Below are 144,179 nucleotides of genomic sequence, written 5' to 3' on the forward strand. Positions count from 1 at the left end.
ATAGCGCCTACCAAATAGCACAATTAATGTTTTAATTCATATTGATATAGAACAGCGCTTGGCACATAGTAAGCGCTTAATACCCCAGTTATTGTAATCTACCCCAGCGCTCAATATAGAGCCTACCAAATAACACAATTAATGTTTTAATTAATATTGATATAGAACAGCGCTTGGCACATAGTAAGCGCTTAACAAATAACCCCAATTACAACCTATCCCAGCGCTTAGTATAGCGTCTACCAAATAGCACAATGAATGTTTTAATTCATATTGATATAGAACAGCGCTTGGCACATAGTAAGCGCTTAATACCCCAGTTATTGTAATCTACCCCAGCGCTCAATATAGAGCCTACCAAATAACACAATTAATGTTTTAATTAATATTGATATAGAACAGCGCTTGGCACATAGTAAGCGCTTAACAAATAACCCCAATTACAACCTATCCCAGCGCTTAGTATAGCGTCTACCAAATAGCACAATGAATGTTTTAATTCATATTGATATAGAACAGCGCTTGGCACATAGTAAGCGCTTAATACCCCAGTTATTGTAATCTACCCCAGCGCTCAATATAGAGCCTACCAAATAACACAATTAATGTTTTAATTAATATTGATATAGAACAGCGCTTGGCACATAGTAAGCGCTTAACAAATAACCCCAATTACAACCTATCCCAGCGCTTAGTATAGCGCCTACCAAATAGCACAATTAATGTTTTAATTCATATTGATATAGAACAGCGCTTGGCACATAGTAAGCGCTTAATACCCCAGTTATTGTAATCTACCCCAGCGCTCAATATAGAGCCTACCAAATAACACAATTAATGTTTTAATTAATATTGATATAGAACAGCGCTTGGCACATAGTAAGCGCTTAACAAATAACCCCAATTACAACCTATCCCAGCGCTTAGTATAGCGTCTACCAAATAGCACAATGAATGTTTTAATTCATATTGATATAGAACAGCGCTTGGCACATAGTAAGCGCTTAATACCCCAGTTATTGTAATCTACCCCAGCGCTCAATATAGCGCCTACCAAATAACACAATTAATGTTTTAATTAATATTGATATAGAACAGCGCTTGGCACATAGTAAGCGCTTAACAAATAACCCCAATTACAACCTATCCCAGCGCTTAGTATAGCGTCTACCAAATAGCACAATGAATGTTTTAATTCATATTGATATAGAACAGCGCTTGGCACATAGTAAGCGCTTAATACCCCAGTTATTGTAATCTACCCCAGCGCTCAATATAGCGCCTACCAAATAACACAATTAATGTTTTAATTAATATTGATATAGAACAGCGCTTGGCACATAGTAAGCGCTTAACAAATAACCCCAATTACAACCTATCCCAGCGCTTAGTATAGCGTCTACCAAATAGCACAATGAATGTTTTAATTCATATTGATATAGAACAGCGCTTGGCACATAGTAAGCGCTTAATGCCCCCGTTATTATAATCTATCCCAGCACTCAATATAGCGCCTACCAAATAGCACAATTAAAATCTTAATATTAATATAGAACAGCGCTGGGCACATAGTAAGCGCTTAATACCCCAGTTATCATAATCTACCCCAGCGGTTAATATAGCGCCTACCAAATAGCACAATTAGTGTTTTAATTCATATGGATATAGAACAGCGCTTGGCACGTAGTAAGCGCTTAATGCCCCCGTTATTATAATCTATCCCAGCGCTTAATATAGTGCCTACCAAATAGCACAATTAAAATTTTAATATTAATATAGAACAGCGCTTGGCACATCGTAAGCGCTTAACAAATAACCCCAGTTATTACAACCTATCCCAGCGCTTAGTATAGTGCCTACCAAATAGCACAATTAAAATTTGAATATAGAACAGTGCTGGGCACATAGTGAGCGCTTAACAAATACCCCAGTTATCATAATCTACCCCAGCGGTTAATATAGCGCCTACCAAATAGCACAATTAATGTTTTAATTATATGAATACAGAACAGCGCCGGGCACGTAGTGAGCTCTTAATACCCCAGTTATTATAATCTATCCCAACGGTTAATATAGCGCCTACCAAATAGCACAATTAATGTTTTAATTCATATTGATATTAGAACAGCGCTTGGCACATAGTAAGCGCTTAATGCCCCCGTTATTAGAATCTATCCCAGTGCTTAATATAGATCCTACCAAATAGCACAATTAATGTTTTAATTCATATTGATATAGAACAGTGCTTGGCACATGGTAAGCGCTTAACAAACACTATTATTATTATTATTATTATTATTATTATTATTATTATTATTATTATTATTATTATTATTAATCATGAGATGGTCTGGAAGGGCCCCCGGCGTCGATTGGGCCGGGCCGCGCCGCGCGCCCTCCCCTCCTCTGCGGCCGTGGCGCTCTCGGCCAATCAGCTTGTCCGCGACTCGAGACGCCACTCTTTCCCCCGCCCGCCTTCCTCCTCGTCTCTATGACCCCCCCCCTCCCATTCAACGCCGCCTTCCTCCTGCCCCCTCGGACCGACTTCCGTCGGCGCTCCCTCCGCTCCTCGTCTCTATGGTCGACTTCCGCCGGCCCGCTCCCACTTCCGGGCCGGTCGAGGGCCGCGGCGGGGCCAAGATGGCAGACGAGGCGGCTGTGGTGACGACGGCGACGACTACGGTGAGAGACCGGACCGGCCCGGACCCGCCCCGCCCCGCCCCGCGGCGGGTTTCCAGTTGTTTCTCCGTTTGTCTTCCCGCTCCCCTCGGCGCCCGCGGGGGCCGGCGGCTTCTCCTCAGGGAAGCCTTCCGTTGGAGCCCGGCGGGGGGGCAGCCTGCTCAGGCCTCCCCGCCCCTTCCCGCGTTCATTCATTCATTCGTTATTCATTCATTCATTCATTATTCATTCATTCACTCATTCGTTATTCATTCACTCATTCGTTATTCATTCACTCATTCGTTATTCACTCATTCGTTATTCATTCATTCAGTCATTCGTTATTCATTCATTCACTCATTCGTTATTCATCCATTCACTCATTCGTTATTCATTCACTCATTCGTTATTCATTCATTCACTCATTCGTTATTCATTCATTCACTCATTCGTTATTCATTCATTCACTCATTCGTTATTCACTCATTCACTCATTCGTTATTCATTCATTCTCTCATTCGTTATTCACTCATTCACTCATTCGTTATTCACTCATTCACTCATTCGTTATTCACTCATTCGTTATTCATTCATTCACTCCTTCGTTATTCATTCATCCACTCCTTCGTTATTCATTCATTCACTCCTTCGTTATTCATTCACTCATTCGTTATTCATTCATTCACTCATTCGTTATTCACTCATTCACTCATTCGTTATTCACTCATTCACTCATTCGTTATTCACTCATTCACTCATTCGTTATTCACTCATTCGTTATTCATTCATTCACTCCTTCGTTATTCATTCATCCACTCCGTTATTCATTCATTCACTCCTTCGTTATTCATTCATTCACTCATTCGTTATTCATTCACTCATTCGTTATTCATTCATTCACTCATTCGTTATTCCCTCATTCACTCATTCGTTATTCCCTCATTCACTCATTCGTTATTCCCTCATTCACTCACTCGTTATTCCCTCATTCACTCACTCGTTATTCCCTCATTCACTCACTCGTCCACTCACTCAGCGTGGCTCAGCGGAAAGAGCCCGGGCTTTGGAGTCAGGGGTCATGGGTTCGAATCCCGGCTCCGCCACAAGTCTGCTGTGTGACCTGGGGCAAGTCGCTTCACTTCTCTGAGCCTCAGTTCCCTCATCTGGAAAAATGGGGATTAAGACTATGAGCCCCACGTGGGACAACTTGATCACACTGTAACCCCCCCAGCGCTTAGAACAGTGCGTTGCACATAGCGCTTAACAAATGCCATCATTATTATTATTATTATTCAAATCCTGGCTCTGCCAATTGTCAGCTGTGTGACTTTGGGCAAGTCACTTCACTTCTCTGGGCCTCAGTTACCTCATCTGTAAAATGGGGATTAAGACTGTGAGCCCCCATGGGACAACCTGATCACCTTGTAACCTCCCCAGCACTTAGAACAGTGCTTTGCCTATGGTAAGTGCTTAAGAAATGCCACTATTATTATTATATTTACTCATTCATTCACTTACTCATTCATTTATTCATTCACTCATTCACTCACTCATTCACTCATTCATTCACTCATTCATTCACTCCTTCACTCACTCATTAATAATAAATAATGATGGCATTTGTTAAGCGCTTACTATGTGCAAAGCACTGTTCGAAGCGCCGAGGGGATACAAGGTGATCAGGTTGGGACTCACAGGCTTCATCCCCATTTTACAGATGAGGGAACTGAGGCCCAGAGAAGTGAATAATAATAATGATAATGATGGTATTTGTTAAGCGCTTCCTATGTGCAAAGCACTGTTCTAAGCGGTGGGGGGGATACAAGGTGATCCAGTTGGGACTCACAGTCTTCATCCCCATTGTACAGATGAGGGAACTGAGGCCCAGGGAAGTGAATAATGATAATGATGGCATTTGTTAAGCGCTTCTTATGTGCAAAGCACTGCTCTAAGCGGTGGGAGGGTACAAGGTGATCGAGTTGGGACTCAGTCTTCATCCCCATTTTACAGATGAGGGACCTGAGGCCCAGAGAAGTGAATAATAATAATGATAATGATGGTATTTGTTAAGCGCTTCTTATGTGCAAAGCACTGCTCTAAGCGGTGGGGGGATACAAGGTGATCGGGTTGGGACTCAGTCTTCATCCCCATTTTACAGATGAGGGACCTGAGGCCCAGAGAAGTGAATAATAATAATGATAATGATGGTATTTGTTAAGCGCTTCTTATGTGCAAAGCACTGTTCTAAGCGGTAGGGGGATACAAGGTGATCGAGTTGGGACTCAGTCTTCATCCCCATTTTACAGATGAGGGAACTGAGGCCCAGAGAAGTGAATAATAATAATGATGGTATTTGTTAGGGATGCAAGGTGATCAGGTTGGGACTTACAGTCTTCATCCCCATTGTACAGATGAGGGAACTGAGGCCCAGAGAAGTGAATAATGATAATGATGGTATTTGTTAGGGATGCAAGGTGAGCAGGTTGGGACTCACAGTCTTCATCCCCATTTTACAGATGAGGGAACTGAGGCCCAGAGAGGTGAATAATGATAATGATGGCTCCCAGTCTAGAGTAATGATGGCATGTGTTAAGCTCTTACTGTGTGCGAAGCACTGTTCTAAGCGCGGGGGGATACAAGGTGATCAGGTTGTCCCACGTGGGGCTCACGGTCTTTATCTCCATTTTACAGATGAGGGAACTGAGGCCCAGAGAAGTGAAGTGACTGGCCCAAAGTCACACAGCTGCCAAATGGCGGAGCTGGGATTAGAACCCATGACATTCATTCATACAGTTGTATTTATTGAGCTCTTACTGTGTGCAGAAGACTGAACTAAGCGCTTGGGAAGCGCAATTCAGCAACAGAGACAGTCCCTACCCAACACCAGGCTCCCAGTCTAGAATAATAATGGTGGTATTTAAGCGCTTACTATGTGCGAATCACTGTTCTAAGCGCTGGGGGATACAAGGTGATCAAATTGTCCCACGTGGGGCTCACAGTCTTCATCCCCATTTTCCAGATGAGGGAACCGAGAGGCCCAGAGAAGTGAAGTGACTTGCCCAAAGTCACACAGCCGACAAGTGGCGGAGGCAGGATTAGAACCCACGACCTCTGACTCCCAAGCCCGGGCTCTTCCCACTAGGCCACGTTTACGTGCGGAGCACTGGACTGAGCACTTGGAAAGTACAATTCAGTAACGGATAGAGACGGTCCCCACCCAACACTGAAGGGACTGTCTCTATATGTTGCCAACTTGTACTTCCCAAGCGCTTAGTACAGTGCTCTGCACACAGTAGGCGCTCAATAAATACGATTGATGATGAACAACGGGCTCCCAGTCTTGAAGACAGGTTCACTCCCTCACAGGGATTTTGGAAAGGTTTTTATTCGAAGAAGAGCGAGCTTATTTTTCCCTCACGTCTCGGTAATAGTAATAATGGTATTTGTTAAGCACTTGCTATGTACGAGAAGCAGCGTGGCTTTGTGGGAAGAGCCCAGGCTTCTGAGTCAGAGGTCGTGGGTTCTAATCCCGGCTCTGCCACGGGTCTGCTGGGTGACCTTGGGCAAGTCACTTTGCTTCTCTGGGCTTCAGTGACCTCACCTGTAAAATGGGGATTAAGACCGTGAGTCCCATGTGGGGACAACCTGACGGCCTTGTATCTACCCCAGTGCTTAAAGCAGTGCTTGGCACATAGCAAGCACTTAACAAACGCCATCAGCGTGGCTCAGTGGAAAGAGCCCGGGCTTTGGACTCAGAGGTCATGGGTTCAAATCCCAGCTCTGTGTGCCTTTGGGCAAGGCACTTCACTTCTCTGGGCCTCAGTTGCCTCATCTGTAAAATGGGGATGAAGACTGTGAGCCCCACGTGGGACCACCTCATCACCTTGTAACCTCCCCAGCGCTTAGAACAAATAATCTGATTATGTTAACAAAACAAAAAGGGATTTTCATCTCCTGAGTCGAGCAACAAGAAGATATTCTTGTTCCTTGAAGAAAGCTAGCATATGTATGAGGCTGGCTACTTTTCATTCATTGTCATATTGAGAGCTTAAGTGTGAAAAGCACTGTACTAAGTGCTTTGCACATAGTAAGCGCTTAATAAATGCCATTATTATTATTATTACCAGGCCCTGTATTCATTCACTCAGTTGTACTTATTGAGCGCCTGCCTATGTGTAGAGCACTGTACTAAGCACCTGGAAAGGACAATTCAGCAACAGAGACAATCCCTGCCCAACGCTGGGCTCGCAGCGCTGGGGTGGATACAGTCTCAATCCCCATTTTATAGGTGAGGGAACTGAGGCCCAAGAGAAGTGAAGTAATAATGATGGTATTTATTAAGTGTTTACTATGTGCCAAGCAATATTCTAAGCGCCGGGGTAGATTCAGCGCTTAGAACAGTGCTTGGCACCTAGAAAGCACTTAACAAATACCATCATTATTGTACAAGGTAATCAGGTTGTCCCATGTGGGGCTCACAGTGTAAATCCCCATTTTTGCAGGTGAGGCTCAAGAGAAGTGAAGTAATAATGAAGGTATTTGTTAAGCGCTTACTGTGTGCCAAGCACTGTTCTAAGCACTGGGGTCATCAGGTTGTCCCACGTGGGGCTCACAGTCTCAAGCCCCATTTTGCAGGTGAGGGAACTGAGGAACAGAGAAGTTAAACGGCTTGCCTAAAGTCACACAGCGGACAAGTGGCAGAGCCGGTATTCAAACTCAAGACCTTCGGACACCCGTGTCCGTGCTGCGTCAACTACGCCGCGATGATTAGGTCTTATAATTTTAAATTTGGCTAGATTGAGCCTCAAGGCTTTCCACACTGAACAGCCACTTTCTGGGGCGAATCTTCCCTCTCTCTGAAACCTAAATTTTAGGAAATAATTTCTAAAGCACTGTGCACAGTTCGTATATCATCATCATCATCAATCGTATTTATTGAGCACTTACTATGTTCAGAGCACTGTACTAAGCGCTTGGGAAGTACAAATTGGCAACATATAGAGACAGTCCCTACCCAACTGGGCTCACAGTCTAAAAGGGGGAGACAGAGAACAAAACCAAACATACTAACAAAATAAAATAAATAGAATAGATATGTGTAAGTAAAATAAATAAATAAATATGCAAAGAGTTATGATTCACTGATATCAAACACAGCAGATTCGCTGCATCCAAGACTCTGAACTGAAAAGTTTAGCTGCAAATGGAATTCAAAATGGTATCTCTTAAATCTGGTTTTCGGCTAGCATTTCAAATGAGGGATCTTTGCTGTTAAAAATAATAATAATTACGGTATTCGTTAAGCACTTACAATGTGTCGGGCACTGTTCTAACTGTGAGCCCACTTTGGGTAGGGACTGTCTCTATATGTTGCCAACTTGTACTTCCCAAGCGCTTAGTACAGTGCTCTGCACACAGTAAGCGCTCAATAAATACGATTGATTGATTGAGGTAGATACAAGTTAATCAGGTTGGACACAGTCCCTGTCCCACATAGGGCTCACAATATTAGTCCCAATTTTACAGATGAGTTAAGTGACTTGCCCACGGTCACACAGCAAAAGAAATCTTAGTGTGACATTTTTTAAAAGGATTATGTATGGTGAACCGGTTTAAATTTAGTGACGATATTTACCGTCAAATCATTTTCCCCAGACAGGATTTTTCCGTTTCCTAGAACGGTTTGAATTTACTTGTGCTGTTCTTTCCTTGAAACACTGGTGAAATAGCAAGCGATAGATTTGTTATTGCATGCCGTGGTTTCTATGGAGAAACAAACTTATTCTATTCCAGTTCTTAGTCTAAGAACTGGGAGAGAGTTCTCCAGCTAATGTTGTGTGCTACTGTTTTTACAAATTTAATAATTATTTTATTATTTTGATAGTTATTAATATTTAAGAGTAGACGCTGAACTCATTTTATACTATGAGCTCCTTGTGTATAGGGAATGTGTTTGTTGTATCGTATTCTCCCAAGCACTTAGTACAGTGCTTTTCACACTTAAGCTCTCAATATGACAATGAATGGAAAGTAGCCAGCCTCATACATATGCTAGCTTTCAGCAAGGAACAAGAATATCTTCTTGTTGCTTGACTCAGGAGATGAAAATCCCTTTCTGTTTTGTTAACATAATCAGATTATTTGTATTTTATTAGAGTGGGTTGAAAACCAATGTTTTTTCAACCATCCAGAGTAAACCAGGATAGGTAGCACTGTTATTAGCTTTTGGAATCATTAAAGCTTAATAATTAGACTGCTGAATAAGAAACTCCTGGGGGGAATGTGTCTCTTCTGTTGTACCCTCCGTAAACACCGAGTACAGTGTTATACTGTACATGAGGCACTCAGAAACAATTCAACTTCCTCTCCTGAAATGGAAGCTCGTATTTAATGCTTCCTAATGCTCTATCATGTAATCCTTCTAATGCTTTTAGGGTTTTGCAGCTATAGATCTTCATGTGCACAGACTTAAGTATTTTATGACAGCAAAATTGTGTGCTTTACAAGTTCTTCATACATTAAGAGAAAGAGTGGTTATTCTCTAATCAAAATAGTTTCAGTATTTCACCCAGGAGAAACACTGTTTTCCATCGGCATCCAGATAGATTGGCATCTATGGTAGAAATGGTACTTTCTTAGTAATTTCATTCTGTCAAATGACTGACTCTCCACCCTGTGCGATGACAGGAAAGGATGAGGGCATTACCAAAGATTGAACACGAATGAAAAAAATACATCTCAAGGAGCAATTCTATACAGACCTCAGATGAATAGGTTGGATGATTGAGCAAGGTACAGTAATAGGATCTTTAGAGTCTCAGAATTTTCATGAAAAGGCAAGATGTGAATGATGATAGTTTACTTGCTCCTGCAACTGAGTGCTCTTTTCCATGAGTTAAAGTAACTTCCAGGTGGCATGAGGAAATACTTTTGCGTCCAAGTTTATCTTATTTTAAGGTTCTCCATCCGTCTAGAGTTAAGGGCCATAGCTCAAAAACTCGTAGGTAGCATAAAGTACCCTACCCTATAAAGTACCCTAGACTTGACTCAGGTGGCTGCTTTAAAAAATACTATTTTCAGCATCCTCCCAGGAACAATTTAGAAATACAGAGTGGCAGGCATTTTAACCCAAGCCAGTCAGGTCCTCTACACAAGTGAATTAAAAACATGCTGGTACAAATTCTATCTCTACATCGTGACTAGAGTGGCAGATGTAATAATGGACATTCATAAGAAAAACCATTCAAATCTAATTGTACCCTCAGCTTAAAATTTTTAATGGATGGTTATAACTTCTAGTGTTGGCCTTCAATAGTGTATGTAATATAGAATTCATATAGTCATTCAGTTATATTTATTGAGCGCTGACTGTGTGCAGGGCACTGTATTAAATGCTTGGGAAGTACAACTCAGCGACAAATAGAGACAATCCTTGCCCACAATGGGCTCACAGTCTTGGCTTAGTGTATAGCGCACAGGCCTGGAAGCCAGAAGGTCATGGGTTCTACTTCCAACTCCACCATATGCCTGCTGGGTGACCTTGGGCAAGGCACTTCACTTCTCTGGTCCTCAGTTGCCTCATCTGTAAAATGGGGAATAAGACTATGAGCCCCATGAGAGACAGGAACTGTGTCCAACCTAACTTGTAGAACAGTTCTTGGCACATAGTAAACACTTCACAAATTCCATAATTATCTAATAGGATGACATCTGTTTTTTTAAAACAGGGCAGTTAAGTAATCTTTAAATGTATTTATGTGAATAAACAGAACAAGAACTAAAGAGAGAATTAAATAGGCCAGTTTTGGATAGATATGAAGGGGGTGTGCTTCTTTATTGGCTTTTATTGTTGAAGTGGAAAACCAGTTGAACAGCACCCAAAAGAAGTGGCCTTGTCCATTTGGTGACCTGAAGGCGAGGCTTAGTGGAAAGTGCATACTTCTGGGAGTTAGGAAATCAATCAATCAATCAATCGTATTTATTGAGCGCTTACTATGTGCAGAGCACTGTACTAAGTGCTTGGGAAGTACAAATTGGCAACATATAGAGACAGTCCCTACCCAGCAGTGGGCTCACAGTCTAAAAGGGGGAGACAGAGAACAAAACCAAACATACTAACAAAATAAAATAAATAGAATAGATATGTACAAATAAAATAAATAAATAAATAAATAGAGTAAAAAATATGTACAAACATATATACAGGTGCTGTGGGGAAGGGAAGGAGGTAAGATGGGGGGGATGGAGAGGGGAGAACCAGGAAACCTGGTTCTAATCCTGGCTGTGCCACTTGCTTGGTATGTGATGTTGGGCAAGTCTTTTAACTTTTGTGCCTCAGTTTCCTCATTTGTAAAGATGGGGACAGGATGCCCGTTCTCTCCCTGAGACTGTGATCCCCCCACTTAGGATAGGGACTGTGTCCGATCTTGTGAATCTATCCCAGTGCTTAGCTGGCAGTAAATGTGTAACAAACACCGTGGTTATTATTATATAATGATTATGTTAAGCATTTACAATATATAAAATATAGATTCATGGTGCACTTTGAATTATAATAATAACTTTGGTATTAAGAGCTTACTATATGCCAGTCCCTGTACTAAGCACTGGGGAGATAACAAGATCATCAGGTCAGACACAGTCCTGTCCCACAGGGGGCTTACATTCTAGGTATATGCATATAAAATATATGTAATGTTAAAATGTATATCCTCTAGACGGTAAGTTCATTGTGGGCAGGGAATGTGCTCTACCAGCTCTGTTATATTGCTTGCTCCCAAGCATTTAGTACAGTGCTCTGCACACAGAATGCGCTCAATAAGTACAACTGATCGATTGGTATGCATGTAACATATACTAGGTGCATTGTATGTAATTGTGATCATCATCATCAATCGTATTGAGCGCTTACTGTGTGCAGAGCACTGTACTAAGCGCTTGGGAAGTACAAGTTGGCAACATATAGAGACAGGCCCTACCCAGCAGTGGGCTCACAGTCTTAAAGGCTCACAGTCTAAAATTGTGATATTTGTTAAGCATAGGGGTAGACAGACTATAAACAGATTGAACTCGAGCCGTGTCTCACATGTGATTCATGATCTAAGGGGAGGGAGAACAGGTATTTAATCCTCATTTTATGGTTGAGAAAACTGAGGTATAGTCACACAGCTAAGAAATGGTGGAGCTGGGATTAGAACCCAGAACTACTGACTCCTATTATCATCATCATCATCATAATTATCATTATTATTATTATTAATAATAATAAGGATTTAGCAGTTTGTCATTATAACATTGTCAATGCTTTCTGAAAAGTAATAGAGCTATTTCCTCCACGTATCAAAAAGGGAATCTTAAAGATGAAGGGGTGTACTTCTTTATTGGCTTTTACTGTTGAAGTGGAAAACCAGTTGAAGAGCACCCAAAAGAAGTGGCCTTGTCCATTTGGTGACTTCAGAGGCTTCAGTAGCTGCAAAAGTTGGGTGTTCACTTTTATCTTTCATCTCCCAAAAATGAATCTGGGGGGAAAAAACAACAATCCAGAATTCTGCTGAGCAGTATTTTCAAAGCATTAAGAAGATTGGCTTTTAAGAAAAATCCCCTTCATTCAAATTCCATGGCCAGAAGACATTAGGATATTGAAGCATTCCTCATTGATGGTGCCTATAGGGTACTTTCTACTCTTCCCTTGAACAGCTTGACACCTAGAATGCTGAAATTAGATTTACCGAGAGTCCTCATGCTAGCATTATCAGTACCAACCCCAGTTGGCATAACAGATGCATTCTGTATCCCCCCTTTGAGTTTTTAAAAAGCATTTTATAGGCTTGCCTTTTTGATATATTCAATCTAATTTTCTATTTGAAAAACCTAAATGGGCTGTGATCCTCTTGCTGGATGATAGGTTTCTTTTGAAAAGCGCACAGCTCAAAGAAATCTTTATGAACCTGAAATCAATAAGATACTCTCCGGGATCTAAAATTACTTCTGAGTCCTCCACTGAGAACCTCTAAACTTGAATTTTTAACTTTTCTTTTTTGAATGCATAAGTACAGGTTGCCTTTCCGCTTGTACTGACACACAGCCCTTTTCTGTCCTTTCAGGCTTCTGCATTCCCCGTGGAACCTCAAAAACCCCGCCTAAAAAAAGGTCTGTAGAAAATATACATATTTATATGTGTATACTTGTGCACGCACACACACACACATATATGAATATGGCAGAAATGTATTTGTGCCTCATTAATGCGAGGTACCATACATTTCCGTTTTCCAAAATATAAGTATAGCCTGATTTTTCAGAAGTGAAGAGCTCTTACGGTAAATTCTTGTAGGGTATATCTCGTCAAGAAGAACAGACTTGTTTTTCCAGGAAATACAGCATTTACTTTGAGTACAAAAGTCTTCTAAATGATATATACAATGTGCTTCATTTTGGGTCAGAACTTCCTGAAGTTTCTCCGTCATCTCACCGCTCTACTACCGTCTCTTCATCTTTCGTCTGCTTCCCTGCTGTTTCTCAATAGGCGATCTCCCCGCCACTCTCTACATCTACCTCCTATATTTGCACCACTGACCCTATTCCCACTCACCTTGTAGAAATAAATGCCCCAGCTCCTCTTCCCTCCTTCACTGGTATATTCAGCCTCTCGCTCTCTGTTGCCTCCTTCCCTCCTGCTTTCAGATATGCCCACATCTACTCCATTAATCCTTCTCTTGGTCCGAACTTCCCTTTAGCTATTTCCCCATCTCCCTTCTATCATATCTATCCAGACACCTGAAGTGGGTCATTTACACCAGCTTGTGTCACTTCCTCTCCACCATTGTTTCTTCTTAATCAGTTGATGGTGTCTAATCAATATTGAGGGCCTACTGTGTGCACAGTACTGTACTAAGGGCTTGGGAAAGTACAATACAATGGAGTTGGTAGACATAGTCCCTGCCCAAAAAGCACTTATGGTCTAGTGATGGAGACAGACATTAAAATAAATTACAGATACTGGAGGCAGCGAGGCCTAGGGGAAATAGCCCAGGCCTGGGAATCAGCGGACCTGGGTTCTAGTCCCAGCTCTAGCATGTACTTGTACTTCCCAAGCGCTTAGTACAGTGCTCTGCACACAGTAAGCGCTCAATAAATACGATTGATTGATTGATAGCCTGTGCCTCATCTGTGACCTTGTACAGGTCACTTCACTTCTCTATGCCTTTGTTTTCCTCTGTTTTAAAATGGGGATCAAATACCTGTTCTCATTCTTACTTGGACCCCGAGCCCTACGTGGGACAGGGACCGTATCCATCCTGACTGTGTTGTATCTACCCCAGCACTTAGCTCAGTGCTTGGCACATAGTAAGTGGCTAGCAAGGACCATTATTAGATTGGGGAAATGGCAGAATGTAAGGATACGTACTTAAGTCGTTTGGAGCCAAGAGAGGGGTGATTTTCAAATGCTTAACCAGTTGTATTTAATGAGTGCTTACTGTGTGTAGGGCGCTTACTAAGCACTTGGGAGAGTACAATATAACAGACACATTTGACTCTTGGGCCCTTGCGCTTTCCGCTATGCCATGCTGCTTCTGATCTTGTACTCCATGCTGCTGCAAAGATCATCTTCCTGAAGGTCGCTTGACACACACATCTCTGCTACTTAATTGGCTACCTGAAACCTACTACATGTGTACCCCAATTTATTTCCAGCATCCCAACTCAGAGAACCCATCAGACAGACATCTCTAGCATTTATGTACTTGTTTGCTTCCTCAGCAATCATGTCCATGTGTGTGTTCAATTCTACATTCAGGTATATATTTTGATTACTCTGTAAGTACTTCTGTGTCTCCCAGGTTAGAATATAAGTTTATTGTGGGCGGGGAAATGTTACTTGCTTGTTTTGTACTTACCTAGTGCTTAAAACTGTACATCGCATCCAAGGGGTAAATGCTAATGCTATCAACTGATGGTTTTTAGTGCGCACTTACCGTGGGCATAGCACTGTACTAAACACTTGGGAGAATACAGTACAACGGACTTGGTAGACACATTCCCTGACCACAGGACAAGTGTGTATACCTTGTTGAACATTTAAAAGTAAGTTTTAGCCCATTCACGTCTTTGTCAACGGTGATATTTATTGAGCATTTACTGTGTGTAGAGCACTGTACTAAGCTCTTGGGAGAGTATTCATTCATTCAGTCATATTTATTGAGCGCTTACTGTGTGCAGAGCACTGTACTAAGCGCTTGGGAAGTACAAGTTGGCAACATATAGAGACGGTCCCTACCCAACAGCGGGCTCACGGTCTAGAAGGGGGAGACGGACAACAAAACATATTAACAAAATAAAATAAATAAAATTGTAAATATGTACAAATAAAATAAATAGAGTAATAAATCTGTACAAACATATATACAGGTGTTGTGGGGAGGGCTAGGAGGTAGGGCCAGGATGGGGAGAGGGAGGAGAGTACTATACAACAGAGTTTATAGACATGATCCCTGCCCACAATGAGTTTATAGTCTAGAAAGGGCAACTTAGTACAGTGCTCTGCACACAGTAACTGCTCAATAAATACGATTGGGTGAATGAATGAACAGGCATTAATATAAATAAAGTATGGATATGTAAATAAGTGCCTTGGGGCTGCGGGCGGGGTCAGTTTCATTATTTGCAACTGAAGCGTGGGCTGAGTTTTGGATTCGTGGAGTCCTATTAAAATGCATACTATATATTTACAAAGTTCTAAAGCCTTTAATTTCATATCAGTAATAGAAAACTTTGAGCCAGAACTTTAAATGTATAAGCTTAATCAGGAACTGCCATCAGGACATGGGCTATAAATTAGTTTTCCATGTCTTATTGCAAAAAAAAATATGTAATCAGAAAGCCAGTCCACAATTTCCATGTATGTTTAAGATAGGAGTAAGTTTTCAGACTGAAGAAATTATGGACCTTAGGGTTATGCTCACTGCACTCTTTGTTTTTCCTTGAAAGTATAGCTTGTTTCCAACTTCAAAATTATGAACTCTTTCAATATGAACATAGTGAAGGCTTAGTTCAAAGTCCTCATGGACTATGCAAGGGTCTGTATCCAGGGATGAGCTCCCTGATTTTTCTCCTTAAATAACAAAATTGGTATAAAAGTTCAAGTTGATGGAAGAATGTTATGTCTCACTGGTAATGCTCGGAACAGTCAAAGCCTCTACTGGCATGATTGATCCTGGGAAAACTAACTGGGATCTTCCATCTTTTTTGTTTAAATTTGTAGCCTTTATGTTTGCATGCATATTGATTTTTGAAGTTGAACTCTTTTTCCTGTGTAGCTCATAAGCTTATGAAAATCATCTGCAAAGGATTTGGAGGGCTACTATCTGCCAGAAGGGTTGGTGAAATAATGGTTATCAGATTAGATATGTCAGCCTGCTAATAATATAAGGGGAAGATTTGCCAGCTGCATTATTGGAGGTCTAATAATATAGGAAGTGACCGCAGGTATTGTCCTACAGACAGTTAAAAGTCTTTATTAGTGCCATGAGTAGATCAAGCCTAAAAAATTGCTGGGACTGAGCCTCAGTAGTTCAAAAACGAGTCTCAGAAACCTTCATAATGTGTTTAGATTGGATGAAAGTGTCCCCTCTGGAGCTAACGTAGCCTTTCATCATTTCTTTAATATTAAAGACCTACAAAGACTGCTCTAAAAGTAGGGCACTACCCTCCCGAGGATTTTATAAGCCACAAACCTCACCAGTCACACTGAAATCTACCCCTCCTTTCCAGCTGTCTCCCAGATCAGTCTATCAATCAGTGATATTTACTGTGTGCAGAGCTCTGTATTAAGTGCTTGGAAAAATAGCTTACATAAGAGGCAATAGTCATGATTCATTATTCATTCAGTCGTATTTATTGAGCGCGTACTGTGTGCAGAGCACTGTACTAAGCACTTGGGAAGTACAAATGGGCAACATGTAGAGACGGTCCCTACCCAACAGCAGGCTCACAGTCTAGAGCGGGGAGGCAAACAACAAAACAAAAGTAGTAGAGAGGTGTCAATACCATCAGAATAAATAGAATTATAGCTGTGTACACATCATTAGTAGAGTAATAAATATGTACAAATATACACAAGTGCTTTGGGGAGGGGAATAGGGTAGGGCAGAGGGTGGGAGTGGGGGTGATGGGGAGGGGAGGAGGAGCAGAGGAAATGGGGGGCTCAGTCTGGGAAGGCCTCCTAGAGGAGGTGAGCTCTCAGTAGGGCTTTGAAGGGAGGAAGAGAGCTAGCTTGGCGGATGGGCAGAGGGAGGGCATTCCAGGCCAGAGGTAGGACTTGGGTCAGGGGTTGATGGTGGAACAGGGGAGAATGAGGCACAGTGCTAGGAGGTTAGCAGCAGAGGAGCAGAGTGTGCGGGCTGGGCTGGAGAAGGACAGAAGGGAGGTGAGGTAGGAGGGGGTGAGGTGATGGAGAGCTTTGAAGCCGAGAGTGAGGAGTTTTTGCTTGATGCGTAGGTTGACTGGTAGCCACTGGAGATTTTTGAGGGCATTTTGAGGGATTCCTGCCCTCAACTCACAGTTGAGTGGGGGCGGCAGACGTTAAAATAAATTACAGATAGGGGAAATGGCAAAGAATAAGGATATGTAAGTGAATGCCATGCTGTATGGCTGGGGTGGGGTGACTATCAAAGTGCTTAAGGGTGATGCGAAGTAGGGAAAGAGTCGAAGTGTTTAAGGGGGTATACACCTGAGTGCACAGGTGATGCAGAAGGGAGGGTGGATAGATGGGGAAGTGAGGTGCTAGTGAGGGAAGGCCTCTTGAAGATATGGCTTTTGTAGGGTCTTGAATCATTCAATCAAAGGTATTTGAGTGCTTACTTGCTTTGGGCATAGCACTGTACTAGGCGCTTGGGAGAGCACAGTACAACAGAATTGGTAGGTACATTCCTTGCACACAAGGAACTTAAAGTCAGAGGGGGAGACAGACATTAACATAAATAAATAAATTACGGATATGTATGTAAGTCCTTTTCGGCTGAAGGTGGGTTGATTATCAAGTACACAGGTAATGTAGAAGGGAGAGGTTCAGGGAAAAGTGGGCTTAACTGGGAAAGGCTTCTTGGAGGAGATATGACTTTAAGGCTTTGAAGGTGTGGAGAGTGGTGGTCTGGCATGTATAGAAGAGGAGGGAATGTCTATTGCCAACTGTCATAAGTGCTTAGTGCAGTGCTCTGCACACGGTTAGCATTCAATAAGTGCAGTTGATTGATTGACTGATTGATTAATCAGCCTTACTTCCACTACCGTAATTCAAGTCCTTAAATACCTCCTAGCTGGCGAACAGTGACTCCACCTCAAGCCTCTCCTTTCTTCAGTTTATCCTACACACACCTGCATGTATTAGCTTTTCAGATGCCCCTTGAAAACACCACTCCTCTTGTTAAAAAAAAAAAACTCCAAGGGTTGCCCATGCCTTCTTGCGTGCAACAGAAACTCTTACTAGTTTTAAGGTTTCCTCCCCCACCCACCGACTGACCCTCTTCATTCTCCTTCTGCACTGCAATTTACACTCTTCTGTTTTTCCATTGTGGTTTTCTAACTACCTCATTCATACCGTCCCATCTGTAACCCATTGCTCAGTCTTTTTCCACACTGCATGGGACAGAGCCCTCTAAAGAAGTCACCTCTTCCAAGAGGTCTCCTCTAATCTCCCACCTTTCTGGACATGCTGCCTAATCCACCACTATAACAGTCATGTATATATCTTTTGTCTTGTTGTCCCTCTCATCTTGTCTTGTGACAACATTTTGCCATTTTATCCTTGTCCTGTCATTTTTTTCCTCCTTCTCCTCACTTCCCTTTCTTTATCCACTGTCTCTCTCTTCCTCTGCCAACTTTACTCTCTTCTAGTCTCTCTTCTGTCTTATTTTTTTCTCCACCTGTCTCGTTCCTCCTACCTTATTTTGCTTTTGACCTCCTTTTCTTCCATTTCCTTCTTTTGTCTCTCCTTCTCAGCTTTTTCCACATTCCTTCACCCTCATCCCCTCCGTTTTTCTCTTCTTGTCTCCTCCACTTTGACCCTTCCCCCCTCCCCCCCCCCCCCCCCGCTCTATTACTTCTCGACCTGTTCTCTCTTGTTTCCCTCACTCTTCCTGGGTCTTCCTCAGCCTCCCCTTATTCTGCTCATCTCCTCTCTGGTCTCTTCACTACCTTCTTAATTCCCTCATCCCTTTTCTTACTCACTCCTATTCTTTTCAATCCCTTTTTCAATCCCGTCTCCCCCCTTCAACTCCTAACTGACCTCTCTGTCTCTGTTGTTCTTCTCTGAATGCTTTTGTCTCTGGCAGGCACAGGTAGTCCTGGTCCTGGTCATTAATCCATATACCAATCATCAGGACCTTTGACTGGTTAGCCTCTTGCAGTGCCATTACTTCTAGACCTCGGAGAATCTTGGTGACAATTTGGGCCAGGTTTCTACCACCTCTGGCCAAGCCAAAGCCATTCCATCCCAGTTTTACAACACAACACAGCTCCTCCTTGCCCTGGCAACTCAGGGCCACGTTGTGAAGCTACCTATGGCCAAACTAGAACTACATTGCTTGGTGCTGTCCCAGTCTCTCCTCATCTGGCTCTGGGTTCTAAACTCTCCCACTCAGATACCAAGCCTTGCTCCGTCATTTCTCTTTCCCTCCTCCCTCTATATCACCTAGGCACTTGGCTCTATTAAGGAACGTTGATACTCAGCCCCACAACACTTAGGTACATATTCTTATACTCTACTATTTCACATATCTCTAATTTATTTTATTGTCTGCCTTCTCCTGTAGCCTGTTAGCACCTTGTGGGTAGGGATGGTACCTACCAATTCTGTTGTTTTGTACTTTCCCAAGTGCTTAGTACAGCAGCCTTGCACACAGTAAGCACTCAATAAATACCATTGATTGATCTCCTTTCAATCAATCATATTTATGTCTTTCTACTAAGCTCTGCTCTTTTTCCCCCCTGCCACTCATTCTTTCTCTCTCTGACGATCCCGCATTCACCTCCACCAACAGCTCTCCCTTCTCAGATTGTCTTCAGTATTACCACTTTTTGAGTTATTTGTGTCCTAAATATACACAAGCCATTCCAGGACAAACGATCAACCTTATCACTTGTACCCAGCGATTCTCACATAATATTTTGTTGTGACCGCTGCAGCCACCACTACATTTTTGTGACTGTACTTTCATAAAATGGGAGTAATAGAGAAAAAGCATATGCAGTTGAAAGTAGCTAGACAAATCTTAATACATGAAGAGTGGTGACATTCTCATTCCAATCATTGTCAATCAACCCCAGGATCGACTGCACAGATGACAATTTTAGAAAGCCGGAATTGTGAGAGTCGCTCCTTTGTGCAGCACTGTTGCCTGCTTTTACTGCAGCAAGGTTTCTGGATTGTCGTAGCTGTGTACCTTGCTAAAGGAAGTGAGGCATTGGACATGGCATATTGGGCTGCCTTCAGGTGGCTTTCTAAAGATTTGCATCGAACTGAATGAAAGTTGAGATTGTGTTTTGATTTATCTGCCTTTTGGGAATTTCACAACAGAGCTGTCACTTGGCTTTTTCACTGTTGATAGCTTGAAGGTGAAGGTTAAAGGGTTTCAGCAGTACAGACAGTTCAGTTCAGAGTAGAAGTTATGAACATTCCTTGGCTGTATAAAAGTGTCCAGGGGAGAGAGCTGAAATAGAGTTAGAAACATTTAATCGAATGGCACACACTAAAGAAAATAGTGGAAAGTGACAGCCCCTAGGATCACCTCGCAGCAGTGTTCACTGCTAAATGTTATTCAGAATCCGACATGCCAGAAGCGGAAACCATTCATTGTCCCTTACCCCCTATAGGGATAACTACTGTGAAAATCAATTCCCTTTGTTGCCATATCAAGATCTATGATGGCCCCAGAATCAGTTTTTCCAAGGCAAAAGGTGGTAGAATAAAGAGTGTGCCATTTCATGAGGCGACATGGAGTTTTAATATTAGGGAGTGGAGCTACCGTGGCAGGATTTTCATATCCCTGCATCATTTGAAATTAATCAGATCAATTCTGAAATTATTTGCTGGTTTTCAATTGAAATTGACTTTTTTTTACAGTTTGTTTTGGGGGACACTCTTCAATTGGTTCAGTCAGTGTAATACCTTATCAGAGTCCACAGTTTTATTTACTCTGCCACATTGTTGCTCGTACTGGGTAACTTTTAGTTTCCTTTTGTCATGGAGGTTATTGTTCATCATCAATGGATTTTACTGAGTGCCTACTGTCTGCAGAGCACTTAAGCACTTGGGGGAGTATGGAAGAACAGAGTTGGTAGGCATGTTCCCTCCCGACAAGGATGAAAAGAATTGTGGGGTCTCATGTAGTTGTTACGTTTCCACTAAGCTTTTAGGTCAGATTTTGTTGTTGGTAAAAGTTTAAGGGGAGTTGAAATTTTAATTTTTCCAAATCGCCCTCCAGAGTTGCTAGAGAGTTTAGTTACTGAGTGTTCTTGGGCAAGGGGGAATTTTGGAAATATTTTCTCCTTTGGTCTCTTGTGCAGTAGGAGCTGAAATGAAACTTAACCCTTACAAGGCAAAATACGACTTAATCAGATCCAAGGGAGGAGTAAATGTTTTATTAGGTTTATTTAGATGCTGAATAACTCACCAAATTAGTATTTTTGTGCCGCTTGGACAAAAGATCTAACAGGAGGTACCTGCCTGATTCTGACCTCACTTTTCACAGCAGTCTTGCAGATAAGAACATAAGGAATGCCAGCATTCTTTCTCCGACAGTGGCAACAGGGTGCTTGAAGGAAGTTTGATGCTGCCCTTTCTTACCATCCTTCCGAATGTTTAGGAATTTATGACCTAACTTCCTGAACTTTCCTTCTAGTAGCCAGTTTTGAACCTCTCATATGTGAATTCATCTAATCCTGGGAATAACTGAAATGATTTTCCATGAAGCATTCTATGTTACCCGTTGCATGGGTTATTAGGAAGACTCTCACCCCGACTATCCTTGTCTCACCCTGTCAGATGGAATAATTCTGCCGGAAAGGCAAATACCAGGCTCAAGGGCCCCCAGGATCTTCCCATCCTTAGGGGCCAGGGATGCTACTAGTACAGTGCTTTGCACACAGTAAGTGCTCAATAAATCCGATTGAATGAATGAATGAATTCTGTGCATCCACAGCCAGCCCAGGCCCTGCGGTTGGGGGCAACCTTCAATCTGCTTTGCTTTCATCGGCCTGTTCTAATATTCTGCCTTTGGTAGATTCCTGCAGAAAAACTCCCTTCCAGATTTTCTGGGTGAAGTGTAACGGGCAGGGAACATATCTGCGAATTCTGTTGTACTGTACTCTCCCAAGCACTTAGTACAGTGCTCTGCGTGTAGTAAATGCTGAAGAAATGAATGATCGATTGATTGAATCACTTCGTTCTTAAAGTGCGTGAAATGGAAAACCAGTCTTAGCACAACATTCTTAAAAATAATTATTTAAAATATATATTGTGTCTCCACCCAGTGGTCAGATAGACTTAGCAGGACTATTTAGTTACAGTGTGTGGCCGTATGAAAAGACAAGGAATGGAAAAGTAGTGCCCAAAATACCATAATGAGTGTATTAACTACAGAGGATGAGTTCGTGAGTGGAAATTAATCTATGTATAGACTCTGTGAAAATGGTTTTTGCATTCTTTGGTAAACAGCAGGTTGTTAGTGGAGTCCTCAAGGTGCCTTTTTCACTTGATATTACTGTAGAAAGAGACTTAGAAATAAGGAAAAAGGTTTTGATATGGACACCTGTTTTATAGGAGTCAAATTTAGTTGAAATTTCAAATAGCAAAAGGTCTTAACAGTGGCAAACTGAGAATACTGGAAAAGTCATATTTGAAAATCTTAAAAAGGAATTTACTAGAAATATCAACACTTTGCTAGATTGTTTATTATTGCGACACCCAAATTTCAAAAGATTTATGGCTAGGAGAATAAAATCCAATATTTCAAATAGGATATTTTAAAAGTCAAATCACAGCAGGACTCTTAAATAGGATGGGCCTTTTTTATGGTATTAAGTGCTTTCTCTGTGCCCGGCACTGTACTAAACACTGGAGTAGGTACAATTTCGGCTTTGCCACTTGTCTGCTGTGTGATCCTGGGCAATTCAGTTCACATCTCTGGGCCTCAGTTTTCACATCTCTAAAATGGAAATTGAATCTGTGAGCCCCACGTAGGAGAGGGACTGTGTCCAACCCAATTTGCTTTTATTCACCCCCAGCGCTTATTACAGTGCCTGGCCCATAGTAAGCGCTTAACAAATAGCACAAGTTATTATTACAAGATAACTGGGTTGGGCACAGGCCATGTCCCACATGGGACTCACAGTCTTAATCCCCATTTACAGATGAGGCAGTTGAGGCACAGAGAAGTTAAATGACCTGTCCAAGGTCACTCAGCAGACTAATGACTGAGCTGCGATTAAAACCTAGGTCCTTCTGACTCCCAGGTGCATGAGCTCTCCACTAGTCAATCAATCAATCAGTCGTATTTATTGAGCGCTTACTGTGTGCAGAGCACTGTACTAAGCGCTTGGGAAGTACAAGTTGGCAACATATAGAGCCAGTCCCTACCCAACAGTGGGCTCACAGTCTCTGCATATCCTTTGTTGCCCATTCTTAGAGCTCGCTAATTTAATCCCAGCTTTTTCTTGTCTCTCTGTATCCAAATAGTTCTTTTTGTAGAATTCACTAATTTGGTTATTTTATTTATTTTAAAATTCGCTTGAAGAACTTAAAATATTTACTAGGAAAAGTAAAAATCAGTGAAAGCACTTGGACAAAGCACTGCATTTTCTTTTTTACAAAACTTTCTGCATTTCTAAGAGAACAGTCGGTGAGATTTGATGGAATAGGCCAACCTTTTGTTCCACTCCAGGAATTCTTGTGCTTAAGTGGAAATTCCACCTAATCACCTCTTCTTTTCCTTGTGGGAAGAAAAAGTGTCCATCACCTATGTTACGTTGTACTCTCCACCCTTTACTCTCCATCCAAACTACCTACTAAGCTGATCAATCAATCAATCAATCATATTTATTGAGTGCTTACTGTGTGCAGAGCACTGTACTAAGCGCTTGGGAAGTACAAGTTGGCAACATATAGAGACAGTCCCTACCCAACAGTGGGCTCACAGTCTAAAAGCTGATCCAAGCACTCATCTTATCCCGATTTGACTATTTAATCAGTTGCCTTGCTGATCTCCCTGCCTCTTGTTTCTTCCCCCTCCAGTCCATACTTCACGCTGCTGCTTGGACCATTTATCTGGAAAAAGGTTCAGTCCACATCTCCTCAGGACCCCCTCAGTGGTTGTCTCCATCCAGCAGCGCCTCAGACAAAACTTCCACAACGTCAGCTAGAAAGTACTCAATCACCTCTCCCCCTTCCACCTTTCCTCCCTGGCTTTCTGCTCCAACTCATTGTGCACACGTTGCTCCTCTAAGCCAATCTGCTCACTACATCTTGATCTTGTCTACCTTATTCCCAGCTTGCCCAAGCCCTCCCTCTGGTCTGGAACTCCCGCCCCATTTATAAACAAAAACTCCTCACCTTTGGCTTTAAAGCACTTGATCCTCTTGCCCTCTCATCATCATCAATCATATTTATTGAGCGCTTACTATGTGCAGAGCACTGTACTAAGCACTTGGGAAGTACAAATTGGCAACATATAGAGACAGTCCCTACCCAACAGTGGGCTCACAGACTAAAAGGGGGAGACAGAGAACAAAACGAAACATACTAGCAAAATAAAATAAATAGGATAGATATGTACAAGCAAAATAAATAAATAAATAGAGTAATAAATATGTACAAACATATATACATATATACAGGTGCTGTGGGGAAGGGGAGGAGGTAAGATGGGGGGGATGGAGAGGGGGACGAGGGGGAGAAGAAGGAAGGGACTCAGTCTGGGAAGGCCTCCTGGAGGAGGTGAGCTCTCAGCAGGGCCTTGAAGGGAGGAAGAGAGCTAGCTTGGCGGATGGGCAGAGGGAGGGCATTCCAGGCCCGGGGGATGACGTGGGCCGGGGGTCGATGGCGGGACAGGCGAGAACGAGGCACGGTGAGGAGATTAGCGGTGGAGGAGCGGAGGGTGCGGGGTGGGCTGGAGAAGGAGAGAAGGGAGGTGAGGTAGGAGGGGGCGAGGTGATGGACAGCCTTGAAGCCCAGGGTGAGGAGTTTCTGCCTGATGCGCAGATTGATTGGTAGCCATTGGAGGTTTTTGAGGAGGGGAGTAATATGCCCAGAGCGTTTCTGGACAAAGATAATCTGGGCAGTACTACACTCCTACTACAACCCAGCCCGCACACTTGGTTTCTCTAATGCTAACCTTCTCACTGTACCTTGATCTCGTCTGTCTAGCCACCGACCTCTCGCTCACATCCTGCCTCTGGCCTGGAACGCGGTCCCTCCTCATATCAGACAGATAATTGCTCTCTTCAAGGCCTAATTGAAGGCACATCAGCTCCAAGATGCCTTCCCTGATGAAGGCCTCCTCTCCTCTTCTCCCACGCCCTTCTGTGCTGCTCTTACTTGCTCCTTCATTCATCCTTCCTCCCATCCCCATGACACATATGTATAAATCAGTTATTTATCTGTTTATTTATATTAATGTCTGTCTTCCTCTCTAGACTGTGAGCTCATTGTGGGCAGGAATGTGTCTGTTGTTATGTTGTACTCTCCCAAGTGCTTAGTACAGTGCTCTGCACACAGTAAGCGCTCAATAAATATGAATAATAATAGTAATAATATCCATCAAATTGCCACTCTCTTCACCTTCAAAGCCTTACTAAAATCACATCTCCTCCAAGAGACCATTCCTACCTAAGCCCTCATTTCCCCATCTTCTCGTACATCACCTGTACACTTGGATCTATACCCTCTAAGCACTTGATAGTCAAGTCACCCCCATCCTCAGCCCCACAGCACTTATGTACATGTCCCTAATTTATTTTTCGGTAAGCTTCTTGTGGGCAGGGAACTTTTCTACCAACTCTGTTGTAGTGTATTCTCCCAAATGTTTAATACAGTGCTCTGCACACAGTAAGCACTCAATAAATATCATTGACAATGTATTTGTGTGATCAAATAACTGTGCAGATATAGATAAATAATAGATGATTTATTTTTAATTTCTATTCATGTTAGTGAAAATATTTAAGATGTTTAGGGGGAGAGAAGAAAGTATGTGAACTAAACTGTCCATGCTGCAAAACTAGAGTATTTATTTTGACATGAGAGTGTGGTAAGAAAACCAACCTTAAAATTCAGTAGTGCTGTCACAGAAAAGTGTTCCAAGAAGAGCGTTTTCATGATCTGTGGACGTCATACTCTTCTAGATTGTTTAGCACCCCCTCACCTGAGGACTTTTAGTATGATATTTTGGATGAACAGCTCACTTAATTTAGTTTTCTTTTTCTTTAAAAATGTACCTTTTTGTTAATAGTCTTCCTTTTGTGTTTTTTCCTTTGCTGATTTTCTGTCATCTGAAAACCATAGAAAGCCACTTGTTGAGTGACAGAATAATGGTTGGCCCAAATCTCATCATCCATCACACTGGCATGTTCAGCATGTGGACTTCAGTTAGAGCCTAGAAAAAAAACTGACCCCATTATTTTTGCCCTGTTCCAAAACCTGTCCTTGGGGTGTTTGAACTTTTTAGATTAATTTCTGGCAATATGCAATACAGACCCATTTTTTACCCGCTTTTATTTACTGAGTATTTAGCATATGAATTTATTGTTTTATAGGAGTTTTAATTTAAAAAATCCTCCTTATGCATGGCATAATTCGCTAAGGGGGTGGGGAGTAAGGAAGTAGTTGCATTGATTTTTGTGAGAAGTATTGGTATTGTTCCAAAATGATTAAGCATAGAAGAGACTTGTGCTTTTAGAGGACATATCCTTAAACGTAATTTATTGTATTTCTTAGCGTTGTCCATCATTCACTTTTTAATTCAAAATGAAATTGTAAAGGTGTTTTTTAAGGGATGAAAAATATGGACAGTAAAGCCTTGAGCAAGAGTCTGGAACATTCTGATTACACAAGGCCAGTTGATAACTTTCCAAAAATGACATCAGCCTTCTTAGGAAAACCTAAGCTCTGTTACATTCTTGAAGTAGATTAAGAGATAATGGAGCATTCATGCAGACCTTGGAGCCACTCGAACAGATGACTTGTTAAAGAAACCACAGGCACATTTTAAACTTCAAAGAGGGTTGTGCCCCTGTTTTTATTAAAATGAATTGAATTGCCATTTCTCCCCCAATTTTCTTTTTCACCACCAATAATATTTATGTGTAATTAGAGAGCTGCATAGTGTAACCTACAAGCTAGCTCTCTTCCTCTCTTCACAGCCCTACTGAGAGCTCACCTCCTCCAGGAGGCCTTCCCGGACTGAACCCCCTCCTTCCTCTCCCTCTCCATCCCGCCCGCCCGACCTCCTTCCCCTCCCCACAGCACCTATATATATGTTTGTACAGATTTATTACTCTATTTTACTTGTGCATATTTACTATTCTATTTATTTTATTTTGTTAATATGTGTTGTTTTGTTGTCTGCCTCCCCCCTTCTAGACTGTGAGCCCGCTACTGGGTAGGGACCGTCTCTATATGTTACCAACTTGTACTTCCCAAGCGCTTAGTACAGTGCTCTGCACACAGTAAGTGCTCAATAAATACGATTGAATGAATGAATGAATACTGACTTTTCCTGTGTTGATTGACATAGATTCAGAGATAAGTCCTGAGTTGCTCAGGCAAAAGATGTGATTCTATGCAACCACACATTTACATATGCACAAGTGGCCTTGGACTATCATGAGAAGTTCCAGAGGGGGACAAAAAGTTAATGGAAAAAGAAAGTTGCCAGTTGTTCTTTAAACGTTTCGTGGAAATATTTAAGCATGTGTACTCATGAATCTGCTTAAAGTGGCTAAATATAAGTAAGAATACCTAAATTTTATAATACTGCCCAACAATTGATATTACTGTTACAATAAATATAATAAAATTCTAGAGTAAATATAATAAAGTCAGTGTTTGAGACATTTATCAGGAACCTAATGGATTGAGGATGCCTGCTAGTTGAAAAATAGGTGGAAAAAGAAAAACTCTGGCATGTGATATACTGAAGAAAAAACCCCCAACTTAATGGTTAGGTCAAAGGATCATTTTGTCTTCCTTCATTTGTGGTTGAAAACTGTCTTTGGCCTACCTAGAGAGTCTTTTGATTCACTTGGGTGTTTGTTGTCTCTATCTGTTGCCAATTTGTAATTCCCAAGCGCTTAGTACAGTGCTCTGCACACAGTAAGTGCTCAATAAATACGATTGATGATGTTGAATGTATCCCATTTGGGAAGTTGGCTTCTCCTAGCCCTGGGTCTCTGGAATGGAGAGGAACCTGTTTATAATCCCGTCCCCATCATGATCAGCATTTGGACTAGTTCAATAACACCAAAGGTGCTAATCAATCAGTGGTATTTATTACAGAGTAAGCAACAGGAAAACAATCATGTAGATTATGAAGGCAAGTGAAGATAAGATTTTTTTTTTTTTAAATGTGGTCTTTCAGAGTGCCTCAGATCCAGTGTCTCGGACCAACATTATGAGGAATCTTACCCTGCACTTGGCCTCAAACCCTAATTTAGACTCCAGACTCGATGGTTTTTGTAGAAAAGAAGCACCATCCAGAGGTGTCTTTTTAACCAAGAAGGAAGAGTTTAAAGTAATTTTAGTGCTTATTTATTTTCCTTGATAGTCATGAGGCCCTTTTGTAGAGCAACCCGTTCACAGCTTTAAGATAAATTTAAAATGAGTAGAATTTAGCATCTATTTAGACTGTAAGCTTGTCGTGGGCGGGGAATATGTCTGTTATATTGTTGTACTTTCCCAAGCACTTAGTACAGTGGTCTACACACAGAAAACACTTAAGTATGATTGACTCTTTAAAGGCTTCACGTTAAAAGATCAACTGCAGCATGGCTTAGTGGAAAGAGCACAGGCTTGGGAGTCAGAGGACATGGGTTCTAATCACAGCTCTGCTACTAGTCTGCTATGTGACCTTGGGCAAGCCACTTCTTTGTGCTTCAGTTATCTCATCTGTGAAATGGGGATTAAGACCGTGAGCCCCACGTGGGACAACCTGATTACCTTGTATCTACCCCAGTGCTTAGAACAGTACTTGGCACATAGTAAGCACTTAACAAATACCGCAATTATTATTATTACCGAAAGGTGCAGATAGACTTGTTTAAAACATTTTAATTTTTGTATGAAATAATTTTAAGCTGTTTTATTCACGGTGGAGCGGGAGTCCTCAAGACCCACAATTTAGTTAATTTACCTCAAATCAAGTTAATCTGGTATATATATAAGAAGTTTGGTTAAATTTAAACCTGCAGATAGTTGTGATGTTCGTTTGAATTTACCTATCATCCTTTCTTTGGAAATCCTGTAGGTAGCTCATGATACCCCAGATTAATGTAAGGCGTAGTGTCCCCATTTTGGAGATGAATGAGGAATGGTTGACTGCCATACAGATGGCCTAGGAATCCTGAAAATAGCCATTCCCCAGGGCCCATTTAAAGTGATATGCTCATATTCTACCTTGCAGATATTTTCCCCCACAGTTATCCACATCTGTTTGGTCTTTCTGCCTTAGAGTGCTCAGATATTCACTCATTTGGAGAGATGACAGTAGCATTCATTTATACTCTCTGCTCCTGCAGGAGCAACTATTTTTGACTGTGGCTGCTTCTGCATTTTCCTGTCATCACAAGCACAGCTTTTCTGTTAGTTACTATGGCTACCTCTAGGGTTCAAAAGCCTAGAAAAATGAGTAGCATGAGTAACTATTTAATGAGTGTTATGCACACAGCATTTTCAACTTTGAAACCTACCACAGATATTACCAAGCAAGTAATTGTAATTTTTGCTATAGTCTCCTTATATAACTGCTGGAAGCAAGCACACATTTCTCCATTTTGTATTGCATCAAATATACTTTTTTCATTGTGGGTCTCACATTATTGACACCTATGTGATGTTTCATAATTCAGTCCAGTCAGTCTCCAGAGATGGTCCAGATGTGACAGAAACAGCAGAACATTAATAATGGCAGTGTCCCTGTAATGCATTTTCTTATGAGATACCTATTTTCCCTGGTAGCCCCTGGGGGGAGAGAAGAGGAGAAGAAGAATTATTTATTCAGGCCAAGTTCTCACACTGAACCTCCTCTAATTGACACACCAAGTTGACAGAATGAGCAGGAACAAAAGAAATGAGCTTTAAATTGAAGTATTTGTTGCTGTTCTGAAAAGATAAGATTTCCTCTTCTCCAGCTCCCTATCACATCACCTTTGCACTAGAATTTGCCCCCTTTATTCACCCCTCCCTCAGCCCCACATCACTTATGTATATATCCATAATTTATTTATTTGTACTAATGTCTGTCTCCCCCTCTAGACTGTAAGCTCACTCTGAGCAGGGAACGTGACCAACTCTGTTATAGCGTGCTCTCCCAAGTGCTTAGTACAGTGCTCTGCACACAGTAAGTGCTCAATAAATACGATTGATGATGATGATAATAAATACAATTGATTGATTGATAAATCTGGCAGGATAAAGTGGTATCCACTTTTGACTGCTAATCAGCTGTGAGAGGACTTTATAGTTACAGCATATTGGATGTTTAAAACGCTAAAAAAAACTACTTGTAAATATTCATCAGTATTTTATGTCTGTCTCCCCCAGTAGAGTTTAAGTTCACTACTTGTAAATATTCATCAGTATTTTATGTCCGTCTCCCCCAGTAGAGTGTAAGTTCACTGGGACAGAGAATGTGTCTCCTGCTTTTGCTTTACTTTCCCAGATGCTAAGTACAGTATCTTTTCATCCATTGATCACTCAAAAAATATCATTACCATATGTATAATCATCTGGAAATGGCAATTATGCTAGGGAGGGAATCAGATAGTAAATACCATGTTTTTTGTCAAAATTTACCCCACAGCCCAAGAATTACCTATCTTGGAGAGGCAGAATTGGCTAATACACTTGCATTATATCCGGAAAGACTATGAAGCATGCAAGGTAAGTAAGAACTATCTCCCTTCATGTTTGATTTGAAAGTCAGAAGGATCCCTGAGGTTTGAGTCAAAAACACTCAGTGTGGGTTATTATTCCACTTCAAATGACATCGTGTTGACAAGCTTGATGGTCCTGTCTAAAGGGAAATCATAGACATCTCGATGTCAATCTTGAGAACCTATCAAGCAGTGGTATCAAATCCATTCAAAGGTTTTATTGCTGACCCTGAGTATTAGAATTGAAAACCTAACCATCAAATTTGTTGATTATACTAAACAGGGCGAAGGTAGAAGGCCTTTGCGAGATTGGGGAAATGGTCCTTTAGGAAGAAAAAGGGTGGGGAAAGATTGAGAAGGCCTAAGTGTAACAGGAAAAGGTCTGGAGTGATCATAGTTGAGTCTTTGGAATAATGTTATAATTATTAAGTCAACGAGGTACTGGAATGAAATCAACAGGAATGTCATATGCAAAAGCCTCTGCACTGTTTGGCTCATTATTATAGTATTAGGCCCACTATAAAAGAGCAGTGCCAGTAATTAATGGATTTGAAGGTAGATCTTTTAAGAAAAGGATAAAGAAATGGAGATTTTAGCCTAGAGAAGACCACGGGTCATCTAGTAACTGTTTTAATGTGTAGGAAAGACTTTTATGGAGAAAATGCTGACCAGCCATTCCTCATGCCTACTGAGGGCAGACCAAGAGGAAATGAATCTAGATTAAAGAAGGAATTTGATTAAATATTAAGAAGACCTCCATGAATCTCAGGGTGATAAAACATTGGAATTGAATACTAAGAGAGTGCAAGGGGTCTCTATCCCAAAGTGTCTTTACAAAAAGAATAAACATTCTCCTGTCCTAGTTATTTTAGGTGATTCAGTGGGCAAGACCAGTGGGTGTGATTTTGTATTCATCCCTCTAGACTGTAAGCTTGTTTTGAGCAGGGAACAAGTCTACCAACTCTGCTGTCCCAAGCACTTAATGTAGTGCTCTGCACAAAGTCCGTGCTCAGTAAATAGCATCGATTGATTTATTTTCAGACCACCTCTCAGCCTCTGAAGGTGCAAGATTAGTACTCTGTTTTTCCCGGCTACTGATAACCCTTCTGCCTTTCTCACAGTGTCCAAAGAATAGGTCATTTTGTGTTTTCGGATGAGGAGGGCACTCTTTAGAACTTGCCTTTCTCTGAGGGCCATTTGTACTTGTTCTGAAAACAGCCCAGTAATTTTAAAGAGGAAGGGAAGAGCCCTCTGGCATGGAGCCAGAGTGCTATTTTTCGAGAATCTCATCCAATCAATTGGTCAGTAGTATTCATTGAGCACTTGTGATGTGCAGAGCACTGTACTGAACACTTGGGAGAGTACACTACAACAAAGTTTATAGACACATTACCTGCCTAAAACAAGCCAGCCTAAGAATCTCACAGTCTCAGGCCTCCAAGTGTGCAAGAAAATTCCCCTAGGTGATAACTTGGCACAGAAAATGCATCTTTCTGGAACTAGTTACTTCTCTTGAGGGTGTTTTTTTTTTACAGAAGTACGAAGTTCTCTATTAATTTCACCTGCATCCTTAGAACATTACACTGCTCTAAGCCCGTTCCCAGAAAGAGTTGGTTCCCAAGATGGTTGGGGAGGCATAGATGGTTTTGCGGGGATTTGGCTATTGGAATCTGTGGCACTGTAGGAGGTCCAGGGTCTATGCTGGCTTGCCAGCCACCTTCCAGCATTCTCTTTTACAAGAGTGCCTTTGAAGACAGCAGCAGGCCCGGGGAACCAAACAGCAGGTAAGCTGCCTTCCAATGTCAGACCTTGGGGTTCAACTGTGCTGCTAACCAGGAAAACACCCGAAAGAGCTATTGCGGGGATTACAAGGAGATATGCCCACCCACAGAGGGACCAGGGAGAGGGTGCCTGGAATGGTGGTGCCAGTCTTCAGAGAGTCAGCAAAGCTCCTTATGGTTTTCTCTGGGATTAGCAGTGCCTTGGAGTGTCAGAGATCAGCATTCATGGGGTCAGCAGGTATTTTCTGGGGTAGGAGCTTGTGAGGTCATCAAATTGTGGAGGAAAAGGGTTGGGGGATGAGGACCCAGCTTCCCCAAACTATGGTGTAACTTAAGTCTACTGTAATCAATCTGTCTATCCAAAAAGAAAGGCACTGCGTGACATTGATAGAGAAATACTATGCGTTTAGCATTTTTGAGTTTTTGAGTGATTCTCAGTCTTGGGTAGATATATCTCATTCCTTAAGTCTGTCTATTCCTCTGTCTCTTTTTATCAGAATGCCTCATTTCTTAAGCGTCTCCCTGTATAGAGAAGCAGAGACCCAGTTTCCCCAAACTATGGTGTAACTTAAGTCTACTGTAAACAATCTGTCTGTCCAAAAAGAAAGGCACTGCGCGACATTGATAGAGAAATACTATGCATTTAGCATTTTTGAGTTTTTAAGTGATTCTCAGTCTTGGGTAGATATATCTCATTCCTTAAGTCTGTCTATTCCTCTGTCTCTTTTTATCAGAATGCCTCATTTCTTAAGTGTCTCCCTGTATAGAGAAGCAGAGACCCAGTTTCCCCAAACTATGGTGTAACATAAGTGTACTGTAATCAATCTGTCCAAAAAGAAAGTCACTGTGCGACATTGATAGAGAAATATTATGCATTTAGCATTTTTGAGTTTCTAAGTGATTCTCAGTGTTGGGTAGATACATCTCATTCCTTAAGTCTGTCTATTCCTCTGTCTCTTTTTATCCTTTTCTCAGAATGCCTCATTTCTTAAGTGTCTCCCTGTATAGAAAAGCAGCGTGTCTTAGTGGATAGAGCTTGGGCCTAGGAGTCAGAAGGTTCTGGGTTCTAATCTTGGCTTTGCCGTATGTCTGCTATGTGACTTGGGCCAAATCACTTCAATTCTCTGGGCCTCTGTTATCTCATCTGTAAAATGGGGATTAAGAGTGTCAGCCCTATGCGGAACAGAGATTGGATCCAACCTGATTAACTTGCATCTACCCCAGCACTTAGAACAGTGCTTGGCACATAGTAAGCACTTAACAAGTACCGTAATTATTATTATTCTTATATCTCTTCGTTTGATTTAATGTAGACACTTGTGAGCCAAACAGACTTTAAGGGGTCAGGTGAAGGAAAAAGGGAGAAAGTTGGGGGGGTGACTAACAGAGTAATGTAATAGACTGAAAACAAATAATAATAATAATAATCTGACTGGCTTTCTAGCCTAGATGTATCCTGTGCCCAAGTTGGGCTGCTCAGGCACTGCTGATGTGAGCAGGAAGTATCTAGTTGAGAAGTTGTTTACCCTGCAAGAGTAGGTGGGACTTTTTGGTTTTGGCTCCCCTTCACCTCCACACAAGGGTACACAGCAGCCCTGGAGCCAATGCAGACACGAAAGTATTGATGCCCTTGCTAACTAATTTCCCTTTCAGACTGTAAACTCCTTGAGGGCAAAGATTGTGGTTTTCACCTCTTCTACTCTCCCAAGCACTCAGTACAATGCCCCTCTATGCAGCAGATGCTCAATAAATACCATTGATTGTTTTACTGGGACTGTTCAGTCTCCCATATGGGCCCTGGCGTTTTTTGGCTGGTCCTGCTCTGCCTATTGGGAGATGGGAAGAAAAAGCAGGGATTCTTAGCCAAGAAAGGGCAGGGTGAGCCTGGAAGGTGTGGGGTGACTCAGCTGCGTTTAGTTCGTGAGGACAGGGAGGTTCAGAAAGATCTTAAGGAAGAAGGAAGTTTGAGTCAGCCTAGGCATCCTCCTAGTAATGAATGTATAGGAATGGGGAAGGAAAGAAGGAGGTGTGGAGCTCAGAGTGTATTGTCGTTTAAAGCAGATGGTGAGTTTCTGCGATCAAAATATGAAATATCAAATACTCTCCAGCCTGGTAATTTGTTCATGAGTATCTTTCCCTGCCTACTGTGCATAGGGCTTTGGTTTAGGGACCCTTCCTGTGGACAAATTCCATTGTAATGGGATTTTGCCTATGGTAGGTCCAAATTGATGTTATTGTTTGTTAGACCTGTGTAAATGGCAAGGAAATGCTTTTTTTGAAACAATATTTATTAAGTGCTTACTACACGCCAGGCACTGTTCTAAGCTCTGGGGTCGATACAGGCTAATCAATTTGGACACAGTCCATGTCCCACATGGAACACACAGTCTTAATCCCCATTTCACGGATGAAGTAACTGAGGCACAGAGAGGTGACTTGCCCAGGGTCACTCAAAAGGCAAGTGGTAGAGCCGGAATTAGAACCCAGGCCCTTCTGACTCGCAGACTCTCGTTCTGAGCTAAAGCCAGTGACTAAACTGGTCAGCATTTTAAGGCAAACCCCAATTGCCTAAACATTTTCGTGATTATCGTAGCACACTTTTGGCACTAGCTTCTTCAGGATCCAGACTCCTCATTTTATCCCTTGTAATTTATTTTCATCAGATCACACTGAAATTTAAAAGGCATTCGGGTAATGATAAATTTTCGATCGTGGACACTGCGGCCACGCATAGAGCGAGTATCTGCATCAGAAACAGGAAGTCTTTTTTCTTGTTTGGTGAGAGACCCAAAAGTGTATTCATAATTGGTCTTTGTCTCTAGTCCTTCCCTGACTGACTAATCTCTGTGAGGTCTCTGGGATTCTCGATGTTGCCGACTATGGAGTCTACGTTGAGAGGGATGAACTGGGAATTCAGGACTGAGAACCTGCATGAAGGACTTGATTGTGGTGATATGGGTTTTATAGCACCCCTTCCACTCCCTTGCCCCTGCCTTTGGCGTTCCTGCTGGGGCACAGAGTGCAGCAAGCAAGTAAATGGGCAGGGGCACAGTGTATTAGTCTTTTGGTTGGGGGTTTTATGGCATTTGTTAAGCGCTTACTCTGTTCCAGGCACTGTACTAAGCACTGGCATAGATAGAAGCTCATCGAGTTGGTGGCCCAAAGTTAGCAAAACAATAAGAGCAAGAAAGCAGCGCATAACCATTGTGAGCAAAGGCACGTTGGCTCCTTGCTGTTTTAGGCAGGGCAAGCTTTAGTCCAAAAATCTCAACTTTTCCAACTGGCTCACAGTTTCAGTCCCCATTTTCCAGATGAGGCAGATGGGGCCCAGAGAAGTTGTGACTTGCTGAAGATCACGAGACAGACAAGTGGCGGAGCTGGGAGTAGAACCCAGGCCCTTCTGCCCCCCAGGACCATGTGCTATCCACGAGGCCACTCTGTTTCTCAAGTGCAGGCTAAGATTTTTTTAAGTACAGGATCAGTTTTCAGCTAAAGTGCCCCTAGCATGCTGCCATGGCTATACTGTAGCACTATAACCCAGTAGGTGGTTGCTTTGGTAGTCACTGGCTGCCTTCACCGCCTGTGTTAATCAGCTGTTTGTTGTCGCAAATTGTTGTTGCTCTGAGTGCTGGGGTAGATAAAAGTTAATCAGGTAGGACCTAGTCCCTGTCCCAATCGTGGCTCACAGTCTAAATAGGAGGGAGGACAGGTACTGAAACCTCATTTTGCAGTTGAGGAAACTGAGGCACAGAGAAGTTAAGTGACTTGCTCGATCAATCAATCGTATTTATTGAGCGCTTACTGTGTGCAGAACACTGTACTAAGCGCTTGGGAAGTACAAGTTGGCAACACTTAGAGACAGTCCCTACCCAACAGCGAGCTCACAGTCTAGATGTCACACAGCAGGCAAGTGGCGGATCTGGAATTAAAACCAGGTCATGTAGCTCCCAGGCCTGTGCTTTTGTGAACTTTTCAGCCTTCTTGCTAGGCCTGCCTACCTTGTGGGTGCATTTGGTGGTTCTGTGGTCAGAAGCCTTCACCACCGATGGCATGATCTACATGTTGATTGTTTTCCTTGATGAATCAGTTATTTTCTTACTGATTACCAGCAAAAAACCAGCAAACATGCATCAGCTGCCACCCCCACTGAAGACTTGTCCTGCCATAGTGGCGTGGGCAAATGGTGTTACCCCGTGTCTCAGAGTTCCCCAGTCACTGGGGATCCTTAGGATGGCAGCTACTGCCCTGCCCCCTAATTCAGGATGAAGACTCATCTTGCTGGAGCAGGGTTTGGTGGGATTGGGGGGTAAGACGTTGGAAAAGTTGTGATTTTCGGACTAAAGTTTGCCCTGCCTAAAACAGCAAGGAGCCAGTGTGCCTTTGCTCACAGTGGTTATGCGCTGCTTTTTTGCTCTTATTGTTTTGCTAAATGCACCGCATTATTTCACCTCTAAAGTGCCTGTCCTCCTTTCTGTCCCTTTTTGGCTACCGGCCTATGTCTGAATTGCCTTGACTTTTCCCCAGTGCTTAATAGACTGTCTGGCACACCATAAGTGCCTAACAGATGTCACAAGTAATGATAATAAGCGATTCAGGTGACATATACAATGTCATTCATTCATTCAGTTGCATTTATTGCGTGCTTACTGTGTGCAGAACAGTGTACTAAGCGCTTGGAAAGAACAATTCAGCAATAGAGACAATCCCTGCCCACAGTGGGCTTACAGTCTAGAAGGGGGAGACAGACATCAAAACAAGTAAACAGGCATAGAATTATAGATAGGTACATACATACACATGTTCTGTGGGGTGGGAGAGGGGAAAAGAGCAAAGGGAGTGAGTCGAGGCAATGCAGAGGGAAGGGGAAGCTGAAGAAAAGGGGGGCTTAGTCTGGGAAGGCCTCTTGGAGGAGGTGAGCCTTCAGTAGGGCTTTGAAGGAGGGAAGAGTAGAGTGATTGTCTGGAGGATTTGAGGAGGGAGGGAGTTCCAGGCCAGAGGCAGAATATGGGCCAGGGGTCAGCGGCAAGACAGACAAGATTAGGACACAGAGAGAAGGTTAGCACCAGAGGAGCGGAGTGTGCAGGCTGGGATGTAGAAGAAGAGAAGGGAGGTGAGGTAAGAAGGGGCAAGGCGATGGAGAGCTTTGAAGTCAGTAGGGAGGAGTTTTTGTCTGATACAAAAGTTTGTTTTTAAACTTTGTGCCTCAGTTACCTCATCCAAAAATGGGGATTAAGATTGTGAGTCCCATGTGGGACATGGACTGTGTCCAAATTGATTAGCATGTATCGACCCCAGAGCTCAGAACCGTGCCTGGCACATAGTAAGCACTTAATAAATACTGTTTTTTTTAAAAAAAATGTTTGTTTTACACAATTTCCCATCATGGATGTGTTTTCCTTTGATTTCAGACTGTCATCAAAGAGCAGCTTCAGGAGACCCAAGGATTGTGTGAATATGCTATCTATGTTCAAGGTAAGGTAGATGAGCATAATAGTAGCAATAAATTGTACCTTTGCTCTTATTAAGAACAGATAGTTGAAAAAGAATATCATCAGCAAGTGCTGTCATCATGCCAGTTTTGGGCAGAGATTTTCCTCAAATATGCATTTTTTCAAAATGTTCTGAATCCTTCACCACCTTTACCTTTTCAGTATTTCTCAGGGTGGGACTCAAAACCTCCTGGGCCATGTTTCATGAAGAGGTTTGTATTTTGGATTGTATGAGTGAGAGGTTTAGGGGAGGGTATACGGAAGGAAGGATCAGGACCCTTTGTGAGAAGATAGGAGTGGTGGAGCATAAGGAGGGAGCAGGGGTCCTCGAGGACTGTGAAAAGATGAAAAAATCATTCCAGTAGGACTTAAAGGGAAAGGGACATCCTGGCTTTGACCTTGAAAGATTTGTGCAAGTGGCAAGAAGAAACCTGCCCACCTGCGCTTTCCCCAGCTTGACTTGTGGGTATTCACAGCAACGGAGCGGGTTGGGTGTGCTTAGAAAGTGTTTCTATCAATGAGTTCTTACTATGTGCAGAGCACTCTTTTAAATGTTTGGGAAAGTACAGTACAACAGAGTCCCTGTCCACCAGGAGCTTAGTGTCCACAGGGAGAGACAGATTAAAATAGATTAGGAGTCGGGGAAATAGTGAAGCAGAGGAATATTTCCATAAGAGTGAGGATCAAAGTGTTGAAGGGTTACACAGTCAAGAGCATAGTCGAGGCAGGGGGGAGGGCGGGGAGGGTAGAAGATTGAGGTGAGGGTGAAGAGCGGGCAGCAGTTGCTTGCCAAATATCAGCCAAGATCAAATTTCAGTCTTCTATCAAACAAACAAAAAGCAAAGTGGAGTGTTGATTTCTAAGTCTCAGACAGGAACTCTAAAATAGAGAGACGAAACATAAATGGGGCTAGCACTGCAGCATGGGCATCTGGCTGCCTTCAGAATGGGGGTCAGGTAAGTCTTCATTGCAGCGTGGCTCAGTGGAAAGAGCCTGGGCTTTGGAGTCAGAGGTCGTGGGTTCAAATCCCAGCTCCACCACCTGTCAGCTGTGTGGCTTTGGGGAAGTCACTTAACTTCTCTGGGCCTCAGTTCCCTCGTCTGTAAAATGGGGATGAAGACTCTGAGCCCCACGTGGGACAACCTGATTACCTTGTATCTACCCCAGCGCTTAGAACAGTACTTTGCACATAGTAAGCGCTTAACAAATACCAGCATTATTATTAGTATTATTATTATTGCAACTGTTGGTCAGGGAATAGATGGCAAGAAGCACCACCTGCCACCGTTGCATTACTTCATCCTGGTCCTTCGCTTTTTACCTGCCCCGTCCAAGCGGGACTTGAGGGATTTAAGCAGCAGTAGCCTGACTCCATAAATCTTAGGGTTCTGGTTGCGACTTTCGGATTCTGGACGATCTAGGCGATAAGAAACCTGTTAACAACTCCTCCGGTCACAATGTTCTGTGCTCTTTACTTTCCCATGTTTTGCGGCCAAGTGGAAAGAGCATAAAACTGGGATAATAAGGAAAATGACTATGCGTGGAGCACTGTACTAAGTGCTTAGATAGATGCAAGATAAGCAGAGCAGACACAGTCTTTGTCCCGTCCGGGGTACTCCGTGTAAGGAGTGGGAAGAACAAGCATGGAACCCCCAGTTTACAGATGAGAAAACTGAGTCACACGGGAGTTAGGTGATTTGCCCGTGATCTCACAGCAGGCAAGTGGCAAAGATGGAATTAGAATCCAGATCCTTTGATTCCCACTAGATCACTGGGAGTCAGGAAACCTGGGTTTAAATTCCGGCTCTGCAATTTGCCTGCTGTATAATATTGGACAAGCCACTGAACCTCCCTGTGCCTCAGTTTCATTATCAGCAGAATGGGAATAAAATACTTTGTTCTCCATCCCTCTTAGATTGGATCTTGGCCCAATCTATTCTGCATCAACCTCAATGCTGAACATAGTGCTTGGCACACAATAAGTACTTAGGAAATGCTGCTATTATCACTAAGTAGTGATGATGGTATTTGTTAAGCGCTTATAATGTGCCAGGCACTGTACTAAGCACGGTGGTGGATACAAGCAAGGACACAGTCCTTGTCCATATGGGGCTCACAGTCTTCATCCCCATTTTACAGATGAGGTAACTGAGTCCCAGAGAAGTGAAGTGACTTTCCCAGAGTCACACAGCAGATAAGTGGCAGAGCTGGGATTAGAACCCAGATCCTTCTGATTCCCAGGCCCGTGCTCTATCCACTAGGCCATGCGGTTCCTCTGAATCTCTCTTCACGTGTCCGTTGTCAACCTCCCAGTCTCCTTTTTAAGGTTTTGAACCCCCCGAAGGGAAGACTGTGTTTTGCTTATCCTTTATTATATTCTTCCCGAGCACTTAATACTGTGCACTTTGCACACAGTAAGTGATCAATCAATATCATTGAATAAATGGTACAAAATACAGTACAGAGCCAGAGACCGTATATTTCGTCTTTTATTACAAAGGAATCATTTCAATCGTTCAGGAACTTTCTGTGTTAACCTCTGTACTCAGGTGAATCTTTTTCTTTAGCCTCACAGACCAGAATGCTGATTTTCAGTAGTTTAGACTGTTTCCTATCCTAAAGGCTTTGGGGACCTTAAAATCTAAACTGGGGAATGCAAGCACAGGGAGCCTTGTTTCTCCTCTGGCACAAGACTCTGAAATCCCTAACTCACTCACCTCAAACTTTCAAATCATATATGGATAGAACTAATCCTGTGCAAACTCTTGCCTAGGGGAGAGCTTGGGTATTGGTTGAAAAAAAATTCACAGTGCCTCCACTGAAGAATATTGCAGATGCCAGTGTAAGGAGCTTTTCCTTGACGCCATCAGATGGAAGCCGGAAACCACAAGGAAAGGAGGGCTCCCCAGAGAAAGCTTAAGAAATTCCCCTGCAGGGAACGTAGAGCAGTAGGTATGCCGTTAAAGCACATAGAACTAGTAGCTACTGACAAAGAGCCGTGTCAGAAGCTGGGCCTCAGGACTTCAGACTTGGGGGTCAGAGTCGTTGAGAAGTAGAACAAAGCATAGAGTATTTTTTTCTTCTTAGATTGAAGAAAAGCTTTATTTTTACTAGTGGTTTCCCAATGAAACAGGAATGATTTGGGTAGCCGTAAGTCTCAAGTGCCTCTCTTGCAGCGAAAGTCACTCTGTTATCAGGGTCATAAGGTAACCTAGATACGGACCCAAGTGATTTTGGGAGTAGCACTCCATTCATTCATTCATAGTTATTGAGCACTTACTGTGTGCAGAGCACTGTACTTAGCTCTTGGAAGAGTTCAGTATAACAATAAACAGACAGTTTCCTTGCCCACAATGAGCTTACAGTCTAGAGGGGGAGACAAGCATTAATAGTTAAGTTTAGCTATCTTGTTTATAGATTCACACTTATAAGCTTCAGACTTGCAAGTATTTGTGCACCTGATTTCCAACTGATGTTTTTATTGGGACCTTTTGAATGTAATGATGTATTTTACTGTATAGTACAGTACAGTGCTCTGCACACAGTAAGCGCTTAATAAATACGATTGATTTTATTGTATGCTTCTGAAAATGTATCGACTTCTTTGTTTTGCATTGAAGCACTAGCCCCATGGACAGATAATTATGGTATTTGCTTTGTTTTTCTCCTTTGTAGCCCTGATATTTCGACTGGAAGGAAAGATTCAGGAGTCCTTAGAGCTCTTCCAGTCTTGTGCAATTCTGAGTCCTCAGAGTGCAGATAACCTCAAGCAAGTGGCTAGGTCCCTGTGAGTCTTGTTTTATTATTAAAGTTTTAAAACACGCTCGGGAGATACTGGTGCTGTTTCTAGCTCATCCACTAAACTGGGTCTGGCTGATGGAGTGGGACCCTACAGAAACTGGGGTAAAGAGGCTCAGCTCACTTCAAAGTGGTCCAGCAGGAGAACTGGGTCATCATCATCAATCGTATGGGTCATTTCGTAGAGCCTTTTGAAATCATTGGGGTGAGGTGCAGCTGGGAAAAGGCCTTGGTTGGGTGACGGCTTTCACTGGAGGAGATGCGGGCAAGAAAAGACAAATTGGTATTTTACAGGAATCTCATTTCCTCCACAGATTTCTGTTGGGGAAGCACAAAGCTGCCATTGAAGTATACAATGAAGCTGCCAAACTGAACCAGAAAGATTGGGTAAGGTGCGGATTTTCAATTTCAGTATGTTAGTGGACATGCTAATGAACAATTTTGTCACATTAATGCTTCGTTTTATAATTCATATTCCTACCAATCATAGATGGAGGCCAGCCACATATCGGGTTTTTGTTGGTTTTTTGTTTTATTTTTTGGTCCCCCTGAAATATCTTGGGACGATTCTTAACCCTGGCTGTGCTATGCAAATAAATGGTTGTGAGAGTTGATTTGTGAGTTGTGACTTGGGAGAGTGAGAGTTGATTGTCATCTCTAGCAAGGGTCTCGGGACTCCTGCTTCTTCCCCTGAGGAGCTGGATTTTCAGGGTGGATTCCTTTGAAGAACATTATGTGGGTCTGCTAGCTTTTCAGGTAGCTCAGAGCAGGCCACCGTTTTAGCTCACCATCCCAGCGGAGGATGTCGAGCAATCAGAAACACTCCAGGCTCTCAGAAAGTAGCATGAATGTGGCAGGCTGAGATAGCTGAATAAATAATTGAATATCCGTAGATTCAAAGTCCTGAGGTTGAGGAGAATTACCTCAGTAAGTAAGTGCTAATAGTGGTTGCTGGGCATACAGTAAGCACTCAATAAATACGATTGATTGATTAATTGGGCCTTTGTGATCTGGGAAAGCCTTCCTTAGAGGAGATGGGATTTTGGGAGAGGTTTGAGGATGGGGGGAGCTGCGACCTGATTTAGTTGAAAAACGGGGAGTTCCAGGTAGGGGAATATCAAGCAGGAAACAGTGGTGAGAAGCAGCATAACCTAGGGGAAAACACACAGGCCTGGGAATCAGAGGGCCTGAGTTCTAATCCTGGTGCTGCCAGTTGCTAGCTGTGTGATCTTGGGCAAGTCACTTCACTTCTCTGTGCCTCAGTGTCCTCAACTGTTAAGTGGGGATTCAATACCTGTTCTCCATCCTACTTAGACTGTGAGCCCCATGTGGGACAGAGACCATATCTGACCCAATTGACATGAACCTACCTCAGCGCTTAGAACAGTGTTTGACACATAGTAAGCATTTAACAATTACGATTAAAAAATAGGAAGAGTTATATTGAAGAGTTGGTATAATTCTCCTCTGCAGCTTGATTCCAGCACTGAACCAAATTACTTCCTCCCCTCTTTAGGAGGGAAGACGAGAGACTGCTTTCTTGGCCTGCCTCATTAATGCATTTCCACACACCCTCTCCTGTAACGTACTCAGTGGGATTGGTGCCAGCCTCCTAGCGAGGCATAGAAAGTACCACTAATGTTGGGACAATATTGTTGTTTTTGAAAGTTTTGGGCCCTTTTTGCCCCGTCTGGCTTAGATGATGCCCAACAGTCCCACGGTCATATCGGGAAAGAGTCACAGGGAAGTGGCAGCCAGCAGGATGACAGCTGCTACAGAAGAAAAACATTTTCACCCAAGGGATGAGAAGCATATGGAATTCATTACTGCATGACCGATGGGCATTTTTTGCCTTTAATCCTTAACTTCTTATCCCTTGAATGTCAATGCCTTTGAAAACGTGCAGCACGTGTATTTTGAACATTCCTCTCGTCGTAAAGGAAACAGGTGAAGCGAAAGTCTCCAAATTGAAAAGTGACGATGAAGGCGGCTAATTTTCCCCCCGCCTTGGCAGCGTCTGTGCCTCTTCCTGCTCCGTGGTTTTGAGGGAACCTGTGATGACTCGGTGCACGTTAGATTGGAAATGGCTAAAAATGGCCTCTGTGCTAAGCTTTTACTCGGGATAAACTCCTTTAGGAGTTGGAGCTCACAAATATGCTTCCAAAGATTCCAGCGTCTGGCTTATCCATTCAGCTTCAGGTCCAAAGACTAGCTCCTTAAGGGTTGGCTTTCTTTCATTCTTCTGTGGGCAGGGAATGTGTCTGTTTATTGTTATATTGTACTCTCCTAAGCACTTAGTACAGTGCACGCAGCACTTAATAAATCCAATTGAATTAATGCCTTTATGAAAACCGCCTCTTTCTCCTGTCTTTGTCTCTTGTAATTTATACCATTTGTTTTACCTTGAGGGAGCACTGCTCATTGGAATAATTTCTGTGGAGTAAATGTAGATGATTAAACTAGCTGCCATGTAGAATCCCTTGAACGGAAAAGCAGAGTGTGGTGGGTGTTTTTTTAGAGGTAGGTGTGAGATGCGGACAGTACTAAGCATTGAGCAGGACTCATCACAAAACGCTTGTTTTTGTCTTTCTAATTTCTAGCTGTGAATTTATCCCTTAAATCGTTTCCCCCTCTCTTGTGTTTAGGAGATCTGCCACAACCTAGGGGTGTGCTACATGTACTTGAAGCATTTCAAAGAGGTAATTTGCATTAACAGTTTGTGTTATTGACAAAGAGGTTCCATGTAAAATATCCTCAGTTTAGCTAGAACACATCCCTCTCTAACTGCATTGCACGTTTAGGAGAATTAGATCATCATTCCTGTTGGTTTCAAATGTTGGGGCCTTTTTTCTGAGTGTGCTGTTTATTTTGAAATCAGTTTTCTCCAAACCTTTTATTAATAAGGATGATGGCATTCACCAAGTGCTTACTCTGTGCCAAGCATTGTACTAACCTCTGAGGGAGATACAAAATAACTAGATTGGATACAGTCCCTGCCGCACATGGGGCTCACAATCTAAGCAGGAAGGAGGGTAGGTATTGAATCTCCATTGTACAGATGAGGAAACTGAAGCACAGAGAAGTTAAGTAATCTGCCCAAGGTCACATAGCAAGTAAGTGGCATAGTGGAAAGAGCACATACCTGGGAGTCAGAGGACTTGAGTTCTAATCCCAGTCTAGCCTTTAATCATCATCATCATCATCATCAATCGTATCTATTGAGTGCTTACTATGTGCAGAGCACTGTACTAAGCGCTTGGGAAGTACAAATTGGCAACATATAGAGACAGTCCCTACCCAACAGTGGGCTCACAGTCTAAAAGGGGGAGACAGAGAACAAAACCAAACATACTAACAAAATAAATAGAATAGATATGTACAAGCAAAATAAATAAATAAATAAATAGAGTAATAAATACGTACAAACATATATACATATATACAGGTGCTGTGGGGAAGAGAAGGAGGTAAGATGGGGGGGATGGAGAGGGGGACGAGGAGGAGAGGAAGGAAGGAGCTCATTCTGGGAAGGACTCCTGGAGGCCTCCTTTCATCTGCTGAGTGACCTTGGACAAGTCGTTTAACTTCTCTGTGGCTCAGTTACCTCATCTGTAGAAAGGAGATTAAATCCTTCTTTCCCCAATTTAGACCGAGTTGGGACAGGGACTGTCTCCTCTCCGCTTGTCTTGTATCTAGCCTACCACTCAGTACAGTGCCTGGCACATGCCACTTAACAAATACCATTTTTAAGGTCTCATGTAATACTGGCTTATACGGAGAAGTGAGGCCTAGTGGAAAGAGCCCGGGATCGGGAGTCCGGCGACCTGGAGTCAGAAGGTCATGGGTCTAATCCCGGCTCTGCTGTTTGTCTGCTGTGACCTTGGGCAATACATTTCACTTCTCTAGGCCTGAGTTACCTCATCTCTAAAATGGGGATTGAGACTATGAGCTCCACATGGGACAGGGACTGTGTCCAACCCAATTTGTTTGTATCCACCTCAGTGCTTAGTACAGTGCCTGGCATGTAATTAAGTGCTTACCAAATGCCATAATTATGATTATTATTATTATCCCAGCTCCACCACTTGCCTACTATATGGACCTTAGGTGAGTCGCTTGACTTCTCTGTGCTTAAATTTCCTCATACGTAAAATGGGGATTAAGTACGTATTCTCCGTCCCCCTCAGATTGTGAGCCCCATGCGGGCCAGGGACTGTGTCTGATCTTGTAGTAATGTATCTACCGCATCTGTTTCAACAGTGCTTGACACTTAATAGCTCCTCGTGGACAGGGAATATGCCTACCAATTCTGTTGTATTACGCTGTCGCAAGTGCTTTACACAGGGCTGTGCACACAGTGAGCACTCAATCGATACAGCTGATTGACAAGTGGTTAACAAATATCATTTATTATTATTGTCATGATTATGAATGAGTGAGATCACGAGCACGGTCTGCTCCCTGGCCATACAGGGCACCCACTACTAGTCTCAGCCGCCTTTCAATGTGGACTGTTGGTGCCAGTAGGACCAGGTGAGAGACTGTGATGGCCCAACGTAATCCATCAACTTCCCCAAGAAAAGCACCTCATGGGTGCACCCCACTGACGGGCAGATAACCTCTCTGTTCCCTCCCCTTTCCTTCTCAAAGTAATGCCCCGTGGTATTGACCGGACCGAAGAGATAACAGTGCCAATCGGTGGTGCCAGTGGTGACTCAGCAGCCCTACCAGAAGTGCTCACCCCGATGGGTTGTTGGTACAGGGTGGAAGAAACTAGCCTTCATTGGCATTCCCACACATGGATGAAATCTCATCACCAGCTGTTATCTTCAAATTCACAGGACAGGTATCTGGCTAATTATAGATCCATATGCGCACATGTGCTGGACACACAGTATTGGCCAGTTCAACGTATTTAGGTCAGTGGAAACCGAAGTATTGAATTGGGTCCAATCCGAAATTCCTGATGATGCAGAAATGCCCCATCAATAGCCACAGGAGAGATCAAGGTCTTTCTATCCCTGTGCTTATCCCCTATTTGAAGCAGACTTTCTTTTTGTAATAATACTAATGATGATGAAAAAAATAATTATGAATAATAATAATAATGGCATATATTAAACACTGTGCTAAGCACTGGGGTAGGTGCAAAACAATTAGATTGGACACAGACCCTATCCCTCAGGGGGCTCCCAGTGTAAGAGGAAGAGAATACCAAATTGGTTGTCTTGTTTGGGAGGCAGAGTGGGTGAAACGTCTTCCCCTCTGTTCCACGCATGTCCCCAAGGGGTGTTTCTGTCACAAGGGAGAGACACAGTCTCACTCTCCTTCCTCAAATAAGACTCTGGAGGTGTCTCTGCAGCCTCCAAAAGCCAGCTGACCCCCTATGCAGGACAGTACCACAAGTAAACTCGATCTGCCCCAAGGCTCTGCTTTGAGAATTGCTATCGCATTTCAGAAAGCTCATAGCTCTTTCTGTTTCCAAGGGGAATTTATAAAATGGGAGAGGGCTATGTTGTCAGAATAAGCAGGCAGCCTTCTGCCGTTTAGAATCACCGAAAACTATTTTGAGAAGACCTCGATTCACTGGTAAATATTAAGTAGCCCTAATTTTGGGGGTGGCCAACTAAGCTTTTAAGTGTAATTTTCTTGTTGAGTAACTCTGGAGAGTAACTTTTGTAAAACATTACATAACCCTATGACTACTGGCATTTTAATGCTCCTTGATAATGAATATCGAGTGATGTATAATTCCTCTTCTTTCTTTCCCCTGGTCAGCGTATATCTACTTTGGAGAGAATGGCAAACTTTCCTTCTCTCCACTGTTCCCCATCTTTCCCCACGGGTCAACATGGTAGAAGAAGGGAAGAGATTATGGTGCTGAGAGCTTGAACATGTTTTTGCTTCTTAGGAGGTGTTTAGCTTGTGTCTAATAGGAACAAAGTCCAATTCAGCTTCAGCCCAGGGAAGTGTGCAAAAATATTTTGAAGGCACATCAAAAATTGCAGTGCAAAATATGAATCTTTTTCCTGCAGTCAGTGTATTCTCTGCTAAGGTGCCACTTGCTGGGCCTTTTTATAGATCAGAAGTTTTCTGTTTGGAGGGATTGCTTAGCTGTGCAATTTCTTTACCTAAACCACTCAAGTTATTACGCCTATGCCATTTCTCCCCAAGAGACTCACAGTTATGTCAACCGTAAGGGGAAGTGTGCTTTCCTTCTGTTTGGAACCGTGAAGTAAGAGTGTTCAGATTGCTTTGGGCTGTTAAATAGCAGTGTGATGCTGGGAACTCATTTTAGGCCCAGCTCTTCGAATATCTGGACCTCGTGCCAGGTTCCTGGGCAGTCTCCCCAGCTCCCCAGTGATTCGCTGTCGATTCTGGGTTTGCTGGTTTTTTCAGGCACCGGTATAGAATGACCTGTGTATTTGAGTCATTTTGGTAAAACCAAAATCATTTTATATGTTACATCTAAAAGCTGCTCCTATTAGAATCAAATTTTGGCTTTGATAGTAGGCAGATCAAAAAGAGTCGGGCCAGGGTGAACCAGAGAGGAGTTGAGAGATCAAGGACTGGGGTCAGGGGAAAGGAGAACGATCTGAGTGAGTGGAGGACAGTCCAGAGGAGGGGCAGGGGTCATCCTGAGGAGCGAGCTGCCGACTGTGTCCATACTCCCCTCCCCTGGCTTCAGGTTCAGTTCCCTTCAGCCTCGTCGACCCCAGGCAGGAGGAATGTGATTAAAGATCATGTGTAGTATCCATCCCTTTCCTGCCCTTCCCTAGGCAGCTGAACTGTGTGGCCCTTCTTCAAGGAAGAGGAATCGGCCGGCCGATCGGTTCCGACCTCTGGTTCCCCAAGGGCCTCCGGTAAACAGAATCGGCTGCGTGATCTGAGCAAAAACCTGGCAGTCCGGGGCAAAGAAGAGAATGTAGGCCACCCCTGTGCCTCTTCAGCGACACTGTCATTAGACTAGAACCGTGTCCCTTTACTTAGTTGTCCCTTACCTGAATACAAACTTGAACCCAACTGAAGCGCATCTGCCCCACCTTAGTGTGGCACTGATTTGTCTTCTGTCTGCTCGCTAGGCGCAAGACCACCTGCACAGTGCCCTCCAGCTCAGCAGGCATGATCTCACCTACGTAATGCTGGGGAAAATTCACCTGCTGGAAGGAGAAATGGAGAAGGCTATAGAAATCTATAAGAAGGCTGTCGAGTAAGTCTCTCTCTCTCTCTCTCTATATATATATATATATGTTTAATATAATGAGGGGAAAATAGGTGAATTTTGTTTTTTAAGTTCCAAATCCAAATGAGCTTAGAATAACTTCTTATTTAATCCGATTCCTCCCAGAGCAGTGTTGGGGGTGCATTAAGTCCTGCTTCAAAGCACCCTCGGGAAAACAGTCACCTTGTTCGACCTAGAATTGCATTTCACCTGTAGGTTTGTGTGGGTTAGAGGTTGGTGGGATTCACCTCATTCCTTTTCAGTGTGCAGCCCTGGGCGTTCCTGGGGTGAGCAGGGCTAGGGTCACCATGGTCACCAGCTGCTAGCTCACGCCTCTTGACAGAGGCCCCTAATCACCCTTAGGTGATATGTTGGGTGTGTAGAACCAGAATTTCTGAGCTGTGTTGCGGGGAGCGCCAGGGGGCTGGCTGTGAACTGCCAGCGCTCCCGGGGCGTGAGAGCAAGGCCGTCCCAGAAATTCCCAGTATTGCCCGGAGCTTGGAACAGGCCTCGGCAAGCCCCTAGCAGCCCGGACCACGGTACCCTCTTTGGGACTTGGAGGTCCCAGCCTCGGTGCACCCCTAACAACCTGCTGCCCCTCTGAGACCCAGTGTTATCCCTAACTCACAGGAAGGGATAGAGTGCTTACCAAAAAGAAGCAGGTCTGTGCTTGCCATAGCTGCATCTGCATCATCGTCATCATCAGTGGTATTTATGGAGAGCTTACTATGTGCAGAGCACTGTACTAAACACTTGGGAGAGTAACAGTTCAACAGAGTTGGTAGACACGTTGCCTGTTCACAGAGAGCTTACAGCCTAGAGCCTGTGTGCTCTGCACACAGTAAGCGCTCAATAAATACGATTGATTGAGTGATAGAGGGGACAGCTACCACCTAGAGAAGAAGAGTCAGTAATAATGAATTGTAAAATTCCGCAGAGAACTAGGTTTCCCAAAACGCCTTCAGTGTGAGTGGGCCAAGGGCGGGAGCCCACTTGTCGAATTCCTGTCTGGTGAAATGGAGGGACTAATAGCGAAGGCCAGAGCCTTCTGAATCTAAAAGCCTGAGGTCTCCATGCCAGGGTACGTGGCATAAGCAAAGCAGACTCTGCCAGGGGCAGGTTTACATGAACTGTATGTGGAAATGAGTTGGGGGGGTGCTGGGCAGGGGGGTGGTCCCTGCTGTGGTGCAGGCAGGTGTTAGGCAGAGTGCTTCCTTGCTCCTTCTAGGCAACATCCCCACCCTAGTATTTCTCCCCAGGCCTTCTCTGTAAAGACTCCTTTTGTTACTCTTTCCCGGAGCTTTTCCTCAGCAGAGGCTGAAAGCCTTACAGAATCACCCTGGGGGTTCTCTCATCATTATCTGATTGCTCCTCCAGTAGCTTTGTGAAGACAAATGTTCTTGGAGGATAAGGGTAAAAAGACTTTTAACATTAGCCAATATTCAAACCCAGGGGTGGAGGAACTAATTATCTGACAACCCTGGTTTCTGAATCTCCTGTTGGCTCTCCTGTTGGCTTTGTTTTGGTTAGCTCTTCCTCGAGAGCCTTATGTTGGGGAATCCACTAGGCCACACTTAAAAAATACTCCGTCGGTTTTAAGCATGTAGTTACATCAGTCAATCAGTCGTATGTATTGAGTGCTGATTGTGCGCAGTGCGCTGTGCTAAGCATTTGGGAGGGGACAGTGTCATCAAATTGGTAAACACGTTCTGTACCCACAACAGACTTACATTGAGAGAGCGATAAGGGAAAATTGCTTCTGAACCATCTTTGAATTGGTATAATTTGTCCTTTTTGCAGCGAGCTGTCAGATATGTATAGTTTGCATTCGATATCCTAAAGTGATTTTGTCTCAAGAAATAGGATTCAGAACTCCTGGGTTCTAATCCCCACTTAGGGCATGTGATGGATTGCATTTAGATTATGTAGGGATTTAGATGGTGTCTTGCATAGGGTAACCTGAAAGAAAGTCCAGTATGTCATTAATGTAGTAGTAGTGTCTATGCTCTGAACTGTAAATTTAATTATTTTAAGGTATTTTGTATTTTTTTTCTGTAGCACATCTGGTCTTTTTGTTTCAGGTTCTCACCAGAAAATACAGAACTTCTTACAACTTTGGGGCTACTCTATTTACAGGTAAAAAAAAAAAAAAACAAATCCTACTCCCGAACTCAAAAAATGATTTTTAGAGTGCTTTAGAAGTTGTGTAAGAAACTATTGCCAGGCATTTTAATTACATTTGACACTTTCCATTAAAAACTACACCAAGCAGAATGAAACTTCTCCTTTACTTTTCATTTTCTTGTGTGCCTGCTAAAGGGAAATAATTTTCTGTATTTGAGCCAGAGCAGGGATTCTGTTTGGGAACTGCTCTAATTGTACTACTTATATAGCCAAGGAGAATAAAAGCTGAATAACTCCTGTGTACTGCCCGGAATATAGGGATATAGTTGATATTCCTATAAAAACAGCTGGGACGTTGGTGAGTTATCCTATCCAGTAAAGCAATATCCTTGGCCGGGGCTTCCGTGTGAAGTGGTCTTTCCTTTTGAGTGAAGGGACTTCACCTTCTGATCCCCCCAGTGCAGTGCAGGGCCCCTCTCAGATCAAGGGACTCGGAAATGTTGAAGTGGTGGGAAAGAGGAAAGGGATCATCTCTTTACCTCAAGTCAAAACAAGAAAAGACTGTGAGAACCTGCCCTCTTCAAAGGCAGGCATTTCCCTTGTTTCTGGGTGTGATTTGACCAGCTCCCAGGATGTCCTGGGGATCAGCTGCAGTGCGAGAGGGTCTTGAGGGGAGCAGTGAAGGCTGTCACATAGCACAATCCTTTTGTTGGGTTTGTTAAATGGGATACCGAGCCGAAGGCTTCATGCTGTTAAAAAAAAAAAAAAAACTTGACCTTCAGCTTTCTGATAGCCTCTTGAATGTGGGGCCTTCCCATTTAGTCTCTCTTTATTTTGTCTGTCTTTCAGTAAAACCGGGGAAAGGCAGAACCTTCCAGTGCTTAATAATGTGTCCTTTATTCTTGGAAGTTACCTGGTATAGGGAGATATCAGTTGAGGGAGAGGTGAGTTCTCACAATTGCTGGCCCAGTTGGGAGCCGTTTTTTTGCGAGGAGCATTAATGAGACGCCGGCACAAGAGGTTACGTTATGACGATTGAAGTTTGTGGATGGAAGAGAAGAGAGTCCTTTCTGAACATAAACTTGCTTTGGAGGGGTCAGAAAACCACGATAGCTAGGTTTTTCTACTTTGCAGAGACAAAGGAAGTGAGAATTTTGAAACAAAGGTGCCAAGAGATATATTTATAGCAGGAAAAGGATTGAGGAGGAATTATAGGTATGCTGTCTGACTTTTCTCTGGTTTGTCTTTTCCCAAAGCTTGGAGCTTACCAGAAGGCATTTGAACATCTGGGAAATGCACTGACTTATGACCCTACCAATTACAAGGTACAGAACGGGGTGAGGGGAACAAGGGACATCGGTTCTCTCAGTGCAATTCACTTTCACTACCAAGGGCCCGGCAGATCCGTTCCTGGAGGCCCTGCAGAGCACAGAAGCGAGACTGGTAGAAAAGGGTTCTGACCCCTTAAAGCATGGTTAACACATTGTTGGGATATTTTCCTCAGCCAAGTCAGTAACTTAGAAGCGATTTATATCTTTCCCCTCCATCCAAACTGCTGTCACATTATTCCAAGCACTTATCCTACCCCTCCTTGATTACTATATCAGCCTCTTTCCTGACCTCCCCACCAGAAGTCTCTCCTCACCCCAATCCATACTTCATTCTGCTGCCTGGATCATTTTTCTACAATAACTTTCAACCCACGGTCCCCCCCGGCTCCTCAAGAACCTCCAGTGGTTTCCCATCCAGCGTGGCTCAGTGACAAGAGCCCGGGCTTGGGAGTCAGAGGTCATGGGTTTGAATCCCAGCTCCGCCACATGTCTGCTGTGTGACCTTGGGCAAGTCACTTAACTTCTCTGAGCCTCAGTTACCTTATCTGTAAAATGGGGATTAAGACTGTGAGCCCCACGTGGGACAACCTGATCACCTTGTATTCCCCCCAGCACTTAGAACAGTGCTTCACACATAGTAAGCCTTTTAGACTGCGAGCCCACTGTTGGGTAGGGGCTGTCTCTATATGTTGCCAACTTGTACTTCCCAAGCGCTTAGTACAGTGCTCTGCACACAGTAAGCGCTCAATAAATACGATTGATGATGATAGTAAGCGCTTAACAAATGCCATCATTATTATCCACCTCTGCATCAAACAGAAACTCCTTACCATCAGCTTAAAAGCACTCGATCACCTTGCCCCCTCCTTCCTTACCTCGCTGCTCTCCTACTACAACCCAGTCTGCACATTTTGCTCTTCTAATGCCAACCTACTCATTGTACAGGGTTGGTAGATAAATTCTCTGCCCACCAGGAGTTTACAGTCTAGAGGGGGAGATGGACGTTAAAATGAATCGTGGATAAGTGGTGCGGTACTGAGTGGGGGTGGATGTCAAGTGTCTTAAAGAGTTCAGATACAAGTGCATAGGTGATGCAGAAGGGAGAAGGGGGTCAGGGAAAAGAAGGCTAATGGAGGAGATGTGACCTTAATAAGGCTTTGAAGGTGGAGACAGTGGTGGTCTGGCAGATACGGAGGAGGAAAGAGTTCAAGACCAGAGGACAGACATGGTTTAATGGGTCAGTGGTGAGATAGGTGAGATCGAAGTACAGTGAGTAGATTAAACTGTAAGTTCATTGTGGGCAGGGAACAGGTCTACCAACTCTGTTATATTGTATTCTCCCAAGCCTTTAGTACAGTGTTCTACACTCATTAAGCACTCAATAAATATGATTGATCGACTGATTGTTAGTGGTGAAGGAGGGAAGCGGGTGGGCTGGGTTGTAATAGGAAATCAGTGAGGCAAGATCGGAAGGGGGTGAGCTGATCGAGCGCTTTAAATAAGTGGCATTTATTGAGCACTTACCATGTTCAGAGCACTGTACTAAGTACTTGGGAGAGTACAGTCCATGTTCCCTACCCACAGTGAGCTTACAGTCTAGAAAGGAAGACAGACAATAATATAAATAAATTATGGATATGTACCTAAGTGCCGTGGGACCGAGCCCACTGTTGGTTAGGGACTGTCTCTATATGTTGCCAATTTGTACTTCAAACAGCGTGGCTCACTGGAAAGAGCACGGGCTTTGGAGTCAGAGGTCATGGGTTCGAATGCCGACTCCACCACATGTCCGCTGTGTGACCTTGGGCAAGTCACTTAACTTCTCTGAGCCTCAATTCCCTCATCTGTAAAATGGGGATTAAGACTGTGAGCCCCACATGGGACAACTTGATCACCTTGTATCCCCCCCAGCGCTTAGAACAGTGCTCTGCACATAGTAAGCGCTTAACAAATGCCATTATTATTATTAGTAGTAGTACAGTGCTCTGCACGTAGTAAGCGCTCAATAAATATGATTGATGATGATGATGATGACTGAGAGTGGGCTGCATATCGAGTGCTTTAAAGATACAGATCCAAATGCCTAGATGATGCAGAAGGGAAAGGGAGTCGGGGAGAAGAGGGCTTAATCGGAGAAGGCCTCTTGAAAGAGATGTGACTCAATTAATAAAGCTTTGAAGGTGGGAAGAGCGGTGGTCTGGCACAGATGGAGGAGAAGGGTGTTCCAGGCCAAACAAAAAGGAGAACATGGGAAAGAGGTCAGGGGTGAGAAAAATGAGATGGAAGCACAGTGAGCGGGCTGGTGCTAGAGGAGCCAAGTTTGTGGACTGCTCGCTGTGTAGGAGGAGATCGGTGTGGTATGGTAGGAGCAGGCAAGCTAATTTAATGTTTTAAAGCTGACGGTAAAGAATTTCTGCAGAGGGGGATGGGGAGAGATATACTATTTTTTTAGCAAAATGATCTTGGCGGCAGAGTGAAATATAGACTGGAGTAGGGAGAGACAGGAAGCAGAGAAGTCAGCAAGGAGGTCGATGCAAGGCAGGATAGGATAATCAATCAATCAGTCGTATTTATTGAGCGCTTACTGTGTGCAGAGCACTGTACTAAGCGCTTGGGAAGTACAAGTTGGCAACATATAGAGACAGTCCCTACCCAACAGAGGGCTCACAGTCTAAAAGGGGGAGACAGAGAACAAAACCAAACAAGCTTGGACAGTGTAGTAGTAGTTTGGGTGGAGAGAGGGTGGATTTTGGCAGTGTTGGGAAGGTAGAACCCACAGGATTGGTGACAAATTGAATATGTGGGTTGAATGAGAGAGTTTCAAGGCTTGTGAAATAGTGATATTGTTTACGGTGATGGAAAAGACTGGGAGGACTGGGTTTGGTTGGAAAGATAAGGAATTCTGTTTTGGACATGTTTAGTTTGAGGTTTTGGTGGGACATTCAGGTAGAGTTTACCTGTTGGGTAGGGACTGTCTCTATATGTTGCCAACTTGTCCTTCCCAAGCGCTTAGTACAGTGCTCTACACACAGTAAGCGCTCAATAAATACGATTGATTGATTGAAGGCAGGAGGAAATGTGAAACTAGAGAAATGGAGAGGTCAGGGCAGGAGAGGTAAATTTTGGAATCATCTGTGTAGAGGTGGTACTTACCATGAGACTGAATGAGTTCTCCTTGGAAGTGAATGTAGACTGAAAATAGACAGGGACCTAGAATTGAGCCTTAAGGGACTCCCACAGTTAAGGGGAGGAACCTAGGACTGAGTGGCCAGAGAGATGGGAGGAGACGGGAGGAGCGCTGTCAGACAGACCCCCGCTTTGGGACCGAGGTATCCCGAGAAGACGCGCTGACTGAGCTTTCAGAAGAAACAGAGTGGGAAAATGTACTTCGTCTTCCCTCCTCCCCCAAATGGGGAAAACCCAGACTTAGCATTGTTGCCTCTGTGGGTCCGCTGCATTAGGGGTGTCCTTGGAGAAACCTTCCTTGGGCAGCGCGGGCGGAGCTTTGAAGTAATGGGCTTCAGCTGTGCGCAGCCCCTGTCCTCCCCCACTAATGGACCTAGAATACATTGCAGCACAGTGCTCTGGCATTGAAATGGCTGCCAAGTTGCTAGAGCTTTTCGGAGATCGCTTTGGGGCTTGGCCTTGACTGACGGATGTTTCCTGGCCTGGATTTGCAGGCCATCCTGGCAGCGGGCAGCATGATGCAGACCCACGGAGACTTTGATGTCGCCCTCACTAAGTACAGGGTAGTAGCGAACACCGTGCCTGAAAGCCCACCCCTCTGGAACAACATCGGAATGTGCTTCTTCGGCAAGAAGAAATTCGTAGCAGTAAGTGATCCTCCCGTTGGTTTTATTTTTTTTCCCCGTTTACTTCCACAAGTGCAAATGCCTGGGCCCAGGGACGGTCTCGAGAAAGCGCCTCACCGCTCCTCCTCGTTAACTCTTCCCATTCCTCTTTGCAGGCGATCAGTTGCCTAAAGCGAGCCAACTACTTGGCTCCCTTTGACTGGAAGATTCTGTACAACTTGGGGCTTGTCCACCTGACAATGCAGCAGTATGCGTCTGCCTTCCACTTCCTCAGCGCTGCTGTCAACCTCCAGCCCAAGATGGGAGAGCTCTATATGCTCCTGGCAGGTAGAGGCTGCCAACCCAGACTGGCCGTTACTCTGGAGTCCCCACGGTTCCCCATGCCTTGGAAAATGAGGAGAGGCAGAGTACAGCTCAGAAGATAGAACAGCTTAGGGGGTCAACAGTTGGCCTAAAGGCCACTGATGCTAAAACTCTAGCTGTGTGTCTCCTGTCGCCACCCCGAGCCTCTCTGAATTTCCTAGCCTCATTCCCACTACTGATGCTGATGGGAAGGTAGAAAAGGAGATGGGCTGCAGGCTAATGGGAATTAGTCCAAGTCCGCCGGACACAGCCTTCCTGGCCGAGAGCCCCCCAAGACTGTGGTGTCTGCAAATGGCCCCTGCTGGCCTTAGCGTCAGAGCACTCCCATCCGTCACTGAGAGGGATGCCCAGCAATTTAGGGAGGAAACCTGCCTTCCCTCTTGCCTACCCCTTGGGTGGTTGCTTTGAGGTTCTCGTTTCCATCTCAGCTTGGGGCTGTAGAGCAGTTTCCAGTGCCGAGCAGAGGCAGAGGTATCCTCACCAAGGGGGCGGATGGCTTTCCTTCCCTTCGGCTGTGGGCGCCGGCTGCGTAGAAATGGCCTCGTGGTTTATTTTAGCACCCATCGTTGAGGGGAAGTCGAGTCAGTCTCAGCTCCGTTGAAATAGAGCCTTAGGACCTGCATTGGGGTGTGTATGTGTGGGGGTTGAGGGGAGCACATGGTGAAGGCTTTGTTTAGGGTAGAAATTTGGACTGGTCATGCTTAATCTAATCTAGGGCAAGGTCACTTATATTTCCTGAAAATCATCCCTAGTTCAGATTTTCCTTTCCTTGGCTTATCCATGGAGGCAAAATTCCCTGACTACTACCTTCAATACCGTCAGGTAGGAAACTTATCCACCGAAGTGGAGTGTTGGGCTTTTGCAGTTGAATTTATTCTCCCTCTTTTTTTCCTCCGCGCAGTTGCTCTGACAAACCTCGAAGATACTGAGAATGCCAAGCGATCCTACGAGCAAGCCGTGACCTTGGACCAGTAAGTTGAGACTCCTGTGAGCCCTTTCCCTCAGGATAGACAGTTGGCTCCGAAGCCACCAAGTGCACCGCAGCCCAGTGCCCACATTCAAGCCCCGAGTGATGAGTGATTGGTTTTTTCCCCCCTCACGGGGCTTGTTTTCCAAGCTTCAGATACCAGCCCAGGCAAATAAATGGCACCCCAGCCCCAATCGTCCATCTGGGCCTTCTGGATAAAGTTGGAGTCCAAACTTGTTGGGCGTGGGTGAAAAAAATCACAGCTCTTCCACTTTGGCATTTGCACACTTCAGTCCTCAGGGGGAAGGGCAGAAACAGGGAAGGACGTGGTCAAGCACGCTTGCTCTCCACGCAGAGCCGGAGAGATGCCACTGATGGCTGCCACTCGGAGCCGTAGGAAATTCAGGTGACGAAAAATCGGTAGGAAGCAAGAGCCGGCTCTAGTCTTAAGACTGAGGGAATGAGATATTTGGCTCGGATCATGGTGAGCAAGAAACAGGAGTCTTAAGTCCATTTTGCTCCCATTACAGCTCCTCTGGGTTTCAGGGAAGGGTGTGAAACTGTGGAGGAAGTGCTTAAACCATCTCTTCTTCCCTTTCTCCGTTACCCTGGGTTAGTTAGAGCACCTACTGGGTGCAGAGCATTGTAATAAGTTCTTGGGAGAGTACAGTACAACAGAGTTGGTAGAGACATCCTCCATCCACAATGAGCGTAGAGTCTAGAGGATGAAGAGAAATCTTTTTTGCTTCCATTTATATTTGCCTGAGAGCTGAGGAACTGCATTAAGAGCTGCGGGGCCCGACTTCCTATCTCTGCCTGAGGTACAGCTACCAAATAGTCATCTGCATCTGGGGGAACCCCCCCAAATTCTGGAGACTAATGGGGTTTGTTTTCTTGTCCCCCTTTCTCGAGTTGCCATACCTCCAACTTTGCCCTCTCCAGTTCCTAGCTGACAAAAAGACAACATAAACTCTTGTTACAAGCCCCCAACCATCTCTGTCTTGTTTCTGGTGCAGGTCTAATCCCCTCGTTAATCTGAATTACGCTGTCCATTTGTACAACCGGGGTGATAAGGAGGGAGCAGTCCGCCAGTTCCAGGAGATGGAGGAGAAAGTCAACGTGTTAAAGGAGAGCAGCAGCCTTGATTTCGACCCGGAGGTATTTTGTTATTTAGGCGCTGCAGGCTACAGGGAGGTGTGCGGCAAAATGGGCTGGTGTCATTAGAGCAATAGCGTGGTTAAAGGGTCATTGCTGGCTTTGTTTTGAAGCACAGAGGTGGTATTCCTCGTTCTTGCCTAAATGAGTGGGTTATAAAACCCTGAACCACACAGGAATGCCACCAGAGAGATTCTGCAGGTTTGGAAGCCCACCAGGAACCCATTGGGGAGGGCCCCCCAAAGGACTACACCGGGCATCCTCTACCCCAACGTAACAGTTGTCGTGCCTTGACATGCTCAGCGCTGCCTTTAAGACTATTTCCATTTAATTCCCATATCTTATTATCCAGGTGGGATAGAGTCTGGAACTGATGTGTACTGTTGTTAAGAGTTGTCTACATTTTGGGGGCTGTGGGGATAAAATTCTTCCTCCCTGACCTTACTTTTATTTATTTATTTTTTATGGCCCTTGCTAAAGTGGTTACTGTGTGTCAAATACTGTTCTAAGCACTGGGGTAGCTACAAGTTCATTCGGTTGGATACAGCCCCTGTCCTGCGTGGACAGGGACTAGGAGGAAGAACAGGTATTGACTCCCCGTTTTACAGCTGAAGAAACTGAGGCACAGAGAAGTTAAGTGACTTGCGTGGGGTCACATGGCAAGCAGTTGGCAGTTGGAATTAGAACGCAGGTCTTCCGATTCCCAGGCCCGTGTTCTTTCCGCTAGGCCGTGCTGCTTCTAATTGCATCTAATTGTGGTGGAGGTGTGGAGACACGTAACTGTTAAGCACAAAGAATCTCTTAGTCCCAACCCCCTCCTCATTTTGGGTAAAATGGAAAGCTGGAAGTTGAGGGTCGTCCATTTGCACATCACGCAGATATTCCAGACTGTCGGCTTTAAAGCACTCAGTCAGTCAGCTCTCTCTCCCTACTCCATCGGCTCACGTGCTTCATTCCTCTCAAGCCAGATCTACTCACGGTGCCTCATTGTCATCTCTCCAGCGTCAGCCTCTTGCTCTCACCTGAAATTCCCTCCTCTACAGATTTCTCCATCTCTGGGGCCCTTCTGAAATCCTGACTCCTCCAGGAGGCCTTTCCCGATTTGTCTGTGTTTCCCTTCCAATTCATCCCTTCCACACCACGTAAGGACTTAGGGGGTCCTCACAACCCCCTAAGGCACGTCTGTACATATCTTAATGTTTCTCTTCGCTTGTGCACAGGGATCATATCTAGTAACTGGACTTGCGGGAAGCAGCAAGGCATAGTGGAAGAGCTGCATTCTAATCCTGGCTCTGCCAGGTGTCTGTTTTGTGACCTTAGGGAAGTCACTTTACTTCTGTGCTGAAGTTTCCTCAAATGTAAAATAGGGATTCAAAACCCATTCTCGCCTCCACTTGGACTGTGAGCCCCATGAAGGAGGGACTGTGTCTGATCTTATTAGCTTGTATCTACCCCAGCGCTTGACACAATAACAAGTGCTTAACCAATACCGTACTTAAATTATCATCATCAATTGTATTTATTGAGCGCTTACTGTGTGCAGAGCACTGTACTGAGCACTTGGGAAGTACAAGTTGGCAACATATAGAGACAGTCCCTACCCAGCAGTGGGCTCACAGTCTAAATTATGCTCTGTCAATATCTAACTTATATCTAATAAACTATAAATATATAATATATAATAAATTATAATATCTAATATCTAAATCATAATAATAATCTAAATTATGCTCTGTCAATAATAATGGTATTTGTTAAGCACTTACTATGTGCAAAGCACTGTTCTAAGCGCAGGGGAGGTTACAAGGTGATCAGGTTGTCCCACAGGGGGGCTTACAGTTTTTTAATCCCCATTTTACAGCTGAGGCAACTGAGGCCCAGAGAAGTGAAGTGCCTTGCCCAAAGTCACACAGCTGACAACTGGCGGAGTCGGGATTTGAACCCATGACCTCTGACTCCAAAGCCCGGGCTCTTTCCACTAGGCCAAGCTGCTTCTCAATAATAATAATGATGGCATTTGTTAAGCGCCTACTGTGTGCAAAGCACTGTTCTAAGCGCTGGGGGGATACAAGGTGATCAGGTTGTCCCATGTGGAGCTCACAATCTCAATCCCCATTTTACAGATGAGGTAACGGAGGCACAGAGAAGTGAAGTGACTTGCCCAAAGTCACTTGCCCAAATAATAGTGATTGATGGTGTGATTAACGTGCCTGCCTCAACTTTCTTCTTCAAGATGGTGGAGATGGCCCAGAAACTGGGAGCTGCCCTGCAAGTCGGGGAGACGTTGGTGTGGACCAAACCAGGGAAGGACCCTAAATCCCGGCACCGGCCCACGGCAGCCAGCAAGTCTTCCGCCAGTCAGCAGCCGTTAGGCTCCAATCAAGCCCTAGGTCGGGCCATGTCTTCAGCAGCTGCGTATGGAAAGGCGGTGCAGCTTTCCACAGGTAAGCGGCTGTCGGGGCTGGGGAAGAGTTGGAGATGCGATTCCTCTTCAGCACCAATAAGCTCCCTCAGAGCCTCTCAGGCAGGAGGTGGCAGGCACTGTGATAGTCACTACTGGGCTCCCTGCCTCCAATCAATCAATCAGTTGTATTTATTGAGCGCTTACTGTGTGCAGAGCACTGTAAGCGCTTGGGAAGTACAAGTTGGCAACATGTAGAGACAGTCCCTACCCAACAGTGGGCTCACAGTCTAAAAGGGGGAGACAAGAGAACAAAACCAAACATACTAACAAAATAAGTACCAGTTTTCCTAGGCCAGTGCAAGACCGTTTTTTCATTCCATAAGCAAAAGCCAGTTTCATTAATTTGCACATTCAGTCGACGCAGCTGTGCTTTTCTCTTTCTGCAGCTCCCATCCACCCCAGTTTATTCAATTGTACTTATAGGGCGTTGTGTGCCAAGCACTGCACTAAGCACTAGGGAGAGTACAACAGTCACCAGACACATTCCCTGCCCACAGTGAGCTTACAGTGTCCAAAGAGGTTTCCAGCTGATCCATAAGTTTGGAGTACTTTAGAATGCTGACTCCCAGGAGGTTCGGATTTTTAAGGAGCACAAGTAGACTGTGAGCTCGTTGTGGGCGGGAATGTGTCTGTTGCTATATTGTATTCTCCCAAGTGCTTAGTATAGTGCTTTGCATGTAGTAAGTGCTCAATAAATGTGATTGAATGAATGAATCAATCAATCGTATTTATTGAGCACTTACTGTGTGCAGAGCACTGTACTAAGCGCTTGGGAAGTACAAGTTGGCAACATATAGAGACAGTCCCTACCCAACAGTGGGCTTACAGTCTAAATGAATGAATAGGGGATGTGAGAACTAAAGCTCTTTGCTTTCTTATTAGGTGCTGGTGGGACATCTCAGTTTCCAAAGCCTCCTTCCCTCCCCCTAGAGCCCGAGCCTGCGGCAGAGGTGGTTGCGGATGAGGTCCCGTCCTCCGCTGAGTCACAAGAGCAGCAAAAGGAGAAACGCAAGAGCAGGCTGGCCGCAGAGTAAAGGGCTGCATCGTGGAAGGAGTGAGGGGGTCAGAAAGGTAACTTGATACGGGAGCTTTTAACTGAGCCAAGGCTGATCTGCTCATATGGTGCCCAGGGGATTGTCCAGTCCCAATATCTTCTGGGAAGACCACTGCCTCATTCCCTGCTTCAGCTGTCTTTTCCCTTTCCTACAAGGGGCTTGGCTGGAGCGAAACTATGTTGCCCCTCTACTGAGGGCCGCATTCCCATGGGCCTCGTTCTGGGCATGGGCACTAAATTACAATGTCAGATCCCAACCTAAACTCCTAGCCAAAGTGGCCCCTCAAGAATGGACACAGCAGCCTCATTTCAATTAGTTCTTGGGAAGAGAAAACTAGGCTCTTTCCAACTAGCTAGACAAGTGTTAGGCTGGGCTGAAACTTAAAGACTTGGGTTGGCGGAGGGCTTAAAAACTCTGGTTAGAGTGCCAAGAGCCCAATTTCTAACTTAACTCTCACTTAGCCACACTGTATTGATTTAGCTCTGTTTTAATGGAAAACCAGCAACACTTGACCTACTCTGTGGGTCAGTAGGGGGAAAAAAAATCTAATTGGAAGCCCAGTTTGTAATGGCTTTTAGAGTTTAGACAGCTTCTGAAAACAGCTCTTCAAGTCCCAGCCTATGACAGATTATAAATCATTTCAAAATGGAGAAAAAATAGTAACAAGGCAAAGGGTAGCTCAGAACAGTCCAAGAGACTAGCAACAGCTCTTCCTAAATGAGAAGAAAGGCAACGTAGCCCCCAGAAGTTTGGTTAAAGGCAATCCATGGCTATTGGCCCCGCTCTTTAGGTACCTGGAGATATTTGTGTATCTTTTTCCAGAATAAAGATTATATACTGTAATTCACTTTTTTCATTTTGTAAAACAAGTATTTCTTTTGTGTACTGCCTTGTCCACTTCCAGGATCAGTGGAGGTTAAAACACGCAGTAAGCCCGAGAGAAAGATGAAGCAGCATGGGCGAGTCACTAACTTCTCTGTGCCTGTTACCTCATCTGCCAAATGGGGATTAAGACCGTGAGCCCCACGTGGGACAGGGACTGTGTCCAACCTAATTGATTTGCACTTAGAACAGTGCCTGGCACAAAGTGCTTGACAAATACCATTTTTTTAAAAAAGAGGTAATTACCAGATTGCTCAGACATTGAGATGAAGAGTGCTTTCCCGTTACAGGGTAGCCCTGTTGTTAGGCCTTCCAATTCCTCCCCCTTCCCTTGTCCTACATGTCAGATGAAGATACAGCAGAGCCTACCTTAGGAGTAAATACCTGAAAGCATCAGCCGCTGCTTGCTGGAAGAGGAGGTAAGGCACAGCACCAGAAAAACCTGCGGGTGAGCCATCAGGCAAAGGCTTTGCATTTACAGCTCACCTGAGACCTCTAAACCCGAACATGTTCCAAATGAGTTTGGAATTTGGTTTTTTTTTTCTTTTTTTAGGTTTGGACATCAGTTTAAATACAGTTTTCTAGACTGTGAGCCCACTGCTGGGTCGGGACTGTCTCTATACGTTGCCAACTTGTACTTCCCAAGCGCTTAGTACAGTGCTGTGCACACAGTAAGCGCTCAATACGATTGATTTTAAAAAAGGAAAAATGTTCACATCCTCATCATCATCAATCGTATTTATTGAGCGCTTACTATGTGCAGAGCACTGTACTAAGCGCTTGGGAAGTACAAATTGGCAACATATAGAGACAGTCCCTACCCAACAGTGGGCTCACAGTCTAAAAGGGGGAGACAGAGAACAAAACCATACTAACAGAATAAAATAAATAGGATAGATATGTACAAGTAAAATAAATAAGTAAATAGAGAAATATGTACATGGAAATAACGGGTACAGGATAAGCACTGTACTAAACCTGGGGGTAAATACCACACAATCAGATTGTACACAGCCTCTGTTCCATGTGAGGGAGAAGAGGTATTTCATCCCCATTTTACAAATGAGGAAACTGAGGCCCAGAGAACTTAAGTGCCTTGCCCACGGTCACCCAGGCTACCACGAGGCCTATGCCACTTCTCAGAGAGGTAATTATCAATAATAACAAGAATAATAGTATTTGTTAAGTGCTTGCCATGTGCCAGTTACTTACAGAAGACTTGGTCAGGGCAAACTCGGCTTGTAGCACTGTGAGGATCCAGGTCAGTTGGGAGCCCAGAGAACAAAGCAGCGATTCCATGGCAGACACCAGAAGGTCAGTTTGGTCTAAGGCACCGAAGAAAATGGCAAACTCCCGAACGAGCCAAGCCAACACTTAAGATCAACCTGCATTTTCCTTGAAGCATCTCTCGCCCTTCAACCTGCCACATGACTTACGTTTTGAAAGGGAAATCTTAAGAAGTTGTTCTTCCTTTACAGCCTTGGGGCTGTCTTTCGCCTATGCACGGTTACACTTTTCTTTTTCATATTTGTGAAGCTCTATGTGTCCAACATTGTTCTAGGAGCTGGGGTAGGCGCAAGTTTATCAGGTTGGACAAGCCCCTGTCCCACACGGGGCTCACAGTCTCATCTGTAAAATGGGGATTGAGACTGTGAGCCCCCCGTGGGACAACCTGATTGCCTTGTATCTACCCAGTGCTTAGAACAGTGCTTGGCACGTAGTAAGCGCTTTAACAAATACCATCGTCATCATTATTTGTAGTATTATAGTAAGCAGTCTACGTTGGGGAGAGGAGAATTTAATTACCATTTTACAGATGAGGTAAGTGGGGCACAGAGAAGTTACGTGACAGCGCGGGGATTAGAACTCAGGCCCTCTGACGCCCAGGCCTGTGCTCTTTTCTCTAGGCCACAATGGAGGAGTCTCCTGCCCCAGCTCTTTCAGTGTTAGTTGTGCAGGGGAATTGCAGAAGCATTTCATCTCCAGAAAGTCATATTTATTTATTTTATTTGTACATATCTATTCTATTTATTTTATTTTGTTAGTATGTTTGGTTTTGTTCTCTGTCTCCCCCTTTTAGACTGTGAGCCCACTGTTGGGTAGGGACTGTCTCTATATGTTGCCAATTTGTACTTCCCAAGCGCTTAGTACAGTGCTATGCACATAGTAAGCGCTCAATAAATACGATTGATGACGATGATGATGATGTGTGTAGTACATCTATGCCAATAGTATATGCTTCTCTCAAATAGTGAGACATTAGCTAAATTATTTTTTAAAAAACCAAACCACTAGCAGGGAAATAGACGAGTAAGAAGACAGGTGCCAGTCATCAAAACAAAAAAAATCAGTCTCCTTTTCCCTTTCCAGATCTTACCTTGGGCTAGCAGTTTCTTTTATAGTCTGTCTTCAAGCTGTTCGGATGTACTTTATCACCAAAGACTTTGCCGTCAGATAAGTCTGATGAGTTAAGTGAAAATAACGGACATTACCAGTCACCTTCCTGCTGGGTTTCGTGTCTCGGGCCTATATGTATCCCCTTAGGTAACACCCCAGAACTTGCCTCTCTGGTCCATTTTGAAGATGGGTATTATTTGCTTCCTGAATAACTTCTCTGGGTCAGGTGTGACTAATTGAATTTCCTGGAAAAAAACTTATTTCCAAGTAAAGTTTTTGTAGTGGAAAAAAGACACCTAAGTGAACAGGAAGGATAATTCCCAGTGGGGCCAGAATGCACAACATTTGCCACCTTCAGGAGACTGGGATCAAGTAAGCTTGCTGTGGGCAGGGAATATGCCTACCTACTCTGCTGTATTGTATTCGTCCAAGTGTTTAGTACAGTGCTCTGCACGTAGTCGAGAAGCAGCATGGGTTTAGTGGAAAGAGCACAGGCTTGGGGGGGTTCTAATCCCAGCTCCACCGCCTGTCTGCTGTGTGATCTTGGGCAGGCCACTTAACTTCTCTGTGCCTCAGTTATCTCCTCTGTAAAATGGGGATTGGGACTGTGAGCCCCACGTGGGACAACCTGATCACCTTGTATCTACCCAGTGCTTAGAACAGTGCTTGGCACATAGTGAGCGCTTTAACAAATACCATCATCACCATCATTATTATTAGTATTATAGTAAGCAGTCAACAAGTCCAATCAGAAAAATGATAACCCCACTATTGTCTGTGAGTGGTACAGCAATACAGCAGAGTGCTTGAGACTGTTTTGCAGTAAAAGACACGCCGCCCCCCCCCCCCAAAAAAAAAAACCTTATTAGCTATTCTGTGAGGAACCGCAAACCAGAACTACCCCTCCTGTTTTTGTGTACCTTGAATATGTTCACATCCACGCTGAGGAGTAGTTTGGCTCAGTGGAAAGAGCCCAGGCTTGGGAGTCAGAGGTCATGGGTTCGAATCCCCGCTCCACCACTTGTCAGCTGTGTGACCTTGGGCAAGCCACTTCTCTGGGCCTCAGTTCCCTCCTCTGTAAAATGGGGATGGAGAGTGTGAGCCCCATGTGGGACAAGCTCTCCCCCAGCACTTAGAACAGTGCTTGGCACATAGGAAGCACTTAACAAATACAACCATTATTATTATTATTATTATCCAAAAAGCCAGTTCAACTGTGAGCCATGTGGTTTGCCACTTAAATTTTCATTCTTCTCAGTCTCGCGTTTGGTTGCTAAGGCCCATCTCACTGCAGCCTTAGCTAGTGAGTAAAACAGCAGACAGGCCCAGCCAGCGTGGGATGATTTGGCAACTGTCTGCTCCTGAGATGGCAGACAACTGCTCTCGTTCCCTCTGGTCTGGGAAGACAGAGCAGAAGTCTACAAATACATACTTCTTTCTAAAATCTGAGAACTCAACTCTTTTTAAGCCAGAAACTCAGTGAAAAACCCGGTACGCGGATCTAGTTCATCCGAGATTCAATGCTAAAACCCATCTGTTTCAGCAAATTGTTTGCAAAGCTTGCCACTGGAAATCTCTTTAGTGAGAATACCAGAAGGTATTTAAGATCTTGGAAGTAAAGCTATTTTTATGGATAAGTGTTTGTAGGAGGCAAAATAAGTTGAAAAATGAAGAGCCTTGCAGGTCATGGGGGAGATGAACTGCAAGGTGTTTCTTAAGTTAGGATAGGATTGGTTTGCTCTGGACCATAAGGGTTCTCCTGTTATCACTGAGTAATGCTTGTCAGTTTTCTGAGATGGGAATATTTCTCAAAGCCTGGTTTTACTTCTGGGCTAATGGGTTCTTGAATAAACAAGGAAATGTTACTGTAAAACACACTGGATGGTAGCAGGCAAGCACAAAAAAAACCCCAACCAAATTAAGCTTAGAGAAAATTGATTTTGATTTTTTTTTTTCTGCCTGTCATTCCTGGTCACTCTTCCAGACCCGAACAAGATAGAATGCAACTTGAGCTATCAGCTCATTCTTCCCTTTGGATTCGTAGGTTCAAAACAGTGAATATACTACAAAGATACAACCACATCACCCATTATTTGTGTTTACAGACATGTCTCAGTTTTACAAATAGGTGTACTTACCTTCTCTTTACCCAGCATGGTTTACCCTGTTTTTCTTACAGAGAGTTGATAATCTGGCTTTGCATAATGAAAAAAACAAACCAGGACTCTTAACACCAACTCAACAACAGCAAATAGATTGGATAGCAAAAACAGGTAGTTAGGGTTTATCGAGATACTGATTCCCCATCACCCTCACACACACTACGTGCAAATAAAGGTACGTTACTCTTCCTTGAAGCACAAATCCCACTATATTTGTCTTTCCCAAAAGGTTACATTTAAAAATCAAATCACTCTCAGAAATAAGCTGTTCCGAGCCATTTAAAGTGGTTCCAAATGGGATGGGAGAATTGCCAGTAGTGCCTAATGAATCTGCCATCTCTGAAACTTCAACATCTAATTAGAACACGTGTAGCGGTAAGCAGAGCACAGTTGGCACCGATAGATCCACCGCCCCGCAGTTGGGTTTCCTCAGTTTCCCTTAGGATCTTAGCCTAGCCACCTCTTCCCCCCCACCCGCAACCTTCAGAAGGGTAAACAAAGGTCTTAACCACCCAGAATAAGAATTGGCAAGACCCAGATACATTCTGTGGGGGGAAGGGGAAGGACAGGGGAAGGAGACTGCGAACAATTTTGCCGTCTCTGTTCTGAGGAAATTTACTTAATAATAATAATGGCATTAATTATAATAATGGCATTTATTAAGCACTTACTATGTGCAAAGCACTGTTCTAAGCGCTGGGGAGGTTACAAGGTGATCAGGTTGTCCCACGGGGGGTCACAGTCTTAATCCCCATTTTACAGATGAGGTAACTGAGGCGCAGAGAAGTTAAGTGACTTGCCCAAAGTCACACAGCTGACAAGTGGTGGAGTCAGGATTTGAACTCGTGACCTCTGACTCATTAAGTGCTTACTTAAGTGCTTAATTAAGTACTTACTATGTGCAAAGCACTGTTCTAAGCGCTGGGGAGGTTACAAGGTGATCAGGTTGTCTCACAATCAATCCCCATTTTACAGATGAGCTAACTGAGGCACAGAGAAGTGATGTGCCCAAAGTCACACAGCTGACAATTGGCGGAGTGGGGATTTGAACCCACGACCTCTGACTCCAAAGCCCGTGCTCTCTCCACTGAGCCACGCTGCTGCTTACTTTCAATCAATCCTATTTATTGAGCGCTTACTGTGTGCAGAGCACTGTACTAAGCGCTTGGGAAGTACAAGCTGGCAACATATAGAGACAGTCCCTACCCAACAGTGGGCTTACTTGTGTTTGCGTATGTTCACAGTTCCACCTCAGGACTTTCTGAGCAGTCCAGTTTTCTTTTAGTGCTCCACTGTTGCCTCCTTAGGAAGAGAAAAAGACCGAGGAAGAGGAGAAGAAAAAGAGCCTGTGAGCAAAAGTGAGTACGTCATTTTGGTACAGACTTTTGGCCCGTGTCTTTCCGCCTTTTAACCTAAAAAAAATAAGTAGACGACAAACAATAAGGAGGCCCGGGTCTCCAGCCGGGCGCAGTGGGGCTAGCAAGAAATATTTACCTTTCATGACGTCGTCAAGGCTGAAGCTCAACGCAGGGGCTCTAGCATGTAAGATAACCCTTCCTCAACTTTCACAATGCTCGCATAGCTGCCCGAAAGTCTGCCTCACCGGGAGCAGCTGAGGACAGGGGGGAGAGGGGGCCCGTGGTCACGGCAGGGGAGATATCTGTGTCTGTGAGCTAGAAAGGGTGAAAACAAGGCACAACTGGGTCAGCGTCGGCTTCCGGCATGGCCGTTGCAATCACCGATCGGTTCTGGCCTGTGCTGACCATCGTCCAACACCCAACATCAGCTTCTGGTACACTGGAGGTTTTCTCCCAAAGAACCGCCGGGTAAAATCAGCCCGTGACCCACATTCACTCCGCCTTGCGTTTGGGATGGTGCCACGGGGAGAGCGTGCTGGTGTCTAGGGCCAAAAAGCAAACAGCAGTCAGTAAAACCCACGGGAAGGCCTGGAAAATAATGCCCCAGAGAAGACGGCTGGGGACTTGTCTTTAAGCCTCCCTAACACCCACTCCAGCCACCTTAACGTCTGGCCCATTTTTTGATTCCAACCACAGCTTGATCTGCAAGTAATGAATTGACGGTCACCCCAAACAGCGTGCCTCCTTCCATTTTTACAATCATTAGGTCTTTCCCATTAAAACCACCAGCAAGCTAGGAGGGGCTTTCTTTTATTATCGGTCTTAATCGGGCCACAGTTTATTTGGGGAAAGGAGGAGGAGGAAGAAAAGAACAAGAACAGGCAGTGGTCGGAGACTTTAATAAGCTGCATTTGCTTTTCATTTCAACTGCACAATTCCCCAGGCTTTCAAAGGAAGGGTCTTTGAAGTGAAGGTATTCCTGCTCCCCAGAACTAAGCGGCCCCAGATGCGCACACGCTGGGCCTACGTGGCAGAAGAATGCCCCGGGAGGCTGCTTGGCCTGCCCGGCCGCCCAAGGCAAACAAAGGTGGGTTTTGTAAAGGAAGAGTTTGCCCCTGTGGGTTTGGGATTATTGGACTAAGCTGTCCTGCTACATATGCAAAGAATTTAAAATGAATAACAGTGCGGAACCCTGCTATGTTTCCCTGTCCTGAAGGTCGTCTTAGAGCTCCTTGTGCTTGCTTTCCTGCAGCAGCAGCCGGTCGAGCGGGCCTTTTCGTGTTTCCCTTAAGCAGCAATGCAAAGCGGCCAACTCCGGTTTTGATCCCAAGAGTTCCAAGTTGAAACCGCTACGTCGCCTTGCTGTTGTCCTGGTAGGGACTGTCTCTATATGTTGCCAACTTGTCCTTCCCAAGCGCTTAGTACAGTGCTCTGCACACAGTAAGCGCTCAATAAATACGATTGATGAGGATGATGAGCAAGGCTGGGCTGTAGCTGGAGGAAAACATCTGGCTTCCACCACTGTAAAATGGGGACTCGATACCTGTTTCTCCTCCTACTTAGACTGGAAGGCCCATCTGAGACAGGGACTGTGTCCAACCCGATTAACTTAGATCTCCCTCAGTGCCTAGAACCGTGCTTGACCAATAGTAAATGCTTAAATGCCATAATATTAATAATAAAAAAATGTGGACAGCTTATGACGATAACCCTGCATGGGAGGAGGTCATTACAGATGTGGTACAAGTAATGTCACTGATCTCATTCATAAATCAAGATTGGAATAAATTTGTACGGTGCATTTGGGCCCGCAATCGCACATCGAAGCTTCTGCAAATTTACAAAACAGAGCAGGCGGCAGCTTACTACAATCAACAAGAGACACCACTTAGAGAAAACGGAGATGGGAATGATGCTTTAAGTTTTTTTTTTTCTTTTAAAAACCACAAGACATTCTTTACCTTATAAAAATAAATTCAGAATGTAACATAAGATAAATCCCATTTCTGATTCTGGGGATAAACACTTGAGTGCCATTCTTGCAGCATCTGAAGAGGTCAACTGCACCGCTTAACGGAATTAAGCCCGCAGGACGCGATTAAAGGTAACAGGTAGGAAAAAAATCATTCCAGTTGCAAAAAGGAAGGTCTCCCTCTAGGATCTTAACAGGCAAAGGTCAAATTTTCCACAGCAACGGCATAGCCATATCCCAGGAGATGAGATTTAGGCACAGAAGCAGATGGCCTATCTTATCAAGCAACCCTGTGCATATACTGAGAAACCCATTCGCTGAAGAGGCGAAGGAGGGCACGTTCCTCTTAACACACATGAATAGACGGTCACCCACACACCCCTGAAAAATCAACTGCCGAATAATTTAAAGTCAAGAGTTTCCCTTCAGCCCAGGCTATGTCCCTTTTTGTTACTATTTTTTTCTGGCTCCTCAATCTCGAAGGCAAGCTGAGCGGTACTTAGCAACGTTTTGACCGTGACACCGGACGAAGGTTTGCTCTTGCTCTAGAGCAATGCCCTAACAGAAAAGAATACAAGAGCCTTTAGAGCCCGGCCTTATCCAAATGAGACACGACTGAAGATCGGCAGACCCCCCCCGCTCCAGGACTGATTAAAAATAGACAAGTTCTCCCGGCAGCTGCCAAGCTTTCAAATATAACTCAGAAGTTTGCCTTAAGCAAATCTGCACAGATGAGGGGGTTTTGCGAGCCTTTTCCTCCCCTGAAACACAACAAAACATAAAAACGGAAATCCAGAACTTCTTAATTAAAACCTGAAATGTTTCCGCAATCTCGCCGAGAGGCTGGAATGTGCTTGATATGCAGTTTAAACCCGGTGTTATTTCTTTGGCTATCCTCCAATGCTCCTTCGAACCTGTTCTAACACCCTCATTTCTATTCCCCCTGCCCACTTCCTGAAATCTCACAGGGAACCAGATTCTCGCTCTGAGAGAACCAATTCCTTAGACAAATGATCTCAGTCACATTACTGCGGGTATATTTCTGAGTAGAGCAGTCCTTCGGCTGAAATGGCATCTCCGAGGCCCACAGTTCGGACGGGATCTTTACACACTAAAACGGGGGTGAAGTGGAAGGAGATGCCCTCTCTGTGCCACGCTACCACTGGGTCACGGGGATTGAGGGACACCTTTGAGCCTGCCCCTGTGTGGGAAGTCATAAACTCGAGGGGAGCCTTGAGAAAGACCCTGTCGGTAACGATCGTTTCGGTCGCGCACGCCTGCGTCCCCGCGACTCGGGCCCCGGCAGCCACGGCCGCTACCTGGTTGCCCCAGGACCCGTCTACGGTGGCCAGAATGTGGTAAGCCAGAGTGTGGAAATGGATCCGGGTGAGATCTGAGGCCCTGTCTTCCTGGCTTCCGTATTCTTTCAAAATCCAGAAGAGCAGGTCGCTGACTATCCCCACGTCGGGGATGCCTGTCCAGGACGTGAGGGAGGCGTACGGTCCAGACGCCGACTGGCTGAGAAAGAGCAGCTCCTGTTCATTCAAACCGATTGAATTCACCAAGGGGAAGACCTGCTAACGAAAACAGAAAGGACAAATTCTCTTTAGGGCGGGAAAAACACAGTCCAGGCGGGCTTGGGGGATACTGCCTCTCTAGGAGGAGGGAAAGCAGCACTTACGTTTTTCTCTCTCGCTTCCTCCATCCTGTACCCCCACCCTGGCCATGAACCTTCCCAGAGATCGATCAATCAATCAATCGTATTGATTGAGCGCTTACTGTGTGCAGAACACTGTACTAAGCGCTGGGGAAGTACAAGCTGGCAACATATACGTTTTATGTTTTGTTTTGTTCTATGTTTTGTTTTGTTGTCTGTCTCCCCCTTCTAGACTGTGAGCCCGCTGTTGGGTAGGGACCGTCTCTATATGTTGCCAACTTGTACTTCCCAAGCATTCAGTACAGTGCTCTGCACACAGTAAGCGCTCAATAAATACGACTGAATGAATGAAAGAACATATAGAGACGGTCCCTACCCAACAGTGGGCTCACAGTCTAGAAGGGGGAGACAGACAACAAAACATATTAACAAAATAAAATAAGTAGAATATGTACAAATAAAATAGAGTAATAACTACGTACAAACAGATATACAGGTGCGGTGGGGAGGGGAAGGAGGGGGCTCAGTCTGGGAAGGCCTCCTGGAGGAGGTGAGCTCTCAGTAGGGCTTTGAAGGGAGGAGGCAAGAAGGCCCAGAGATGGCCCTCGGGTTTAATTTCAGGCAAGACACGCAATACGAAGCTTCCCCAATTCTACCAGAGCCACAGTGGCTGCTGCTGCCTCTCTTCGTGTTAGAGAAGCAATGGGATCTAGTGGAAACAACTACTCTCCCCCTCTAGACTGTAAGTTTGTTGTGGGCACAGAACGTTATCTTGTTTCATTGTACTCTCAAGCTCTTAGTACAGTACTCTGCACACAGTAAGCGCTCAATAAATACGATTGATTGACTGGGGGGCAGGAGACCCTAATCTAATCTAACCATGGCTCTGCCACCTGTCTCCTGAATGAACCTGGGCAAGTCATTTAACTCCTGTGCCTCAGTTTCCTCACCTGTAAAACGGGCAGTAACTACCTGTTCTCCCTCCCCCTTAGACTTAAGCCCCGTGTAGGCCAGAGACTGTGTCTGATCTGATTACAGCATTTCTACTCCAGTGCCTGGCACATAGTAACTGCTTAATGCATGATTATTATTATTAACATTATTCTACACAACTCTTCTCCTAGAGTATTTATTAACCACCCAGCTACATCAAGTGTTAGAGACAATCCCTGCCTTCTAAAGAAAGTTCCATCACCACCTTGAAATGACACAGAACATCCCGGAAAAGACAGGAAAGAAGTGGCTAGTTCTCCTGGTCACAGTTTTTCAAAATGGGTTCCCTCTTCGGTACTGTTTGTTTGGCGGGTCAACCTCCTTGGGAATCCGGGGAAATTCAGTGTCGTGGAAACCAGAGCTCCAAAAGGGGTTTGGTGGCAGAAGTGCCATCATACCTGAACAAAACCTCTTTATTTCCCACTATGCAGCATGTCCTTTTTTCTGCTCTGCCCACCCATCAATGACATTAATTATCAAAAGCAATACAAGAACCATCACCTCATTCCCCACTTCGTTACTACTACTTCTCCAAGGCTCAAACAAAATAAAAGTTTTATCAGTCTCCCTTTCTCGGCAAGAACAGAAATCCAGGCTTTTTTTTTTTTTTTTTAATAATGGGGAAGGGACCATAGAAAAACTGAAAGTTTAAGAATCACTGCTTTATGGCAAGAAAAAATATCCTTCCCCCACAACCCCTGTGATGGGAACAGAACAATGAGCACTGTGGCCATGTGTTAAATTACTTATATTCAAGAACAGTGTTACATTTTCAGGATTCATAAAGTCTCACCTGGGATATCAGTGTCAGAATTATTCCACTTTAGTGTGACAGGGTTTCGTCTCCTCTCAGAATTTACACATAAGCCATTGCCAGAAGGTTCTTACTCAACACAGAATTTATAGCCTCAGCCTACGTATTCTGGGTGGCTTCCACCCTACGTTGCTGTTTGACTTCATTAACACTTGTCAATTCAAAGGAAACGAAAAAAGGGCAATTTTAGGATTACCTGCTGCATGATACTGCTCATGAAATCACGATCAGTCATGCTGGCCAGCTCCAGGTGAACTGGAATATCAGTGGGGATATCGGAGATGGAAATCACTGCCTGCAGAGGGAACAGAACCGGTTGGAAATCAGTCAGTGGGACTCACTGAGCACTTTAGGGAGTGGATCTGGAGCAATACGCAGGCCAAGACCTACCCATCACCACTAAGGGCTGGATCCAAAAAATGACCTCCTTTTACTTACTGGGGAAGATCTGCGATTTGTAAGAGTACAGGATAGTAAATAATAATAATAATGATGGCATTTATTAAGCGCTTACTATGTGCACAGCACTGTTCTAAGCGCTGGGGAGGTTACAAGGTGATCAGGTTGTCCCATGGGGGGCTCACAGTCTTAATCCCCATTTTACAGATGAGGTAACTGAGGCACAGAGAAGTGAAGTGACTTGCCCACAGTCACACAGCTGACAATTGGCGGAGCCGGGATTTGAACCCATGACTTCTGACTCCAAAGCCCGGGCTCTTTTCCACTGAGCCACGCCGCTTCTCGCAAAGACCAAGTAAAGACCATGACAGATCACAGGGTCTTGCCCAAAGGAGAGAAGCAGAATGGCCTAGTGGAAAGAGTACAGGCCTGGGCGTCAGAGGAACTGGGTTCTAATCCCAGCTCCATCACTTGTCTGCTTTGTGACCATGGATCAATCACTTCACTTCTCTGGGCCTCAGTTTCCTCACCTGTAACTATGAACCCCATGTGGGACAGGGACTGTGCCCATCCCAATATCTTGCATCTACCCCAATGCTTAGTACCGCATCTGGCACACAGGCATGCTTCACAAATACCATTATTATTATTATTATTATTATTATTATTATTATATAAACTATATTTTTATAATTATATTTTAAAAAAACAGGAGGCTTCTTGTTTTGAGTTTTTTTGGGCTTCAGGGGCAGAACAGAAAGTAAGCACGAATAATAATGTGGGAGGTTCTCTCACACGTTCTCGTAAGATTAAATTGAGTGGTCCCAGAGATATTTGAGTGGTCTCAGATCCATTTAATGAATGCCGCAAGCATCACGCAGATGTATCTTGCCTGGTATAAATCATACATAGGGGACAGGAGCACAAAAATAAATCTCTTCAAATCTGAGAGGAAAACTGTGAAAAAGCATGGGTAGCTTAGGACAGCTCAGAGAAGCTCAGTCAAGAGGATTCCTTGTAAGTTTACCGGCTACTGTTCAATAAGTTCAAGTGAAGCAGCATGGCCAAGTAGAAACAGCAGAGGCCTTAAAGTCAGAAGGACCTGGGTTCTATTCCCGGCTCTGCCACTTGTCTGCTGTGTGACCTTGGGCAAGTCACTTGACTTCTCTGGGCGTCAGTTACCTTATCTATAAAATGGGGATTAAGAGTGTGAGCCCCATTTGGGACATGGACCATGTCCAAGAGGATCAGCTTGCCGTTGTTGGGTAGGGACCGTCTCTGTATGTTACCAACTTGTACTTCCCAAGCGCTTAATACAGTGCTCTGCACACAGTAAGCGCTCAATAAATATGACTGACTTAATGAATGAATCTATCCCAAGACTTGTGCCTGGCACATAGTAAGCGTTTAACAAATACCATTTAAAAAAAAAAAGAACCAGAAGGGCACCTATTAAGTATCACCTATTAAGACTGAGCCCCTTCCTTCCTCTCCCCCTTGTCCCCCTCTCCATCCCCCCATCTTACCTCCTTCCCTTCCCCACAGCACCTGTATATATGTATATATGTTTGTACATATTTATTACTCTATTTATCTATTTATTTATTTTACTTGTACATATCTATTCTATTTATTTTATTTTGTTAGTATGTTTGGTTTTGTCCTCTGTCTCCCCCTTTTAGACTGTGAGCCCAATGTTGGGTAGGGACTGTCTCTATATGTTGCCAATTTGTACTTCCCAAGCGCTTAGTACAGTGCTCTGCACATAGTAAGTGCTCAATAAATGATTGATTGATTGATCTCAGATGGAATTAGCAGCAGGATTTACAGAGATAAAAAACGCCGTGAAGCCACCTAGATGCTGACAGTCGGATGCGCCTCTTTACCAATGGGAGAAACTGCAGAGTTAAAAAAATGAAACCCAAAAAACAACAACAAAAAACCCACCACCCAAAACAGGAAACAAAAAAAAAAAAGAAAGAAAACCCTCATCAACCCTTACTTGTTTTACTCTGGAATATCTCTGGGGTATCAGCACTCCCCAAAACTGGTGGTTTCAAAAAGGCGGTGTGACTTGTGAACTCTCTTACCTCCAGGAGTCTCTTCTGATGAATCTCTTTGCTCTGCCCTTCCATCATGTGCAGTCCAGAGAGCACCACCAGGTCTGGCTGAAACTCATCCAGGCTGGACACAAATACTTCCAGCATGTTCATAGCCCCATTTGACAAATCGTGGGAGAATATGAAGCGGTTGGCATTGGGGGCACTCAGCTGCCCCCACTGCTCGGCTACGAAAACCCAGTCAACAGAACAAGAAGACAAGGAAGAGAATTTTAAACCTCTTCATTTTCATTTGAACTCCTTTTCCCAGAGTTAATAATGGCATTTATTAAGCACTTACTATGTGCAGAGCACTGTTCTAAGCGCTGGGGGGATACAAGGTGATGAGGTCGCCCCACGGGGGGCTCACAGTCTTCATCCCCATTTTACAGATGAGGGAACTGAGGTGACTTGCCCAAAGTCACCCAGCTGACAAGTGGCGGAGCTGGGATTTGAACCCATGACCTCTGACTCCAAAGCCCGGGCTCTTTCCCACTGAGCCACGCTGCTTATCACTGCTTATCGTTCCCACTAAGTGGAATTTGACCCAAGTACGTTGAGACTAGCATGACTAGCTTCCTTCTTAAATTTTCCAAAAGAATGTTATCTGGCCAACTCCAAATCCAAAAATCAATCTGAGCCCAGAACCTACAACCAGGGGAATGTCCAACCGGCGCCACTTCCCCTGGGGGAGGAAAAGGGTGCCCCTCTCAGTGGATCGATTAATCAGTGGTATTTAGCTGAGTATTTTACTGTAAACATGTGGCAGTGAACTTTCAATACTTATAATCAACTCCTTATAAAATGCTAATGCTATACAAGCTACCCAGGTGCTCAGTACAGTGCTCTGCACACAGTAAGCACTCAACACCTCCCGACCACCCCCTTTCTCTCCACCCTGCTACCACCCTGGCGAAAGCTCTGGTCTTGTCAAGGCTAAAATACCGCCTAAGTCTTTGGTTTTCCAGCCTCCACCTCTCCTGCCTCTAATTTGTAATTCACGCTGCTACATGGATCACAGTCCCGAAAGTCCCTTAGGCCCTCATCTCTCCTCTCTCAAAAACCCTACAGCAACCAACAAAAAAAGGCCTCACGATCCACTTCAAAGCTCTCCGCCATCGGCCCTCACCATACCTATATCCGCTCTCTTGACCAGCTAATGTGACCATGGAGAAATCACTTTGCTTCTCCGGGCCTCAGTTCCCTCGTCTGTAAAATGGACATTGACACTGTGAATGCCACAGGGGACAGGGAATGTGCCCAACCCAATTGGCTTGTATCCACCCCAGCGCTCAGCACGTAGTAAGCGCCTAACAAATTATGGTAACAAATACCATAATTATGGTTGAGAAGCAGCGTGGCCCAGTGGAAAGAGCACGGGCTTTGGAGTCAGAGGTCATGGGTTCAAATCCCGGCTCCACCAATTGTCAGCTGTGTGACTTTGGGCAAGTAACTTAACTTCTCTGTGCCTCAGTTCCCTCATCTGTAAAATGAGGATTAAGACTGTGAGCCCCCCATAGGACAACCTGATCACCTTGTAACCTCTCCAGCGCTTTGCACATAGTAAGCGCTTAATAAATGCCATTATTATTATTATTATCATTATTAATCCCCACCTAAATTGTCTTTGTTCCTCCCAAGACAACCATCTAGTTGGACGTGGCTCTCAACTCCATCCCCCTAATTATGCTGTTCTCCCAACTCAGATCTCCCTGCCTCCCCACAGTCCGACCTTCCAAAATCCCTCCTCATTTATTCAATCGTATTTATTGAGCGCTTACTGTGTGCAGAGCACTGTACTAAGTGCTTGGGAAGTACAAGTTGGCAACATATAGAGACGGTCCCTACCCAACAAAAGGCTCGCAGCCTAGAAGGGGGAGACAGACAAAACAAAACAAAACATGTGGACAGGTGTCAAGTCATCAGAACCAATATAAAGCTAGATGCACATCATTAAGAAAATAAATAGAATAGTAAATATGTATAAGTAAAATAGAGTAATAAATCTGTACAAACATATATACAGATGCTGTGGGGAGGGGAAGGAGGTAGGGTGGGGGGAGGAGGAGAGGAAGGAGGGGGCTCAGTCTTGGGAAGGCCTCCTGGAGGAGGTGAGCTCTCAGTAGGGCTCTGAAGGGAGGAAGAGAGCTAGCTTGGCAGATGTGTGGAGGGAGGGCATTCCAGGACAGGGGGAGGATGTGGCCCGGGGGTCAGTGGCGGGACAGGCGAGAACGAGGTACAGTGAGGAGGTTAGTGGCGGAGGAGCGGAGGGTGCGAGCTGGGCTGGAGAAGGAGAGAAGGGAGGTGAGGTAGGAGGGGGAGAGGTGATGGACAGCCATGAAGCTGAGAGTGAGGTGTTTTTGCTTGATGCGTAGGTTGACTGGTAGCCACTGGAGATTTTTGAGGAGGGGAGTAACATACCCAGAGCGTTTCTGCACAAAGATGATCCGGGCAGCGGCGTGAAGTATAGACTGAAGTGGGGAGAGACAGGAGGATGGGAGATCAGAGAGGAGGCTGATGCAGTAATCCAGTCGGGATAGGATGAGAGGTTGAACCAGCAAGGTAGCGGTTTGGATGGAGAGGAAAGGGTGGATCTTGGCGATGTTGTGGAGGTGAGACCGGCAGGTTTTGGTGACGGATTGGATGTGAGGGGTGAACGAGAGAGCGGAGTCAAAGATGACACCAAGGTTGTGGGCTTGTGAGACGGGAAGGATGGCAGTGCCATCTACAGTGACGGGAAAGTCAGGGAGAGGGCAGGGTTTGGGAGGGAAGATAAGGAGTTCAGTCTTGGACATACTGAGTTTTAGATAGCGGGCAGACATCCAGATGGAGATGTCCTGACAGCAGGAGGTGACCCGAGGCTTAAGGGAGGGAGAGAGAGCAGGGGCAGAGATGTAGATTTGGGTGTCATCAGCACAGAGATGATAATTGAAGCCGTGGGAGCGAATGAGTTCACCAAGGGAATGAGTGTAGATAGAGAACAGAAGGGGACCGAGAACTGACCCTTGAGGAACCCCTACAGTAAGGGGATGGGAGGGGGAGGAGGAGCCCGCAAAGGAGACTGAAAATGAACGGCTGGACTTTCCCAAATTCATCACCCTGAGCCATATCATTCCATCAGCCAACTCTAACATTTAAGAACTTATTTACAACCTCCTTAGCACTCATGTACATATATGGACTCAATTACTTATTTTGACCACTCTAGGATGTGCCTTTTTTTCTTTTTACATTCGTTTCAAATGTTTTTACTACATCATTTGAGCAGGGTACGTTTTGCTTCTTTATTCTGTACTTCCCAAGGGCCTAGTACCGAGCACTGCACAAAGTGAGGGACTAATAAATACCACTCTTACTACTATTGACTGAATGCTAATGAACTGCCCTCAGTGTAGCCACTCCTGTACCAAAGAGGTGCATTACATTCTATTTTCCATCATTTTCCATCCAAATTGCTTAATGTCTCTAAGAAAAATTCCACGGAAAAATAATAAATGAAATTACTGACCTAGACCCAGAAAGGTTTTTCTCTGAATCTGCAAGCCAATAAGACTGGGAATCTATTTGCCAATGGACCATATTCTAACACCCTCAAGTTCTAAACCTGGGTTTCAAGAGACAGTTATATCTGGAGTCGGCATTGCAAAAACGTTCAAAAAACATGCAAAATTGTTTCCACCAACTTACTTCCTCTTCAAGCTACATAACCGAAGAGAAGAACAACATTTCCCCCAGCCCCCTTCTAAACTTCCTTTCTTCCATAAGTTGAAGGGACACACGGACACAGTGTGGTGGTTTTGTGGGCAACTAGAATTTGGACAGGATGTGGTCTGGAGCAAAGAATGAATAAACAAAGATCTCCACAGTAGGGAAAAAACAAAAAACTAGAGTGATGGTTCCCAGAAAAGAACAACTTGCCTAATGGTCCTCCAATGCCAAAGGATCCAAGACTACCCTGGCCTGAACTGGAGGGGAATTAATGCATAAGTAATATGGCAAGAATTACACTGCTACAGAGGAGGAAAGGAAGACAAAAAATGAGGTTTAACTAGCAATGATAAAAAGAAAGGAGGATTCAATGTGCTAAATACTATTCCAAGCAGGTGGAATTGGTGAAAAGTGTTCTCCACCCTTAACGCCTTGGTGTTTTCCCAACAGCTGTGATGGCTGATTAACTTTCCAGACCATGCTGTCAAAATGGATGCTACAGTGACTAATCAAACAACATAACTTGGCGGAAAACTTTAATCCCAAGAGAGCATTTCATTTGCTTAAGCAAGGAAACAGGTCTAGAATCAACTCTTTCCTTCAAGCTCCACTGCCTTTCCCGTTAAATTAAATTTCCTCACCAAAAACAGACCTTCTTTTCCTCCAATAGGACCTATTGGTTTTCCAAAAACTTTGTACACAATTTTATTTTTTAAATGGACAGCCAGTCATTTGGGATTTTTAGTGCTAAGTAATAGCTTGCTTAAGGCAGAACAGGGAAAGGTAAAAGCCTAAAATGTGCTTAATCACAAAGTTTGAAGTAGGGGACAAACAGGATAAATCGGACGATTTGCTCTCAAAACAATTACCTAAATTAGGGAGCTGCTGGGGTCAGATCTTTTGTAACTCATGGGCTGATTTTGGGCTTTCTACAATAAAACACTCATTAATCCCAGTTATCTTTTAAGTATAGGTAACCACCTAAGCTTTATGCAAGATGAAATCTGTAGGGTAACTGTTCAGCATCAAGAACCTGAATGGATAGACAATGACAATTAAATTGGGAAGCTTAAACAACTAAAGAGAATAGCAACCCTTCACAAAAGTCATTATGAGCTATACCACCCAAACTAATTATATAATTTATATTCTCCATGGAAATACAGAAATCTTTTTTGTATTTTGGAAAGATATTTGGCAGCTCGCTATGCTCTATGACCTAAGATATTGCTGCCAAATTTTGCATGATGGTTCTTGAAATCAGGAAGCCACAGGATTTTTTTGTCTCTGCTTGGATTCGTTCACCATGTTGTATCAATCATTCAATACTACTTATTGAACGCTTATTGTGTATAGAGCACTAGACTAAGTGCTTGGGAAAGTACAATACACCAGAGTTTCCAGCCCACAACGAGCTTACAATCTCAAAGGGAGACAGATATTAAAATAAATTATATATATATGTACGTAAGTGTTGGAGCGAGAGAGTTTGGGGTGAACATCAAGTGACAGAAATGAATATTTGGTTTGAATGAGAGAGATGAGTCGAGGATAACACCAAAGTTATGGGCTTTGGAGAGAGGGAGGATAGTGGTGCTTTCTACAGTAATGGGAAAAGCGGAGAGGACAGGGTTTGAGTGGGAAGATGAGTTCAGTTTTGGATAAGTGTGAGGTGTTGTGTTTGAGGTGTCAAGATGGTGGATTGAATCTTTCAAAACTGTACTGACTTTGATCAAATTCAGTAGGATATTAATTTAATCAATTTTTGGACCAAAAGAATGATTGTTTGGGTAATATTTAAATGATTTCCCTTTTAAAATTTAATATTTTAAACAACTGGCTGAAAACCCCCAGCATAAAGAGAATAACAAGATGCAGAGCTATTGGTCATTTTGGATAGCTATAACTGCACTGGAATAATGAGAGACAAAGATTTTACAATTTACAAATATACCGTAAATTCCTCAGCCAAATTTCAATTCAACAGTGAAGGTAGAGGGGCGGGTTTATCATTGTGCTAGAACTCTGCTACTGTTCCTCAGCAAAGAACAAAATTCTTTCAGATTCACGTCATCTGCAACGGATGACAAGAAGCAGAAGGGCAATACAACATCTCTGGTACAAATCAAGACATCATTCTACAGTTGCAACAGAGGCATCCTACTCACAATAGTTCTGCCCAAAATTTCAAGACTACTCTCAAAAATGTGACTAACATGGACAAAGCACATTTTTGAGATGAGTACCTAAAAGACATGAAACAGTCAATGCACTTGTGACCAATGAGATGCTAGCCATCGTCACTGTTGGTCATTAATTTGATGGGCATGGTGTTATTTGGCCAAAAAAAGGTTTCAAAGATTAACAGACATACACAGAGCCTATTGATGTCTTAAAGACCCCTCTGAAATTTTGGCAAGACATAGATAGGCATCAGTTCACAAAGGCTGAGAGATCCAGCAACAGGAATGCAAACTATTAAGTTCTGCCATTCACTTTTATGTTTGCAGGATGATGCCGTGAAATGAGACTAGCAATCATTTTAAGATGTCACTGACTCTCACTAGTTTTTGGGTGACGTGTTTGTCAAAATCTGAAGAGAGCAATTGTTGTCCGTAAACCTCAACCAGAGTAGACAACTACGCTCATCTCAGAGGTGCAATACTTTCCAAGCACTTAGTACAGTGCTCTGCACATAGTAAGCAATGTGAATTACTGTTAATTACAATTACATTAATTGTAATTAATCAATTACAATTACATTAATTGTAATTAATAAATTACATTAATTAATTGTCATTAATTACAATTAATTCATTAATTGGATTAATGAATAATGATGGAGAGGTCAATTGGTTATACAGCCACCTATCTATTCTGGAAGGCTACACTCTACTGTGGGGAAACAAAGGATTCTGCGGCAGGCCTGTCCATTTTGTGTCATGTACTTTTAATCCAAACTGGCTAGGATTTCAAACAGAATCAATACTGTGTCAAAAAATAGTACAATTACCATGATCCAGTGGCAATACCACCACAAAAAGCAATGTGCTTGGACCAACCAGCTGTATGAGAAAACTGACTGTAAGCTCATTATGGGCAGGGAACGTGTCTACTAATTCTGTTGTACTCTTCCAAGCATTTAGTATAGTGCTCTGCACATTAGTAAGTGCTCAATAAATATGACTGGTTGAAAGGCAAAAAACCCCCAAAATCAGTTTATGAAATAAAAAACAATCAGGTGAACACAACTTCTCTGAGCCTCAGTTACCTCATCTGTAAAATGAGCATTAAAACTATGAGCCCCCCGGGGGACAACTTGATCCCATTGTATCCCCCCAGCGCTTAGAACAGTGCTTTGCACATAGTAAGCGCTTAACAAATGCCACCATTATTATTATTATTATTATATACTTGAAATAATGAAGGCAGTTCATGCCTTTTTAATGTCTTTGCATTCCCAAGCTAAGCTAATAATAAAAACAATAATAGCGGTGGTATTAAGTGTGTATATTTGCCTGCACACACAAGCAAACCGCCTGGTCCACTTTCAAACTATGAATCCAACTGGGCAGCGTGAGGGTAGAGAAGAATTTTCCATTACTTTCACATACGCTATACTTCTGAAGCAGCACGGTGTAGTGGGCAGAGCATGGATCCAGGAGTCCGAAGGTCATGGATTCTAATCCCAGCTCTGCCACTTGTCTGCTGGGTGACCGTGGGCAAGTGACTTCTCGTCTCTGTGCCCCAGTTACCTCATCTGTAAAATGGGGATTGAGGCTGTGAACCCTACATGAGACAGGGGCTGCGTCTAACCCCATTTGCTTGTTTCCACCCCAGTGCGTAGAGCCTGCCACACAGTAAGTGCTTAAGAAATACCATAATTATATTATGACTAAATGTTGATATCTGGAATTGGCCGATACACCTCAAAGAACCATAAGGTAATACAGCGTATTCTACCTTGTGTTAGTATGGTACTCCCATTCAGTGCCTTTCACTGGTACTTTTCATCCAAAGCATTTGTAATCCTTTGCCAACGCAGAGTCAATAATCCTCCCACCCTTATGAAGTATGGGAGTCAGAGGGACCTGGACTCTAATTCCGGCTCAGCCGCTTTTCTGCTGCGTGACCTTGAGCAAGTCACTTCACTCCTCTGGGCCTCAGTTACCTCATCTGTAAAATGGGGCTAAAACTGTGAGCCCCATGTGGGACAGGAACTGTATCCAACCTGATTATCTTCCATCTACCCCAGCACTTACTACAGTGCCAGGCACAAAGTAAATACTTAACAAATGCCATAAAAAAGAGAGAGAGAAGCAAAATTGGCTCTCTTGAGTTTCACCTGTTCTTCCCTATCTGTACCCAAATTCAGGGAACTGACTCAAAGGCCAAAATAAAGATGAGCCATAGGCCTACATATTATAAAGTCTTTCCGGTGAGGGCAGAAGCTGAATCTTGTAATTAACGTGCAGGAATATTGCAAAGCAATCGTACATAACCACTGAAGAATCCAACATGCATTTTATCCTTTTATACTAGTCTAAATGATCTTATCAGAAACCAAAACATTTCCTGCCAGCAACAGATACAACTGAGGTTTTATCTCAGTCCACCAAATTCCTTTAAGGGATTTCATTACCTGCTTGATACTCCAAAATAAGGTGGAACTCATCCACTTCTTGCATTGACTCTGGGGGAACAAATACATTGTCATCAAGAAGTTCGTGTAGTTTAGGGCCAACAGGACCACAAAGGAGAACCTAAAAACCAACCAAAATTAAATGCATTACACCAGTTATTCCTAAGTGAAGAACTGGAACTCTTACTTGCTACAGCACAATTAAATTATTGCTGCCTTAAAAGCTGCCATCCAAGTCTAATTAACTTGAAACGGGCATTCATTTGGTGGTTCCTGGAATTAACTCTAGCATTTAGCCACGTGCTGGTCCAAGGACCTAGACCCCTGGAGTCCCATCCGCACATAAGGGCAGCTGGAGCAGGGAGATCCAGCTCCTACCAGACATATAAAACGGAATACCAAAACCAAAGTCAATTCCCCCTTCCCACACACTTGAGTCTCTTCCCCACCTAGTCAGCCCTCATTCCGGCAAAATTGACATGGCCAGCTTTAACAGGAACCGGCTGAGCTTCAACCACTCAAGACTTGGAATTATGCAGAAACAGAAATCCCCAAGCTACGCATCTTGAAACTGGTTTTATGTAAACAGTGGAAAAAACAGGCTACTAAATCTACCAATCATTTGTATTTATTAGGCGCTTACTGTGTGCAGAGCAATGTATTAAGGCGCTTGGAAGAGTCTGATACAACAGAGATAGTAGACATATTCCCAGACCACAAGGAGCTTATGGCCTAGAGAGGGATACATACATTAAATAGATCCCGGATATGTACATAAGTGCTACGAGGCTGAAATATGGAAATATGGTGGTTGAAGAGAATTAACTAGCATCTTGATTCAGAAAGTGGATGAGAAGAACCTTCACAACCAAGTGTTCCTATTTTCCAATCCAAACCTATGCATCTCCTGGTTGAATTCGCTGACACTGTACTTCAGTTCTCCTCTTCTAGACTTTAAGCTTGCTGTGGGCAGTACAATGCTCTACACACAGTAAATGTTCAATAAATACAATTGATTTGATCAATACCCAGCTCTCTCTGCTACTCTGGTCCTGCAACTCCTCAAATATTGTTGAATTCTGGAGTGGCTGGGCAATGATAACATTATAATAGTAGAATCTGACCTATCTCAAAAGAGAAAAAGAGTTGACTGATGAATCAACTTGACTTCTGAGTACTCTATTTGAAAATGACTTCATTAATATCTGGCTCATCAATGCTGTTACAGCATCCAAAAGCACAGAATCACTATCACAGGATATTAAGAAACCTCAGCTAGGTTTCGGAGGATCAAAATATGGAACTTTTCTAAGTATTCACAGGTTCCTACTTGAACAGAACAGTGTTCTATTGCCTCTTGCAGGAGCAGCCTAAAAACTCTGATTTTATTAACTGCACTCCAAGGAGTTCTTGAATCCCAGACAAGTAGCCTAAAAAGAAAAGCTTGAGAAGGCAAAGAAACAATTTTGTACATAAAAGACTACCCAAATTGGCACCTTGATCACATAAGATAACACCTATGCTGTATTTCTGAACAGGATTAAAGCTGCTACCAAGAAAAAGGTTTTCAGCTTCTCACTTTGCAGTGGACAAACACAATTTACATAATCAAGACTCAATGCATCTAAGAGAGATGACCAGGTGGCAAAATCTCAGAAACAGTTAAAGATAATGAAGTGTATAATAGGCATCTTGACTTACCTTCAAATTTGAATTGGTTGCAAGTTTCTGTCCAATTAAAGCAGCATTTCCCCCAACATAGTGCTGCAAAACAAAGTCAGGGGTTACACTGTTTTACATTAAGGTAACACTTTAAATTAGTCACTATCCTTGGGCAATTACTTTTATTAGAGTGAAAGACAGAATTGAAACCAAAACAATTCCAGAATCACATCACAGTCAATTGGAATCACATCACAGTCAATTGAAACCTTGAAAGAATGAGATGGACTAGAATGAGAACCTTGTTGCAGTGAGAGGAAATCAAGGTACCATCGAAATGACTCTATCCAATATAAAGCAACAAACATTATTAAGAGTGAAGACTGTTCCCAAGATACCTCACAGAGTCAGTAGTTTGGTGTAAGCACAGAAAACAGACCTGCAGGCAGTGGGTGCCAATTTTTCATTTTAGATGCAGGGGCAAAAAGTGGGGAAAAATCTTGGAGGGGATGGGCTGACTGGCAAGAAATTCACCTTTTTGGGTTTTTTCAGCCCTGCTTGGAAACTCTCAGGTCTTGTCTTTTATTTATGGGATTTTGTTGGGCAACTGCTCTGTGCCAGACACCGTACTAAATGCCAAAACGGGTGCAGGCTAATCAAGTTGGACCCAGTCCCTGTCCCATTTAGGGTTCACAGTCTTGATCTCCATTCTACAGATGAGGTAACTGAGGCACAGAGCAGCTAAGTGACTTGCCCACGGTCACACAGCAGGCAAGTGGCAGAGCCTGGATTAGAACCCAGGCCCATGCTCTATCCACTAGGCATATTGCCCACAACCTAGGATGAGCATGGCTGCGAGACCAGCTCATAAAGCCGTGGGAGCAACTGCCCCGAATGCCTTCGGGGAGGTTGGCACTTACCACTGCAGGCCAATAAATTGAGCCTGCCCAAACCTCAGAGCCTCCTGGCTGGCTACTGGGTTCTTGGAGGGATGCCTGGCATTTCCTGCAATTTGTGGCTTTACCCTGAAAACTCTCCAGGAAAGAAAAGGGGCCAGGCACAGTGCTGGGAATGTGTCTACCAACTCCGTTGTATTGCACCCTCCCAAGTGCTGAGTACAGTGCTCGGCCCACAGTAAGCATTCAAAAGATCCCATGGATTGACGGACAAATACGGGATGGAGCTTAATGCTCCATTAGGTAAATCCAGGTGACACCTAATCATGAATTCATTATGTGATAAAAATAAGAAATTTAAGGGATCATCATCATCATCATCAATCGTATTTATTGAGCGCTTACTGTGTGCAGAGCACTGTACTAAGCGCTTGGGAAGTACAAATTGGCAACATATAGAAACAGTCCCTACCCAACAGTGGGTTCACAGTCTAAAAGGGGGAGACAAAACCAAACATACTAACAAAATAAAATAGAATAGATATGTACAAGTAAAATAAATAAATAGAGTAATAAATATGTACAAACATATATACATATATACAGGTGCTGTGGGGAAGGGAAGGAGGTAAGATGGGGGGATGGGGTGGGGGGACGAGGGGGAGAGGAAGGAAGGGGCTCAGGATCAAAGGGATCAAAGTTGAATCAAGCTTTACTGCATTAAAACCCTTCTTCCCATGAGATAGATGGTGACTGAAGACAAGAGAAATTAATTAAAATTGGCGGCAGAAAACAGTTAGTTTGAGGACTGAATCCAGAGGATACACTATCATTTTGGAACATCATAAAGACAATTTCACTTGAGACAGCCTTCGCTTCTGAGCTCATTTGCCACTCGGGGCTAATTCTAAAATTTAATTTTAACAGTTCAATCTTCACTTGGATGATTCCTTTGGGACTGCAATGCCCATTACTAAGGCTCAAAAAAGCACCTGGAAGAAATTATTTAAAGTCCTAAAGTTCACTGGCAAGATTTGTTCCTCACAATGACAGCAAGACTTTTCCAACCCCTATCATGGTAAACTGATGTAATTAATTTGGGAAAGGTGTCAATTTAGAATGGTAAACAGAGAAGACAGTTAAGGAAAAGGAAAGCGAACAGAGAGAATAGAACATGAGGGAGGAAAAAAAAAAACTTAGAGCAAGTAACCATAACAAGTCATAAGAGATAAACCAAAGCTAAAAAACAGGAAAAAAAAAACAGATAAAAAACAGTATTAAAAAAGATGGGAGGAATAGTCAGTAAATTCAGGAAAAAGACTTGACTTTTCTGTGGCTTAAAGGAGTAAACTATAGAATATATATAACGCCCATACTCTGTGTGTGGGAGAGTACAATACAGATAATGGATATGATCCCTGTCTTCAAAGAGCTTACAGTCTAATGGTAAAAGAAATAAAATCAGCCCGGACAAGCTACTTCCAACAATAGGGTAAATAAGCCACTTGTAAAATCAATTCAGAAGGGCCAAAACAAGTGTGAAGCAAACAAAAAATCTGAATCTACAAGGCTGACAGTGAAAAGAAACATAAAAAGATACCTTAAAAGAAGGCTTTCTTGCATATTTCACGCTCTAAATACACATCTGTACTTTTTACATCCTCACAATTCAAGTATTACATCTGCCCAAAAAAGGCCATAAATGCCTTCTCCAGGACTATATATAAATCCTTGCTTCATTGTTGGACACCTGCTTCACTGCTTCTGCTTTGGTTCAATTAATCCACGCATTATTTTAGCACAAATCTTAACAATGCCTCCCAAATACAACAATGCCTCCCAAATATGCCAAGGACGGAAGCTGAAAAATCTTCAAACATTATTTCAACAAACATGAAAATTAGGCAGTTTTACAGTGACAATTTTTTTCAAATGTATTGTTTAGCAGCCTGATAGGAATGTGTGCCAGCTGCCAAGCTAAAAGGACATCAGAAATGGAGTTTTCAGGGAGCAATATAACAAACCGGAGGTGCAAGTAAGTTTTGAATTCTTAATGCCATAACTGAATTTTGACACTTCTGGCACATACAATGAAAAAAATGCCTATTTGGAATGGTCATTAGAACTAGCTGATTAGTGAACATTTTACTGGCATTTCAGAAATTAAAATGGGGATGAAGACTGTGAGCTGCACGTGGGACAACCTGATCACCTTGTAACCTCCCCAGCACTTAGAACAGTGCTTTGCACACTGTAAGCGCTTAATAAAAGCCATCATCATTATTATTATTCTCAAAATGGAGTACAGACCTGTGCTTCGGAGAACCCTGAAGCAATCCCCGCAATCTCTTGAAAAGACTCCTTGTCACTGAAAAAACGTTCAGCAGCTGCTCCCTTCTCCATGAAATAACTGAAGGCTTCTTCCAGGTCTTTCCTTGAACGCAAGACCGCGTGATCTTTCCTACTCTCAGGACTGAGGCCCAGTGCTTGTAAAAGCTTCACACCAGAGAGCACTACATCCACACATGCATTGACTCTGTGGAGAAGAAAAGAGAAAGGAGGCCCCTGAATTATACGTATTATTAATTGCATTTAACATCTTTTTTTCCCCCCAACAAAATCTCTTGATACAAACATAAGAAACACCAGTGGGTTAGACCAACAGCCTATATAGCCCCCATATTCTTTCTCTGATTAGAGTCAAGTGTTTTATGCTTGTGGTATAACTCCTCTCTTGACAGAAATTTTAACAGTTATGGATGTCTTCCCCAAACCTCCTACCTTTGCTTTCTAGTAATCTATCAAGTATCTACTATAACTGTTCCCCCTACTACCCTAACTTTATCTCGGATAATCCATTAGGGACCTCTTGCCAATGAATTTCTACCAACCCATCTAGAACCCACTGATATTTTCAGCCTCCTTACCTTCCTGAGGTAAGGAATTATTTATGATCACTAGCGGTTTTTCAATCAAAGACTCCATATTTAATGAGTTCATACTCTGGGAAAAACAGTGTATTAAGGGGCTTGGAAGAGTACCGTAGATTTGGAAGACACAATCCCCACACTCGAAGAGCCTATAATGTAGTGGGAAAGACACACACGAAAATAACAGAAAGAAGCAACTCTTTTTTATGGTATTTGTAAAGCAGCTTCTATGTGTCAAGAACTGTTTTAAGCACTGGGGTAGATACAAGTTAATCAGGTTGGACACAGGCCCTATCCCACATGGGGCTCACAGTCTAAGTGGGAGGGAGAAGAGGTATTGAATACCCATTCAGCAGTAGGGGAAACAGGCACAGAGAAATCTAAAGATATGTACATACATGTTATCTTGAGTGGGAACCCCAAATTATTAAGTGACACGGAAGTGACAGTGGGGGTGGGAAAGATAGAGTGAGGAGATGAGATTAATTATGGAAGGCTTCCAGGAAGTGAAAGAGTAATTGTGGTATTTGTTAAGCACTTCTTATGTGCCAAGCACTAGGTAGATACAAGATAATCATGTTGGACACACTGCCCATCCCACGTGGGGCACCCAGTCTAAGAAAGTTGGGAGAATAGGTATTGAATCCCCACTTTACAGATGAAGAAACTGAAGCCCAGAAAAGTTAACTGACTTGTTTACAGTAACCCAGGAGATGAGTGGCAGAGGCAACATCAGAACCCAGGTCTTCTGACTCCAGTGTCCACGGTCTTTCTAGGCCATGAAAGCAATGTGATTTCAGAAAGGTTTTGAAGATATCTGCCAGATGTGAAGGGGGAAGGGAGAGCATAAACAGGAAGTTGGCATTGAGTCAGACAAGAACAAGGCACAGAGAGGAGCTTGGTTTGCGAGGAATTAAGCGTACGAGCTGGGGCATAGTGGGAGAGGAGCGAAGACAAGGAGTGGGGAGATGGCAGATTGAGTGCTTTGAAGCCAAAAAGGTCAGGGACTTCTGCTTGATGCAGACAAGAATGGACAACCATCGGATGTTTCTGAGAAGTGGGGAAACGTGCTTTGTGTCCCTATGATCTCCAAGCTTCGGGGGACCTTCTTCTTCCTGGTATTGTGTGAACTAATGAATAACAATTACATTTGCCATGTATGCACCCTTCAAAATTTTGTACATTTTAATTATACCCTTACTCCACCTTAGTCACTCTGGACTGAGGAGTGCTCATCATTTAAGTCCATACCCTGTTCTTCAACACGAGGGTTAGTTCCCACAGAACCTCAGACTGGTAACATTTATTGTTCTGATGTCACATGCATGTCCAAAAGTAGTTACCTCAGCCTTGAACAGGTTTGTGTTGTTGGAAGAGCCCTCCTTAATCCCCTTCTAGTCAAATAGGGATCAAAAATGTGTTTTACGGCAGAGCTATCTTTTTTATGGTACTTTTTAAGCGCTTACTATGTGCCAGGCACTGTACCAAGCACTGAGGTGGATACAAGCTCATCAGGTTGGACACCGTCCCTGTCCCACATGGGGCTCACAGTCAATCTTCATTTTACAGATGAGGTAACTGAGGCACAGAAAAAGTAAGTGACTTGTACATGGTCAAACACAGTGGTGGAGCTGGGATTAGGACTCGGGTCCTTCTGGCTCCCAAGCCCGTGTTCTATCCACTAGGTCACGTTGCTTCTCATCTCTTCATTTAGAAGCTGCTCCTTCTCTCTCAATCACTATGTTTATCCTTCTCTACCTCTAGTAGAGCCTTTCTAAAACTGTCTACAGAATACCAGGTGCAGCAGTCCCATGTTATACATTATGTAGTGACAAAATTTTACCTTTTTTATTTACTTTTCCTGAAAGTGCTTAGCATTTTATTGCCTTTTCTATCCACCTGCTACTATACCAATGATTTGAGCGATGACGCTAAGATCTCTCGGAAACCATAATCACAAAGTTGTAGTTGGGTTATTTTTTTCCTCACTGCCGGCCAATTTTCTGTTTTATAAGATCTACCTGCAGTTTGTCTCAATCTGCACATTTTCACCAGCTGGAAGCATTTAGTATCATTTGCATCATGGAGTCTTTACCACCCAGGCCCTCTTCAAGATCATTTATGAAATTTTAAATAAAGCCAGTCTAAATACATATTCCTGGGTGGGGGTGGGGGATCCTCTGTTCACCCTTTTCCATTGAGAAAAGTGGTTATTTACTCCTTCTCTTCGCCTCATCTTTTAGTTAGGTTTCTCTCCATGAAAGAACAGCCCCTCCAATTCCAAGATTACTATCTTTAGTGTCGAACGTTTGGTGTTTCTGAAAATCTAAATCTGTTTTGCATAATGATTTCCCTCTACCCACATGAAAGTGTAAGATCCCTTAGGTCGCAGATTGTCTTCTGTTTCTGAGGAACTTTTCTACAGAAAAGTGGTACAAAGCACTACCCTCAATAGGCTCTCAATAAATTCTGCTACTACTAACTGCATATTTACTGAGTCCTTCAAAGAACTCCAGCAGATTAGAGGCAAGATTTCTCCTTATTAAATCTATATTATCTTTCTTCTAATAGGTTGTATTTTGCTAAGTACTGGCTAGTCCTAAAGCCGCCAATAAATTCTACCAGTTTGTCAGATACAGAAATGTAACAATGTTCGATTATTCCCTGAGATCCTTATTACATAGGCTACCTGCCAGTCCTCTGTGATAGTGGCCATTTGTAATATGGAACACGTTTCACATTTTTGCCAGGAGTTGTGTATTTGGTCCCCTTAATTTATTTACATTTTGTTTATCAATGTGATCTAAGATATTCTCAGCGGTTACTATTGTTTGATCCAGTTCCTCCTGACTTGTCTGTTACAAAGTATAATTTGATTATGATCACTGACAAGTCAAATATTTTTGAGACTTCTTACCCTTAAACTGAAAAGTCTAAAGTTGCTCCTCAAACCTGCCATTTTCTAAGCTAAGTAGCATTTATCAACCACAGTCACTGCTCTCCCCAAGTCACCAATGACCTCTCCCTTGCCAAAAACAACAACAAAAAAAACCAAAACAAAACAAAACAAAAAAAACCCCAGAACTTATTCCACCCTAATCCTCCTTGAACAGTTGTCTGCCTCTGACACTGGGGACCAACCCTTTCTGGAGACACTATCTAACCTCAGTTTCTCTGACAGTCTTCTGGTTCTCCTCCTACCTCTGTGGTCACTCCTTAGTCATTTTTGCTAGCCCTTTGCCTCCATTCCCTAACAGTTCTGGGTCCCCTTCTACTTTCACTCTCCACTCGGTTTCTTGAGGAGGCTCTATGCTCTAATGGCTTCAACTTTCACCCATATGCACATGACTCACAAATCTATCTCACTAACCAACCCAACCTCTCTCCTTCTCTGCAATCCTCCATCTGCTTCTACCTCCAGGAGATTGCTACATGGATATCCTATCAGCACCTCATTCTCAACATGTCCAAAATTGACCTCATCTTTCTTCCCTCCCGAAACCTCTCCTTCTCCTCCAAACTTTCCAATCACCGCTGACAATATCACCATCCTCCCCATCTGACAAGCCCACCACCCTGACATTAAGCTTGATTCCTCTCTCCTAACCCAGTCAGTCACTAAATCATGTTGGTTAATTCTTCACAACATTTCCAATATCTCCATCCAAACTTCCCCCATGCTGGTCCTAGCACCTATACTATCCTTTCTTGACTACTGCATCAGCCTCCTCACTGACCTTCCTGTCCCCAGCCTCTCCCCTCTTCAGGCCTTATTTCCCACGGCTGCCTGGGATCACTTTTTTTTTTTAAATAGGATGCCAGAATATTCCAGAATGTCTAAAATATCCTATAGATTTTACGCTTACTGTGGGCATGGAGCATGTCTCCCTACTCTGTTACACTGTACTCTCCCAAAGGCTTAATATAGTGCTATGCACAGAGTGAACACTCAATAAATAGGTCTGATTGATGGATCGATCATTCTGCACACATCTCCCTACTCCTCAAAATTCTCCAATTGTTGTCCATTCCTCTCCACATTAAGCAGAAAATCCAGACAACTGGCCTCAAGGCACTCACTTGGCTCTCATCATTATTGGTATTTATTAAGTGCTTAATGTGTGCAGAGCATTGTACTATATTCTGGGGAGAGTACCACACGGCATTGGTAGATGCATTCCCTTACAAGCTTACAGTTTCTCCCCTCAACTTTCCCAACCTCCTTTCCCACTATGCACTCACTCTCTTCTTCCTCTCAAGTTAACGAGGAATAGTGATAGGTTCTCACCTCTCGTTACTGACCTCTTGCTTACACCTCCCTTCTGCCTCAAACTCCCTTCGCATTCACATCTAACAGCACAATGCTTTCCCCATTTTCGAAGTCCTCCTGAAGTCACATCTCTTCCATGAGGTCTTCCCCAATTAATAGCTCATCTTCCCATTTGATTTCCCCCCTACTACTGCTTCAGCAACATAGAACTTGGGTCCTCACTCACCTTCCCCTGGTAGAACTTATTTATATATCTTCACACTCTGTTGCTCGTTCCCCCTCCCCTACTAAAATGCAAGCTTCCTTGAGAGCAGAGGACTAGTCGAACTGTATCGTATTCTCCCATGCTATTAGTACGGTGGGCTGCACACAGTACGTGTTCAATAAAGACTATTGATTGACTGACTGACTTTTGAGCAAAGCATGAATAAAAAAAAACCAGGACGCAAAAATTGAGCAATGCTTCAAAAGAAGAAAAACAATGGCAGGCAGAAAGAATGCTCTATTTTTTGAGAGATGGTCTATTTTTCAGTGAACAGTACACAGTTACATATAAAAATTATTGTTAATACCTATTACATAGGAAGCTTTATCTAATTTTTCTTTTCAAAAAAGAACTGTGCAATGTGTTTATAGGTTTAATGTAAATATCAGAGGGCCAGAAATATTATTCACTTTCACAGAATCCCTTATATCTTGCAAGCTCTAAACCTAGAGAAGAAAAAATAAATATTTCTGAGCGCTAAGCACTGAACCAAATAAAAGGACATAATAAGTTTCTATTTGTTGCCGACTGTACTTCCCAAGCGCTTAGTACAGTGCGCTGCACACAGTAAGCGCTCCATAAATACGATTGAATGAATGAATGAATGAAGACTATCAGAATCACCATGTGGAGTTAGCAGATCACTTCGGTAGGAGAGCTACAACCTGAAGGAGCTTTCCCAAAGTCCCTCCATAACCTGCTCACCATTCCAATGGCGCTCCTCATTTTTCTTCTGCTCCCCAGCTATTCCAAGAGGACAGGTCTCTCCCGCTCTCCAAATCCACCCCATTACCTCTCCTCTGTCCTTATCCCCTCTCGCTTCCTAAAATTGCTTGCACCCACTCTCCTTCCACATCCCACTGTTATTTCATCCTCTCACACTCCGCTCTGTTGGTTCTTTCTCCCCTGCCTTCCAACATACTCAAGTCTATCCCAATATGAAAAAAGCCCTCTCTCGAACCCTCGGCTCCTTCCAGCTATTGCCCCATTTCCCTGCTCCCATTCCTATTCAAGCCCCTGGGATAGGCTGTGTACATTTACTGCTTTTGCTTCCTCTCCGCCAGCTGTCTACTGGATCCACAGGCAGCCAGGCTCTCGACTCCTTCGCTCCACTAAGACGGCCCTCTCTGAGGTCAGCGATGACTTCCTTCTGGCCAAGTCCCAATTGCTAAGCTCTGTTCTAACCCTCCTTGACCTTTCAGCTGCTTGGCACTGTGGACCGCTTCCCCTCCTTAAAACTCTATTAGGTGCCAGTTTTGATGACGAGGTACTAACCTAGTTCATCTCCAAAAAATCTCTGGCCGCTCATTCTCAGTTTCATTCACGGTTGACTCTTCTGTCTCTCTCCTGTTTACTGTGGGCATTCAGAAAGGCTGTTTAGGATACCCTACCCATCTTCCCCCATACCCCGTCTTGGGGAGCTTATCCATTTGCATGGCTTCAACTCCCATCCCTATGTAGTCATCCTCCAAGTCTACCTCTCCAGTTCTGACCTCTCCTCAATCAACCACTCAACTGTATTTACTGAGAGCTTACTGTGGACACAGCACTGTACTCAGCGCTTGGGAGAGCATAAAACGGCAGAGTTGATAGACACATTATGGCTTCTACTCCACCCTAATCCTCCTAGACTTCTCAGCTGCCTTTGACAGCACGGACCACCTCCTTCTCCTAGAACCATTATCTAACCTTGGCTTCACTGACTTTGTTCTCTTTGGTTTACCTCCTATCTCTCTGGCCAATCATTCTCAGTCTCTTTCACAGACTCCTCTGCCTCTAACAGTGGGAGGCCCTCAAGACTCAATTCTGGGTCCCCTTCTATTCTCCATCTACACCCACTCCCTTGGAGAACTCATTCACTCCCATAGCTTCAACTACCATCTCTATGCGGATGACTCCCCAAACTATATCTCCAGCCCCGCTCTCCCCCCTCTGCAGTCTCTTATTTCCCCCTGCCATCAGGACATCTTTACTTGGATTCCCGCCAACACCTCAAACCTAACACCTTGACTCACCTCTCTCATTCAACCCACGTACTCAATCTGTTACCAAATCCTGTGGATTCAACCTTCACAACACTGTTAAAATTCACCCTTTCCTCTCCATCCAAGCCATTATCATGTTGAAACAAGCACTTATCTATCCCACTTTGACTATTGCACCAGACTCCTTGCAGACCTTCCTGCCTCCTGCTTCTCCCCACTCCAGTCACTCTGCTACCTGGATCATTTTTCTCCAAAACCTTCAGGCCATGTTTCTCCACTCCTCAAGAACCTCCAGTGGTTGCCCATTTACCACTGCATCAATCAATCAATCAATCAATCGTATTTATTGAGCGCTTACTATGTGCAGAGCACTGTACTAAGCGCTTAGGAAGTACAAATTGGCAACATATAGAGACAGTCCCTACCCAACAGTGGGCTCACAGTCTAAAGTCCAAAGTCTGCATCAAACAGAAACCTGCTGGCTTTAAAGCACTCAACCACCTTGGCTCTCCTACCTTACCTCTACTATAACATAGCATGTTCACTTTGCTCCTCTAACACCAAGCTACTCACTACCCCTGGGTCTCCGACCTCTCACCCGTGTCCTGCTTCCGACCTGGAACTCCATTCCCCTTCATATCCGACAATCACTATCCCACCTTCATAGCCTTATTAAAAGCACATCTCCTTCAAGAGGCCTTCCCTAAACAAGCCCTCATTTCCTCTACTCCCTCTTCCTTTTGCATTGCCCCTGCCCTTGGATTTGCACCTTTTTAGTCACCCCACCCTCAGCCCGGCAGCACTTATGTACATTTCCCTTAATTTACCGTTAAGCTCCTCATGGTTAGGGAACGTGTCTACCAACTCGGTTATATTGTATTCTCCCAAATGCTTAGTACAGTGCTATGCACATAGAAAGCACTCAATAAATACGATTGATTGATTGAAGGAGATTACAGTCCAGAGGAGGAGACAGACATTAATATAAATAAATTACGGATCTGTACATAAGTGCTATGGAACTGAGGATGGAGTGAATATCAAGAGCCTAAAGGGTACAGATCAATCGATCATTCAATGGTATTTGAGAAACAGCGTGGCTCAGTGGAAAGAACCCGGGCTTGGGGGTCAGAGATCATGGGTTCTAATCCCAGCTCTGCCACTTGTCTGCTCTGTGACCCTGGGCAAGTCATTTAACTTCTCTGAGCATCACTTACCTCATCTGTAAAATGGAGATGAAGACTGTGAGCCCTACGTGGGACAACCTGTTCACCTTGTATCCCCCTCAGCGCTTAGAACACTGCTTCGCCCATAGTAAGCGCTTAACCAAAACCATCATTACTATTTGAGCACTTACTGTTCAAATCACTGTACTAGGTGCTTGACAGAATGCAAGACAACAGAGCTGGTAGAAGCATTCCCTGACCACATGGAGATTCAAATGCATAAGTGATGCAGATGGGAAAGGGAATAGGGGAAAGGAGGACTTAACTGGGGAAGGCTTCTTGGAGGACATGTGATCACAACCTCACATCTCCCCTGCCTCCCAGACATCTCGAGCTGAATGTCCCACGGGGACCTCACCCTGAGCATGACTAAAACGGAGCTACCCATCTTCCTGCCAAACCTACTCCTTCTTGTAATTCTGCCATCACGGTGGAAAAACACAACCATCCGCCCTGGCCCCAAAGCCCACAGCCTCGGTGCCATCCTGGAATCATCTCTGTCTTTCAAACTCACATAAAAATTCCTGCCAAGTCTTACAAGTTCTTCCAACAGAATAGTTCCCAGATCTCCTCCTTCGCTTCTCTGTATCTCATTTTTAAAATGTTCTCTCTCCTCACGCGCTTGGCACACAGTGGGGTGTTTCGATACCACGGTTACTATTATTACTGCCATTCTCTTCACTCAAGACACCTAGCACCTAAACTAAGCACTAGTTAAATCATGGCTAGCCTCCTTGCTGGTCTCCTTGCCTCCAGCCTCTAACACCTCCAATCTACATTGCACATCATCTTCTTGGAGCATCGCTTGGTGTATTATCACTCCACTCCTTTAAACCCAATACAGGCTTCCTGTGTCCCTTGGCATCAAACAAGAATTCCTCACACTGAGCTTCAAGGGACTCAAATAACTCGCCCTATCTTCACATCTGCTCTCCATCTGCTACTCCCCTGCTCGCTCTCTTCCCTCACTTCAAGCTAAACTTCTAACTGGACCTCCCTCTCCTCGCCCACCTTTGACTCTACGGTCCTGCTGTCACCCCAGCCTGGAATCCCCTTCCTCCCCAAGCCTGGCAGGCTACAGCACACCCCATCATCATCATCATCATCAATCGTATTTATTGAGCGCTTACTATGTGCAGAGCACTGTACTAAGCGCTTGGGAAGTACAAATTGGCAACAATTCAATATTCAATGCCTTCCTCAAACCCAAGAAGCCTTCTCTGATTACCTCCCAGCACCTCAAATTTTACAAACCTACCAGAAATTTATATCCATCTTACGAACTTTTGTATGTTATTTAACTGAACGTTCAAAGACATTACTTCATTTATAAATATTTTTAGATCTGTTTCCCCCATTGGAGTAAGGTCCTTGGGGGCAGGATATGTGTCACTTCTGTTTTGTAGCTCCCAAGTGTCAGGGCACCTAGTGGGTGCTCAATAAATGCCCATTACTATTATTACTGATCATAATATTAACAGAACATTAAAGTTAGAGACATAGAATACTTCCACTGGAAGAGAGCTTGAGAGATCATCTAGTTCCAGCCCCTTTCCTCCAGATTGAATGGTTGCTTATCCTCTGATAAGCTGTGGACTCCACAGCCTCCCTTGGCAGCCCATTTCTATGTTTCATAAACCTGACAATGAAGAAATTCTTATTTGCAACCTCAGACTCACTTGCTTTGAGACCATTTCCTCTCCTTCCCTCAAAAGAAGAAAAGACCTGGCTATCTATCTTTCCATAACCACCCGCCATATACTACAAAAGTTATTACCACCTCTAAGCTTTTGCATTGCTGAGTTAAACCCAAATTACTTGAAACTCATGCGAGATTCTATATCAGCAAGATATTTCTAATAATAACTGCTATTATAATTATGGCATTTAAGCGCTCACTATGGGCCAGGCACTGTACTAAGCACTGGGGAAGATACAAGCAAATCGGGTTGGACACGGTCCATGTCCCACGTGGGACTCTCGGTCTCAATTACAGAGAAGCAGCATGGCTCGGTGGAAAGAGCATGGGCTTTGGAGTCAGCGGTCATGGGTTCAAATCCACATGTCTGCTGTGTGACCTTGGGCAAGTCACTTAACTTCTCTGAGTCTCAGTTCCCTCATCTGTAAGACCCCGTAGGACAACCTGATCACCTTGTATCCCCCTCAGCGCTCAGAACAGTGCTTTGCACATAGTAAGTGCTTAACAAATGCCATCATTCCCTTCTAGACTGTAAGCCCGCTGTTGGGTAGGGACCGTCTCTATATGTTGCCAGCTTGTACTTCCCAAGCGCTTAGTACAGTGCTCTGCACACAGTAAGCGCTCAATAAATACGACTGAATGAAGGAACCCCATTTTACAGATGAGGCAACTGAGGGCCAGAAGTGAAGTGACTCGACTAAGGTCACACAGCAGGCAAGTGGCGGAGCTGGGATAAGAACCCAAGACTTTCAGACGCCTAATCAATCAATCAATCAATCAAGCCTGGGCTCTATCCACTAGGCCACGCTGCTTCTCTAAAGTCATTTAGGTTAGTTTGGGGTTGTTCACAATTTTGCAAATGTCCCCATTTTTTCCTAAAATTGATAAATCTTATCGGGGGGGGCGGTGGGCAAAGAGTCAGTTCATATTATCCCCAAAACAACACACTATAACTATATTTATGGTTCTTGTTCAATTGCAATTTAGGATAAACCTCTAACAGTACTTCCTCTTCTTACTCTCAATAATAATAATAATGGCATTTGTTAAGCGCTTACTATGTGCAGAGCACTGTTCTAAGCACTGGGGAAATACAAGGTGATCAGGTTGTCCCACGGGGGGCTCACAGTCTTTATCCCCAGTTTACAGATGAGGTAACTGAGGCTCAGAGAAGTTAAGTGACGTGCCCAAGGTCACACAGCAGACAGGTGGTGGAGCCGCGATTCGAACCCATGACCTATGACTCCAAAGCCCGGGCTCTTTCCACTGAGCCACGCTGCTTCTCAAGTGGGGCCACGGTGGTAGCCTGCTTCCTGAAGCAGCGTGGCCTAGTGGAAAGAGCCCAGGCATGAGAATCAGAGGTCGTGGGTTCTAATCCCGTCTCCGCCACTTATCAGCTGTGTGACTTTGGGCAAGTCACTTCACTTTTCCGGGCCTCAGTAACCTCCTCCGCAAAATGGGGAGGAAGACTGTGAGCCCCACGTGGGACACCTGATGACCTTGCATCTACCCCAGCGCTTAGAACAGTGCTTGGCACATGGTGGGAGCTTAAGAAATACCATTATTATTATTATTCCCGCTGAATCTTCACCTTTCCAAGAGATCTCTGGCGGGGGGAGAGGGGGAAAACGGACATTTTTCTGATCCACAGAGTCCTCCCCTAGATGTTGAGCCCGTTGTTGGGTAGGGACTGCCTCTATATGTTGCCGCCTTGTGCTTCCCAAGCGCTTAGTACAGTGCTCTGCACACAGTAAGCGCTCAGAAGCAGCGTGGCTCAGTAGAAAGGGCACGGGGCTTGGGAGTCAGAGGTCATGGGTTCTAATCCCGGCTCCGCCCCATGTCAGCTGTGCGACTTTGGGCAAGCCACTTCTCTGTGCCTCAGTTCCCTCATCTGTAAAATAGGGATGAAGCCTGTGAGCCCCACATGGGACAACCTTTCATTCATTCATTCATTCAATCGCATTTACTGAGCGCTTACTGTGTGCACAGCACTGTACTTAGCACTTGGGAAGTAGCGTGGCTCAGTGGAAAGAGCCCAGGCTTTGGAGTCAGAGGTCATGGGTTCAAATCCCGCATCTGCCAATTGTCAGCTGTATGACTTTGGGCAAGTCACAACTTCTATAGGCCTCAGTTACCTCATCTGGAAAATGGGGATTAAAACTGTGAGTCCCTGTGGGACAACCTGATCACACTGTAACCTCCCCAGAGCTTAGAACAGTGCTTTGCACATAGTAAGCGCTTAATAAATGCCATCATTATTATTACAAGTTGGCAACATACCTGATACAAGGCAACCTGATCACCCTGTATCCTCCCCGGCATTTAGAACGGTGCTTTGCACATAGTAAGAGCTTAACAAATACCAAAATTATTATTAGTACTAATAAAGCAGCATGGCTCAGTGGAAAGAGCACAGGCTTTGGAGTCAGAGGACGTGGGTTCAAATCCTGGCTCTGCCAACTGTCAGCTGTGTGACTTTGGGCAAGTCACTTCACTTCTCTGTGCCTCAGTTACCTCATCCGTAAAATGGGGATTAAGACTGTGAGCCCCCCGTGGGACAACCTGATCACTTTGTCATCTCCCCAGCGCTTAGAACAGTGCTTTGCACATAGTAAGTGCTTAATAAATGTCGTCATCATTATTATTATTATTATCATTATTAAAGAGCCTGGGCTTTGGAGTCGGAGGTGGTGGGTTCAAATCCCGACTCCGCCACTTGTCAGCTGTGCGACTTTGGGCAAGTCGCTTCACTTCTCTGGGCCTCAGTTCCCTCCTCTGCAAAATGGGGGTGAAGCCTGTGAGCCCCACGCGGGACAACCTGATTACCTTGTATCTACCCCAGCGCTTGGCACATAGTAAGCGCTTAATAAAGGCCATCATTATTATTACTAAATGCTATGGGATGAATGAATGTTGCCAGAGGTTCTGCCCCGAGACGCCTACGGGGGTTAAGACTGTGAGCCCCCCGTGGGACAACCCGATCACCTTGTAACGTCTCCAGCGCTTAGAACAGTGCTTTGCACATAGTAAGCGCTTAATAAATGCCATTTAAAAAAAATCCCCAGTCAACTGTATATATGTATGTACATATTTTTTACTCTATTTTCCTTGTACTTTAGACTGTGAGTGCCCAATAAATACGATTGAATGAATGAACGAATGAATTTTATTTTGTTAGAATGTGTTTTGTTTTGTTGTCTGTCTCCCCCTTCTAGACTGTGAGCCCGCTGTTGGGTAGGGGCCGTCTCTATATGTTGCCAACTTGTACTTGCCAAGCGCTTAGTCCAGTGCTCTGCACACAGGAGGCGCTCAATAAATACGATTGAATGAATGAATTTTATTTTGTTAGTATGTGTTTTGTTTGGTTGTCCGTCTCCCCCTTCTAGACTGTGAGCCCGCTGTTGGGTAGGGGCCGTCTCTATATGTTGCCAACTTGTACTTGCCAAGCGCTTAGTCCAGTGCTCTGCACACAGGAGGCGCTCAATAAATACGATTGAATGAATGAATTTTATTTTGTTAGTATGTGTTTTTTGTTTGGTTGTCCGTCTCCCCCTTCTAGGCTGTGAGCCCACTGTTGGGTAGGGCCTGTCTCTCTATGTTGCCAACTTGTACTTCCCAAGCGCTTAGTCCAGTGCTCCGCACCCAGGAAGCGCTCAATAAATACGATTGAATGAATGAACGAATGAATTTTATTTTGTTGGTATGTGTTTTGTTTTGTTGTCTATCTCCGCCTTCTAGACTGTGAGCCCACTGTTGGGTAGGGGCCGTCTCCAGATGTTGCCAACTTGTCCTTCCCAAGCGCTTAGTCCAGTGCTCCGCACGCAGTAAGCGCTCAATAAATACGACTGAATGCATGAACGAATGAATTTTATTTTGTTAGTATGTGTTTTGTTTTGTCGTCTGTCTCCCCCTTCTAGACTGTGAGCCCACTGTTGGGTAGGGGCCGTCTCCAGATGTTGCCAACTTGTCCTTCCCAAGCGCCTAGTCCAGTGCTCTGCACGCAGGAAGCGCTCAATAAATACGACAATGAATGAACGAATGAATTTTATTTTGTTAGTATGTGTTTTGTTTTGTCGTCCGTCTCCCCCTTCTAGACTGTGAGCCCGCTGTTGGGTGGGGGCCTGTCTCTCTATGTTGCCAACTTGTCCTTCCCAAGCGCTTAGTCCAGTGCTCTGCACACAGGAAGCGCTCAATCAATACGACTGAATGAATGAACAAATGAATTTTATTTTGTTAGTATGTGTTTTGTTTTGTTGTCCGTCTCCCCCTTCTAGACTGTGAGCCCGCTGTTGGGTGGGGGCCGTCTCTCTATGTTGCCAACTTGTCCTTCCCAAGCGCTTAGTCCAGTGCTCCGCACACAGGAAGCACTCAATACATACGACTGAATGAATGAATGAATGAATGAATTTTGTTAGTATGTGCTTTGTTTTGTTATCCGTCTCCCCCTTCTAGACTGTGAGCGCACTGTTGGGTAGGGACCGTCTATGTTGCCAACTTGTCCTTCCCAAGCGCTTAGTCCAGTGCTCCGCACACAGGAAACGTTCAATAAATACAAATGAATGAACGAATTTTATTTTGTTAGTATGTGTTTTGTTTTGTTGTCCGTCTCCCCCTTTTAGACTGTGAGCCCGCTGTTGGGTGGGGCCTGTCTATGTTGCCAGCTTGTCCTTCCCAAGCGCTCAGTCCAGTGCTCCGCACGCAGGAAGCGCTCAATACATACGACTGAATGAATAAACGAATGAATTTCATTTTGTTAGTATGTGTTTGGTTTTGTCGTCCGTCTCCCCCTTCTAGACTGTGAGCCTACTGTTGGGTAGGGACTGTCTCTCTATGTTGCCAACGTGTCCTTCCCAAGCGCTTAGTCCAGTGCTCCGCACGCAGTAAGCGCTCAATCAATACGACTGAATGCATGAACAAATGAATTTTATTTTGTTAGTATGTGTTTTGTTTTGTTGTCCGTCTCCCCCTTCTAGACTGTGAGCCTACTGTTGGGTAGGGCCTGTCTCTCTACGTTGCCAACGTGTCCTTCCCAAGCGCTTAGTCCAGTGCTCCGCACACAGGAAGCGCTCAATCAATACGACTGAATGAATGAACGAATTTCATTTTGTTAGTATGTGTTTTGTCTTGTTGTCCGTCTCCCCCTTCTAGCCCGCTGTTGGGTGGGGGCCTGTCTATGTTGCCAACGTGTCCTTCCCAAACGCTTAGTCCAGTGCTCCGCACGCAGGAAGCGCTCAATACATACGACTGAATGAATGAACGAACGAATTTTATTTTGTTAGTATGTGTTTGGTTGTCCGTCTCCCCCTTCTAGACTGTGAGCCCGCTGTTGGGTGGGGCCTATGCTGCCAGCTTGTCCTTCCCAAGCGCTTAGTCCAGTGCTCCGCACACAGGAAGCGCTCAATCAATACGACTGAATGAATGAACGAATGAATTTTATTCTGTTAGTGTTTTGTTTTGTCATCCGTCTCCCCCTTCTAGACTGTGAGCCTGCTGTTGGGTGGGGCCTGTCTCTCTATGTTGCCCCCTTGTCCTTCCCAAGCGCTTAGTCCAGTGCTCCGCACACAGAAAGCGCTCAATAAATACGACTGAATGAATGAACGAATGAATTTTATTCTGTTAGTATGTGTTTTGTTTTGTCGTCCGTCTCCCCCTTCTAGACTGTGAGCCCACTGTTGGGTAGGGGCCGTCTCCAGATGTTGCCAACTTGTCCTTCCCAAGCGTTTAGTCCAGTGCTCCGCACACAGAAAGCGATCAATCAATACGACTGAATGAATGAACAAATTTTATTTTGTTAGTCTGTGTTTTGTTTTGTCGTCCGTCTCCCCCTTCGAGACTGTGAGCCCGCTGTTGGGTTGGGACCTTCTCTCTATGTTGCCAACTTGTACTTCCCAAGCGCTTAGTCCAGTGCTCCGCACGCAGGAAGCGCTCAATACATGCGACTGAATGAATGAACGAATGAATTTTATTTTGTTAGTATGTGTTTTGTCGTCCGTCTCCCCCTTCTAGACTGTGAGCCCGCTGTTGGGTGGGGGCCTGTCCCTCTATGTTGCCCACTTGTCCTTCCCAAGCGCTTAGTCCAGTGCTCCGCACGCAGGAAGCGCTCAATCAATACGACTGAATGAATGAACGAATGAATTTTATTCTGTTAGTGTTTTGTTTTGTCGTCCATCTCCCCCTTCTAGACTGTGAGCCCGCTGTTGGGTGGGGGCCTGTCTCTCTACGTTGCCCACTTGTCCTTCCCAAGCGCTTAGTCCAGTGCTCCGCACACAGGAAGCGCTCAATACATACGACTGAATGAATGAACGAATGAATTTTATTCTGTTAGTGTTTTGTTTTGTCGTCCATCTCCCCCTTCTAGACTGTGAGCCCGCTGTTGGGTGGGGGCCTGTCTCTCTACGTTGCCCACTTGTCCTTCCCAAGCGCTTAGTCCAGTGCTCCGCACACAGGAAGCGCTCAATACATACGATTGAATGAATGAACGAATGAATTTTATTTTCTTAGCATATGTTTCGTTTGGTTGTCCGTCTCCCCCTTCTAGACTGTGAGCCCGCTGTTGGGTGGGGGCCTGTCCCTCTATGTTACCCACTTTGCCTTCCCGAGCGCTTAGTCCAGTGCTCCGCACGCAGGAAGCGCTCAATACATACGACAATGAATGAACAAATGAATTTTATTTTGTTAGTATGTGTTTGGTTGTCCGTCTCCCCCTTCTAGACTGTGAGCCGGCTGTTGGGTGGGGGCCTGTCTCTCTATGTTGCCCACTTGTCCTTCCCAAGCGCTTAGTCCAGTGCCCCACACGCAGGAAGCGCTCAATACATACGACTGAATGAATGAACGAATGAATTTTATTTTGTTAGTATGTGTTTGGTTGTCCGTCTCCCCCTTCTAGACTGTGAGCCTACTGTTGGGTAGGGACTGTCTCTCTACATTGCCAACGTGTCCTTCCCAAGCGCTTAGTCCAGTGCTCCGCACACAGGAAGCGCTCAATCAATACGACTGAATGCATGAACGAATGAATTTTATTTTGTTAGTATGTGTTTTGTTTTGTTGTCCGTCTCCCCCTTCTAGACTGTGAGCCCGCTGTTGGATGGGGGCCTGTCTCTCTATGTTGCCAACTTGTCCTTCCCAAGCGCTTACTCCAGTGCTCTGCACACAGTAAGCGCTCAATAAATACGACTGAATGAATGAACGAATGAATTTTATTTTGCTAGTATGTGTTTGGTTGTCCGTCTCCCCCTTCTAGACTGTGAGCCCGCTGTTGGGTGGGGCCTGTCTATGTTGCCCGCTTGTCCTTCCCAAGCGCTTAGTCCAGTGCTCCGCACACAGGAAGCGCTCAATCAATACGACTGAATGAATGAACGAATGAACTTTATTTTGCTAGTATGTGTTTGGTTTTGTTCTCTGTCTCCCCCTTCTAGACTGTGAGCCCGCCGTTGGGTGAGGCCTGTCTCTCTATGTTGCCAACTTGTCCTTCCCAAGCGCTTAGTCCAGTGCTCCGCACACAGGAAGCACTCAATACATACGACTGAATGAATGAGCGAATGAATTTTATTTTGTTAGTATGTGCTTTGTCGTCCGTCTCCCCCTTCTAGACTGTGAGCCTACTGTTGGGTAGGGCCTGTCTCTCTACGTTGCCAACGTGTCCTTCCCAAGCGCTTAGTCCAGTGCTCTGCACGCAGGAAGCGCTCAATACATACGACTGAATGAATGAACGAACAAATTTTATTTTGTTAGTATGTGTTTGGTTGTCCGTCTCCCCCTTCTAGACTGTGAGCCCGCTGTTGGGTGGGGCCTATGTTGCCAGCTTGTCCTTCCCAAGCGCTTAGTCCAGTGCTCCGCACACAGGAAGCACTCAATCAATATGACTGAATGAATGAACGAATGAATTTCATTCTGTTAGTATGTGTTTTGTTTTGTCGTCCGTCTCCCCCTTCTAGACTGTGCGCCTACTGTTGGGTGGGGGACTGTCTCTCTACGTTGCCCGCTTGTCCTTCCCAAGCGCTTAGTCCAGTGCTCCGCACGCAGGAAGCGCTCAATACATACGACTGAATGAATGAACGAATGAATTTTATTTTGTTAGTATGTGTTTTGTTCTCTGTCTCCCCCTTCTAGACTGTGAGCCCGCTGTTGGGTGGGGCCTATGTTGCCAGCTTGGCCTTCCCAAGCGCTTAGTCCAGTGCTCCGCACACAGGAAGCGCTCAATCAATACGACTGAATGAATGAACGAATGAATTTTATTTTGTTAGTATGTGTTTGGTTGTCCGTCTCCCCCTTCTAGACTGTGAGCCTACTGTTGGGTAGGGACTGTCTCTCTACATTGCCAACGTGTCCTTCCCAAGCGCTTAGTCCAGTGCCCCACACGCAGGAAGCGCTCAATACATACGACTGAATGAATGAACGAATGAATTTTATTTTGTTAGTATGTGTTTGGTTGTCCGTCTCCCCCTTCTAGACTGTGAGCCTACTGTTGGGTAGGGACTGTCTCTCTACATTGCCAACGTGTCCTTCCCAAGCGCTTAGTCCAGTGCTCCGCACACAGGAAGCGCTCAATCAATACGACTGAATGCATGAACGAATGAATTTTATTTTGTTAGTATGTGTTTTGTTTTGTTGTCCGTCTCCCCCTTCTAGACTGTGAGCCCGCTGTTGGATGGGGGCCTGTCTCTCTATGTTGCCAACTTGTCCTTCCCAAGCGCTTACTCCAGTGCTCCGCACACAGTAAGCGCTCAATAAATACGACTGAATGAATGAACGAATGAATTTTATTTTGCTAGTATGTGTTTGGTTGTCCGTCTCCCCCTTCTAGACTGTGAGCCCGCTGTTGGGTGGGGCCTGTCTATGTTGCCCGCTTGTCCTTCCCAAGCGCTTAGTCCAGTGCTCCACACACAGGAAGCGCTCAATCAATACGACTGAATGAATGAACGAATGAACTTTATTTTGCTAGTATGTGTTTGGTTTTGTTCTCTGTCTCCCCCTTCTAGACTGTGAGCCCGCCGTTGGGTGAGGCCTGTCTCTCTACGTTGCCAACTTGTCCTTCCCAAGCGCTTAGTCCAGTGCTCCGCACACAGGAAGCACTCAATACATACGACTGAATGAATGAGCGAATGAATTTTATTTTGTTAGTACGTGTTTTGTTTTGTCGTCCGTCTCCCCCTTCTAGACTGTGAGCCCGCTGTTGGGTAGGGCCTGTCTCTCTATGTTGCCCACTTGTCCTTCCCAAGCGCTTAGTCCAGTGCCCCGCACACAGTAAGCGCTCGATCAATACGACTGAATGAATGAACGAATGAATTTTATTTTGTTAGTATGTGTTTTGTCGTCCGTCTTCCCCTTCTAGACTGTGAGCCCGCTGTTGGGTGGGGCCTATGTTGCCCGCTTGTCCTTCCCAAGCGCTTAGTCCAGTGCTCCGCACGCAGGAAGCGCTCAATACATACGACTGAATGAATGAACGAATGAATTTTATTTTGTTAGTATGTGCTTTGTCGTCCGTCTCCCCCTTCTAGACTGTGAGCCTACTGTTGGGTAGGGCCTGTCTCTCTACATTGCCAACGTGTCCTTCCCAAGCGCTTAGTCCAGTGCTCCGCACGCAGTAAGCGCTCAATAAATACGACTGAATGAATGAACGAATGAATTTTATTTTGCTAGTATGTGTTTGGTTGTCCGTCTCCCCCTTCTAGACTGTGAGCCTACTGTTGGGTAGGGACTGTCTCTCTACATTGCCAATGTGTCCTTCCCAAGCGCTTAGTCCAGTGCTCCGCACACAGGAAGCGCTCAATCAATACGACTGAATGAACGAATGAACTTTATTTTGCTAGTATGTGTTTGGTTTTGTTCTCTGTCTCCCCCTTCTAGACTGTGAGCCCGCCGTTGGGTGAGGCCTGTCTCTCTATGTTGCCAACTTGTCCTTCCCAAGCGCTTAGTCCAGTGCTCCGCACGCAGGAAGCACTCAATACATACGACTGAATGAATGAGCGAATGAATTTTATTTTGTTAGTACGTGTTTTGTTTTGTCGTCCGTCTCCCCCTTCTAGACTGTAAGCCCGCTGTTGGGTGGGGGCCTGTCTCTCTACGTTGCCCACGTGTCCTTCCCAAGCGCTTAGTCCAGTGCCCGGCACGCAGAAAGCGCTCAGTAAATACGACTGAATGAATGAACGAATGAATTTTATTTTGTTAGTATGTGTTTTGTTGTCTGTCTCCCCCTTCTACACTGTGAGCCCGCTGTTGCGTAGGGACTATGTTGCCAACTTGTCCTTCCCAAGCGCTTAGTCCAGTGCTCCGCACGCAGGAAGCGCTCAATACATACGACTGAATGAATGAACGAATGAATTTTATTTTGTTAGTATGTGCTTTGTCGTCCATCTCCCCCTTCTAGACTGTGAGCCTACTGTTGGGTAGGGCCTGTCTCTCTACGTTGCCAACGTGTCCTTCCCAAGCGCTTAGTCCAGTGCTCTGCACGCAGGAAGCGCTCAATACATACGACTGAATGAATGAACGAACAAATTTTATTTTGTTAGTATGTGTTTGGTTGTCCGTCTCCCCCTTCTAGACTGTGAGCCCGCTGTTGGGTGGGGCCTATGTTGCCAGCTTGTCCTTCCCAAGCGCTTAGTCCAGTGCTCCGCACACAGGAAGCACTCAATCAATATGACTGAATGAATGAACGAATGAATTTCATTCTGTTAGTATGTGTTTTGTTTTGTCGTCCGTCTCCCCCTTCTAGACTGTGCGCCTACTGTTGGGTGGGGGACTGTCTCTCTACGTTGCCCGCTTGTTCTTCCCAAGCGCTTAGTCCAGTGCCCCGCACACAGTAAGCGCTCGATCAATACGACTGAATGAATGAACGAATGAATTTTATTTTGTTAGTATGTGCTTTGTCGTCCGTCTCCCCCTTCTAGACTGTGAGCCTACTGTTGGGTAGGGCCTGTCTCTCTACATTGCCAACGTGTCCTTCCCAAGCGCTTAGTCCAGTGCTCCGCACACAGAAAGCGCTCAATACATACGACTGAATGAATGAACGAATGAATTTTATTTTGTTAGTATTTTGGTCGTCCGTCTCCCCCTTCTAGACTGTGAGCCCGCTGTTGGGTGGGGCCCGTCTACGTTGCCAGCTTGGCCTTCCCAAGCGCTTAGTCCAGTGCCCCGCACGCAGTCAGCGCTCAATCAATACGATTGATTGATGATGGACGGATCTCAGCAGCAAGAGGCCTATTACCTCCCGACCTCCTCGCCCCCCCCGCGGCGGGAAAAAGGGGTCTGGGCCATAGTTACCCCACGGCGACTCGGGTCCAGGGCCTGGTGGGCGGGCTGATGACGGCCTCCCAGGCGGCCCCCAGGCTGGCCTCCCTGGAGGCCGCGGCCCGCCCAGGGGCCAGCAGGTCCCACGCCCACTGGGGCAGCCCGGGGGCCAGCAGGAGGAGGCAGCCCACGGCCAGGGCCACCAAGGCCACCAGCACCGATTTGGGCCCCACCGCCCCGGCCTGGGCACCGCTGCGAGGCCTCATCTTCCAGCCTCCGAAAAAGTTGCCAGTAAAGGCCGGCTCCTCCTCCTCCCGGGGAGGGGCGAGGGGAACAGACAGGAGGAGCAAGGGGGGGGGGGGGGGGTTCCCATTCATTCATTCATCCATCCATTCAATCGTATTGATCATCAATCGTATTGATTGAGCGCTCCCTGTGGGCACAGCACTGGACTGGACTTCCCAGAGAGAAGGTCCCGACCCAACAGACAGCCTAGAAGGGGGAGACAGAGCACCAAACACATACTAGCCCACTGCTGGGGAGGGACTGTCTCTCTACGTTGCCAATTTGGCCTTCCCAAGCGCTGAGTACAGTGCTCCGCACATAGGAAGCGCTCAGTAAATACGATTGACGATGATAGTAGCAAAATAAAATTCGTTCGTTCATTCATTCCGTCGTATTTATGGAGCGCTCACTGTGTGCGGAGCACTGGACTCAGCGCCTGGGAAGGACAGGTTGGCAACAGCTAGAGGCGGCCCCCACCCGACGGCGGGGTCACAGTCTAGAAGGGGGAGACGGACAACAAAACACATACTAACAAAATAAAATTCATTCGTTCATTCATTCCGTCGTGTTTATGGAGCGCTCACTGTGGGCAGAGCACTGGACTGAGCGCTTGGGAAGGACAAGTTGGCAACAGCTAGAGACGGCCCCCAACAGTGGGCTCACAGTCTAGCATTCATTCAATCGTATTTATTGAGCGCTCACTGTGTGCAGAGCACTGGCTAAGCGCCTGGGAAGGACAAGTTGGCAACATAGAGAGACGGCCCCCACCCAACAGTGGGCCCACAGTCTAGCATTCATTCATTCGTATTTATTGAGCGCTCACTGTGTGCAGAGCACTGGACTAAGCGCTTGAGAAGTACAAGTTGGCAACATATAGAGATGGTCCCTACCCAACAGCAGGCTCACAGTCTAGAAGGGGGAGACAGACAACAAAACAAAACATATTAACAAAATAAATAGAATATGTACAAACAAACTAGTCATAAATACATACAAACACATATACAGGTGCTGTGGGGAGGGGAAGGAGGGGGCTCAGCCTGGGAAGGCCTCCTGGAGGAGGTGAGCTCTCACAACTTCTCTGCGCTTCAGTTCTTTCTTCTGGAAAATGGGGAGTAAAAGCCCACCCTCCCTACCCCTTAGAAAGTGAGTCCCAGGTGAGGCAAGGACTGTATCCAATCTGCTTATATTGTATCTTCCCCAGAGCTTGACACAGAGCAAGCACTTCACAGATGCCAAAATTATTATTCTTATTATCATCAATCGTATTTATTGAGCGCTTACTGTGTGCAGAGCACTGTACTGGGCGCTTGGGAAGTGCAAGTTGGCAACATATAGAGACGGTCCCTACCCAACAGTGGGCTCGCAGTCTAAAAGGGGGAGACAGAGAACGAAACCAAACATACTAACAAAATAAAATAGAATAGATATGTACAAATAAAATAATAATAAATTATTACTGTTGTTTTTAGGACAAGCACGGGGGTGGGGGGGGGAACTAAGCTAGAGTCTGCGTGTTTGAGCAGGAGGGTGGGATAAATGTTACTCTATTTATTTATTTATTTTGCTTGTGCATATTATTTTACTTATTTTACACTTTATTTTACTTATTTTACTTGTACATATCTATTCTATTCATTTTATTTTGCTAGTATGTTTGGTTTTGTTCTCTGTCTCCCCCTTTTAGACTGTGAGCCCACTACTGGGTAGGGACTGTCTCTATATGTTGCCAATTTGTACTTCCCAAGCGCTTAGTCCAGTGCTCTGCACACAGTAAGCGCTCAATAAATACGATTGATGATGATGATGATGATGTGGGAAGAAAGAGAAGGTTTCCAGGACTCGGTACCCTAAAACAAGAGAGATGTAGCAAGCCCTGCGGCTTCTCAGCGACTTGTCCTTCTTTCTCCTCTGAAGTGCCTCATCACTTCCCTGTAGGGATGATGCTGGATATTATCCCACAGCGGGGAAGGGAACGGTTAACTGAAAAGCTGGAGCATGGGTGTTGGATAAAGGAGCTGAGTAATAAAAATAGAGGTGCACTGCAAGGAATTCTTCCACCAGGAAATTAGGAAGTCTTTTAGACTGTGAGCCCACTGTTGGGTAGGGACTGTCTCTGTGTGTTGCCAACTTGGACTTCCCAAGCGCTTAGTACAGCGCTCTGCACACGGTAAGCGCTCAATAAATACGATTGACTGATTGACTGATTTGAAGGGAGGAGGCCCCAAGCGCGAGCCGGCCGAACCCGACTCGGCTGTTTCCGTGACTACTCGGGACGGGGAGGGGCGGGGCGGCCCCCTCCGCCGTCCCTTGCGTGCGCGTAACCCGGCAGCGACGCCGGCGACGGGACCCATCGCCCTAATCGGCTTTCCAGAATCGCGCAGGGAAGCGTCAGCCACGCGGGACTGTTCCACTGCGGGAAAGGTGGGGGGGGACACGACGAGGGATCTTTTGAGAAAGCGCGAGGCCTGGAAAAGGACCCGAGTTCCCATCACACAAAACTTAGATAAACTGTTTCACATTTTTTTATTCTTAAAAGAAACAGCCCTTTCCCTCATTTACCTCTGGGAAAGACGGCTTTTATTCGAGCCCCCCTCCGTCTCCTACACATTGGACTATTCCGCCCAAGGAGGCTGGATCTGTAAAAAACTTTATTAGCAGCTCCTTTGCGGGGACAGGGACAAGAGCGTTGCTGTCCGGCCCCATTCATTCATTCAAATTTATATTTTTAATGGCATTCATTATTAATAATAATAATAATTATTATTATTTATATATCATTATATACAATATATTATTAATTATTATTATATTATTATATATAATTATATAATTATATTATTATAATTATTATGTTATTATACATATTAATTATTATATTTATTATATGATTATTTATTATTATTAATAATGATGATAATAATGAATGCCATTAAAATGGCATTATTATTAATAATAATAATAATAATGGCATTTATTAAGCAATTACTATGTACAAAGCACTGTTCTAAGCGCTGGGGAGGTTGAGAAGCAGCGTGGCTCAGTGGAAAGAGCCCGGGCTTTAGAGTCAGAGGTCATGGGTTCGAATCCCGACTCCGCCACATGTCTGCTGTGCGACCGTGGGCCAGTCACTTAACTTCTCTGAGCCTCAGTTAGCTCATCTGCAAAATGGGGATGATGACTGTGAGCCCCCCCGTGGGACAACCTGATCACCCTGTAACCTCCCCAGCGCTTAGAACAGTGCTTTGAACATAGTAAGCGCTTAATAAGTGCCATCATTACAAGGTGATCAGGTTGTCCCACGGGGGGCTCACAGTCTTAATCCCCATTTTAGAGATGAGGGAACTGAGGCCCAGAGAAGTGAAGTGACTTGCCCAAAGTCACACAGCTGACAATTGGCGGAGCTGGGATTTGAACCCATGACCTCTGACTCCAAAGCCCGGGCTCTTCCCACTGAGCCACGCTGCGCTTACTATGTGCAAAGCACTGTTCTAAGCACTGGGGAGGTTACAAGGTGATCAGGTTGTCCCACGGGGGGGGCTCAAAGTCATAATCCCCATTTTAGGAACTGAGGCACAGAGAAGTTAAGTGACTTGCCCAAAGTCACACAGCTGACAATTGGCGGAGTTGCGATTTGAACCCATGACCTCCGACTCCAAAGCTCGTGCTCTTTCCACTGAGCCACGCTGCTTCTCTAATTTATTGAGCACTTACTGCGTGCATAGCACTGGACTAAGCGCTTGGGGAGTACAAGTTGGCAACATATAGAAACGGTCCCTACCCAACAGTGGGCTCACAGTCTAGAGGCCCCACAACTTCTTAATAAAAATAATCATTCATTCATTCAATCGTATTTATTGAGCACTTACTGTGTGCAAAGCACTGTACTAAGCGCTTGGGAAGTACAAGTTGGCAACATATAGAGACGGTCCCTACCCAACAGTGGGCTCACAGTCTAGAGGCCCCACAACTTCTTAATAAAAATAATCATTCATTCAATCGTATGTATTGAGCGCTTACTGTGTGCAGAGCACTGGACTAAGCGTTTGGGGAGTACAACTTGGCAACACATAGAGACGGTCCCTACCCAACAGTGGGCTCACAGTCTAGAGGCCCCACAACTTCTTAATAAAAATAATCATTCATTCATTCAATCGTATTTATTGAGCACTTACTGTGTGCAAAGCACTGTACTAAGCGCTTGGGAAGTACAAGTTGGCAACATATAGAGACGGTCCCTACCCAACAGTGGGCTCACAGTCTAGAGGCCCCACAACTTCTTAATAAAAATAATCATTCATTCAATCGTATGTATTGAGCGCTTACTGTGTGCAGAGCACTGGACTAAGCGTTTGGGGAGTACAACTTGGCAACACAGAGAGACGGTCCCTACCCAACAGTGGGCTCACAGTCTAGAGGCCCCACAACTTCTTAATAAAAATAATCATTCATTCATTCAATCGTATTTATTGAGCACTTACTGTGTGCAGAGCACTGTAGTAAGTGCTTGGGAAGTACAAGTTGGCAACATAGAGAGACGGTCCCTACTCAACAGCGGGCTCACAGTCTAGAAACTGTTATAGAAACTATTATTACCAACTTGTACTTCCCAAGCGCTTAGTACAGTGCTCTGCACACAGGAAGTGCTCAATAAATACGATTGAATGAATGAATGAATGAATGAATGAATGAATAATGGCATTCGTTAAGTGCTTACTATGTGCCAAGCACTGTTCTAAGCGCTGGGGGGATACAGGGTCTTCACGTTGTCCCACATGGGGCTCACAGTCTTAATCCCCACTTTAATAATAATAATAGTATTGGTATTTGTTAATAATAATAATAATGATGGTATTTGTTAGGCACTTACTATGTGCAAAGCACTGTTCTATGCGCTGGGGGTATACAAGGTGATCAGTTTGTCCCACGTGGGGCTCACAGTCTTAATCCCCATTGTACAGATGAGGGAACTGAGGCCCAGACAAGTTAAGTGACTTGCCCAAAGTCACACAGCTGACATTTGGCGGAGCCGGGATTTGAACCCCTGACCTCTGACTCCAAAGCCCCTGTTCTTTCCACTGAAAGCGCTAAGTATGTGCAAAACACTGTTCTAAGCGCTGGGGGGGGGGGGGCGGAATACAAGGTCATCAGGTGGTCCCACATGGGGCTCACAGTCTTAATCTCTGCTTTACAGATGAGGGAACTGAGGCCCAGAGAGGTTAAGTGACTTGCCCAGAGTCACACAGCTGACAAGTGGCGGAGGCGGGATTAGAACCCACGACCTCTCACTCCCAAGCCCGGGTTCTTTCATTCCTTCAGTCGTATTTATTGAGCGCTTACTGTGTGCAGAGCACTGTACTAAGCGCTTGGGAAGTACAAGTCGGCAACATGTAGAGACGGTCCCTACCCAACAGCGGGCTCACAGCCATGCTGCTTCTTGTAACCATAGTGACCCTTCCTTCTCTTAGCAGGTCGCCCAGAGTGAGGAGGCAGTTTCTACGCATTTTGTTATAAATAACCAAACATTTTGGCACAGCGCTTGGCACATAGTAAGCGCCTAACAGCGTGGCTCAGTGGAAAGAGCCCGGCCATGGGAGTCAGAGGTCATGGGTTCTAATCCCGGCCCCGCCACTTGTCAGCTGTGTTACTTTGGGCAAGCCACTTAACTTCTCTGGGCCTCAGTTTCCTCATCTGTAAAATGGGGATTAAGGCTGCGAGCCCCGTGTGGGACAATCTGATTACTCTGTATCTCCCCCCACCCAGCACTTAGAACAGAGCTTGGCACGTAGTGCATAACAAATGCCATTATTATTATTATTATTAACAAATATCATCATCATTATTTAAATTGTAAGCAGAACACGTCGAAAAAAGGGCAGAGACAGAATGTCTCTCCATCCCCCTCATCTTACCTCCTTCCCTTCCCCACAGCACCTGTATATATGTATATATGTATGTACATATTTATTACTCTATTTATTTTACTTGTACATATCTATTCTATTTATTTTATCTTGTTAGTATGTTTGGTTTTGTTCTCTGTCTCCCCCTTTTAGACTGTGAGCCCACTGTTGGGTAGGGACTGTCTCTATATGTTGCCAATTTGTACTTCCCAAGCGCTTAGTACAGTGCTCTGCACACAGTAAGCGCTCAATAAATACGATTGATGATGATGATGATGATGAAGACACCTAAAACAATACGACTGCATTTCGAACAATACAGCGATTAGAAATTCAATAGTCCAGAATTCCCCTAGGGACCCCAAAGATGAGATTTGTCTTTTCTAAAGGCCGGCACTAAGACAACTTTTGGAACACAAAACCAAGATTTTGAAAAGGGGGAAACAGTGAAGGAAGAAAGGGAAGAAAGGCAATGAGACCTTGGAGAACAAGGGTCAAAGGGAGCAAATTTGCGTCCCAGTGATTAAATACAACCATTTCCTGCCATTTGACTAGAAACCCCCATGCAAAGGGGTTTAACAGAGCTACATTAAGGCAAACGCATCTTTAGCCTTTCCGAATCATTCTATTATGAGGTCCATGAAAGGAACCGGACAGGTTGAGGGGGTAACAGGGGCATTGCCTTCCCTTCCCCACAGCACCTGTATATATGTATATATGTTTGTACATATTTATTACTCTATTCATTTATTTATTTTACTTGCACATATCTATTCTATTTATTTTATTTTGTTAGTATGTTTGGTTTTGTTCTCTGTCTCCCCCTTTTAGACTGTGAGCCCACTGTTGGGTAGGGACTGTCTCTATATGTTGCCAGCTTGTACTTCCCAAGTGCTTAGTACAGTGCTCTGCACACAGTAAGCGCTCAATAAATATGATTGATTGATTGATTGACCTAAACTCCTTGTTGGGTGGGGGCACAAGGCATCTCTACTAAACAGCTGCAGAGACACACATTTCTCCCAGAGTGTTAATTAGCCCATAGAGGGGGGTCATTGCTCTCTCACACAACTATAGCTGGGGGGAAGGTGCTTATTGTTGTTGATATTGGATGATGAAATTTTTGGCCAAAAAAAAAAAAAATCAGTTAGCAAACCCTGTAGGCTTGTGAGAGTGGCCTATCTCCAACCTTAAAACCAACTTCAGCTGTTTCATCAGTTATCTGCTTGGGCCATACTTAACCTCAAATGGCAAAACAGGATCACAAACAGGGCGGTACCCGTTGCGATGTAAGAGGGCTGGGCTGGCAGTAAGGACAGAACAACTTAATTGAAGTCCCTGGAGCAGGACCCACAGTGAGGTGGGGAAAGGAGGGCGTTAGGTTGAAGCAAACAGCGTTCATCACTTCGTCCACTGTGCTTGCACACTGCCCAGCTGAACAGAATACTAGGACCAGGCTGACACTGGGATATCCCAGTAATTAATTAACTGTGGCATTTTTTAGTTGCTATGTACCACGGACTGGGGCATATTGTACACACTGTCTATGAGAGAAGCAGAGTCAACACAGTCCCTGTCCCTCATGGGGCTCCCAGTCTCCGAGGGAGAGAGAACAGATACTTTATCTTCATTTTACAGATGAAGAAACTGGGGCAAAGAGAAGTTTATAATAATAATTATAATAATGGCATTTATTAAGCACTTACTATGTGCAAAGCACTGTTCTAAGCTCTGGGGAGGTTACAAGGTGATCAGATTGTCCCATGGGGGGCTCAGAGTCTTAATCCCCATTTGACAGATGGGGGAACTGAGGCCCAGAGAAGTGAAGTGACTTGCCCAAAGTCACACAGCTGACAATTGGCAGAGCCGGGATTTGAACCCATGACCTCTGACTCCAAAGCCCGTGCTCTTTCCACTGAGCCACGCTGCTTCTCAGTTAAGTGACTTCCCCATGGTCACACAGCGGATAAGTGGCAGAGCTGGGATTAGGATTCATTCAATCATATTTATTGAACGCTTACCGTGTGCAGAGCACTGTACTAAACACTTGGGAGAGTACAGTAGAACAATAAACAGACACATTCCCAGCCCACAAGGAGCTTACAACCTAGATGGGGGGTGGGGAGGAAAGACATCAATGCAGGTAAAGAAAATTACAGAAATATACGTAAGTGCTATGGGGCTAGAAGGAGGGAAGAACAAAGGGAGCAAGTCAGGGTGACACAGAAGGGAGTGGGTGATGAGAAAAAGTGGGGCTTAGTCTGGGGAGGCCTCTTGGAGATGTGCCGTCTCCCCCTTTTAGACTGTGAGCCCACTGTTGGGTAGGGACTGTCTCTATATGTTGCCAATTTGTACTTCCCAAGCGCTTAGTACAGTGCTCTGCACATAGTAAGCACTCAATAAATACGATTGATGATGATGATGATGATGAGCGAAGAGTAATTGTCTGTTGAATTTGAGGGGGGGGGGGGTGTTCCATGTCCTCTGACCCCCCAGGCTCATTCTCTTTCCCCCTAGGCCATACTGCTTCTCCAAACCTTAAGCGAGAAAGCTTAATTGTTGAGGGTGAAAGAGAGAAGGGAGCTGGGAGAGGAAAGGAAGTTGGGAGAGGTTTAAGAGACTCTCAACTGACTCTGAGGATCTAGAACCAGTTATTCTGCTGAGATTTTCCTAGGAACCCAAAGGGCCAGTTTGACCCTGGGAATGAGCCTCCACCCATGGGACACTTTGACCCTGGGGCTGGGCTCCCCAAACTACTGATGATACAGCCACTTGCTGCATTGGACCCACTAAAAGGGGTAGGCAGCTCTCTGACTGTACGGGAATAATGATACTGATAACAGTGATAACAGTAATGTTTGTTAAGGACTATGTGGCAAGCACTGTAGTAAGCACTAAGAAACAGAGAAGCATCCCCTCAAGGCTATGATCTGCGGGCCCCATCCCTTCTCACTTCACAATCATTCTCTTGGGGAGCTGCTCCCTTGACTTCCTCTACTATCACTATCCCAAATCTACCTCGCTAGCCCTGACCTCTCACCTTCTCTGCAATCTAGCATTTCCTCCAGGAGATCTGTCCTGCCAGCCCTGTCTTAAGACTGACTGAACTGCTCATCTTCTCTCCCAAGTCTTCTCCTCCATCTAACTTCGCTTAACAGTTGACAACACCATCATCCTCCTTGTCTCTGAAGACCAGAACCTTAGAGTTATCCTTTATTCTTTCTCTCTTTCAACTCTCATATTCGGTTTCTTGCTAGATCATGTCGGTTTTCCTCTACAACATTTCCTCTTCATCCACGTCTCCCTCTAGACTGTGTGAGCTTGTTGTGTTCAGGGAATGTTTCTACCAACTGTTGCGTGGTACTCTCCCAAGCACCGAGTACAGTGCTCTGCACACGGTAAGCGTTTAATAAAAATGACTGATTGATTGATTGGTCCAAGTGGTCACTACCCTGGTTCAGGCTCTGGCACATCCCGACTTGACTGTTGTAGCAGTCTCCTCTTTGGTCTCCCTGCCTCCGGCCTCAACCCCGGACATCCCTAATTAACTTTCTCCCTCCTAGGTCCTATCACCCCCTCTCCACAACCCAGTTATCACCTCAGCATGCACCTATTATGCACTCAAACCGGCCTGCAGCGCTTCCGTACATATTGATTTGCATTCTGCATTATTTAACCATCTTCATATCCATTTTTCCCCTCTCTTCTTCTATCCTTAACCATTTAGTCTCTCCCTACTACCAGACTGTTGGTTCCCAAAGGCATGGATTGTGACTTCTAACTCTATCGTACCCTTTCAAGTAGTTGGTATTATATTCTGTACACAGCAGGAGCTCAATAAATATGATCGATTGACTAACTGGGAGTAAATGCTGTTGACTGAGGATCATGGCCACTGAGGGGAAGGACTGAGAGCCAGACTGGAACCCGAATTCCGTAAATTGCCAAATGAGTATGACCGTACTCATTTGGCCTCAAAACAAACAGCTCTGAAAGAAGACAAATAAAACAGCTGAAAGCTCCCACAGCTGATTCCCTCTTGTGCTGGAGTTGACAGTCAGTATCTGATGAGTCAGCTGCCTCCTTTCCCCCACAAATGATGTAGGGCAAAGGAAGGCTTTTAAATCCAATTTATCTAAGGGTTGAGAAAGCCCTTTGAAATTTGGCAGCCACTGAAAATTGAGCTATTTGTTGTTCTGTTTTCCTCTCTCCCAGGCAGCTCCCTGGGTGGGAGATGTGGCTAAATGGTTTCTTTAATTTAGTTTCCATGGTGGTTTTGGTGTTCTAAAGCACAGTTTGTCCAGAAGGCATAATTTTAGAACTCCATCAGTCAAGCAAACCTGTTCACTCATCCCTCCTTTTCCCCCAGCCTCTCATATCTCTTTTCATCCAACTAGGCCCCTTCCATACATGTAAGTTTTCATCAAATGGCCAAGCAGCAAAATAACTAAGAAGAGTTGCTGTTGATCTGACTGTCACCACAGGAAGAAGGTTCAAGGTCAGAGTTAGTCCTACAATCAGACTAAATTCCCCTGCTTTACAGTGGGGCAGGCAGGGTAGCAGACAATTACTCTTCCCCTGCTTCAAAGCCTTACTGAAAGCACATCTCCCTCAAGAGGCCTTCCCTGACTAAGCCCTTTTTCTCCCACTCATTCATTCATTCATTCAATCGTATTTATTGAGCACTTACTGTGTGCAGAGCACTGTACTAAGCACTTGGGAAGTACAAGTTTGCAATGTATAGAGACGGTCCCTACCCAACAGCGGGCTCACAGTCTAGAAGGGGGAGACAGACAACAAAACAAAACATATAAACCAAATAAAATACATAGAATAAATATGTACAAGTAAAATAGAGTAATATTCCTTCTTCTGCATCACTCTGATTTGCTCCCTTATTCATCCCCCCCATCCTAGCCCCACAGTATTTATGTACATAACTTTATTTATATCAATGTCTGTCTTCCCCTCTAGACTGTATGCTCACTGAGGACACGGAATGTGTCTGTTTACTGTTATATTGTACTCTCTCAAGCACTTAGTACAGTGCTCTGCACACCGTAAGGGCTAAATAAATACGATTGACTGACGGGGAAAGAAGATATTACCACCAACTGATCTGGTTCTGTCTGTCTGTACACCACCTTCTTTGCTAGAGTGAAGGCGGTTCTCTGAGTGGGACAGCCTCCTCAGCTCAACTGGTAGGGGATGCAACTAAAAAAAGAAAAAGACTCAGTCTCCGCTCCACCAGGGAAGGATTCATTATCTTCTCTGCTCCTTGGGTGTTTCCCTAGCCTGACCCTCGTTCTTTTTTCTCCTGAAGAGAAGTGCTGTCCACCATTTCTTGGAGAGCGGGCTTTGAAATGGGGGTAGCTGGAAAGGTTCCCCATAGGGGAGCACTAAGAACTAAAGGGAGGATTAGCACTCACAGCCCTTAGGTCTCCAAATTGTTATTTATCCCCTAAGCCACACTGCCTCCTTCCCTGGAAAGCCAGGATTTAAAGTCTAAGGGATGCACTGAAAACCCAGGAACTGGTAATTCTAATCCCAGGCTTTTTGAGGACATTAGCGGGAATTAATCAATCCTGGCACATCAGAATGCCATCCCCTTGCCACACTTTTTTTAATGATATTTGTTAAATGCTTACTATGTACCAAAAACTGTACTAAGCATTTGGGTAGATAGAAGCTACTCAGGTTGGACACAGCCTACGTCCTACAAGGGGCTCACAATCTTAATTCTCTTTTTATAGATGAGGTGCAGAGAAGTGAAATGACTTGCTCAAGGTCACTCAGCAGACAAGTGGCAGAGCTGGAATTAGAACCCAGACCCTTCTGACTCCTAGCCCCGTGCTCTATTCACTAGGCCACATTGTCTCTCATTGCGATTATTTCCTTGGTGCCACTGAAAACAGCCCTGGAAGAGTCAGGAAGGGAAAGGCCTCCTGAGACCTAGGGGCATGTGCGCGCTGTAGGAAATGATTGGTCTTGGATCTCCAAGCCCCTTAGCTTTCACTGCCCCGGCCTCCTGGAGTAGTTTGCCTTTGGCCTTAAGTTTCCTCTTTTTGAAATCCCACGGCGGGCCAGCAGAATAGGCAAGCACTGGCCTAGCACGGCAAAATCCACTGAGATCTGCCCAGAGGTGGGAAGTGGCTACATTTAAATAGCAGATTTCATTCAATCGCATTTATTGAGCGCTTACCGTGTGCAGGACACTGTACTACGTGCTTGAGAGTACAATGTAACAATAAACAAACACATTCCCTGCCCACAATGAGCTTACAGTCTTACATGCATAAGAGGGAATCAAAGCAAATCAGGTTAAGAGCGGGAGCTGTGGCACTGAATATGGATCAAAGAGATAGTAATAAAAACAATAATAATAATAATGTGTTTTTTGTTTGACACTTACTATGTGCCAAGCACTGTACTAAGGTCTGGGGTAGGTACAAGATAATCAGGTCCTACATGAGGCTCACAGTCTAAGAGGGAGAAGAGGTATTGAATCCCCCTTTTTGCAGATGAGGGAACCGAGGCACAGAAAAATTAAGTGCCTTGCCCAAGGTCACACAGCAGACAGTGTGCGCTGGGATTGGAACCCAGGTTCTCTAACTCCCGGATCCGTACTCTTTCTACTAGGACACCCTGCTTCTAGTTGTTGTTGTTGTAGTAATTGTAATAATAATAGTAGTGGTAACAATGATGGTATTTATTAGGAAAGACAAGATGCATTTGCCATTTTTCTTACAAGAACTAACCCTCTCTTCACCCCACTTCTCACCCCATCTGACCAGCTCCCTTTTACGGCGGAACTTAATGTCCATCTAAGCATGTCACCTGTTGTATCTGGGCTTCAAGACTGAACATAGTAGCTCCACACACACTAGTGCAGTGATAAATTAATGGCACATCTGCTTCAGCACTGCATTAGCCATTTACACAGACGGAGGAAGGAGAAATGGAGGAGAAGGGATGGTTTCAAAGGCAGTTAGGTGTTCTGTGAATGTGTCAGACATATCTGCTAAAGCCATTTGTTCGACACAATCAGGAACCAACCTGGGATCCAATGTTTATTTATAACCCTCTCCCAGGAACATAATAATTAGTCACGCTAATGGTAGTGGCACCCAACAGCATCAGTAGCGTTCAGGGATTCCATTATTAACTTTTGTTTTCCAGGGACTTCTTCCCTAGCAGTGGTAGCAGCAGGAGCTCTCTACAGATCATCAACCCACGCCACAATTAAAAAGCGCTATCATTTTTGTGGGAATTAAGGAGACAGACTGACCGCACTCTAAGGTCCGGACTGATTTGAGACCCACGCGTAGCTGAGGACGAGGTAGGCTAGGTTTCTCCCTGATGTAACTTCCTGGAGGGAAGCGTTACCTGTAGCCTGACTCTTTTCCTCTGAAATTACCCACAAATGGGACATTGTGGGATCTTCTCGCACCCGAGCCAGGCTAGGCTTGCCCTTCCATCTCTGCATTAAACAGAAGCTCCTTACCATCAGTTTTAAGGCACTCAATCAGCTCTCTTTCCTACCTTACTTCGCTGATTTCCTACTCCAATCCAACCCACACACTCCACTCCTCTAATGCCAACCTTCTCTCTGTATCTCAATATCCTCTATACTTCAGTCTCGTAATAATAATAATGATGGTATTTAAGCGCTTATTATGTGCCAAGCACCGTTTTAAGTACTGGGATAAATACAAGGTTATCAGGTTGTGCCGCGTGGGGCTCACGGTCTTAATCCCCATTTTACAGATGGGGTAAGTGAGGCATAGAGAAGTGACTTGCCCAAAGTCACACAGAAGACAAGTGGCAGAGCCGGGATTAGAACCCACGACCCCTGACTCCCAAACCTGTGCTCTTTCCACTAAGCATCCTGCCACCGACCTTCTGTCCACGCTCTCCCTTGGGCCTCATTCCCCTTTCGTAACCAACAGGCCACCACTCTCCCCACCTTCAAAGCCCTCCTAAAATCACATTTCCTCCAAGAAGTCTTCCCAGACTGAGTCCTTTATTTCCCCTCTCCACCCTCCCCTCTGTGTCAACTATGTATTTGGCTCTGTACTCTTTAAGCACCTTGATACTCACCTGAGCCCCATAGTCAATCATATTTATTAAGCGCTTACTGTGTACTAAGCACTTGGGAGAGTACAGTATAACAATATATCAGACACATTCCACAATGAGCACATCACTTACGTATTTATTCCTATACTCTTCTATTTTCCCTATCCCTAATCTATTTTAATATCTGTATCTCCCGGTTGATTGTCAGCCCCTTGTGGGCTGAGATTGTGTCTACTCTGTTGTATTGTACTGTCCCCAGCATATAGTACAGTAATTTACACGCAGTAAGTGCTCAATAAACACCTTTGATCAATTTACTGATCGACAGACAAATTCATGAGAAGGGGAGGGGGGTTATCTCTTGGCACTGGTGAGGAAATACTGTTGAGAGCACATACAAGGTGCTGCTGATATCGTGGGAAAAACACCTGGTGGATAGAGAATGGGCCTGAAGCCTAATCCCGGCTCTGCCACTTATCTGCTGTGCGACCTTCGGCAAGTCACTTCATTTCTCTGTGCCTTAGTTACTTCATCTGGCAAATGGGGATTAAGACTGTGAGCCCCATGTGGGACAGGGACTGTGCCAAGCAAATTTTCTGGCATCAACCCCTGCGCTTAGTACAGTGCCAGGCACATTCATTCAACTGTATTTGAGTGCTTACTGTGTGCAAAGCACTGTACTAATCGCTTGGGAGAGTACAATACAACAACAGACACATTCCCTGCCCACACAAGCTCACATAGTAAGTGCCTAACAAATACCACCATTGCCATTGTTATTATTATTGGAAAAAGCTGAAAATTCTCATTAAGGTGGACCAACCATACACCCTTTATTAGAAATGACTCTGGACCCGCAACTTGTTTCCCCCAGGCATTGTAGGGCAAAGGCCGACTAAAATATCAGGCTGACTTCGTCCACTTCAAGTTTATCTCTGTGTGTTTTAACTCTGCCATCTCCTCTGCCTGGCAAAATTACTTCTCCACCCTTATTGATATCCATGCCCATCGTGCCTCCCCAGTAGTTGCAGACATTTAACTCCCTCCTCAGGCCCCCTGTCCCCCTACCTCCCCCATCTCTTGCCCCCAGTGAACTGGCCATCTACTTTACTAAGAAGCTAGCTCTCTTCCTCCCTTCAAGGCCCTACTGAGAGCTCACCTCCTCCAGGAGGCCTTCCCAGACTGAGCCCCTTCCTTCTTCTCCCCCTCGTCCCCCTCCCCATCCCCCTCATCTTATCTCCTTCCCTTCCCCACAGCACCTGTATATATGTTTGTACATATTTATTACTCTATTTATTTTACTTGTACATATCTATTCTAGTTATTTTATTTTGTTAGTATGTTTGGTTTTGTTCTCTGTCTCCCCGTTTTATACTGTGAGCCCACTGTTGGGTAGGGACTGTCTCTATATGTTGCCAACTTGTACTTCCCAAGTGCTTAGTACAGTGCTCTGCACACAGTAAGTGCTCAATAAATACGATTGATTGATTGATTGATAAGAAAATTGACAACATCAGGCATGAGCTCCCTAAAATCGCCCCTGCCCTTCCTCAGTCCCTCCCCGTTCCAGGCCCCTCTTCAACTCTCCCATCCTTCCCAGCAGTGTCTCTAGGGTATATCCCCTGCCTCCTCTCAAAAGCCACCTCCTCCACCTGCGCATCAGACCCCATTCCTTCGCACCTCATCAAAACTCTTACCCCTCCCTTCTACCCTTCCTAATAGCCATCTTCAACCGATCGCTCTCCAGTGGCTTCTTTTCCACTGCTTTCAAACATGCCCATGTCTCTCCTATCCTAAAAAAACCCTCCCTTGACCCCATGGCTCCCTCCAGTTATCACACCATCTCCCTCCTACCATTTCTCTCCAAACTTCTTGAGCAAGTTGTCTACGCCTGCTGTCTCAAATTCCTCTCCTCTCAAATTCTCTCCTTGACTCCCTCCTGACTTCCATCTCCTTCACTCCACAGAAACTGCCCTCTCAAAGGTCACCAATGATCTCCTTCATGCCAAATCCAAAGGCCTCTACTCCACCATGATCCTCCTCAACCTCTCAGCTGCCTTTGACACTGTGGACCATCCCCTTTTCCTAGAAACATTATCCAACCTTACTGACTATGTCCTCTCATGGTTCTCACCTTATCACCCTGGCTGTTCATTCTCAGTCTCCTTCGGTAGCAGTGCAAAGTTCCAGCTGTCCCTTCCAATTGGGAGCCAACATGTGAGTGAAGGTGGGGAGAGGAAGATTTGTATTCTTTCAAAAGTTCCTTCTACGTTCCCTTACCTTCCCAGTCATGCCATCAGCCACTTTAGGACTCAAGCATTTGTCTGGTTATTGGTTATCGATTGATTTGTCCACCTGGGTTTTATTTTTTATAATCGAGTCTTTGATTACCTACCTTACATTTGTCAATTTATGATACCTGTCTCCCCATTAGCGGGTAAAATCCAGGAAGGCTGGATTTTAACTTCTTTGTGTTCCCCAAGTGCTTAGTAGAGTGTTCTGCACACAGTAGGCACTCAATACTGGGTTAACAATGATAGATACATAGTTAAATCAGAACCAATAGTATATACCAGATTTAACTATGCATTGTGGCCTAGTGGAAGGAGCATAGGCCCGGGACTCAGGAGGCTTGGGTTCCAATTCTGACTCTGCCACTTGCCTGCAGTGTGACCTAGGGTAAGTCACTTAGCTTCTCTGTGCCTCAGTGACCTATTCTGTAAAATGGGGATTAGATGTCTGTTCTCTTTCCCCTTAGACTGGGATCCTGATGTGGGACAGGGGCTATATTTGACCTGATTAGCTTGTATCTACCCCAGCCCTTGGTACAGTACTTGGCAAATAGTACATGCTTAACAAATATTATTATTATTATTATTATTATTATCAAATGCTCCAGTTAAAACATGCTGCTACGAACAGTGAGACTAGATCCAACAATGCAAGTGTCATTGAGAAAGCATCTCGCCTAAAAGTTAATTAAACTCTTTTATAATTTTTTTATTACTCCTTTAAAATCCATATATTTGAATAGCTAATGGGCTATACCTCACCATTGCTATCAATAAATATAATAAAAAAAATCCATGCAGGCCTCATATACATATGGATTTCTGGTCACATGACCCATTATTGAAAAAAAACTTGGACTGCCCTGATCTGGGTTCTTGGCTCTTTGCCCTGTGAGGAAAGATGAACCAGGATTAAAACACAGCTACAGGGCAACAGCAGTCACAACCAGGGTGGCTGAAGTCTCCTCTGATCACCCATCCTCCTGTCTCTCCCCACTTCAGTCTATACTTTGCGCTGCTGCCCGGATCATCTCTGTGCAGGAACGCTCTGGGCATGTTACTCCCCTCCTCAAAAATCTCCAGTGGCTGCCTGTCAACCTAAGCATCAAGCAAAAACTCCTCACTCTCGGCTTCAAGGCTGTCCATCATCTCACCCCCTCCTACCTCACCTCCCTTCTCTTCTTCTACAGCCCAGCCCGCACCCTCCGCTCCTCTGCCGCTAACTTCCTCACTGTACCTCGTTCTCGCCTGTCCCGCCGTCGACTCCCAGCCCACGTCCTCCCCCTGGCCTGGAACGGCCTCCCTCCACACATCCGCCAAGCTCGCTCTCTTCCTCCCTTCAAAGCCCTACTGAGAGCTCACCTCCTCCAGGAGGCCTTCCCAGACTGAGCCCCTTCCTTCCTCTCCCCCTCCCCAACCCCCCCGCCCTACCTCTTTCCCCTCCCCACAGCACCTATATATACGTTTAGACAGATTTATAACTCTATTTTACTTGTACATATTTACTATTCATTTTGTTAATGATGTGCATTTAGCTTTAGTTCTATTTGTTCTGACGACTTGACACCTGTCCACATGCTTTGTTTTGTTGTCTGTCTCCCCCGCCTTCTAGACTGTGAGCCCATTGTTGGGTAGGGACCATCTCTATATGTTGCCAACTTGTACTTTCCAAGCGCTTACTACAGTGCTCTGCACACAGTATGCGGTCAATAAATACGATTGATTGAATGAATGAATGGAAAAATCAAAGTAGCTTGTTTTGGGGGAGAGCTGAGCTTGGGGTTGAACTCAAAAATGGCTTACCAGGGGAGAGAGGATAAGGCTTGCTTTCTCTCAGCTGATTTGGCCTGGTTACTCCCAAACCCTGGAAGGATTGCGGGTTCAGAGCCTTGCCAGCAATCGGGAAGGAGGTTGAGAGGGAAAGAGGAAATATTTTCAGATTCAGAGTGGAGGTTTTTTTTAATAGCAGGCTCACCTCAAGGGTAGCATACTGTTATCTTTTGTTCCGATGGCCTTGAGATGATTTAAGTGCCCTTAAGCCTATGGCTTATTGTCCCCCTAAGTCCTTGGTTTCAGAGTGGAGATGTGTTGCATATGGGAACTGTGCCAAGCTTGGAAAATCGGCTCTCTATGGATTGAATTTGCTTTTCTTTTGTCTATTTGGGGAGGAACCAGTTCTTGGCATAGGACTGGATGAGGAAGGATGCCATACCATCCTTAACTTTTAGGGGTTAGATCTATGCTTGTGGATAAGCTTTCCTGCTTCATCTTTTTTCTCTTCCTTCAATGTCAAATGGAGAGTTGCTTGTTTGTTTGTTTTTAATGATCTCTGTTAACTGCTTACTAAATGCCAGGGACTATACTAAGCACTGGGGTAGATACAAGATAATCAGGATGGACACAGTCCCTGTCCCACATGGGGCTCATAGTCTTAGTCTCCATTTTACAGATGAGGTCACTGAGGCAGAGAAGTGAAGTGACTTGCCCAAGGTCACACCGCAGACAAGTGGCAGAGTCAGGATTAGAACCCAGGCCCTCTCACTTCCAGGACTCTTTCCATTAGGCCGCAATGCTCTTCAGTTAGCAAATTATGGTTCCTCAATAAGCAGGAACTATAGGCATTACACGGTAAAGACAGTGCTTGGTCCATAGTGACCAGGAGCCCTGTCCATGTTTTTAAGTATTGAAGCTCAGGGCCTTGATTTATTATTTTTTTTAATAGTATTTGTTAAGCACTTACTATGTGCCAGGCATTGTTCTAAGCTCTGGGGTAGATACAAGGTAATCAGGTCAGAAACAATCCCTGTCCCACATGGGGCTCACAGTCTTTATCTCCATTTTACAGAGGAGGTAACTGAGGCACAGAGAAGTTAAGTGACTTGCCCAAGGTCACACAGCAGAAAAGTGGATCAGTGATCCACTTGATCAGTGAATAAAAGATACTTAAAGATAGATTTATATAGCATTCATACTCTTCTGAAGTGCTTTAAAATTTCTTATCTCAGCTTGTTCTCACAACATTCTTGAGGGGTAGGGGGAGGCAGGTATTATTATCCTTACTTTACAGATGAGGAAACTGAGGCCCAGAGAGGTGAAATGACTTGCCCTAGTGCAGTGCTCTGCACACAGAAAGCGCTCAGTAAGTACGATTGGAGGAATGAATACAGCAGTCCAGTGGCAGAACTGGAACTAGAGAGATCACAGGTCTTCTAATCCAGCCTTCACTAGACAATAAGGTCACGCTGGCTCTCCTCCTCATGTCACCATAGATCGCTAAACGCAGTTCGGTTCGTAACTCTGGTTCAACCTGTCATCTTCCCCCATCAATGTATTTGCATGTGACCTATTGATCAATTAATGGTATGCCTTGTATGTGACCTTGGGCAAAATCACTTTACTTCTCTGTGACTCAGTTACCTCATCTGAAATGGGGATTAAGACTGTGAGCCCCACGTGGGACATGGATTGTGTCTGACCTGTTTAGCTTGTTTCTACCCCAGAGCTCAATACGGTGCATGGAACATAGTAAGCGCTGAGCGGATATCATTTAAAAAGTACGACAACTCAATGAGAACTGGAAACTGCAAAAGTGCTAAGGTGGAGCAAAAGTGCTGAGAAGACAGTAGGGAGGATGGGGACCCACCGTAAAGAAAAATTAATCAGGAAAGCCTTCTGGAGGAAGTGGGATTTCGGAAGGGTTTTTGAAGATGGAGAGGGATGTGATCTGGTAGATCTGAAGGTGGGGGGAGTTCCAGAGAGGAGGAGGAGGGCCGTAAGCCAGGAGCTGAGAACGAGGCCCAGTGAGAAAGTGAGGTTGAGAGGACTGGGGAGTGCCAAATGTAGAGTTCTGGGCAAGGGATTTCTATTCGATGCCAAGATGAATGGATGATCATTCAAGGATGCTGAGGAAGAGGCAGCATGTGCAGAATGGCATTTTAGAAAAGTGATCCGAACAATTATGTGCAGTAGAGACTGGAGAATGGAGACACTGGAGACAGGGAGACCAGTGAAGAGGCTGATGGAGAAGTCTAGCTGGGATATGACAAGTGTCTGAACCAGGGATGGAGGTGTTTATATAGTGATAAAAAGTTTTGGGGATTGCTGTCTTTTAAAAGTGATTCCGGAATTCATTAAGCCTAGACTTGGGTCGTACGAGACTAATTCATATGCCCAGACAGATTGCTATGAACGCATTAGGTTCATATGAGGACAATACTAGATTTTGTGCAAAGGAACTAGAGCCAGTCTATTCATAGAGGGGAAAAAAAGTCCTTTTCCAATTAGTGTATCTCTGAATGTGTATAAGATGTCTGGGTATGTACAGGCAGTAGTGTATATATATCCGAAGTAAATTCTTCTTCAATTCAGTTCTACTGATATACCCAAATTCTGGGAGCAGGGACCTCCGGCCCCCTGGGTTCTGCATCCCACACTCAGTTGTCCCTTCAGTTACTTGTGAGTGAGATGTAAGTTCTCCCATCCCCTTCCATCACATCAACTGTTCATTGGCTTTGTAAAGCAGGAGGTACAAAACTCATTTTCACTTGGCATCAAAGAAGACACCTAATGGCTTTCATCCACACTTAGGAGTCAAGCAAAGGGAGCCGATAAACAACGGCCACCTGCCAGCTTCTTTAAGACACCCCAGTGAGGAGAATATTAATAACTAGATCGTATCACTCTCAAAATTCTCCACGTCTATATACTTGACACCAGTGTTCTGCCCTAGCGCGACCAACCTCATTTATAATGATCTTCCAAAACAAGTTGCCTGTGGCTTGTTCAGACAGCTGCTGTCCCAAGACTCCAAAACACAGACACAGGAGCTTCTGTGCTGGAAGAGTTCAAATAAGCAACAACCTAGAGAAGCCAAATGGAAATCCCCCAGAGCACACAAGGCCAGAGGAACTGTGCTCCCCTGACTGGTAAGTAGGCTCCAAGGCATATTCCGGGACACACTCCTCTCTAGAGGGGATTGGGAAACTTCTCTCTGGCAGCACGGGACGCGGGGAAGGATCAAAGCAGAATTGACTCCATGACATTTTATAAGGGTTAAAAGCTGCTCTTTCTGAATCAAAGTGAAATGCTCTTACTGGAACTGACAGATTACGAGCCAGGAGAGGAGGAGGGGGCCCAATCAGCCAATCATATTTATTGAGTACTTGCTGTGTGCAGAGCACTGTACTAAGAGCTTGGGAAAGTACAATATAGCAATATGACAGATTTGGTGGGCCCAGGAAGAACAACCAGAAAAGGGAGGTGGGCCAGGGAGAGATTCCCCTTAGGGGAATTTGAGGGAGGAGAGGTAGAGTTGGGTTCTGTGTGAGCTGGTCTCTCCCTGGCCTCTCCCAACTCCCTTCACCAAAGGTGTCCTGGACTGGTTCTCTGGTCACTTCTCCTGCTTCCATCCCCATTGTTTGATGGGACCCACAAACTAGTATCTTCAAGCACTTCGTACAGTGCTTTGCACAAAGCACTCAATAAATTCGAATGAATCTTTCTACATATTTCAGACACTAAAAGGGTCATATTTTCAAATATAGGAACCATTTTCCCCATTGCCTCCAATATCGAATGCTCTATTCCTCAGTCCACTGCCTCATTTCCTGTGTACTAGAAATTTTTCATAGAAATCAACCATCCACAAGGCCAGAGAGCCTCCAGAGCACGCCTTTACCTTCCCCTCCTGCCCTGTCCCCGCAGTGCTGAGCTAGTAATCCTTCAGTTACTTTCAAGAAGCAGCAACTCTACATTGTGCACCCTAGCCTGGTCCTCTCCTGAAGATCAGGGTGTGTTCTTTAGAGTTGTCTTATCCTCCCCCGTGAGAGCAGGGTAACTGCCCATCAGGACCCTGCTAGTGCAATATTCTTTAATGTTGGCGGGAAGGACATTGGAGGCTTTGAGGTCCCAAAGGAGAGGCCTCGCTAGTGAGAATCAGGCCACTGTACCAGGGGAGTTGCCAAGAGGAACTCAAATAAAACTGGCTATCTCAGTGAAACTTTCAGCAAAATCTGGCTTCCTGCAGCTTGACTTGTTTAATTCTGGGGAAACTGTGAATCTGCTCTATTCTGAGAACTGGATACATTTAGCTCTGTGGGATGGCACGGACCAAAGGAGTCGAAAACATGTACAGTGCTCCACTTTGCTCTTGAGTGGGACACCTACCACGCCGTCCGATTTCTCCAAAATGAGGGAGAGTCAAGCAGGAGTTCTGGGGTTCTGACTTTTGGGGACTGGGCTGAATGTGTGAAGGAATGGGCCAGGCCCCATTCAACTGGCAGCTGGGGTGTTTGTCCTCGTGAATATCTCCGTCTCTGGGGCAGCCAAGGTGTACACTGGAGCCACTGTTACCTTGCGGCATTTTGAGAATACAAGGCCCATCTGTTTCCCCGGGTGGTGGGGATGGGCTGACAGACTGGCAGAGTCCTTGGTCAACTACTTATAATGCGATTTGGGCTCAAGCAAAGTGTCTAGAGGGTTCGTATTTTATGAAATAGAAACGAATTAATCTGCATCCTTTTGGGGGGGCCTGAAGGGTCGCCTGTACCACTAGGGGGCGCTGTGCACTTTCATTTCCCTTCTTCCCATTGGGGGGAGGAGATGGGGAGAGAGAGAAAGAGAAAAATTGAGATTGAACGAACCATTATCTTACCAGATCTGTATAAAAGAACCGACTCTCCCATGGATATAGGACAATGTAGTGAGTAAAACAAACACTGAATGGAGTTGGAGGGGAATGGAGGAATCACATCAAATTCTTCAGGGGCGATTCCTGAAAAGCGGGTCACAAATCAAGCAGCAGAAACAATCGACTTGTTCATCCATCAGCATGGGGGTTCCGACTGATGCATAATCAGCTCAGGATAAACAATGAGCCACTGTGGGCTGGGGGTGGCATGGGGCAGGCAGTCACCCTGGCCCGGCAAGGATCTCCCAGGATCAGCATCCTGCCCAGTTTGGGGACTCAGGTTCCAGCATGCCAGTGATTCAAGACGGCCTCTTCCCAGCTGCCAAGACAGGGCAGCAAGAATTCTTACATCCTTTTTTTTATTAAGGGTATTTGTTAAGCTCTTCCTATGTGCCAGACACTGGGGTAGGTACAAGATAATCAGGTTGGACACAGTCCATGTCCCACATGGGGACTCACGATCCTCCCTGGCCTTAAAACAGAGGTGCCTGCTCTTCAGACCTGTGGGCACTGCTGAGGGAAAGGCTCACATCTTAGCCGTGGAGGTGCGCACGAAGGAAGGGTTGTCACCGCCGAGAGCCATGAGCTGCTGGGGCTGCTTCTGTTTCCATGGAAACAGACGGCTGATCTGAGAAAAGGGGGTGCAGGCTTCAAAATGACTGTCTCCCAAGCCAAGGCCTTGGGTTACAAGGATGCAGCTGAGGAAGCGACATCACCTCACAATACACCTTCCGCTAGCTCCCTGCATCTCTGTTCATAGGAATCTCCCTTCCCAAAAAGCATAGATTTTTCAAAGAGCTTTGTCATTTCAGAGATTCTTTCCATCTCTTCTTTCTCTACACTTTCTCGTCTGCCCTCCCACGTTCCCATCTCCTCCCTCCCATTTCTAAGCAGGAATACCTGGCAGACTCAGGGATCCCCACAGGGGTTCGCTTCTGCCTTTTTGCTTTTCCTTTACCTGCTGCCAGGAGGCTCTCTCCTTCTCCCAAAGGAGGAAGGAAAAGAGAACAGAAAAGGAGATAGGGAGGGAGGAATAAAAAAAGGGAGGGGAGGGAGAGAGGGAGGGAGAGCGTGTTGTCCTTCTTAGCAGCTTCTGTTTGGTGAGGGGGTTGGGGTGGGAGGGAAAGAAGTGAGGGGGGGAGAAAGAGTGTATGTGGAAGGGAGTGTGTGTGTGTGTGTGTGTGTGTGTGTGTGTGTGTGTGTGTGTGTGTGTGTGTGTTTTCCATCCCAGGATCTATTTATTCTCTCCTTGAGGGTCATTGGTCCTTCATTCAAACTGAGGTTTCAATCCAGTCATTCTCCTGGGAGCTGAAAAGTGTCTTATTCACAGATTTGCTCCCTGTCCCACCTGCGAGGTCTGAAACAGGGTCTTTTTGCCCACAAGCTGTCATTATGGATAATTTAACTCTCCTTGGAGAATTTATTGCTTTATGTCAGGGGAGACAGAGAGGAAGGGGGGCACTGCTGAGTAACATATAATATAGGTTGATTATCTGTTGATGAGGTTTATTTAATGCTTATATGTCTTCCCCTCTCCTAAGTGCTCCATTATCTGGGCAGCCAGTGGAAGCTCATTTCATATGTCTCCCTGGCAGCGACAGCCCAACCTGAGCACTTCCTCTAATAATGACATTCTGCACTTATTCACTCCACAGACCGAAGATCTCAAAGCAGGGAGCAAGCATGAGAAATTTGTTCAGTTCCTTTCAATCTTCACAATCCCACAACTTGGGTCATTGTCCTCTTCCTGCATTGCAGAGGGAGAAATGTGTCTTTGTGGGCTGGCGGTGGCATGGGGCAGGCAGTCACTTTGGCCTGGCTAGGATCTCCCAGGATCAGCATTCTGATGAGACATATGAAATGAGTGCCTATTTCTTGATTCCAGATTGCTGAAGTTACCTAGTACCTAGTTTCTCGCCTTCCCACCCGCTCACTGCCTCTAGCAAGGACACTGTATTTCAGCTCAAACCCCAAATTCACAGAAACATTTGTGCTCCGAACAAACACAACTCCAACCAACTGCCTCTAGACTGTAACTCTATTGTGGGCAGGGAATGTGTCTACCATTACACTGTACTCACCCAAGAGCTTAGTATAGTGCTCTGCAACCAGTAAGCGCTCAATAAATATGATTGACTGCCTCCTCCAAAACCCCTGGTGTATACTCCCATTCAGAGCTCTGATTAAACTTCACTTATAGTAAGCTAATTGTGGGTAATGTCTACCAACTCTATTGTATTGTACTTTCCTAAGTGCTTAGTACAGTGCTCTGTCCCCAGGAAACACTCAGTGAATACCACTAATTGATTCGAACAGCCATCTCCCCTGCTCAAGCAAATCTGATAAATCTGGGATCATCTGGGGAGAGACGATTTGCACATGAGCTAAGGAAACAGCTTCAAGGTGAAGTGTCCCATTTTATAATGCCCTCTTACCAGCTCAGCACCCTCCAACCTGTCCCCCTTGGGTTCAGGTTTCCTCTGTTCAACCTCACTGCCCTCCTGAGCTGTCTCTATTATGTTTCAGAGACCACAAGAATCAGCAGTTTACTCCAGAGGAGGGGTTAGTGGCCCAGGATCTGAAGCAGCGTGGTCTAATGGATACAGCACAGGCCTGGGGGTCCGAAAGACCTGGATTCTAATCCCACCTCTGCCACTTGTCTGCTGTGTGACGCTGGGCAAGTCACTTCACTTCACTGTGCCTCAGTTACCTTATCTCTAGAATGGGGATTAAGAGGGTGAGCCCCATGCGGGACACGGACTGTGTCCAACCTGATTACCTAGTAGCCACCCCAGTGATTAGAACAGTCTGGCACATAGTAAGTGCTTAACAACCACAAAAAATAACAAATGGGTATCAACTACCTCCTGGGAATTTTAGGGAAGGGATAGCAGGCAGGAAAGAGAATAATGGATTCTAAAAAATCTAGTCCTTTGAAGTTGTGCTCTCTCAGCTTTTGCAGTCACTTGTTCCAAGACCTTGGACAGACACATTTAACCTCAGTTTCTCTTGCCTGTAAAATGGGTTCATAACTAGCCGCCAGGTAGCATGCATAAATGCATACGTCCTCCCAGATGAAGGGCCCTCTCTGATTCCAAATACCATTATTACTATCTCATCTTGGTAAGCATGCTGGAGCAATCAGTTACCTAGGATACAGAGCATACAGCCCTTGACTTAGCAGTCAGAGAGACGTTCCCATCCCTGATAGGATTACTCAGTTCATGGCGTCTTTTAAGAGGATAATTTCATTAAAGGTCCCCAGATCCTTATTGACCTAAAGAGGAATTTCTTGGGAGGACAATTCCCTGGGTCCTTCCATGTTGGTGGGTTGTCACAGGCAAGCAGAGGAAGCTTGCAGGCTTGACCCAGCTGACCAAGTGAAATGGACACCCAAGAGTCGCATGGATAATGGACGGAGCAAACAGCAACCAGGAGATAGACTTCAATCCGTCCTCTGTCTGCCTGCTAGTTAGCAATTCAGGGGCCAGATTCTGATCTCCGATATCCCTGACATGTGGTGCATTATCTCCCCTGAACCTACCTCTGGGGCTGTGGATAGGAGACAGCGGCAGATTCTCTGCATACCTACCATGGGTAGATATGCCCTTTACTTAACAGGCACCGTTCTCTAGATTTGCAGCCTTGGGGCCTGCAGACTAGTGCCAGGGACAGACATTCTTCCCCATCCCTTGACTAAAAGTTTCAGGTTATGGGGAGTGGGAGCTTCAGAACATCGTAATGGGGCATTTCTGGGCTCACCACAGCAGCCTGAAGCTTAAGGATAAAAACGCCTGTACTCTGATATGCTACTCAGGGAGTGTGGTACCTTCCCTCTGTGGAAACACACATTGCCTGTCAGAGCATACTGTTATTAGCACATGGAAATGGTAGACTGTGAAAAAAATAAGGTGAAAAGTGGTATCTGTGCATTTCGCTGGGGTTTATGAATACGGAGGTGACATCACTGACAGCCAATCCACAGTCTCCCTTTGTGCTTGGAGTACTAAGGAAAGCCATTTTGTCAGAATAATTTATAATAATAACTGAATCCCGCACAGAGTGCTATACTGAGAACCTTTCCCCGGCGTGCGGAAGATCAATGACAAAGCCACCCAGTCTGCACACACTGGCGACAATGTTTCCAATAATGAAATATTACACTGGGGCTTAAGGCAAATTGGTGGGGAAGGAAACCAAACCCAAGAGAAATAGCCTTGTTTCAGGGGACTGGAAGGCTTCTCTCCGGGGAACATTCACTTCTCAGTATCAGTGAGTACTCCTGGTCTCCACTGGGTAGACAGGTCAGTGACTAGGTGGCTTCCTTGGAAGGTCCACTTGGCTCGGTTTCCTTTGGGAGCAGTCGATCCCACCCAGAAGCCTCTTCTTCCCAAAGGAAGTGAAGAGTGTGGGTAATGGATGGTGGGAATTCGGGTAGGGGCATGGCTACCCAACAGGTAGATGACGGACATCCAAGACCAGGAGTCGGAGTGCTCCATAAGTGGCCGGTGGATCAGAGGGTTTCATTTGCTTTCCTCACACCATCCTGTGGGATCCCTTGTGACGAGAAAACATGGCTTGTGTTGAGGAGGCGCCTGGGATAAATCTATCGATTTGTAGAGGACAGGGAAAGGCACTTACTGCAGCTTGCAGGTCAGAGCCTTTCCACAGTCCCTGGCAAACTGGGGAATGGAGAGTCTCAGAGTCCAAAACTTTAGATGCGCAGATATTTTCTCACGTCTAAGGAGAAAGTTCTGACCTTCTCAGCAACCCAATATTGGTTTAAATTTATGGGAGAAAGTATGTCCCGGAGGGTTCCTAGGAACTGAGGCCTCCAGTTAGGAATTTCTATTCTGAATTGTAGAATCTTCCAAGGAACACATTTAGTTTATTAATGATTTGATGAAGGGCTTTTGCTCGGTAATAATAATAATAATAATAATAATAATGATGGCATTTGTTAAGCTCTAACTATGTGCAAAGCACTGTTCTAAGCGCTGGGGGGATACAAGGTGATCAGGTTGTCCCACAGGGGCCTCACAGTCTTAATCCCCATTTTACAGATGAGGGAACTGAGGCCCAGAGAAGTTAAGTGACTTGCCCAAAGTCACAGTTGACAACTGGCAGAGCCAGGATTTGAACCCATGACCTCTGACTCCAAAGCCCGTGCTCTTTCCACTGAGCCACGCTGCTTCTCTAAGCAGCGTGTCAAAGATTTAGTTCTGAGTGGGTTAAATAAACCTCTGAGGTCATGGAGGGCACCTTATAGTTCAAGTAGGAAGCAGTGTGGCCTAGTGGAAAGAGCATTGGGCTGGGAGTCAGTGGCCCTAGGTTCTAATCCTGCCTCCACCACTAATCTACTGGATGACCGTGGTGGGGAAATCAGTTAACTTCTCGGTTCCTCAATTCCCTCATCTATAAAACTGGGATTCAAAACCTGTTCTCCTTCCTACTTAAAATGTTGAGCCCCATGAGGGACCTGATTATCTTGTATATACTCCAGCTGTCAGGACAGCACTTTGCATATAGTAAGTGCTTAACAAATACCACAATTATTATTCTCCTGCAGTCTGGAAAGTGACTGAAGATTTCAGAACTTTGACCTGAGACTTGGGGGAGGTTAAACATCCTCATCTAGTTGACCAATCTATGTCGCTCCTTTGGTTCTCGATCATTAAATTGGACTTGGAATGATTTTGGCGTTGGGCAAGTCACTTAACTTCTCTGTGCCTCAGTTCTCCTCTTCTCCCTCCTATTTTGGTTTCAAGCCCCAACCGGGACAGAGACGTGTGCCCAACTTAATTGACTCGTGTCTATGCCAGTATTTAAACAGTGTTTGATCCATAGTAAGCACTTAACAAGTACTACTAAAAAACTATCAAATGGAAACTTTGTTCATAATGAAAGATCAGTAACCAGGAAGAATCCTACTATTCATTCATTCATTCAATTGTATTTATTGAGTGCTTACTGTGTGCAGAGCGCTGTACTAAGAGCTTGGGAAGTACAAGTCGGCAACATATAGAGATGGTCCCTACCCAACAATGGGCTCACAGTCTAGAAGGGGGAGACAGACAACAAAACAAAACATGTAGACAGGTGTCAAAATCACATGTAGGCAATTGTCAAAATCACCTGTACTAGATAAAACTACTGAGATACCACCACCACTCTCAGTGGGAGACCATTAAGGCCAGAGTGGCCAATTTCTAGATATGGAATTGAACCACAATACGGTATCGCAGTGATCTGCAAGAAGATCATACCTGACAGTTACAAATCTAGACTTTTCTAGTCCCTCTCCCCTCTTCTGGTCCATTGCTGAGCACGGGCTCATAATGCAGGGAGTAGAGACAGCTGTTTAGAAAATGAAACTAGCCAGTTACCACCTTAAGCAGTCTGTTTGAAAGCACACCCCATCAGTGTGTTCACTGAAAGTTGCTTAAGTCATTTTATTCTTGTACTTGGATGCATTGATCCCAAGAAATGCAGCAACCCCACAGGATAAATAATCTGAGCCTTAACAGTTCCCTAATTAAGTATTATAGCAGCTGGGAAGGAGTCTATTTTCAGAGTGGTGGAAACCTCCTAGAGGAAGCAGGGCTGATATTCCAATATGCCAGCCTTTTTGCGCTGGATTGTCTAAGCCAAAAGCAAGGAGGTAATTTCTTCTAATTAAAGTGTACATCTGGGCACAAGATCAATGGAAATGGTTTTTAATACAGCAGCTACAGTAATAGTTTGCAGTTGGGTAGCCCTGTAGCCCTCTGTTGGGTATATACCTGTATATATCTGTATATATGTATATATGTTTGTATGTACTTATTACTCTATTTATTTTACTTGTACATATTTATTCTATTTATTTTATTTTGTTAATGTGTTTTGTTTTGTTTCTGTCTCCCCCTTCTAGACTGTGAGCCCGCTGTTGGGTAGGGACCGTTTCCATACGTTGCCAACTTGTTCTTCCCAAGCGTTCAGTACAGTGCTCTGCACACAGTAAGCGCTCAATAGATACGAATGAATGAATGAATAAAATGGGGATGAAGAGTGTGAGCCCACCGTGGGACAACGTGATCACCTTGTAACCTCTCCAGTGCTTAGAACAGTGCTTGGCACATAGTAAACAGTTAACAAAAGCCATCATTATTATTATTATTATAGTGGTAACTAGGGGAGCAGCATGTCCTAATGGAAAGACCACGGGACTGGCAGTTAGGACACCTGGATTCTAATCCTGGCCGCCGGACGAACGCGGGCAAGTCACCAAACTTCTCTGGGCCTCGGTTTCCTCATCTGCAAAACGGGGACTTAAATACCCGTTCCCCCTTAGACAGCAAGACCCACACTGGATGGGCGGGTTGTATTGGATCGGCCCCAGCGTTTAGCACAGGGCTTGGCACGTAGTCAGTGCTTAACGAACACTCCGAGGCTGATTATTAATGGTTAAAGAAGGAACGATGGGAGGACTTTGAGATTATTCCCTTTAAAGCCCTACTGAGAGCTCACCTCCTCCAGGAGGCCTTCCCACACTGAGCCCCCTCCTTCCTCTCCCCCTCCTCCCCACCTCCTTCCCCTCCCCACAGCACCTGCATATATGTATATATGTTTGTATGTATTTATTACTCTATTTTATTTGTACATATTTATTCTATTTATTTTATTTTGTTAATATGGTTTGTTTTGTTGTCTGTCTCCCCCTTCTAGACTGTGAGACTGCTGTTGGGTAGGGTCTGTCTCTATATGTTGCTGACTTGTACTTCCCAAGCGCTTAGTACAGTGCTCTGCTCACAGTAAGCACTCAATAAATACGATTGAATGAATGAACACCTTAAAGCCGTTTGCAATTATAACAATAATAGTAATTCCCTTCTAGACGGTAAGCTCATTGAGGGCAGGGGACATGTCTACTGACTGTTGTATTGCATGCTCCCAAGTACTTAGTACAGTGCTCTGCAGACTATGTGCTCAATAAATACAATTGATAATGATGATGATGATAACAATAATAATAATGGTATTTTCTAAGTGCTATATGCTAAGCCCTGGGGTAGATACAAGATACTCAGGTCAAGCACAATTCCCGTCCCATGGGGCTCACATTTGAAGTAGGAATGAGATCAGGTATTTAAGCCTCATTTTACAGATGAGGAAACTGAGGCAAAGAGACATGAAATAATTTGCCCAAAGTTAAGCAGCCGGCAAGGAGGGGGAGCAGAGATTCAAACCCACATTCTCTGACTCCAAAGCTCATGCTCTTCCCAATAGACCATGCTGCTTTTCCAATTATCATCCAGTGACCAGAATTATTATCATTGTTTTACAAATTGGAGGATGCAGAAGCATTTGCCCAAGGTCAAACAGCAGATCATTAGCAGATAGAGTAGAGGTCTGCCTCCTGACCAGCCCTATTTCCCAAGACCAGACTACTTTCTTGTGGCCCAAGATCTCTTCTTTTCTTACCTGACTAATGTTTGGCCCTGTTTCCCTTCTCAGTGACACTTTGTGGGTTTTTTTTTTTTCAGAAATGTTTGCTTTACACATTGAGTAAACTGGATATGGCCCCAGCCAACTGGCCTCCTGTCTTATGGAATAGTGGATAGAGCCTGGGCCTCGAAGTCAGAAGGTTATGGGTTCTAATCCCGGACCTGCCACATGACTGCTGTGTGACCTTGGGTAAGTCACTTCACCTCCCTGTGCCTCAGTTACCTCATCTGTAAAAACGAGGGAGAAGACTGGAAAGAAAAAAGGAGGGGGACTGAAAGAAGAGAAGCAGGGATAGAGACAGAGAAAAGGGATTTGGCGAGAGAAGATGAAAGAAGTAGCATGGTGAGGGACAGAAAGGGAGGACAAAAACTGGGAATCCCGGAGAGGAAATAGACAGGGGAGTTGAAGATGGCCTGGGGATGAGACGACTGGAATGCCATCTCAGGACAGCAAAGGGAATCTGTGAACTTTCCGCACTTCCTGAAGAAGCTCAGATAGAATAGAGGCGAGTCCCTATAGAGTCTCCTGAGTCAGAGGAAACAGGAGTCTAGCTTGAAGGAGTTCAGGACACTGATTTCCAGAATAAGATGGATTTGGAAAGTAGTCTAATCCTGAAAAGGGACGATGGAGGAAAACCTCCAAATCCAGCAGGATGCTGGGAGGATCCTTAAATAAGACCAGAACCAAGGGAGTTCGGCAGACTGGACTCCCTTCTTAATCAATAAACCTAACAAATTTATTGAGAACTTACTATGTGCTGAGCACTGTGCTAAGCGCTTGGGAGAGCAAATTATAACAGAGTTGGTAGACACACTCCCCGCGGTTCTCTACTGAACCAGAATGGC

At 44.7% G+C, this 144,179-nt stretch overlaps 2 protein-coding genes across 6 annotated transcripts; one reads left to right on the plus strand and one right to left on the minus strand.

Annotated features, from left to right (window-relative positions):
• Nucleotides 1–2,616: 2,616 nt before the first annotated feature.
• BBS4 (Bardet-Biedl syndrome 4) lies at nucleotides 2,617–63,206 on the plus strand. Of its 3 annotated transcripts, XM_038746399.1 has the most exons (16): nucleotides 2,617–2,682; nucleotides 12,762–12,807; nucleotides 30,726–30,805; nucleotides 37,988–38,051; nucleotides 41,744–41,855; nucleotides 42,181–42,253; nucleotides 44,512–44,565; nucleotides 48,949–49,076; nucleotides 51,170–51,224; nucleotides 52,469–52,537; nucleotides 56,224–56,376; nucleotides 56,511–56,682; nucleotides 57,620–57,689; nucleotides 58,702–58,843; nucleotides 61,074–61,284; nucleotides 62,187–63,206. In XM_038746399.1, exons 1-16 carry the CDS (start codon nucleotides 2,641–2,643, stop codon nucleotides 62,336–62,338), a joined length of 1,623 nt encoding a protein of 540 aa, XP_038602327.1. In that variant the 5' UTR covers nucleotides 2,617–2,640; the 3' UTR covers nucleotides 62,339–63,206. The 3 variants fall into 3 exon arrangements, with proteins under 3 accessions (XP_038602327.1, XP_038602329.1, XP_038602328.1); XM_038746401.1 differs by lacking the exons at nucleotides 2,617–2,682; nucleotides 12,762–12,807; nucleotides 30,726–30,805; nucleotides 37,988–38,051; nucleotides 41,744–41,855 and having other exon boundaries at nucleotides 42,234–42,258; XM_038746400.1 differs by lacking the exons at nucleotides 2,617–2,682; nucleotides 12,762–12,807; nucleotides 30,726–30,805; ... (2 more) ...; nucleotides 42,181–42,253; nucleotides 44,512–44,565 and adding an exon at nucleotides 46,418–46,712.
• A 5,767-nt stretch (nucleotides 63,207–68,973) lies between these two features.
• ADPGK (ADP dependent glucokinase) lies at nucleotides 68,974–111,858 on the minus strand. 3 transcript variants are annotated; one of them, XM_038746404.1, is made up of 7 exons: nucleotides 90,311–90,497; nucleotides 87,144–87,206; nucleotides 85,443–85,563; nucleotides 77,084–77,280; nucleotides 74,791–74,889; nucleotides 72,450–72,707; nucleotides 68,974–69,700 (listed from the first exon to the last, which is right to left on the minus strand). In XM_038746404.1, the coding sequence occupies exons 1-7, from the start codon at nucleotides 90,401–90,403 to the stop codon at nucleotides 69,536–69,538; spliced, it is 996 nt and encodes a 331-aa protein (XP_038602332.1). In that variant the 5' UTR covers nucleotides 90,404–90,497; the 3' UTR covers nucleotides 68,974–69,535. The 3 variants fall into 3 exon arrangements, with proteins under 3 accessions (XP_038602332.1, XP_038602331.1, XP_038602334.1); XM_038746406.1 differs by lacking the exon at nucleotides 68,974–69,700 and adding an exon at nucleotides 111,635–111,858 and having other exon boundaries at nucleotides 72,156–72,707; nucleotides 90,311–90,536; XM_038746403.1 differs by lacking the exon at nucleotides 68,974–69,700 and having other exon boundaries at nucleotides 70,038–72,704; nucleotides 90,311–90,403.
• Between the last annotated feature and the right edge of the window lie 32,321 nt (nucleotides 111,859–144,179).

Source organism: Tachyglossus aculeatus, chromosome 5 (assembly GCF_015852505.1).
Source record: "Tachyglossus aculeatus isolate mTacAcu1 chromosome 5, mTacAcu1.pri, whole genome shotgun sequence".
NCBI classification, from domain to species: Eukaryota; Metazoa; Chordata; class Mammalia; order Monotremata; family Tachyglossidae; genus Tachyglossus; species Tachyglossus aculeatus.

Bases quoted from the DNA above. Each gene is read 5' to 3' on its own strand.
- ADPGK (XM_038746406.1), bottom strand. From the start codon at position 90,403: ATGGAGAAGGGAGCAGCTGCTGAACGTTTTTTCAGTGACAAGGAGTCT. The intron at 87,207-90,310 runs GTCTGTACTCCA...TTTGTTTTGCAG, and splicing joins CAGGGTTCTCCGAAGCACAG to CACTATGTTGGGGGAAATGC. The intron at 72,708-74,790 runs GTAATCCTAAAA...TGTTTTCGTTAG, and splicing joins TGAGCAGTATCATGCAGCAG to CAGGTCTTCCCCTTGGTGAA.
- BBS4 (XM_038746399.1), top strand. From the start codon at position 2,641: ATGGCAGACGAGGCGGCTGTGGTGACGACGGCGACGACTACG. The intron at 2,683-12,761 runs GTGAGAGACCGG...CTGTCCTTTCAG, and splicing joins TGACGACGGCGACGACTACG to GCTTCTGCATTCCCCGTGGA. The intron at 58,844-61,073 runs GTATTTTGTTAT...TTCTTCTTCAAG, and splicing joins GCCTTGATTTCGACCCGGAG to ATGGTGGAGATGGCCCAGAA.